This window comes from Carcharhinus amblyrhynchos, chromosome 19 (assembly GCF_965287045.1).
Source record: "Carcharhinus amblyrhynchos chromosome 19, sCarAmb.v2.hapA, whole genome shotgun sequence".
Taxonomy (NCBI): Eukaryota; Metazoa; Chordata; class Chondrichthyes; order Carcharhiniformes; family Carcharhinidae; genus Carcharhinus; species Carcharhinus amblyrhynchos.
In genome coordinates this window covers 10,545,076-10,689,254 of record NC_137342.1, presented here as the reverse complement: position 1 = coordinate 10,689,254, position 144,179 = coordinate 10,545,076, and the positions used below count along the sequence as shown (strand labels likewise).

The 144,179-nt window shown below is 44.4% G+C and overlaps 1 protein-coding gene across 1 annotated transcript; it reads left to right on the top strand.

The window, feature by feature from the left end:
- The first annotated feature begins 57,417 nt into the window (after nucleotides 1-57,417).
- On the top strand, nucleotides 57,418-143,612 carry arhgef39 (Rho guanine nucleotide exchange factor (GEF) 39). The gene is made up of 12 exons (XM_080207816.1): nucleotides 57,418-57,504; nucleotides 85,034-85,209; nucleotides 85,328-85,422; nucleotides 88,582-88,702; nucleotides 89,538-89,656; nucleotides 116,533-116,603; nucleotides 117,539-117,667; nucleotides 125,813-126,042; nucleotides 128,215-128,303; nucleotides 136,855-136,975; nucleotides 137,134-137,237; nucleotides 143,103-143,612. Exons 1-12 carry the CDS (start codon nucleotides 57,462-57,464, stop codon nucleotides 143,158-143,160), a joined length of 1,356 nt encoding a protein of 451 aa, XP_080063942.1. The 5' UTR covers nucleotides 57,418-57,461; the 3' UTR covers nucleotides 143,161-143,612.
- The last annotated feature ends 567 nt before the right edge of the window (nucleotides 143,613-144,179 follow it).

Sequence of the window (144,179 nt, the reverse complement as noted above, 5' to 3'; positions counted from 1 at the left end):
GGCGGTGGATAGAGGAGAGCCGGTGGATGTGGTCTTTCTTGATTTTCAGAAGGCGTTTGACAAGGTACCTCACAAGAGGTTATTGCAGAAGGTAAGGGGGCATGGAGTTGGGGGTAGGGTGTTAGCATGGATAGAGGATTGGTTGTCAAATAGGAGGCAGAGAGTGGGGGTCAATGGGTGCTATTCGGATTGGCGGATGGTGACTAGTGGAGTGCCCCAGGGGTCGGTGCTGGGGCCTCAGCTATTTACCATTTACATAGATGATCTGGAGGAGGGAACCGAGTGTAGGGTGTCGAAATTTGCTGATGACACCAAGATTGGGGGAACGGCAAATTGCGCGGAGGGTGTGGAGAGTCTGCAGAAGGATCTAGATAGGCTGGGCGAATGGGCCAGGAAATGGCAAATGGAATTTAATGTTGGCAAGTGCGAGGTGGTCCACTTTGGTAGGAATAATGGTAGGAAGGACTATTTCTTACGTGGCGAAAAACTGCAGCAGGCGACGGTGCAGAGGGACCTTGGGGTCCTTGTGCATGAGTTGCAAAAAACCAGCCTGCAGGTGCAGCAGGTGGTCAGGAAGGCAAATGGGATGCTGGCCTTCATAGCGAGGGGGATTGAATATAAAAGTAGGGAGGTCTTGCTGCAGCTATATAGGGCATTGGTGAGGCCGCAGCTGGAGTACTGTGCGCAGTTTTGGGCGCCGTACTTATGCAAGGATATTTTGGCCTTGGAGGGAGTGCAGAGGAGGTTTACTAGGCTGATGCTGGAGTTGAGGGGGTTGAGCTATGAGGAGAGGCTGAATAAACTAGGCTCGTACTCGTTGGAGTTTAGAAGAATGAGGGGAGATCTCATTGAGACGTATAAGATGATGAAATGGAAGAATAGGATAGAGGTGGAGAGGCTCTTCCTGCTCAGAAAGGACAGTAGGACTAGGGGGCACAGCCTCAAGATAAAGGGGGGGGGGGCGGTTTAGAACGGAGTTGAGGAAGAACTTCTTCAAAGGGTGGTGAATCTCTGGAATTCTCTGCCCGTTGAGGTGGTGGAGGCTGCCTCGCTAAATATTTTTAAGACGCTGGTTGATGGGTTTTTGATAAGCGAGGGGATTAAGGGTTATGGGGAGAGGGCGGGAATGTGGAACTGAGCCACGACAGATCAGCCATGATCTTATTGAATGGCGGGGCAGGCTCAAAGGGCTAGATGGCCTACTCCTGCTCCTATTTCTTATGTTCTTATGATTTGGATGAGAATTTAGGAGGCATGGTTAGTAAGTTTGCAGATGACACTAGGATTGGTGGCATAGTGGACAATGGGATCTTGATCAATTGGGCCAATGGGCTGACGAATGGCACACTGAGTTTAATTTAGATAAATGCGAGATGATGCATTTTGGCAAATTGAACCAGGGCAGGACTTACTCAGTTAATGGTAGGGTGTTGGGGGGAGTTACAAAACAAAGAGATCTAGGGGTACATGTTCATAGCTCATTGAAAGTGGAGTCACAGGTGGACAGAGTGGTGAAGAAGGCATTAGGCATGCTTGCTTTCATTGGTCAGAACATTGAATACAGGAGTTGGAATGTCTTGTTGAAGTTATAAAAGACATTGGTAAGGCCACACTTGGAATCCTGTGTACAGTTCTCGTCACCCTATTATAGAAAGGCTAGTATTAAACTACAAAGAATGCAGAAAAGATTTACCAGGAATTGATGGTTTGAGTTATAAGGAGGTTGGATAAACTAGGACTTTTTCTTTGGAGCATAGAAGCCTGAGGGGTGATCTTACAGAACTCTATAAAATAATGAGGTGCACAGATCAGCTAAGACAGTCAATATCTTTTTCCAAAGGTAAGGGAGTCTAAAACTAGACGGCATAGGTTTAAGGTGAGAGGGGAGAGATACAAAAGGATCCAAAGGGGCAATTCTTTCACACAGAGGGTGGTGAGTGTCTGGAACAAGCTGCCAGAGGCAGTAATAGAGTCTTTTAAAAACTGTTTAGACAGTTACATGAGTAAGATTGCTATCAATGGATATGGACCAAGCTTGGGCAATTGGGGCGAGCTTAGTCGTTTGAAAAGAAAAGGACGGCATGGACATGTTGGCTAGAAGGGCCTGCTTCCATGCTGTAAACCTCTATGACTTGATGACTCTGTTGACATTCCGCTCAACTGCGCCCTCTAGTGCTGATATCAAAACATGTAGGTGGTCATCTCTGGCAGATATAAAAGCCATTTTGGGTGCTCTTCAGAAAGCCACCTCTTTGAGCTAGAAATGCATGTCCCCACTTGCCGATTGGTAAGGTGGTGCCTGCCTACCTTCTTTTGTAGCCTGACCATGACTCAATTACGTTGGGCTCACTGACGCTCAGGTGGATGAAGCTTGGTCTCCACTCCCTCGACATACCAGCTGCCGCCACAATGCCAAGCTCCCACTGAGAACCAGGAGTGTCCAAGGTTCTCCCTGTTTTTTACCATCAGCCCGCCATCCTCTGCCCACCACTTGACTTGAAGGGCTAACCTCATACCTCTTGCAAGGCAAAGAAGAAAATTATGGGAATAAGGATGACCAGACACAACCATGTCTCTACCTTGTTCCTGATGGTTCCACAGGTTTCTTCACCACAGTTAAGGTGGGAGGCTGGGAATAGCCTTGCAGTCATTCCATGCCAAACATTTGCCCACTTGTGCCTGTTTCATTCTAAGGGTTTGCGAATGAAATGTAATAAAAGTACAACTGGATGCAAAAAAAGGCATTAAATGTCAGTTTGTTTTTCCCTCTCGCAGTTGATGCCAACATTCTGTTACCGGCATCTCTACTTCTATTCTTATTGTGGCTTTTTATCAAATATTGTGATGCTCAATCTCGGACCGTGGAACTGCTTGCTGGATTTCTCTCATGGAGACCGAGCTATTTGTAGGCAGCAGTTCAATCGATTCACGACACGCAATCTGATAATCAACAACAGAATGATTCAACCATTGAAGCTTGTGCTAAATATTGGGCAATAAGAGAAGCAGCTCTGACATTAACTGGATCTACCTCAGCTACAGTTCTGCAGCACAATGTGCCAATTCTTCAGTGCGATACAGAGTCCCACCATCCAGCTGTGCCTCTTTTTACTACCACTTCATTTGTTTGTGGCATTGCTGGCTGTGCCAGCATTTACTGTCCATCCCTGAGGGCACTTAAGAGTTAACCACATTACTATGGATCTGGAGTCGCGTGTAGGCCAGACCAGGTAAAGACGACAGATTTCCTTCCCCACTAAGGACATTAGTGACTCAGATGAGTTTCTGCAACAATTGACAGCGGCCAGATTTTTTTTTTTAATTGGATTCAAATTTCACCATCTGCCATGGTGGGATTTGAACCCAAGTTCTCAAAGCATTACTCCGGGTTTCGGAATTACTAATCCAATGATAATACTACTAGGCCACTGACTCCCCTGTTACAATAAATGTCAGAGAATCAGCTAGGCTCAGTTGGCATGCCTTTACTTCCCCAATTCTGTGCCCCCACCTGCAGTACAAGCCTTCAGGAGTTCCAGACTCCTCCGATAATGACCTCCTGTGCACTTAATTTTATTTTAGTTGCTCCTCTGCTCATGGGCGTGCTTTCAGCTTCCTTGGCGCTGAGGTCTGGAATTCTCTTTCTAAGCCTTTCCATCTCTATCTCTCTCCTCCTTCTCCTTTCACGTTGCCCTTTAAAATCTACTTCTAACTAAGCTTTTGGTCTTCTGTCCTGATATGTCCTTCCTTGGCTCAGTGTCAAAATATTCAATGATGATATTACTCATGCTCAGAAATTTGCAACATTTTGCTGTCCTGGGACATCTTTGGCTGAGATCACTTTCCAGTTGGGGTTGTTAAAAATTGAATGAATGTGCATTAAAAATGATAAGCCCACTGAAATTGTCAAGCTAATTGGAACTGAACAAAGAACAATACAGCACAGGAAACAGGCCCTTAGGCCCTCCAAGCCTGTGCCGCTCATTGGTCCAACTAGACCATTCGTTTATATCCCTCCATTCCCAGTCTGCTCATGTGACTATCCAGTTAAGTCTTAAACGATCCCAGCGTGTCTGCCTCCACCTCCCTGCTTGGCAGTGCATTCCAGGCCCCCAACACCCTCTGTGTAAAAAACGTCCTTCTCATATCTGAGTTAAACCTCGCCCCTAATGTCAAATGAAATTGTCAAAGGAAACTGTTCAGCTGACAAGTCATTCAAATCTCCAATCCTTTAACTATTTGGGTAAAAAAAAACTGTTCAGTATTAAAGAAAATACTATGCTTGATATTTTACATTATTTGTTGACATAACTCCAAGTGTGAATATTTAGGATTTGTGCTGCTTGACTGATTTCACAACCTATCATTATCATAGTGCTTGTCAGTTCACAGTTTGATTGACAGTTCCAATTGCTTATAAAGTGTTTGAAGTGGGATTATGAATACAAATGCTTACTGTTATAAGGGAATAGGTATTTGAAGGAAGTTAAATGCAGTGAATGTGTTTTTATTATTTTTTAAGTCATGAATTTATGAGACACATAAGGACTTTATTTAATCTCAACATGGGTCCTGAGGTCTGCCCATGGTGAATACTGGGTGAGTTGATACGAAATCTGTAAGGGCAAAAGAAGTGGGAGCATGGATTGGCTTGTGTTGACATGGTATAGGGCTATATAGGACCATGGAGTTTGGTGGAGGGGCATAGATTGGCATAGAGGGTATGAGATACTATAGGGTGTGGGGCATGTGGCATTGGTTGGCAAAATGAGGCATGGAGAGTGTCAGAGCATTGAACATAGGAACATAAGAACATAAATAGGAGCAGGAGTAGGCCATCTAGCCCTTTGAGCCTGCCCCGCCATTCAATAAGATCATGGCTGATCTGAAGTGGATCAGTTCCACTTTCCTGCTTTCTCCCCATAACCCTTAATTCCCTTGTCTGTCAAAAACCTATCTACCCGTGACTTAAATATATTTAGCAAGGTAGTCTCCACCACTTCAACGGGCAGAGAATTCCAGAGATTCACCACCCTTTGAGTGAAGAAGTTCCTCCTCAACTCCGATCTAAACTGCCCCCCCCACCCCTTATCTTGAGGCTGTGCCCTCTAGTCCTGCTGTCCTTTGAGATACCTTTACCCTATCCATCCCTTTCATTATCTTATACGTCTCTATAAGATCCCCCCTCATCCTTCTAAACTCCAACGAGTACAGACCCAGTCTCTTTAGTCTGTCTTCATAGTCCAACCCCCTTATCTCCGGTATCAGCCTAGTGAACCTCCTCTGCACTCCCTCCAAGGCCAAAATATCCTTGCGCAAGTGTGGCGACCAAAACTGCACACAGTACTCCAGCTGCGGCCTCACCAGTGTCCTGTACAGTTGCAGCAAGACCTCCCTGCTTTTATATTCTATCCCCCTCGCTATAAAGGCCAGCATTCCATTCGCCTTCTTGATCACCTGCTGCACCTGCAGACTGGGTTTTTGCGACTCATGCACAAGGACCCCCAGGTCCCTCTGCACCGTAGCATGCTGCAGCTTTTCGCCCTTTAAATAGTAATCCCTCCTACTATTATTTCTGCCAAAGTGGATAACCTCACACTTGCTAACATTGTACTCCATCTGCCAGGTCCTCGCCCACTCGCTCAGCCTATCCAGATCCCTCTGCAGACTTTCCACACCCTCCACACAATTTGCTTTTCCACTCATCTTTGTGTCATCAGCAAATTTCGTCACCCTACACTCAGCCCCCTCCTCCAGATCATCTATATAAATGGTAAATAGCTGAAGCCCCAGCACCGATCCCTACGGCACTCTACTTGTCACCAACCGCCAACCAGAATAGCACCCATTGATACCAACTCTCTTCCTCCTATTAGACAACCAATCCTCTATCCACGCTAACACCTTACCCCCAACTCCATGCACCCTAACCTTCTGAAGCAACCTTTTGTGTGGCACCTTATCAAACGCCTTTTGAAAATCTAAAAACACCACATCCACTGGTTCCCCTCTGTCTACTGCACTAGTCACATCCTGATAGAAATCCAATAAATTCGTCAAACACGACTCCTCCTCAATGAATCCGTGCTGCGTCTGTTCTATCAAACTGTTCTTTTCTAGGTGTCTCGCTATTTCTTCTTTGATTACAGATTCAAGCATTTTTCCAACTACAGACGTTAAACTAACTGGCCTATAATTCCCTGCCTTCTGCTTGCTACCGTTCTTAAACAGCAGTGTAACATTAGCTGTTTTCCAATCTTCCAGCACTTCCCCGGAGTCCAGCGAAGTTTGGTAAATAATCACTAAGGCATCCACTGTCACCTCTGCCATTTCCTTCAGAACCCTGGGATGCATTCCATCCGGTCCTGGGGACTTGTCCACCATCAGTCCCGTTAGTCTATCAAGCACTACCTCTCTAGTGACAGTAATCGCATTCAGGCTGGAGGTCTGTTTTTCTTTGATTTTCTTTCTCAAAGCTGCGATGAAGTCCCATAGCAGCGAGGCAGACTTTTCTGCCCTGTCCGTCTCCATACCCAGCAACCCCTGTGCTGCATCCACACTGCTTCCATTTATATTTCAGATTTCCAGCGTCTGCACTACTTTGCCCTCCTGCTATATGCTCCATGCTGGGCATTTATCATAGAGTCATAGAGGTTTACAGCATGGAAATAGGCCCTTTAGCCCAACTTGTCCATGCTGCCCTTTTTTTTAAAACGCCTAAACTAATCCCAATTGCCCACATTTGGTCCATATCCCACTATACCCATCGTACCCATGTAACTATCTAAATGCTTTTTAAAAAGATAAAATTGTACCCACCTCTACTACTGCCTCTGGCAGCTTGTTCCAGTCACTTACCACCCTCTCTGTGAAAAAATTGCCCCTCTGGACACTTTTGTATCTCTTCCCTCTCACCTTAAACCTATGCCCTCTAGTTTTAGACTCCCCTACCTTCGGTAAAAGATATTGACTATCTACCTCATCTATGCCCCTCATTATTTTATAGACCTCTATAAGGTCACCCCTCAGCCTCCTACAGTCCAGAGGAAAAAAGTCCGAGTCTATTCAGCCTCTCCTTATAACTCAATCCATCAAGACCCGATAGCATCCTAGTAAATCTTTTCTGCACTCTTCGTAGTTTAATAATATTCTTTCTATGATAGGGTGACCAGAATTGCACATGGTTTTCCAAGTGTGGCCTTACCAATGTCTTGTACAACTTCAACAAGACGTCCCAACTCCTGTATTCAATGTTCTGGCCGATGAAACTAAGCATGCCGAATGCCTTCTTCACTACTCTGTCCACCTGGGACTCCACTTTCAAGGAGCTATGAATATGCACCCCTAGATCTCTTTGTTCTGTAACTCTCCCCAGTGCCCTACCATTAACTGAGTAAGTCCTGCCCTGGTTCAATTTACCAAAATGCATTACCTCGCATAAGTGTGGTTAGATTGCTTCACTGTAAGTTCACGGTATTCTCAGTTTTACAGAGAATTGTTGTTTGAGGTACTTGAGTTCAAGTCCTTTGAAAGTTATTATTCGGATATTGTAGTGTTTGATTAAAAGACACAGAGCTGGCTGTATAATATGATGAACAAGTTGCGCATAATTATCTGGCATAGCAGAGGTTGTAGACTGTACCATACCGAAACCTAAAATTTTGATGGACTTCAATAATCCAAAGATGTGCAGATTAGGTGCATTGGCCATATTAAACTGTTTCATAGTGCTTCAAGATGTGTAGGGTAGAGGGATTACCAGGGTTAATATGTAGGGTTACGGGGATAGGACCCAGGTGGGATTGTTGTCATTGCAGTCTCGATGGGCTGAATGGCCTTCTGCACTGTAGGGATTCTATGGCTTTATAAATAGAGGCATGGATTACAAAAGCTGAAAAGTTTTGCTAAGCACCCACTGTGACTATGGTTTCCAATTCTGGGCACTGGAAGAATGTGAGGGGGAAGGTTAAAGTGGGACAGCCAGGGAGAGGTAAGGGGCCCAGAAACAGGAAAAGATAGATATCTCTCCCTGACCCTCCCATCACATTCCCACCACCAGCCCCAAACCCAGACCAAAATTTGCAATTTCTGAGACAGCTTTACCTGGATTTAACTTGCAGAGTTGGGAATTCTCCTAACCAGGAGTGAAAGCCATGGAGTGAAAGTTAAGACTTTGTCATTGATTCCATAGCTCATACAACAAGATACTGTAGCTTAACTAAAATCAGCACAACTACCAGATCTAGATGCAAAGAAGAAATTAATCGTTTCAGCTTCACAATGTTGCACATGCTGTTACCAAAGAAAATAAGTGTCTTGATTTGAGAAGGGAATTCTGTTAGGTGTGTCATGATCATAGAATCCCTACAGTGCAGAAAGAGGCCATTTGGCCCATTGAGCTGGCAGCAACAACAATTCATCCTGGCCCTATCCCCTTAACACCACACATTTACCCTGCTAGTTCCCCCTGACACTAAGGGGCAACTTATCACAGCCAATCAACCTAACCCGCATATCTTTAGAGTATAGGAGGAAACCAAAGCACCTAGAGGAAAGCCACACAGATATATGGAGAATGTGCAAACGCCACACAGACAGTCATCCAAGACTGGAATTGAATCTGGGTCCCTGGCTCTGAAAGGCAGCAGTGCCAACCACTTGGTGCATGACCCTCCCTCACTGCCTGCAGGACGAGTGGAAAAATTGCCCGCTAAGCTAATGAAGACAGTGGACAGAGTGGCAAACTCGGGCCGTTTTGTTCATCTCCTGTCCTGAAAGAATGACATCCAACTGCTAAGGTTGGGCTAGGTGTGCATCACTGTGTTAAACATGCTTAATACACAGGGAAAATGATACATGGGTCCCCCCCGCCCCCATCATATCACCAGGAAAGTGTTTGTGAAGCTGAATTAAAAGAATCGACAATTCCTGCTAGTCGCTACTGGATCTTTGGCCTTGCTGCAATTGCAGAGTGCTAAAATCCGGCATCTGCTCAATTTTACTCTGCACCATTACAGCACTATTTTGTACCTTGGATGTTCATTTTAAGATCACACAGCCGTGACCTTTTAATAGTGGCAGCGATACTATGTTATCTATAATCTTCCAACATGTACTGCCTGTAAATGCTGGAAGCACGTGATCAGACCTACAGCACTTATTGCATGCTACTGCCTCTAATGCTCTAAATTGCCGGACTTAAATGAGACTTTACTCTATAAAAGAGGTGTCAGATCAAAAGATAATCAAAATGATAAACCAGCAAATAAAGCTACCCCCATTGACATGAATAATTGAAGAACTCTTCACACTTTTGGGAAGCTTATGAAAATTATAAATGTACCTGGCAGCAAAACACTATCTGATTACCTTAAAAATTTATATTATGCAAAAAATAAATCTATTCCATCTAAAATTGGATGAAAAATGATTCAATTGAAAAGCAATAAAAGCCGCAACTCCATGTAATATTAATTGTACAGTGTTTATATCATTCTGGTTGCAGACACAGTGTATATCTAGCTACTATTCTCTAAGTACTCCACTTTAAATCACAACAGATTATCACTTAATTTGCGTAATAATATAATGCTGACAATACTAATTATGGCAGTCAGGAAGTGACTCATTCTTTCAAAGATATGCGTTTTGCTCCTTTTTAGGGTGGAGGAAATGACTACTTATCATTGTAACAAGGAAGGAAAGACCGGCATTTGAACAGCATTTCCGAGACCTCAGGATGTCTCAAAGCACTTTGCAGTCAATGAAGAACCTTTGAAGTGTAGTCACTATTGTAATTCCTGGGTAAGGTTCTGCCAACAACAATGTGATAATAAGCAGATATTCTCTTTTTAGGTGTTGGCCAAAGGATGAATGTTGGCCAGAACACTGAGGAGAATGTCCCTTCTGCTTTCTTTCGTGGGACATGGGATCTTTTATGCCCATCTGAGACAGCAGATGGGCCTCGGTTTTATAAAGTATAATGCCACCAGTTGTTCAGCAGTCCTTCATGGATTCATGAAAGGGAAGTCGTTTTTGACAAATTTGCTGGATTTTTATGAATATGTGACTAGTGTGGTTGACAGAGGGGAACCAGTGGATGTGGTGTTTTAGATTTCCAGAAGGCGTTTGATAAGGTCCCTCACAAAAGGTTGCTGCAGATGATTAGCGCACACGGAGTTGGGGGTAAAGTGTTAGTGTGGATTGAGGATTGGCTATCTAACAGGGAGCAGAGAGTTGGAATAAATGGGTGCTTCTCTGGTTGGCAGTTGGTGACTAGTGGCATGCTGCAGGGATCGGTACTGGGGCCTCAACTGTTTACTATATATATTGACAATCTGGACTGAGTGTAGGGTAACAAAGTTTGCTGATGACATGAAGATGAGCGGGAAAGCGAATTGCGTGGAGAACACAAAGTCTGCAGGGAGATTTGGATAGGCTGAGTGAATGGGCGAGGATCTGGCAGATGGAGTATAACGTTGGCAAATGTGAGGTTATCCACTTTGGAAGAAATAATAGTAAAATGGAATATTATTTAAATGGTGAAAAATTACAACATGCTACTTTGCAGAGGGACCTGGGAGTCCTTGCGCATGAATCGCAAAAACTCAGTCTGCAGGTGCAGCAGGTGATCAAGAAGGCGACTGGAATGTTGGCCTTTATCGTGAGGGGGATAAAATATAAAAGCAGGGAGGTCTTGCTGCAACTGTACAAGGCACTGGTGAGGCCGCAACTAGAGTACTGTGTGCAGTTTTGACCCCCTTATTTGTGAAAGAATATATTGGCCTTGGAGGGAGTACAGAGAAGATTCACCTCGTTGATACCGGAGATGAGGGGGTTAGCTTATGAGGAGAGATTGAGCAGATTGGGCCTGTACTCGTTGGAGTTTAAACGGGTGAGAGGTGATCTTAAAGAGACATATAAGATAATGAAGGGCCTAGATAGGATAGAGGTAGATATTCTTTCCACTTAGAAAGGAAACCAGAACTAGAGGGCACAGCCTCAAAATAAGTGGGGGGGGGGAGGGGGGGGTCAGTTTAGAACAGAGTTGAGGAGGAACGCCTTCTCTCAGAGGGTGGTGAATCTCTGGAATTCTCTGCCCATTGAAGTGGTGGAGGCTACCTCGTTGAATATGTTTAAGTCACGGGTAGATAGATTTCTGATCGATAAGGAAATTAAGGGTTATGGGGAGAAAGCGGGAAAGTGGAACTGAGCCACTTCAGATCAGCCATGATCTTACTGAATGGCGGGGCAGGCTCAAGGGGCTAGGTGGCCAACTCCTGCTCCTATTTCTTATGTTCTTATGTTCAATACTGCACTGGAGTATCAGCCCAGAAAACTGAAAGGGAAACAGAATAGTGAAGTTTTTTTGACAAAATCATAGAAACATGCAATTTAGAAAGCATGGTTCCAAAGAATATGCTTTTATCAATGGGTTGTAGATCAGACAGAAGTAGTGGTAGAATAATATTGTCACTGTACTGGTAATCCAAAGTAATGTTCTGGAATAAAAATGATACAAATGTCTAATAATGACCAGGAAATCATTATCATTAAAAACTCATCTGGTTCACTAATCTGCCATCCTTACCTGGTCTGGCCCATATGTGACTCCAGACCCAAAGCAATGTGGTTGACTCTTAAGTGCCCTCAGAGATGGGTTAGCAAGCCATTCAGTCGTATCAAACCACTATGAAATTACTATAAAGGAATGAAACCATAAGGCACTAATGTGTGAAACAACAACATCAAATCCAGCCCTGTCTCTCCTGTAAAATCCTCCTGGAGGTTTGTGCCGAAATTAGGAGGACTGTCTCACAGACTAGTCAAGCAATGGCCTGACAAAATCATATGCTCTGTCGCACCAGCAGGACAGATCCAGGAGAGCTGGCAGCACAGTGGCACTATAAATCTCATGACAAAAGGTCAAACATGGGCAAGGAAACCACATACTGATTACTTTGTACTGAGTACCTTCCCCTGATGACTCAGAACTCCTCCACGTTAAACACTGCTGGGTAGTAAGTGTGCAAAATGTACTCTGGGTTGGGGACTTCAATGTCTATTGCCAAGAGTGACTCAGTAGCACCACCACAGACCAAGCTGGCCGGGTTCTAAAGGACGTAGCTACTAGACTGGGTCTACAGCAACCGGTGAGGAGATCAATGAGAGAGAAAAACACACCTGACCTTGTCCTCACCAACCGGCCCATCACAGATTCATGATAAAATTGAAACGATCACCAAAAAATTGTAAACTTAATTTATATTTGGTGTAGTTCAGTAAGTGGTTCTTATGTTGCGCAGAAAAGATTGACTATTGCAAAGCCTGTCTCTTGCATTGTTCGCAGAAGAGTCCTGTGTCATTAAAGTTGACAGTTAACTTCACTGACAGTGTATGACAAGCCATAGAATCAGAATGTGGTGCAGAAGGAGGCCATTCAGCCTATTGACTCCTTGCCAGTTCCCTGTAGAGCAATCCAGTTAGTCCCACCCCTCTGCTCAGTCCTCGTAGCCCTGCAAGTTTATTTCCTTCAATAATTCATCCAGTTTCCTTCTAAAATCATCTATTGTTTCTACGTTCACCCCTCACAGTGCAAAAAAGGTTCTTCCTCACGTTCCCCATGCATCTGGAGCCCAAAATCTGAGTCCTCGCAAAATTAGTTCATGGGCACAGTTTTTCCTTGTCTACTTTTTCCACACCCATCACAATCATGTACACCCCCATCAAATCTCCCCCCAATCTCTGTATGAGCCTTTCGGTTGCAGTTCAGTAAAGGAGACACAAATTCTGCTTCTTCACAAACTACCTTTGTTTCTTTGATCCAACTTTGCATACAATTCTGCACGAACCCCCAGTGCCATCTGCAGCCTCTTTATATTTCAGTGACTTCTATTGGATAATTGACATCAGATTAAAACTTACTTGAAAGATCTGTAAACCCATTCCTAACAATTTCCATTGCCCCAAGGTGAACAACACCAGTCTTTCCAACTTAACTTTGGAATTTCCACACCTGGAATCATACTTGTTATCTCCTTTGCACTATTGCAAGGACCTTCATGTCTTTTCTAAAGTGCAGTGACTAGAACTGCATGCAATACTCTAGCTGGAGCCTAACCAGAGCACCATAAAGATTCAGCACACTTCAGTGCTTTTCTGCTCAATATCGCCATTTATGATGTCCAATATTCCATAAGCTTTGCTAACTTTCTCAATATGTGCTGTCACCTTCAAAGGTCAATGCACATGCACTCCCAAGTCTCTCAGTACCTGTGCACTCTTTAGAATTGTGCTATTAGTTTGTACTGCATGTCCCCATTCCGTGTGCCAAAATGCATCACCTCTCAATTCTCTGTGCTAAGTTCCACCTGCCACTGGTCTTTCTGTGCCCTGTTGCAGGCAATTTGTATCAGCCTCATTAGTTCCCATTCCTCCAGTATTGACAAATTTTGTTCCCTATTTCAATATCCAAGCCATTCATATAAAGAACAAAAGACACAGTAGTCCCAGTAGTGGTGCATGCGGGGTGGGGGGTGGGGGGTGGGGGGAGGGGGGAGGGGAGAGGGGGCAATACTTCCTACCACCCTCCAGTCTGAAAAACAGCCAAGTGGCTACTTGTTGTCCTGAGCCAATCTTTTTTTAAAAGTCAAACTGCACACAGTTCCTTGAACACAATTTTGTTCAGCAGCCGTTTATGTTGTGCCTTGTTAAACACTTTCTTAAAAATCCACGTTGACAACATCCACCATATCCCCTTCATCAACCTTCTCTGTTATTTCATCGAACAATCGAAGCTGACTGTGCTTGAAGGTCTGACGGTTGGACGTGGCATATCCTCCTCATTATCATTCTGTGGAGGGAGACTTGTCTTCTCCAGAGCTCCTTCTCTATTTTCAGATGGTATTCACATTTGTGAGCAACCCACTGACTGGGATTGAAGTAGCTGAAAGATGAACGTCACCTACACCCTCCGTAATTCTGCTCTGCCAACTTGTTCTACCCTTGCAGTACGATATCATCCCTTCCCCATGATTGCTACACCAATGGTCTCCAATTTTTAAAATGGCAACATTATTCCTGTGTCTTAATATTTCAGTGACTGCTGATAGTCCAAAAGCTTCCCACTCATTTACCTTACTGGTTCCAGGTCAAAAGGGGGCATTTTTGATTTACTTCTTGATTGAATCTCAAACTGTCCATGGGCAATTAGGGATGGACAAAAAATGCTGGCCAGACAGTGACACCCATGTCCCATAAATGAATAAAAAAATTGAGGGAGAAGCTTTAAACATAAAAATCACAGAAATTCTACAGTGCAGAAGGAGGCCATTCAGTCCATCGAGTCTGCACTGACAACAATCCCACCCAGGCCCTGACCCTGTCACCCCACAAATTTGTCCCACTAATTCCGGGACACCAAGGGGCAATTTAGCATGGCCAATGCACATAACCCACACATCTTTGGACTGTGGGAGGAAACCGGAGCAGCCAGAGAAAACCCACACAGACACGGGGAGAACGTGCAAACTCCACACAGACAGTGACTCAAGCCGGGAATCAATCCTAAGTCCCTGGAGGTGTGAAGCAGCAGTACTAACTACTGTGCCACCCTTGGCAAATAATCACATTGGCAGGTGATCCACGTCCCTTTCTTCTGAGAGGGCATCACTGTCTAGTTTTCCCAAATACTAGCTAAGAGATGAATGTTAGACCCAGAAAAAATTGAATGGGAATTTCTTCAGAGATGCCCCAGTTCTGCGGCTGTGACAATGCATACAAACCACTCTACTGGGCTTACAATGAAGTCATAGTGACTGAATAGGAACAGCGTCAAGCAAATTTCTAATCCTCGACTGAGTTATCAATTGTGTAACAATCAACGGCTGTGACATGTCATGAATATTTCCTTTCCACCCTGCAAGGAAACATCGACTTGAAGTTTTAGCTCGCAATGTTAGCAAGTGAATACTTCATATATACTTACGTGAAACCTCTTCATCCCCAGTGTGAACACAGGCTCAATCTGTTTAGATGCTCATTTTGACATCTTGCCCTGATGTGGATTTTTCTAGCTCTTAACAGGCTGTTAATTCACATTTGAAGAAATATTTAAGGCATTATTAAGTGAAATATTCACAAGTGTGGATGATGCAATTCTTTCCAGAATGCAGTCCCTCTGCTGCTGAGATCATGGGCAAGTCAAATATGGAGTGCGTGGGCTGAATTTGAATAGTGTGGGTTTTAATGTTGGATGATTATCATAAAATTTTCATTGGTTTGAGAGAAATTTCACAGGATCCGATCATCTAAGAAGTTTTCCTTGTTAATTGTCCCCACCTCCAGTGAAATTGAATGGATTGGGATCCCCATTATAAGGCAGACTGGAAATGGCCTGAAGGAGAATGGGCCTTTGTACTTCCATATTTACATTCGCATGTGCTTTGTATATTTCTCACTTGAGAAATTAAGGGTAAAAGGAGCACCTTTCAAAAAGAGCAAACAATGTGCAGGCCCTACTTATTATTGCAGAGGCTGGCCAGCTTTCTTACCTTGGGGAACCGTGAACGCCGCTGGAAGTTACTGAGCGTTCTGTACCTGTAGCATTGCCATCTTCACAGCCCACATAGTGGCTGCTATACTAGAATATGTATGTTCTGTACTTGCAAACCCTTTATTATTTATTCCACTAACAAAGGCAAGCTCCCAAAGTAACAGGAGTGGGGAGATTTCAAACAACTGAATTATACAGTTATTATGGGCACAGCAGATCTCATCATGAGCACGTCAGCTAATTATTAGTTTAGATAATATTTTAAATAATGAGATTTCAACAATAATTCAGAAGTTTATTAAGTGACCAGATGATTAAGAAACAGAAGTGGGACCAATAATCTTTAAAATCCTCACTAACAAGCTATCAATAAAATCAAAGACTATCACATGGTATATATTGATAGAAGCTTAAAAGAAGGGAAAACCAAATATATTTTACACTGGAGTGACTGATGGTAAAAAAACTATGTCCCTACCGTATTGTAGAAAGCAAATCAATGTCAGCTATCATCCTTGGGTAGATCTAAAACCTTACGTAGGACCAGACAAAATTTACATTCTTCTATAATAGCAATGTCTGAACTCAATGCCACATGGCAAGTGCCAGAATTTCTCAGCCATATATAGTTGCTTGATACCTGGCTACCTCCTGATTAAATAGTAACCGAGGGGAGAGATACAAAAGGATCCACAGGGGTAATTCTTTCACAGAGGGTGGTGAGTGTCTGGAACAAGCTGCCAGAGGTAGTAGTAGAGGCAGATACAGCTTTGTCTTTTAGAATTATTTAGACAGTTATGTGGGGAAGATGGGTATGGAGGGATTTGGGCCAAATGTAGACAATTGGGACTTGCTTATTGTTTAGAAAAAAGAGCGGCATGTCTGTGTTGGACCGATGGGCCTGTTTCCATGCTCTAAACCTCCATGACTCTCCGGTAAAGGCCTGTACCTGCTGGATTAATCAATTCAAGTATTTTGTAAAATTCTTTTGAGGAACATGGATGTCACTGGCTGGCCAGCATTTATTGCCCATCCCTAGTTGCCCTTGAAGGGCAGATGCAAGTCAACTACATTGCTGTAGTTCTGGAGTCACACATAGGCCAGACCAGATAAGGACAGCAAGATTTCCTTCCCTAAAGGGCATTAGTGAACAAGATGGGTTTCTTTTGGCAATCGACAATAGCTTCATGGTTATCAGTTGACTCTTAATCCAGATTTTTTTTTATTGAATTAAAATTTCTGCTGTGATAAGGTTCGAACCCGGGTCTCCAGAACATTAGCTGAAATTCTGGATTAATAGTCTACATAAGAACATAAGAAATAGGAGCAGGAGTAGGCTATCTAGCCCTTCGAGCCTGCCCCGCCATTCAATAAGATCATGGCTGATCTGTCGTGGCTCAGTTCCACATTCCCGCCCTCTCCCCATAACCCTTAATCCCCTCTCTTATCAAAAACACATCAACCCGCGTCTTAAAAATATTTAGCGAGGTAGCCTCCACCACTTCAACGGGCAGAGAATTCCAGAGATTCACCACCCTTTGAGTGAAGAAGTTCTTCCTCAACTCCGTTCTAAACCGGCCCCCCTTTATCTTGAGGCTGTGCCCCCTAGTCCTACTGTCCTTTCTGAGCGGGAAGAGTCTCTCCACCTCTATCCTATCCATCCCATTCATCATCTTATATGTCTCAATGAGATCTCCCCTTATTCTTCTAAACTCTAACGAGTACAAGCCTAGTTTATTCAGCCTCTCCTCATAGCTCAACCCCTTCAACTCCGGCATCACCCGAGTAAACGTCCTCTGCACTCCCTCCAAGGCCAAAATATCCTTGCGTAAGTACGGCGCCCAAAACTGCACACAGTACTCCAGCTGCGGCCTCACCAATGCCCTATACAGCCGCAGCAAGACCTCCCTACTTTTATATTCAATCCCCCTCGCTATGAAGGCCAGCATCCCATTTGCCTTCCTGACCACCTGCTGCACCTGCAAGCTGGGTTTTTGCGACTCATGCACAAGGACCCCGAGGTCCCTCTGCACCGTCACCTGCTGCAGTTTTTCGCCACGTAAGTAATAGTCCTTCCTACCATTATTCCTACCAAAGTGGACCACCTCGCACTTGCCAACATTAAATTCCATTTGCCAGTTCCTGGCCCATTCGCCCAGCCTATCTAGATCCTTCTGTAGGCTCTCCACACCCTCCGCACAATTTGCCGTTCCACCAATCTTGGTGTCATCAGCAAATTTCAACACCACACACTCGGTTCCCTCCTCCAGATCATCTATATAAATGGTAAATAGCTGAGGCCCCAGCACCGACCCCTGGGGCACTCCACTAGTCACCATCCACCAATCCGAATAACACCCATTGACCCCTACTCTCTGCCTCCTATTTGACAACCAATCCTCTATCCACGCTAACACCCTACCCCCAACTCCATGTCCCCTGACCTTCTGCAATAACCTCTTGTGAGGTACCTTGTCGAACACCTTCTGAAAATCAAGACCGACCACATCCACCGGCTCTCCTCTATCCACCGCCCTAGACGCATCCTCATAGAACTCCAGTAAATTTGTCAGACACGACTTCCCCTTAACGAAACCGTGCTGCGTCTGCTCTATCAAGCAATTCCCCTCAAGATGCCTCGCTATTTCCTCCTTGATGACGGATTCTAACATTTTACCTACAACTGACGTTAAACTAACCAGCCTATAATTCCCTGCCTTTTGCCTGGCACCCTTCTTAAACAACGGCGTAACATTAGCCGTTTTCCAATCTTCCGGCACTTCCCCGGAATCCAGCGACATTTGGAAAATAACCACCAAGGCATCCACTATCACCTCCGCCATTTCTTTCAGAACACTCGGATGCATTCCATCCGGTCCTGGGGACTTGTCCACAATCAGTCCCTCCAGTCTGTCGAGCACCGCCTCTCTAGTAACAATAATGTCATCGAGACCCTCCAGTCCTACCACCTTTCCATCTCTAACACCCGGCAAATTATTCACATCCTCCTCCGTGAAGACCGAAACAAAAAAGTTATTCAAGACCTCAGCCATTTCCCCATCCCCTACCACTAAGTCCCCCTTCTCATCCTCTAAGGGTCCAACGTTCACCCTAGCCAGCCTCTTCCTTTTTATATATTTATAAAAACTCTTGCTATCCTTTTTTATATTAAGCGCTAGCCCAGCTTCATAGTTTCTCCTACCCTTCTTTATCAAAGCGATAAAGCACTAAAACTAGCGATAAAGTCTAGCGATAAAGCACTAGGCCATTGCCTACCATTGGACAATTTAACATTTTTAGAACTGCTTTTTTACCTTCCTTTCTTATCTGTATTACTTAATTCAATGAATGGATAAATTAATTATATAGTTAAGCACATAGATGACTTTGATTTATCGTTAGTCCCCAACTCAGTTCCTTCAAAAACCCTGATTGTTCCTTTGAGGTACAGCCATTTATGAATAACAAACATGTGACTTTTTTTCTTCATTTGTTTGTGGGAAGTGGCCATTGCCGGTGAGGCCAGCACTTATTGTCCATCCCTATTTGTCTTTGAGAAGGTGGTGATGAGTCACTTTCTTGAGCCACTTCCATCAATGTGTTATAGGTGCACTCACAGCTCTGCTGGGTCGGGATTTCCAGGGTTTTGACCCAGTGACGGTGAAGGAATGGTGAATATATCTCAAAGTCAAGATAGCACAGGACTTGAAGGTGAACTTGCAAGCGATTCTGTTCCCACCTGTCTCCTGCCCTTACTCTTCTTGAGGTTGCGGGATTGGAAGGTACTGTTGAAGGAGCTTGGATGAACTGCTGCCTTGCATCTTGTAGATGGCACATACCGCTGGCACAGTAGAATGGCGGCAGAAGGTTTAAGGTGCTAATCAAGTGGGCTACTCATTCCTCAATGATATTGAGCTCCTTGAGTGTTCATGGAGCTGCACTCATCCAACCAAGTGGATAGTATTCCATCACACTCCTAACTTGTGCCACGTGGATGGTGGATCGGCTTTCGGGAGTCAGGAGGCGAGTTGCTTACCACAGAATTCCCAGCCTCAAATCTGCTCTTCTAGCCACTGAGACAGTCCCAATCTCAGGACAACGTTGAGCCCAGGATTCAGATTTTGGCATACTTTTGCAGATTCAGGTCTAACACCCTGTTTGAAGGAAAATACTTGCATTTGCCTGCTGCTTTTCACACCCTCAGGATGCCCCAAGTCACTTGTGTAATGTAGCAAATGCGGCATCCATTTGGTGCACAGCAAGATACCATAGACAGCAAAGAGATAATGATCAGATATATCACTTTTAATGAGCTTGGTTGAGAAATAAATATTGGTCAGGAAAATGCCATGGGACCTTTTATGTCCGCCTTGATAAAGCAAACAAAGCCTTAATTTAAAACGGCATCTCCAAGGGAATTGCGCTGCACAGGAGTGATTTTTTAAAAATTCATTCATGGGACATGGGCGTTGCTGGCTGGCCAGCATTTATTGCCCATCCCTAGTTGCCCTTGAGAAGGTGGTGGTGAGATGCCTTCTTGAATCCATGTTCTGCAATGCCGTGAGGGAAGGAATTCCAGGATTTTGACCCAGCGACTACAAAGGAATGATGATATATTTCTAAGTCAGCATGGTGACTGGTTGGAGGGGAACTTGCAGTTGATGGCGTTCCCATGTATCTGCTGCCCTTGTCCTTCTAGATGGAAGTGGTTGTGGGTTTGGAAGGCGCTGAGTAAGGATCTTTGGTGAAGCCTGGATTATCTGCTCATGTCCCTAGACTGGGATTTGACTCACAACCACCGATTCAGAGTACATATTATATACGTTTCTAATGGTTGTTGAAGGATTTGGCCTGAATTGGCTGGGATCCATCACCTATTTGCTATTGTAAAGTATTAGAATCATATGGGATCTAAATTAACATCAGCATAACCCAATCTAAAAGTGGGATAGACCCTATGCTGACGTCAATCTTTAACTGAGGCATTCTGTCCCCTTCTTGTTGGTTTCCTGGTGCACGTGGAGCAATGGGAGCCGAAAATATCCTGATGCCACATTCACTTTCCCTAATTTTCTGCAGCATGCGCCCGGCCATTTGTGGCTGGGTGGAAACACGCAAATGAAATTAAAATGAGCAATTCTCGGCCTCTGCTGTTTCCCACCCCTTGTCCAGATTAAACATCGGAAGCTCAGGGGCCAATATGAGTTCCAGCTGGTGCGAATAGCACCCCCCACCCCCCGGGTTTTTAATGAGATTCACAATGGGGGCCTCTGCATTGCACAGAGTGCGGAGATTTGGGTCTGAACCTGCACTGAAAAAGAGTTGGGTTCTGGGTCAGTTTTCTCGCCAATTCAGCACTTTTGGGAGAATCGCTCCCCACATTTCTCTTCTGATTCCTTAAATCTGTCACCGATGCTCCAGCCAATGGATTTCCTGGTAGATTTTCAGAATGAATCTTCCACACTCTGTGATGCACAGAGTGCCCCAGCAGGATTCTCTCTGAAAATTAGATGGCGGGGTCTGTTCCTGCCCGAGAGGCCGGCAGCATAGTGCGGAGCGGGCCACTGCGCGTGCACCGATCTGTCAGCACGGAGATTGGCGCATACGCAGTCGCCGCCATTGGCGGCCTTCCTGATCACTGGCCAGCCCTGTGCCACCCTCCCCCCCACCCCCCCCAAATCGCTGTCCTCCTGGACCTCACCAGACCAGCCCCAAATCTTCGGACCCCCACCATATGGCCAGCCCCAATCTCCCGATGCCCGCCCCCAACACCCCCAGGTTAGCCCCTCCTTCGGCAACCCCCATTTTCTACTGCCAGCCCCGAATTCCCCCTCCACTCCAATGGCTAGCCTCCCGACCTCAATTACTGCCCTTCCTCTCTGCCTGTAATCCCAATTGCAGGGTGCCAGCGGATCCCCACCCCCACCCATTGCCCCCCCAACAGGCCCTGCCCCATCTTGCCCCACCTCACTGGGCAATGCCAGGCTGATACTACCCAAGGGACACCACCCCTTACTCCTGACCTCCCGGGAGGATCTGTTCCCTCCAGCAGGGTTGGCCGCCTGTTCCCCAATAGAGGGGACCAGGAGTGAACCACTTCTGGCAGGGTGAGGTGGGATGGAGGAGACACAAGTGGGGCTCTAAGACTTCAGTTCTGGGCCCAGTAATGAGATTGAAATCCGGATTTCCATATGGTAATCAGCTTTGCACTGATTTCCATGTGGAACTAATTACTATTGAAAGCTTTGGCTGGGAAACACAGGGAGTCCACGGTGCCCAGCGTGAAGCCCACAAAATGGCCTCCACTACCCCACTAGAGCAGCAGAGTGGGCTGGGAGAATTGCGCCCCAGTAAGTCCAGCCCTACAATACTCCTGGCCAATCTGATTGATGGTAATTCTGTAGTCCCAGTGGTGCCCGAAAAGAGTAGTGGTCACTGTTGGGATGACAAGCAGTCCATGAAGAAGTAAAGGCTTCGAAGATGTCTCCCAGACTTCAGGTATTAATTTGGAGATTTGTGGCAGACCTGGCTGGAGATGACACTGAGGGTTGGGGGTGGTTACACATCAGCCCACAGGGAGATGGGGGAAGCGTTTGGAAGAAAACGTTCAAAAGGACTTTACAAATAGCAAAGTCACTCATATATCTGAATAGTAGCACACAATATTGCATGGAAAAAAATGTCAAAGTTTATAATTTAGTTTATTTATTAGTGTCACAAGTAGACTTACATTTTACACTGAAATGTAGTTATTGTGAAAATCCCCCACTCGCCACCTATTCAGTTACACCGAGGGTGAATTTAACATGGTCAAGGCACATCTTTCAGAACGTGAGAGGAAACCAGAGAACCTGGAGGAAACCCACGCAGATACAGGGAGAACGTGCCAACTTCACAGACACAGTGGCTCACGTCAGGAATCGAACCTGGGTCCCTGGTGCTGTGGTTGCTAACTACTAGGCTGCCCACTCAGCAGCTTACTAAATTCATTCTTCCTGCCCCTGAGAACTGATGTGATAAGATTCTACCCTTTCCCCTTCTCCATTTTGGCTCAAAACACTAGATGATGTGAATCAAAATGCAAATAGCCCTGGGACTGGAAATACAACTGGAAACGCCCCCTGTCAACACCACCATGAATCAGAAAGTCCATTTCCTGCAGTATCAACAGGTAATGGGTCTACTGTGCAACCCTATGTGGCCATCAGCTGTCACTCAATGTCATTTCTTTCATGGGACAGGGGCGTTGATGGGAGGGTCAGCAATTATTGCCCTTCCCCAAATGCCCTTGAGAAATGCACATCCTTCAGGTATTACTATTGGCTCATTGAAAATGCAATTGTACCCTTTCATTCAAAAGAAAGACACTTCTGTACACAGTCAGAAAACCACACATCTGACACATGTTCATGTCTTGCATGTTTGAAAAGTAGAGTAGTATAAAGTGATAGATCCTCCAATTAGCCTCTGCTGTGACTAGATTATGGCATCTGGTCTCAGTGCCATTCAAGGTAATTCATGTAAAAGTGATATCTTCATCAAGCTACATTCAAAATGTAGACTTTTTAGAAGTTTGTAATAAGAGGTGTAAAATATTGTGGACACTTGCTGCTCCAATGATATCCACATGCTATAACTGGAAACTAACTCGGGATTCAAATTTGTAGATTAGTAATCTAACTAACACTCAACATTCCTGGGGGTATCGCTTTTTATGGATTTTGACCACAATAGTATCCAGTACATAGAGAATATTTGATAGGAACCATTGAGCTTTTAGTCTTTCAAAGGAGGGGGAGAGGGCGGGTTTGCGGAAGTGATACCAAAAAAATTCAAAGTGCAAAATGAGATTGAAAACAGAAGAGAATTACGTCCATTTTTGGGCAAGTTCTCAGACACAATCTTATGCCACTTAGAGAAAAAAAAGGGGCAAAATGTGATTCTCATCAGGAGGGTGTTCTTGCCAGGAAGCCGGCTGATGACTGCTGGAGGGTGCCATTGCATATGCACCCATCTCCCAGTGCACAAGCGGTTTACAAGAATACACAGTTAATGCACTCACCCCCTACCCCACTCCACGAGACATCACACCACCACCCACTGCCCCAAAACCACCCCCCCCCCCAGGCAATTACCACCCTCATTTCCCCAGATGATGATTGCTGCCCCTGTTCCTCAACCCCTCCGGCCAATCATCACCCCAGCCATCCCCAATTCTGATTGCAGAGTGCATTGACCCCCCACCGACTCCCGTTGGGCCCTGCCCCATTCAGGTACTGGTGCCCAATAGGCAGTGGGAGGGTAACCGGTAGGCAGTGACAGGTTGGCATGCCAGAGTGACACTGCCTCCAGCCCCTGAGAGGCCTCAATGGCAAAGCCATCATTTCTGATCCCCACTGCTGGCAGTTCTACACGCTCCTCGTCAGTGAGGACCTGCACAGCAAGGCCATTAAGGCAAGTGAGTCCAAATTAATAGAGATTTAAGTATTATAATCAGGCTTGCCCTTCACAGTGCCAGTAGTATCGTGAGAAGGATAAGATGATAAGGTTGCCCCTATAGTCTTTCAAACTTATATGGAAATCATGCAGAACTCATCTTTAGTTTGAACCGTGTAAGAAATTGGACCTGTTTCTCACTTATGGCAAAATTACTCAATCTCTATTGAACTGAGATTGATTTGCCCTCGCTTCTCATCTGGCAATTTGAGATTCTTATTGATTACTATCTCTGAAGATTTTGGCAGTAATAACAAATCAAGTGTTATTCCCAACTTTCTCTTTAAGAGCAGTAACGCAGATGAACTTTGCGTAGTCATGAATAGTGTTTCTTTAAGATGTCAAAAAGCTATTCACACTATGTGATTATGAACTTTGCTCTTTGGAAGCTTTTCCAGGATGTTTCAATGATTGTACAAATCTTTCAGCGCATCCATTGGTTGACAGATGATAAGATGTAGATGTTATATGCTGAATACCATTTACTTTGAGATAATCCTCAAACTCTTGTGAAGTAAACTGTGAATCATTATTGCTTACAATCTGTTCTGATGTACCAAACCTTGCCAAACTATCATCGATGTTTTCAATGTTCAGCAGTAGCAGATCCCACGTTAACAACTTCTGGCCACTTTGAGTGTGCATCAATTATGACTAAAAACTTGTAATTCTCAAAGAGACCAGCAGAATCTAATGCTATCATTTCAATGCATTCTAGGCGACTCCCAAGGATGTAAAAGAGATGACCGTGGCATTTTTCTTATTCATGCGCAGAATTGACACTGTCCCACCTTTTCTTCAATCTGGGCATCCAGACCTGGCCATCAAAAATATCTACACATCAATTCCTTCATCCAGGATGTCTTTCATGTAATTGTTCAAAAACAAGGGGTGGCATGGTGACATAATGGTTAGCACTGCTGCCTCACAGTTTCAAGGACCTGGGTTCAATTCCAGGCTCAATTCCAATGAGTTTGCCCATTCTTCCCACGTCTGTGTGACTCTTCTTCGGGTGCTCTGGTTTTCTCCCACCTCCTTTGCAGGTTAGGTTGACTGGCCATGCTAAATTGACCCTTAGTATCTGGGAGATTAACAAGGTAAATGTGAGGATTATGGGGATAGGGCCTGGATGGGATTGTTGTTGATGTAGGCTCGATGGGCCAAATGGCCTCCTTCGGTACTGTAGGGATTTTCTGATTCTATGAACTCTTCCTTGCAGACAAGGAGGATGAATCACTTGGATTCCCCACAATATGTACCCACCTTGAACTACCAGCTTTCTTGACACATATGGTTTCAAATTAGGATGTGGATTTTACAGCTATTGTTACTTTCAATACCAGACACATCATCTTCCCCATTGCATTCTGGTATGTTTCTCAACTTAAGAAGCTGTCATAGGCAAATGATTTACTAGCAAAAAGTAAAGAATATTAGCAACGGTTGATGGCATCTGCTCAATCAGTAAAGGTAAGAGTTTTCCAGCTGAATAAAAGCAAATTACTGCAAAAAAAACAAATTACTTGTCTAGCTGAACATTTTTAAATTCAACACTAACCACAGTACATGAAGCTATTGGTCATTCTTCTCCTGAAAGCAAACATGTGAAACTACTGCACCAACTTCGTAAGTTGAAACATCACAAATAAACAGTGATGATAGCTTTGAATTAAACCAATACTTCAGGCTTCTGCAAAGCACCTTTGACATTTTTGTATGCTTCCTCACATTTTCTTGTCCAACATGATGACTGTTTCACACATAGAAAATTGTACAATGATTTCAGTAATATAGCTAAGTTAGGACCAAATTTTCTATAATAATTTACTAATCCCAGAAAGGACTTCAATTGCATCACAGTTGTCAGACATGATGCTTCAGACCATGTGCTTGAAAAAGTTTCAATGTGGCTTCTGAATTATTCAAGTGTTCTTGTTTACCAGACATTATAATTCCAATATCATCCAGATAACATTGTAAACCAGAGAGACCACTTAAAACTGATCAACAGGTCTTTGGAATAACGCTGATGAGGATCTTATTCCAAAAGGTAATTTTTTAATAACAAAAAAACTTTATGAATAACAATGTTTGAGATTCAGCAGCTCCATTCATCTGTAAATATGCTTGCAAAAGATCAAACTTGCGAAATTACTGCTTACCTAATAACTCAGCAAACCAATCTTTAATTAGTGAAAACTGATATTAATAAGCACATAACGCTGGGTTTCTGGTTGTTTTAAAATGATCACAAATACCACCTGAACTATCAGATTTCATGACAGGTATGATGGGGGTAGCCCAGTTAATCACAAGCAGTGCTAATTATTCTTCGTCCTAAGGACAAATTGCATATGGCACCACTCAGATTTTTTGGTTGACTCTAAAGCTTTTCCTTGATTTTTACTTGAAGTCCCTTCATTGAGTCAAGTGTGTCTACAAAACACTCTTGTACTTATCCAAAACTGCTCTAGGTCTGTTTTGACATTGACAAATCTGTTGACAGCACTCCAGTTAAGCTTCATCTTCTTCAATCATGATATCCAACTAGAGATAGAGAATTCCCATGGACCTAATGGAATGGACTGTTAGTCCATTCAATTCTACATTGACCACGATGCAACCTTTTAATGGAACAATCTCTTCCATTAATGTCCTTCAAATCACATCAGCTGGCTTTAAGGAAAGATGCTTCAATTTTTGTTGGTATGTAATCTCAGGAATTAAACGTACAGCAGCACTAGTATTGACCTCCATCCTAATATGTCGTCCAATTAACATTGGAATCACCCAGAATTTATGTGATACACCCTGTCTGGATGAGACATTCAGTTGTGGCTCTTCACCATATTTCTGGACATTCTTTTCTTTGCAGTCCTAATTCTTTTCCTCCATGTTGTAAATTACTTTTGTAGGTTGCAACTTGTTCTTCTTGAAGGTGCCCAGATTCTTCTTCTGATTAGTCTCTCAGAAAGCAGCCTAATAAGTTTTTGTAATGTGGCCCATTTTGGCACAGTTCTTGCATTGATTATCCTTGCTCCAGCAATCACTCGCTGAATGGTCCATTTTGGCACTTCTGTGATATGCTTGTTGCTGTTTTGACATTTGATGGGCAGTTCCCAGCTTGTGGATCTTTATTCCTGCACCAAATTGTGAAGTCTCTTTAGCAGCCAGTCCCATTGACGCTAAAGAGAGCTACTGCTCTCTTTAAAGTCAAAACCTGTTCACTAAGCAATCTCTTCGGATAACGAGCCACAAACTCGGTGATCTTGAAGACTATCTTTTAATGACTCACTAAACTTCTCAGTGTTGTGCCAGCCTTTTTAATGTTGCCACAAACTGCACAAAGCTTTCCCCAATTCCTTTGGTAGAATCTGAACCATTCCTAATAATCCGTGGCTTCGGAGAGTAATGCTCTTCAAGGATTTTGTCAAGTCATCGTATGTTTTGTTCCTGGCTTTATTGGATGAACAAAGTTCCTGAGCAAAGGTTTTATTTTCTATTGTACTAAAAAGCTGGTACACACACCTCATTTGCAACTTTATTCATTTGTGTAAAGTACTGAAAACACTTGGCAGAAGAACTCCATGACTCAATTTCTTCCTTAAAAGGACCCATGAATCCTAATTGTCCCACCATCTCTCTTGCAAGCACTAGCAATTCAAGACTGGAGACATACTTTTTATTTCATGTGACCCCCAACTGTACAACAACACATCCTTTCTTTTCAAATATGCCAAATACGGCCAGGAATCTGAAATCTCACTCTTCTCTAATAGGAAACAAAAATGCTCATTTAAAACCACAGGGAAAGCTTACACCCTTTTTACATTACTTGGTCTTCCTTCACTGGCATTTTAATCTTCAATCCTGTTGTTTCTTTTCTCCAGCCTTCTCGCATTCGAAGTGTGAGGCTCCACAATGATTTTTTTCTTCTACTTAGCATTTTTCCTCGAAATTCTCAATAAAACAAAATCCTGACTTGTCACCAATTCGAGCGGCATGGTGGCACAGTGGTTAGCACTGCTGCCTCACAGCATCAGGGGCCTGGGCTCAATTCCTGGCTTAGGTCATTCTCTGTGCAGAGTCTGCACATTCTCCCCATGTCTGCATGACTTTCCTCCAAGTGCTCTGGTTTCCTCCCACAGTCTGAAAGACGTGCTGGCTAGGTGCATTGGCTGTGCTAAATTCTCCCTCTGTGTACCCAAACAGGTGCTGGAATGTGGCGACTAGGGGATTTTCACAGTAATTTCATTGCAGTGTTAAGCTAAGCATACTTGTGGCTAGTTAATAAACTTTTAACTTTACTTCTTTTTTGTAATGTCCTAACTGTATTAGTGGTTGTGGGCTTTTAAATAAAAAGAATAAGCTGTAGTTTCCATGTGTCGGTTCAAAAATACAACAGCTTTACTGAAAGAGTAATTCTCTGCACAGAACACAAACATAAACTAAAAGCAGGAGCCTCTGGAATACTCTAATTACATCACCATCAAATCAAGCGAACAGGTCTTAAAGCAATCTTGCAACCAGTTAAATATATAACAGTGTACATTTTTCAATTAGAAGGCAGCGTTTTTAGCATGTTTGTGATCCACAACAGTTGACCATAGGATTGTACATTCTACACATAGCTAAGTCTATCATATCTTCCGGATTTGGAAGTTCATTGTCAACTCAATGGTGATAATGAGCTGTTCTGGCATCTTGTGAAGGCAAGGGAGGGTAGAGATTAAATTAGTCAGGATACTGCCTCTCGCAAGTGGTAATTGCCTCTGAAGATTCCATAATAATAAAACATAATAAAACATTGAAACATCTATGCAAATGTCATCACTCGCGTGAAATAAAAACTTTGTAAATTCAAATGCTCATGAGGTGAGTGCACAGTACTTCGAATATTCAATCTCTGTTGTCATGTGAGTGTACCTTTAAAAAAGTTTTTTTTAAAATCATGCATCTTACAGCTTCAGTGATGTCATTGGGGTGGAGTTAAGCTGTGGCAATCAGATGATAGGCTTTCATTTTTATTTGTGGCAGTCAGATGATAGGAGTTTTTTTCCTTTGGGCTTTCACTGTTTTTTTGGGGAGTGTGTTGGAAAGCAGTTTAGCAGCAAGCTAAAAAGCAGTCTCTCTCTCTCTTTAATCTTCTCTTTGTTTGGTTCTGAAACTATTGTCAGGTAGCTAAAGGAGAGGCTTACTGTCACCCTGCCTTAAAGAAGCTGTGTTTTGGGAAACAGATTCGACTACAATCTTTTCTGAGTTTCTTCACAAGGGATATTCAGCATTCAACCCAGGAGGCTGGACTCCTGTAACAAGAGTGCATTAACCTATGCTATATTGTGCTTATTTGGAAGCTTTTGTATGGGATGTTGGCTTTTGTTGGAACACATTGGAAATATTTCTTAAGAGTTACACATTATCATGGTTGTTGTGTTTCTTGTTTGTAATTGTTAAAAGTTATTGTTAGTTGTCTTTACAATGCATGTCAGCAATATTCTTAATTAAACTTTAGTTTTGATAAAAGCTCCTCATGCATCAGTTGAAACCTCTCATGCTCATCCTAGCCAAATTCAACAGGTCAGGCAAACTTCATAGAACACCTTGAAGTATTTGATTTGACTTGTAACACTGCTGATACACAAATTAACATGTTGAAAAATGTTGCCAAATGCATATGCTGAAAGGGAGTTTTCAGCTGTTGTAAAGTAAACCTATCTCATCAATGTTCAAACTCTGGACTCAGGCTAAGGCCTTAGAGTTTGCTTTTATTCATTCGTGGGACGTGGGCATCACTGGTTGGCCAGCATTTATTGCCATTCCTCGTCGCCCGAGGACAGTTGAGGGCCAACCACATTGCTGTGGCTTTGGAGTCACACGTAGGGTAACAATGACAGATTTCCTTCCCTATAGGACATCAGTGAATCAGATGGGATTTTCCGACAATCAACAATGGTTTCCTGGTCATCACTAGATTCTTAGTTCCAGTTTTTTTTTAAACTGAATTCAAATTCCACCATCTGTCGTGGTGGGATTCGAACCTGGACCCCCAGAACATTAGCTGAGTTTCTGGATTAATAATCTAGTGATAATTCCACTAGGCCATCGCCTTGTCCAGAAATATAGAGGTATTAAAAAGCACCAAGGACAATTCAAATTTGGAACATTATAACTCCATTGTAAATTCTACCCATTCCATTTTGTTCAGCACCTCATTTTGGCCATTAGAAATATCAGTTATTGAGGAAACAACGGTGTTGTAATAAACTTTCATAAAGCCTTTTCTGCGATTTGTGAAGAAAGGTTAAAAGGTAATACAGAGCCATCTAGTGGCTCAAAAGCTCATAGTTACAGGTATGTTTTGCAGGTATGTGTGGAGATTTTAACACTGGGAAGTCACAGTTTGCCATAGAGTGAATGGTGTGGGGAAGAATGCTACCATATTCTATTGATGGATAATCTTGACTCTTAACCAGAGCATCCAAAGGGGAGGCTAGAGTTTGCAACCAGGGCGTTTTGGCTATAAGCTAGAGATTATTAACAAACTCATTCTTTAGAGAGGCATCAAATTTTCTGACTGGACAAAAAATATATTTTCTTTGAAGCTTGAAGAATGATAGTATAAAATAACTGTGCTTTTTAAAACGTAGCATTTTTTATTTTGGACAATTTTAATGCAGTGTTTCCCAAAACTGCTCTCAATGAGGCAGATTCACAAATAAAGGACCTTGAGTGTCAGAAGCAGAAACAATAATGCAGTACACTCTCAGTAAAATGCTTTGTTTTGTAAAATAACTTTTTGGTTCCATTTTTAGAGAGCCTCCTAAATTTACCTGACTGCACAAGGCGTTGCGTACGTCAACTGTGTTCGCAATTTCTTTGGCAGCACTTTCCACATCCACAGCCTCCGGCACCTAAACAGACATTGGCAACAGCAATGGGGAAAACATCAGCACCCTGACTTTGCACATACATTGCTATTCCTCCATTCCTTCTTGATCAAAATCCTCTACCAAACAGAGCAGTGGAAGTATATTCGCCACACAGGCGGCAATGGTTCAAGAAGGCAGCTTACCAGCACTTAGAATCATAGAATCCCCACAGTGCAGAAGGCCGCCATTTGGACCATCAAGTCCGTGCCGACCACAATCCCACCCAGGCCCTATCCCTGTAACCCTGCACATTTACTCTGCTAATCCCCCTGACACTAGGGTCAATTTAGCATGGCCAATTAACTCAACCTGCACATCACTTCTCAAGGGCAACTAGGAATGGGCAATAAATGCTGGCTTTGCCAGTGGTGCACATGTCCTGAAATGTTTTTTTAAAATTCCTTATTTAAAAGGAGGAACAAACTAAATAAGAAGCCTGGTTGTCACCAAGGAGCCTTTTAAAGAAAGGATTTCAACCAAGATTCCCACTTGCCACATATTTTCAATTTGCTACTGATATATAGGAACCATTGACTGAGTCAAGAATTCTATTTCTTGAGATTTTACAATCTATTGATTACAAGTAGCAACCTCTAATTAGAGGACAGGTATTTGTGATGGTCCCATTTGTGGTTCCCATTGATTCTCAGTGGGTGACACTAACTGACCAGGTGAAAGTGTAAGTACTTCTGCTTAGGATGAAATCAATGATACAAGCAGGTGATTCACAACCTCTCCTACTTTACCGCTTATTGATCACAAGGAGGCAGGAGAGACAAATTGCAAGAACTCCCAATGAATGAATGAGGTTGGCTGGAGCACTGCTGACTTCCTCTGGCAGCTGATCCATAAATAACCAACAGACTTGCTAACCAAACGAGCGAACAAAATTAAGGAGTTGAATCAACAAGTCCTGGGTGGTGGTTTGGTTGCAGTCAGGAAGGGGTGGTAATTGAGCAGGGCTACAAAGCGAGGCAGCTGAACTCTGAATCAGTATAGATTCTCACTTGCTATACAGGGACTGATGAGGGAAGGTTGGGGCAGCAATTGCGGAAGCTACAAGACAGGATAACTGGAGGAAATATTTAAGACAAGTTTAATTGCAGTACATGGCCGAGGGTCTCATTAGACAACCTAAAGCCCAGGCTGGAGTTGGTTGAAAATAATTAAGTTTAAGATTAAAATAACCAAGATGGCTCTAAACATGAAAATAATAACTGCTCTCATTAGAGTGTAATGAGGAACGAACAGGGCGCAAGGGGAGCCAGGGAAGAATTTTGTCATTTAAATCTTAATTAGAACATTTTAAATCATCCAATTATCTGTAGAAATACTTAAAACTGTTCACACATAACAGTTGATTAAAAACAAATTGCATATAGCTGTTTGGAGTTAATGCTGTATAAAAATGTCACGTGTATCCAGATCCTTTCTGGATTTTATTCTCCAGGAAGGGAGCTACATGGGTGGCACGGGGGCACAAGGTTAGCACTGCTGCCTCACAGTGCCAGGGATCCGTGTTTAATTCCAGCTTCAAGTGATTGTCTATGTGGAGTTTGCATGTTCTCCTCGTGTCTGCGTGGGTTCCCTCTGGGTGATCTGGTTTCCTCCCACACTCCAAAGATGTGCGGGTTAGGTTGACTGGCTATGCTAAATTGCCCCTTAGTTTCAGGGGAATTAGCAGGGTAAATATGTGGGTTCTGAGGATTGGGCCTGGTTCAGTCACTGCAGACTCGATTAGACAAATGGCCTCCTTCTGCACTGTAATGATTCTATGAATCTATGTAATTGCATGAAGCTGTGTATATTTCTATATAAATATCAGTTGTTTTTTGGTTATTTATTATTAACCATACTAGTAGGATTAGAAACTTAGGTGAACACAAAAAAAAGAATAACTTTTACAATGTACACTTGGTTTCATAACCCAGAAAGACCAGGCTAGCTGGAAGGGAATCAAAAGAACATGCAGATATGATCTTATGTGAATGTGACATTAAGCAATGGTTCTGGTGAATCTTGCAACCTTCAGCTTCTTACTCCAGAGATAAAATTAGCCTGTGTGCCAAAATCAGGCAAGTAGGATTTGTAAGCCAGATACTTGGATAGCAAATACATCATTATTTTTATATTTGGCATTCTGACAAGACATTAATAAAACAGCAATTCTTCTTGGATAAGGGATAGGGCCAGAGGACTGGAGGTTTGCAAATGTTACATTCCTGTTTACAAAATGGGAGAGGAATAAACCTAGCAACTATAAGCCTACTGGCAGTGGTGGGGGGACTTAGACCATATCACATAGGAGCAGAATTAGGCCACTTACCCATCTCCGCTATTCAATCATGGCTGCTATGATTCTCATCCCCATTCTCCTGCCTTCTCCCTGTAACCCTTGGCCCCCTCGTTGATCAAGAACCTATCTACCTCTTCTTAAAGAGGCACAATGACCTGGCCTCCACAGCCCTCTGTAGCAATGAGTTCCACAGATTTGACATCTTCTGGCTGAAGAAACTCCTACCCGTCTCAGTTTGAAAGGAGCATTCCTTCAGTCTGAGGTTGTGCCCTCAAGTTCTAGTCTCTCCCACTAGTGGGAATACAAGATAAAATTAGTCACCTGTAAAGATAATGACTGGCTTGTTAAAGGCAAACTTTGTTTGACGAACTTCACTGAAATCTTTAATGAAGGAATAGAGAGGGTTGATGATGCGTACATGGACTTTTGGCACCCTATGACCAACAGTGTGTTTGTTAGCCTTCTTTAAAAAATGCTATGGAATAGTTGGAATGTGAGATTGGGCACAGGAAGTGTTGAGGAGGCAGAGTAGCAAGTTTGGAGTATGACCAGAGAGCTCCAAGATCTCCGTTTGGTCACCAACAGAAAAGCAAAAACAGCAGCAGATGGTGGAGATCTAAAGTAAAAGCAGAAAGGAAACCCAGCAGACTTAGCAGCATCTGCAGAGAGAGAAACGCAGTAAATGTTTTGATCCAACATTATTCTTCTGCAGAGGCTGCTCTCACACAAGTGGGTTGCATTCTGTATCAAGATAAGCAGTGTGACCTCATAATTGGAATCTAGAATCCCTACAGTGCAGAAGGAGGCCACTCGGCCCATCAAGTCTGTACCCACCACAGATCCACTTGCCATAACTCTACACATTTACCCTGCTAATCTCCTTGACACTAAGGGGCAATTTAGCATGGCCAATCAACCTAACCCGCACATCTTTGGACTGTGGGAGGAAACCGGAGCCCCAGGAGGAAACCCACGCAGGCATGGGGAGAATGTGCAAACTTCACACAGACAGTGACCCGAGGCAGGAATTGAACCTGGGTGGCTGGTGCTGAGAGTCAGCAGTGCTAACCACTGTGCATGCTCAAAGGCTTGCCTGCTTAAAGGTGGACCAATTCTCCTGCTGGAAAGCATCTGTCAGCCAGTTCAGAACTTCCGACCTCTGATGGTGAAATGAGGAGGAGCTGGAGGTTTGGACTGGAAGGACACACAACCGTAGATATCGAAAGGGAGGAGATAAGTTTTAAAAAACAGCAGCAAAGCCCAATTTCCTTTAAATTTTTTTCATGACTGATTTGACGTCTGTGGTGTGATTTGGGCAAGGGGGGGAAATGCCTGTGAGGAGGAGTGAAATATTTTCCTGGTGGGAGCACTATCAGTTGTGGAGAAAGAACTGCACGCCAACAAATAAATGAACTGATGCAGTTGCCAAAGAAAGACTCATTTTACATTGAACAGATTTGATTTAGCTGAAGGTGCGCTTGTCTCTGAATGCCAGGCAGCTGTCAATGGCATGACCTCTTCCTCCATGACCTCCTCAATCACAAAGACAGACAGCAGCGTGTGTGCCTCATTAAACGGGTAGCTAATGGCGACCGCTCCAGAGGGCAACCCTAAACCACCATGAAATCAAGCTTCAAAAGTAAACACTGTTGAGGAAAGCAACTTACCGAGTACTGAGAGGCCTAGATAGAGTGGAGGCGGAGCGGATGTTTCCACTAGTGCCCTCGAACTCGAGGGCACAACCTCAGAGTGAAGGGACACTCCTTTAACTGTGAAGTGAGGAGGAATTTCTTCAGCCAGAGACTGGTAAATCTGTGGAACTCATTGCCACAGAGGGTTGCCAAGTCATTAAGTGTCTTTAAGACGGAGATAGAAAGATTCTTGATTAATAAGGGGATGAAGGATTATAGGGAGAAGGCAGGAGAATGGAGATGAGAATCATATCAGCCATGATTGAATGGAACAGCAGGTTTGATGGGCCAAATGGCCTCACTCTGTTCCTATATTTTATGATCTTACAAGACTCTGGTACATATGTGGTTCATGTGGGACCTAATACAATACAACATATGACAGCAAATGACCCGCACCTGGAGGTCAGTCTACTGTTGGACAGAGATGTGTGTAGCAGCAAGCATGGAGGCAGCTCCCAGTTTGTACCATTTACTTATATTTGTAAATAGTTCCAAGAGTCAATAAAGACTTACTATTTATTTATGTATTGCTATGAAGACTTCTTTGTACCTACCGAACTGTAACACATACCCTATAGCAGGAAGTGGGGGGGGGGGGGGGAAGAATGATAAACTGGTGTAACTGAAAGGGCAGGATTTTGCAGCCGCGCTTGCATCGAAACCGGAAAATCCCGTGTCCGTGTCCCACCCACCACGATTCCCGTGGCTGGGCAGGACAGAAAGACTCATTATAGCTGCTTCCATTGTGGCCATGTGTTGGGCACTCAGCTATGGATGGCCATTTCTGTTCATAAAGGCAGTGACGTTCTCATCAGTACAATTAAAATTCCACAGCACCGAGCGTAATGCTGCGACAGGACGGAGTGAGAAAAGCACCAAACAAAAATGATATTCCTTCAGCAAAGTTTTAGCAAATAGGATAATAGAATCCCACTCTGCAGAAGGAGGCTGACTGCAATCCCATCCAGGTACTATCCCCGTAATCCCATGCATTTACCCAAGCCAATCCCCCTGACACTAACAAGCAATTTAGTTTGGCCAATCCACCCAACCCACACACCTTTGGACTGTGGGCAGCAACTGGAGTACCCAGAGAAAACCCATGCAGACATGGGGAGAACATGCAGACTCCACACAGACAGTGATCCAAGCCAGGAATGGAACGCTGGCGCTGTGAGGCAGCAGTGCTAACCACTGTGCCACCATACCACCCATGAAGGTCATGCTGTTAAGAAAATGAGCCATTTTGAGATTCTTCTCCTTATTTCAAAGTCATTCCATGACTTTGTCTATCAATTTCTTTCTAACCTCCTCCAGCTCGAAGTCCTCTGAGATCTCTGCTCTCCTCCGACTCTGGCCTCGTGTGCACTTGAATCACTCTACCACTGCCTCAGCTTCCTCGGCCCTAAGCTTTACAATTCTCTCCCTAAACCTCTTCACCTCTCTCAGCCTCTCTGTCATCCATCAAGGTAAAAATCTACCCTACAAACTTTTAGTTATCTATTCTAATATCTCCCTTGTTTGATCTTGCTTTTGTGATGTTTTATCATGCTCACAGTGAGATGTGAAAGCTACTGTTTTCACGTGAGTTTGATTGCTCATGCTGGATTGCCATGGGATATCAACATGTTCTTCAAAAAAATATTGACATCAATAACTATGATGAAAGTACAATGGTTTTGTTATTATAATATTGAGGAGCCCATTAACACAGCTATACCAAAACTAAATTCCCTACTTTATAAAACTCATAAATAGTATGCAAATGATTGAGAACTCAACAAATTCAGTGTGACACATATGATCTATAACTTCAATACAAAACGCAGTAGACCTTTCATTTTCATTCTTGTAAATTAAAGAGACCTGCATTTTGCAACATATTGTAATTAAGTGTGTGTTCATGTTTTGATAAATCCTTTTATTATTTTACACTTTATTTTTTATTTTAATGGTTGTCAGTAACTATGTTGTTTCTAAACACTTGTTATATTTGTATTGTCATCACAATTCAACTCATGCTTCTGTGATGATTTTTCAATAAACCAATTACATACCTATCTAAAGAAACAATATTGTTATGCGATGCTGCGAGGGAGAGAGACATTCTCTGAATCCCGAGTGTTCCTTCCATCTTGTCTACATTAATTCATATTATCTATTTTTTCCTTTTTTGTTTGTTTGTTTGTCAGAATCAATTTATCGCTGAGTATCAAACGAAAGCACGGCCTCCCTCGGCAAATGCATCACGTGCTGACGTGCTAAGTTGAAAAGAGCAGAACATTCTAGATTTGATATGTGGTTAATATAAGAGTTCGCTGATCACACTCTGACGCTACTATTAGTTTCAGAGCTTCGCTCCATCCTGTCGCAGCATTCCACTCGGTGCTGTGGAATTTTAATTGCGCTGATGGGGGTGGGGGTGGGGTATCTTTGTGACTAAGATGAACCATTTTATAAACTGTATGAAGTACACGTTACGATCTGGTTAATTAAGACAACTCAACACATAGTGGAAGCACGCATTGTTTAGGAAGTACTTCATGGTTTTATTTTGTCATTATGCGGGATGGGGACCCATCTGATAGGTCAAAGTCTTTGACAAGATCAATGAATCAAGCCATTCCAATCTATTTAATTTGGTCAGTTTGACATTGGATGCCAGAGACTGAGGGATGTCTTTGAACTTTTCAGTAAATGGCATCCGTACTTGCGTGGACAAACATCCCAGATAATTGACAACCTGTGAATGGCTGTTCATCTAATTTAATCACAAGAGATACCATTCTCTAAGGTCATCATGTTTCATTATATCTTCAAAAGATGGACAGTAATGTGCCTGTGCTATACTCACATCAGCTTGAAGTCAGCGGAGAGAAGTCACCGCCTATACTTCTCATGTCAATTCTGTGTTAAGGTATCACAGAGAAAGAGGCTTTACCCTTTTCAGCATCTTGAGGAAGACAGTGAAATTAGAGTGAACATTAAGAGTGTGATCTTACTAGAGTTCTAGATACTGTACAAGTCTGAAAACCAGACTAAAACCAGCTTCAGAGCACTCATGCACGGTGCACCAATCTTCGAGAGCACTGGGTGACTGCCTGTCACCCCCTGTCCACAGACATTGGACCCCTGCCTAGCTCTTCATTATCTGTGGTAGTGAATTATTCTCCTCCCCCCCACCACCACAGCAAATCAGGTTGCCAGCATCAGGGCATCAAAGCTTTTAAAGTTTATTTTATTTTGTCACAAGTAGGCTTACGTTAACACTGCAATGAAGTTACTGTGAAAATCCTCTGGTTGACACACTCCAGCGCCTGTTTGGGTACACAGACAGAATTTAGCATAGCCAATGCACCTAACTGGTATACCTTTCAGACTGTGGGAGGAAACTGGAGCACCCGGAGGAAACCCACGCAGACACAGGGAGAACATGCAGACTCCACACAGTCAGTGACCCACACTGGAAATCGAACCCAGCTCCCTGGTGCTGAGAGGCAGCGGTGCTATGGATCTTCTCAATGTGCGCCCTGTCACAATTCCCTCCGCAGCCAACCACCACCCCATGCCCCACCCTTTGCCCATCACGTACTGCCTGCCGATCACATCCCCTTGTAGAGCTCTTCCCCTCGCAACCCCACCCTGAATAGAAGCTCCCCCTTGACCATCACCCCCCCCCTCTGCATACCCCCACAGTCATAGCCACACACCCACTAAGGTCCCAGCCCTTCTCAGGGCCCAGCCCCTTGGCACTGCCCTGGCGCAGTTATGGTACCCAATGGGCAGTGCCTCACCACACCCCTGCCCAACAAGGGCCTTCAACGGTCTCCAATGCCCCTAGTGTGGCTATGGCACTTGGTGATATAATGCAATAAGAAGTCTCACAACACCAGGTTAAAGTCCAACAAGTTTATTTGATAGTAAACCCACAAGCTTTCAGGGTTTGCCCCTTCGTCAGGCGAGTGGAGAGTTCTGGTCTCCTGATGTTGTGAGACTTCTTACTGTGTTTACCCCAGTCCAACGCCGGCATCTCCACATCGTGATATAATGCAAAACAGGGCTTGACTTTTTAAAATCAGCTTTGCACCCTTTCTGGGCACCAAGCCAATTGCACCAGCCAAACAGTGCCGGGAACATCATGCGAGGGCGCAACGATTAACTGACGCAGCGAGCTGGTAAGATCACACCCTCAGTTTTTACTGAAGACAGATCATTTATCTACCTGACGAGCACACAATTACTTCATACCTCGAACTCAGACATGTCCACAGATAATGATATGGAAAATCAGCACCAAGCCAGGAAGAGAGGGATTTGAGAGGTGACCAAAGGCTTTGTTGGGGAAATAAAGATGAGAAAACTTTTAACTTGCGGGAAGAAGATGGTATGGCAGGCAACATGTAAAATACTAACCAGATGGCTGAAAGCTGTGCTGATAACGCTGAGACAAAGGGATACAAATAATGGAGAGCATGAGGTGTGGTAGTTAAGTGCAGACAGCGTAAGGGACTAGAAGAGACCACGGAGAGAATGTGAAGTGAATTCAGGGTGAACATGAAGGTGAAACGATTTTAAGCTTGAGGCATTGGGGAGATGGATGTAGGTTTAGCAAGAACATGAGTTAGAGTGAGGAGAATTACTGAAGGACAGGATATGGTCGCAGAGGTTGGGACAAATGGTAGAATAGTGATGGGGACCCTACAAGGATAACATTAGAAGAATTAAGTCTAGAGGTAATGAAGACATGCATGAGGGTTTCAGTGGCTGGTAGCTAAAGAACAGGACAGAGACACTTAATGCTGGGGAAGTGGAAGTGAGCAGTCTTTGTGAAGGCAAAAAGAAGCACAGCAACAAACATGACTGGCATTGCAAACTACCAACTTTAGTCTGAGAACTCCCAGGGGTTGAGGAATGGAAACAGTGATAAGGGAGCTGGTTTGCGGTAGGCATTGAAGATTGACTTTTGGCTTCGGTCCTCCTGCTGTAGGAGGAATTGGACAAGCAATGTCTTTGCAAAGAGGCAGTCAGGATTTTAACAATTCAGGAACCATTCCTTGCACATGTTATTTCATCATTTAAGGTGAGAGAGGGAAACCAGAGAATTTAGACCAGCAAGTCCAACGTTTACTTTGGAGAAATGACTGGTCTATAATTAAGGATAGAATGACTGGACACCTTGAAAAGTTTTCACCCAGAGAGAGCCAGCATGGATTTGTAAAGGCTAGGTCATACCTGACAAATTTAACTAAATGTTTTGAAGAAGTTACTGAGATAGCGAACAGGGAACATTAACGGATGTTAATTATATGGACTTTCAGAAAGCGTTCAGTAAACTCCGTCATAAGAGACAGTTAGATGAAGATGAGGTTCATGGAACTGAAGGAAAATTATTGATCAGGTTAGAAAGTTAGCTGAGGGCAAGATACTGAGTTGGGTTAATGTGCTGATACTGCAACTGGCAGGATGTAACTAGGTGTTCTCACATTGAACTGTACTGGGACTTAACAATGCATCAGATTTAGATGATGAGATAGAAAGCCACATAAGCACATAACACAAAAATAGGCATCATTTCAAACTGTGTAGATGGGAGCATAAGATTACAAAGGAATATTAGTAGATTAAGTGAACAGTCAAACTGTGGTAAATAGATTTCAATGTAGTCAGTTGAGAGGTCCTCCACTTTGGACCTAAAAAAACATAGAATGTTCTCTGAAAGATTTAAAACTAGAATTAGTGGAGATCCAAAGAAATCTAGGAATCCATTGACACAGAGCATTCCAATATCAACAAAGTTATTAATATGTTTACTGGACTGTTGTTCTTTATGTTCAGAGGGTTGGAATACAAAGTGGTGTAAGTTATGCCACGGCTCTTCAGGACCCCGGACATGAATAGGCTCATCCATTCTGGGCACCACACCAAAGGAAGGATGTAGATTTACCAGAATGATACCTCCAAGAAGAAATGACACAAACTGGGGTCGAGTTACCTGGATATTAGAAGAAGGGATGATTATTTTGACTATTTAAGGTTTGATGGGGACAAAGAAAAACCATTTGAGGAGGGTCAGGCAGAGGGACATCACCTAAATCTTAGAGTCAGATCTTTCAGGCAAGAGATTAGGAGACATTTCTACCAACAAAGAGTTATTCTTCAATCCATCCACAGAAAACAAGGAAGAGATCTGATATATTCTAGTAAGTAGAAATACAGGGATAAGAGTTTTCTGTTGGATTGCAGATTGCACTACATTTACATTGATGCTGGACGGTCAAAACCACTCTCTGGTTCGAATGGGGCATGAAGAGTAACTTCTTCCCTGTTGCCACCAGACTTCTGAACGGACTTAACATATATTAAGATGATCTATCTCTTCATCCTAGCTATGATGCTGAAGCGTGACGACTTTGTGTGAGCTGTGCCCAGTGTACGCTCTAATTCAACCTTCAATCCTCATTTTCTTTCTTCTAAAACTCTATTCTAACTCTTATAAAATCTTTAGCCATCAGACTTTTGAGTGAACCTATCTCATATTAAGTTGATCTTTCTCTACGCCTTAGCTATGACTGTGATGCTACACTCTGCCCTCTCTCCTTCTCTATGTATGGTATGCTTTGTCTGTGCAGCACACAATACTTGTCACAATAACCCAATACATGTGACAATAACAAATCAAATTCAAATTCAAATCCCCCGAGTCGGGTGCTCACTGCCAGTGAATTTAACTAAATAGGGTTAGCGAAAATACTGACAACATTGTAGTCTCACCCTGATTGCAACTGAGAGCTTCCTGCTGGAATATAGATTGGTGAGGACAATGAGTGGGGACAGAATCTGGCTCAGCTGTAATGTCCTCTACGAACAAAGTGCTTATAGACATTCCCAACTCAAAACAGAAAATCTGACAAACTGTTGATACTAAAGTCTATCCCAGTAAAGAGTCAGCACTAACGAAAGGTTGTGTGGGGGGGGAGAGCGGAATTGGGTTAGAATAATAGGAGCGTATTCATGAATAATAGTATAGGTTTTCCAATTGGCATCATTTTGCTGCTGGCAGCTACTGACTTACATTAAACGGGACAACACCAATCAGAAAATTCAGGTTCCTCTCTAACTTTTCTCTTCCCATGAATTAACATGTGCAAAGGTCGAAAAAAAAAACTAGTCGCATTCATCAGCCAGTTAATTGCAATTTTCCCTTTTGCATATCTGTTTTTTCTCGTGGGTAACTTTTTATTGAAGAATTTCCATAGTCTTAACAGGAAACAAACTCATTCCCGCAGAGAAGACAGATTTTCTCACATTCTAAGTGCAGCTGTCAGATGCAGAATTTGCAGTGCAAACAATATGTTAAATTAAAAAGTGTAATCTTAATGCTTCACAGATCACTAACAATGATTAGTGTCAACCTTATATTTCACACCTTCCTTAAAGGTGCTCGGAGATACAGCCTTGTTATTGTAAATAACGAACTGGAGCTTCTTTTTACTCATTTAGTTCTAGGCAATAAAATGACTTAAATGTGAAACATTCAGCCGAATCTCTCAAAACAGTAAGGCTACGGCCGGAATCTTCCGTCCTCCTTTGTGGCTGGGATTTTCCGATGCCGCTTAGAGTGAATGAAATTTTGGCTGGAGATCCAAATTTTCCATTCTTGCTCGCAATAGATCTGACCACGGAAGAGACCAGCAAATCCTGCCCAATATCCTCGTAATACATATCTCAGTGTACCCGAACAGGCACCGGAGTGTGGCAACGAGGGGGTTTTCACAGTAACTTCTTCACAGTGTGAATGTAAGGTTATTTGTGCCTAATAAATAAAATTCTAAAGTTTTAAAAGCTTGAGGGGGAAACTGTGTATAGGATTACAATAACTACTCCCAAAGAGAAAATAGAACTTGTTGGAAATACTCAGCAGGTCAGTCAGTGTCTGTGAAGAGAAGGGGCAAGTTCATTTTTCAGGTCCAACACCATTCTTTGGAATAGAAGTATGAGGAATAGACCTGTATACAGCCTCTGTTTTCCTTTCATAGCACAAAACAGAAAATGTTGGAGCAACTCAGCAAGTTTGACAGCATCTGTGGAGAAAGGCAATGTTTCCAGTCTGGATGACCCTTCGTCAGTGCTCTATTGGAAGGTCATCCAGATTGCAAGTACTGGCTTAATTCTCTCTCCACAGATGCTGTCCGACCTGCTGAGTTTCTCCAACATCTTCTGTTTTTGTTTCAGATTCCAGCATCCACAGTATTTTGCCTTTATGTCCCATTTTCCCTTATCAAGGATCAGCAATGGCTTAGGGGGTAACACTCCAACTGCTGACAGAATAGGATGTGGGTTCAAGTCCGTTCACAGAAACCTGAGCAAACAATCTGGGCTGCCACTCCAATGCCGTACTGAGGGAGTGCTGCACTGAGAAGTGCTATCTTCCAGAAAGACCATTAAGCCAAAGTCCCACCAGCCCTGCTGCTTGGATGTAAACAATCCCATGGCAGGGGCAGTTTACCCTGGCATCCTGGCCAATACTGGCCCTTGAACCAACAACACTAAAGCATGTTTTCCGGCATCACCTGTTTGTGGGACTTGCTAAGCACAAACAGGTACTGTGTTTCCTTTATGACAATGTTTACACATCAAGAAGTGCTTCACTGGCAGTAACAGGGCGATGGAACTTCAGAACTAGGTGCAGGGATGGGGCCCTCAAGCCTGATCCGCCATTCAATGCAATCATGATCTCATCTTAGCATCATCTCCACCTTCCTGTCAGCTCCCCATAACTCCCGCTACTATTTAGTGTTAAAAACCTATTTCCTCTGCAAATTTGCTTAATGCTCTGGCATCCACTGCACTGTGGGATACAGAACAGATTCACGAATGAAGTAATTCCTCCTCATTTCTGTTTTATATCTGCCACCCCTTAATCTAAAACTATGGACTCTGAACCTAGAATGTCCAACAAGGGAAATATTTGCTCTACATCCTACAATTGTGAAAGGCATTCGAAAAAGGAAGCAAGTTCTTTGCTGTTATGATGTTCACTGTTACTGTAATGAGCTGAGTTTCAGACCCAATAATCTACCTGGACTAGAACACTCTCTACCTCTGCCTGGCTGCTACTCAAATCCTGGTGTGTCTTTTTCACCTTGCAGACTCTACTACTGCAGTGCTGTGCTGGCTGGCTGCTCAGGCTTATTTAAAACTCCGTGCCAGCCCTGTCCTGCTCCGTTCAAATACACGAGCTTCGCTAGGTTTCCGAACATCTTAAATATAAGATACGAGCCTCATTCTACACGGCTTCACCCAATCCAGTCTCTGCAAAAACACCTCCAGCCTTTTATGCCAACAATTTTCTTCCTTGGACCCTGGTGATTTGTGCATCCTCACCCACTCCCCAACATCCTGCCCACTACTGCTGGCAGGACGTTAAGCCACTGGGGCTTTACTGTCTGCAGTAACAACGCTAAACCTCCCCATCCCTCCCTGCTCGGTTCTAAATTGTCCTTAAAGCACCTTGTTTCACCGAAGGTTTTCAGTCCGTCACGCTGCCTAACCTTTGCTTGTGGTTCGATGCCCATTTTCCACCTGCATTCCTTGGCATAAACATGCATCAACCTTGGGATATTTCCACTGTAAAAGATGTTTTATAAATGTAGGCAGTTTTGCTTCATCTGAATGGAGGAAGGTTTACATTTCCACTACCACCCCCCCCGCCCACCTTTTTTGATTTGAGGAAATGAATCGAGAACACTCGCTTGCCAGGGACCAAGATCAAACTTGTCCCCCCATAGAGAGAACGGTACGCACAGTAGCTGGTGAGAAGGAGCAATTGAAATGCTCTCTTTGCATTGGATTCAAAGCAGTGGTGGACCAATTATTGAAACGTGTGCAATAATTTATCAATCACTAACATTCCAATCCTGGTTTCTATAGCAACAGGCATACCCACTATGTATTAAATAGCTCAGTCTATTCTTTTCTGATTGTTTGCCAAATATTTAAAATGGATTCTTTTTCAATGGGCAGTCTCTCAGATGTTTGTGTGAAACCCATGGATAGATCGCACTGGAGTATAAATCACGTCTTTACTCTGCAGGTCTCGAGTAACTTGCATTTATAATTTTAAATTGTCAACACTGTGTATTAATCATGTGTTAAGCAACGGACTACCAATGCACTGAAACCAATTTCAGGTGTAGCTGGGTATCAATATTCATACAAAGTAAGCTATATTGACAACTTGGAACAGCAATTCCAGGGCCTGTTAAAAGTCTATCCAACAATGGCCCACAGCAGCCAGGAGCTGAAATGCTAATCCAGAGAAGCCCCCGTTAAATCAATTTCAATTTGCTGAAGAAAAATTGATCTTCTGGGAATTTTCTCTAAACAGGGAGCCACGTCTTGAATGTTATAAGGGCACAGATCCACACACTTAAAGACATGATTGCAAGGCTATCAATGTGGGGGTGCAGAATCCGGGTCCTGATGTCCTATCTCTGACCCCTGCCTCATGTCTAGTAAGACCCTACCATGTTGGTATGTTGTCATTAAATCATCTGCAGCTTCAACTTGTCATCGAGTCATCCTAACTACCATTTTGTGCTTTGAAACTATTGGCTCGAGGAAGCCTTAAAACAGACAATTTATGCAGAAATTACACTCTATAGATTTCCCCGTAATGCCCTGTGTGGGGTGGCACATTAAGGTGTCTCCCACAGAATGTCCATTTCCAGAGTGGTAGTTGTGTGAATGCCAGCATTTTCTGAAAACTCATTCAACACTAGCATGGTAGTACTTGTATCCTTCATAAATTTCATATCAATTCATTTGGACAGGTGTCAGAGATCTAATGCATTGACTCTTATTGATCGAGAAGGTGGACAGAAATTTAATCTTAAAGGTTTCTGGATTTAAATTATGGTCTAAAGTTTAATCTTGAATTGGAGTTATATTTATAAAATCAAACTCCTGCATAATAAAATGCAATAGGATTAAGAATAGCTTTGCACATGGATTTCTTTTTTTTATATTTTAAACGTTGAGCTGCGGAGATCAAAGTTGACGAAATAGTAGCGATTGAATCAAAATCTTTGCTTAGCTAGTTTATGGATGCTGATATTGAGAAATGGGATAGAGGAAGGGATGACAGCCAACCCAACGAATGGCAACTTTGAGAGGGATCACTGTAAAGCCAGTTGAAAAGAAGGTTTTTTTGAAGGGTGAAAGTGCGAAGGTGAAAGAAATGTTGAAGGTCGAGGGGTTTGAAGGGAGAACGGTTGTGAATGTAGCCCAGTCCATCACGCAAACCAGCTACCCATCCACTGACTCTGTCTACATTTCCCGCTGCCTCGGAAAAGCGACCAGCATAATCAAGGATCCCACGCATCCCGAACAAACTTTCTTCCATTGGGAAAAAGATACAAGAGTCTGAGTTCACACACCAACCGACTTAAGAACAGCTTCTTCCCTGCTGCCATCAGACTTTTGAATAGCCCTACCTTATATCAAGCTGATCTTTTCCTACATCCTAGCTATGACGTAACACTACATTCTGCGCCCTCTCTTTTCCTTCTCCCCTATGTACTGTCTGAATGGTATGTCTTGTCTGTGTAGCACACAAGCAATACTTTGCACTGCATCCCAGTATATGTGACAATAATAAATCATATCAAATCAAAAATTTCAGAGATTACAATGGAAGCAGCTGAGAGATTTGCCCCAAACAGCAGGTCAAAGGTAGGATGCTGAATTTAGATAGGTCGGAGTAGCGACACGCAGTGGCATTAGTCACATGAAACCGGGCAAAGGGAGGAAGGTGGCAAAATCAATATCAAATAAAGCTTTTCACCGTTTCGCTATAAGAAAAATAATGAATTACCCATTTCAGTCACAGAGGGTGATAGTCCTCAATGCTGCGAAACTGTGCTTGGAGGACCTAAGATTGGCACGGAGCTGGGAGGAATGAATGACAGTTAGGGAAGGAAAGTCAGACGAGGTAGGAGTTGGAGAGACTAGATGGATCAAAGGTCATTATCCTGAGGTTGGTGAGTGCAGGCTTGCAAAACAGAACTGCAATCTTTCAAGAAGTTAAGCAAAGCTTTCCACTGGCATGGGAGCCAAAAGAAAGACTTGAGCAAGAATGGAATGAAAGGACCAAGGAAGCAGGAGATGAAAATGTTGGAAATGAATAACTTGGGAGAGTTGGGATAGATGGAAGCCAAAGTGCAGAGTAGGAAAGGGAATTGGACTAAGTATTTTGAGACACCTGTGAATGGTTGAAGCTTGGAAGGTAATGGCAAAAAACTGCATGGTTAGTTAGACATGCTTTTAAATAATTATTAGATATATCCTGAAAGTTAAAAAGACACACAGTCAGCTGAATTGTCTTTGTACAAAGGGTAAGGGGAATCTGAACTCACTCACCCAAAAGCTGTTGAGCCTGGGTCATTTGCAAATTCCAAAGTTGAGATTGGTAGATTTTACTTTGATCAGAGTGTTATGGCATATAGAATCAAGGTGGGTAAATTGAGTTAAGGTACAGGTGACTAAAATTTCTAATTGAATAGTAAAGTTAAAGTTAATTTATTAGTGTCACAAATAAGGCTTACATTAACGCTGCAATCAAGTTACTGTGAAATTCTCCTAGTCACCACACTCCAGTTTTGTTTGGGCCAATGCATCTAACCAGCACATCTTTCAGACTGTGGGAGGAACACCCAGAGGAAACCCACACAGACATGGGGAGAATGTGCAAACTCCATGCAGACAGTGACCCAAGTCAGGAATCAAATTTGGAACCTGGCGCAGTGAGGCAGCAATGCTAACTACTGTGCCCCAGTGCCACCCACCAAGGTTTGAATGACCTTCTGCTCCTATGAATACTATCAATAATTCTACATTTATTATTTTGGTATCTCTTTAAGCCTTAGCCAACAAACATAACTTTCAAATGCAGCATGGAATAGCTTTGAGTACAGTTAAGTACTTTAATCTCTATTTTCACGAACAAGACTAATTTGCTGTCACTATCTTTTAATTTGCCTATCCGTGAGCAATTACACCATTCATTTTAAACCTATAAACAAAACACCCGAGAAAGGCTATTGTCAAAATGACTGTTCATGTTCTTTCTTCATTGTACTATTTGACTGAAACGTCAGCTGCTGAGTATTTTACATAATTTTGAGGATAACAAACTGTAATTGTTTACAACAATGCTGTTATTCTGTATAGTCATTCCAAGCAGTGAGAAAGTTACTTATTAAAGTGCATTAATTTCTGATATTATTTAAAAATAAGAAGGACCAATAATAAAACCTTCCCTTTTAAATGCCCAAAATGAATTAATAAGTCTCAAACAGTAAGCCCTGTTGAATTAAACCATTTACAGAAAGGTACATCAACCTTGAGTTTCATTAACTGTTTTGTCGAGAGTGCCGATGTCCGGGGCCGACCTCGAGATGTCAACTTGGTGAAGCTATAACATAGGACTACCAGAGACCAAATTGTGGAGGCAAAACGTGACAGACAGGGCTAAGCGCCCCCACAGTCACTGGGTCAGATCGAAGCTCTGTAGTCCTGCCACATCCTGTCGTGTACAGCAGTGGGCAATTGTACAACTCACTGGACGAGGAGGCTCTACAAATATCCCCATCCTCAATGATGGGGCAGTCCAGCACATCAGTGCAAAAGACAAGACTGAAGCATTTGTAGCCATCTTCAGCCAGCATATGGTGTGGATAAACCAAACAGACGCCCTCCTGAGATCCCCTAGATACCACAAAGGCTTTGACCAGATTCTGGCAATAGCACTGATGACTTGGGCTCCAGAACTCACCAGGCCCCTTGTCAAAGTCTTCCAGTACAGCTACAACACTGGCATCTACTCATAAATGTCCAGCTAAGTCCTGTCGAAAAAAGCAAGACAAATCCAACCCAGCCAACTATTGCCGAATCGGCCTACTCTTGATCATCTGTAAAGTGGTGGAAAATGTCAACAGTGCTATCTCATGGCACTTACTCAGGAGTAACCTGCTAATTTATGTTAAATTTGAATTCTATCATGCCCACTCAGCTCCTGACCTCATTACTGCCTCGGTTGGAACATGGATAAAGGAGCTGAACCCAAGAGGAGAGGCGAGAGTGACTGACATTAACATCAAGGCAGCATTTCATTGAGTATGGCATCACGGAGCCCGAGCAAAACTGATGTCAATGGGAATCAGGGGGAAAGCTCTCCACTGGTTGCAGGCATAAAGGAAGATGGCTGTAATTGTTGGAGATCAATCATCTCAGTCCCAGGACATCACTGCTGACTTAGGGTGGTGTCTTAGACCCAACCAATGACTTTCCCTCCATCATTAGGTCAGAAGTGGAGATGATCGCAGATGATTACCTAATGTTTAGCGCCATTCACAACTCCTCAATTACTAAAGCAATCTGTCTTCATGTGCAGCAAGACATACGGACTGTCTTTCTGGCTTGGGCTGATAAGTGGCAAGCAACATTCATCCTTTCACAGAAGTGCAAAGCAATCGCCATCTGCCTCAAGCTAAAATCCAACCATCTTCACTTGATGATTGATGGTAACAAAGCTAATTCCCCACTACCAACATGCTGGGGGTTGCTGTTGACCAGAAACATAACAAGACCATTGATATAAATCAAAAATCCCAGCAGGCTTTACAGCATCCATGGAGAGAGAATGGGGCCATAACCTTTATCACCATGAAGGATGAAGGAAGCAGAAGTGCTAACCACTATGCTACCATGCTGGCCCAGTCACAAGCTGGGAATCCCACAGTGACTCGTTCACCCTCTGAATTCCCAAAGCTTTGTCCAGCATCCACAATGTACCTTCTAGGAGTGCGATGGGGTATTCTCCACTTGCCTGGATGAGTACAGCTCCATAAGAAGTCTCACAACACCAGGTTGAAGTTCAACAGGTTTATTTAGTAGCACACGCCACTAGCTTTCGGAGCACTGCTCCTTCATCAGGTGAGTGGGAGTTCTATTCACACACAGCCCATATAAAGATGCAAACTCAATTTACAGAATATTGATTAGAATGCGAGTCTTTACAGCTAATCAAGTCTTAAAGGTACAGACAATGTGAGTGGAGAGAGCATTAAGCACAGGTTAAAGAGATGTGTATTGTCTCCAGACAGGACAGTTAGTGAGATGTTGCAAGTCCAGGCAAGTCATGGGGGTTACAGATAGTGTGACATGGACACAAGATCCTGGTTGAGGCCATCCTCATGTGCAGAACTTGGCTATCAGTCTCTGCTCAGCCTCTGATTCGGGTAAGCATTCGGCCTTGGATCTTTGGGCAAGTGTTCTCCAGGGCAGCCTTCACGACACACGACAGCACAGAGTCGCTGAGCAGAGACTGATAGCCAAGTTCCGCACACGAGGACGGCTTCAACCGGGATCTTGGGCTCATGTTACACTATCTGTAGCCCCCACGACTTGCCAAGTCTCACTTACTGTCCTGTCTGGAGACAATACACATCTCTTTAACTTGTGCTTAATTCTCCCTCCACTCACATTGTCTGTACCTTTAAGACTTGATTAGCTGTAAAGACTCGCATTCCAATCATTACTCTGTGAATTGAGTTTGTCTTTATATGCCCTGTTTGTGAACAGAACTCACCTGATGAAGGAGCAGCGCTCCAAAAGCTAGTGGTGTTTCCTACCAAATAAACTGTTGGACTTTAACCTGGTGTTGTGAGAATTCTCACTGTGTTTACCCCAGTCCAACGCTGGCGTCTCCACATCGTAAGTGCAGCTCCAACAGCATTCAAGAAACTTGGCACCATCCAGGATAAAGCAGCCTATTTGATGGATAATGTGTCCACCTTATACATTCATTCTCTTCACCGTTGTTGCCCAATGGTAAAACTGTGCAACATCTATAAGATGCACTGCAGAAGCTTTTCAAAACTCCTTTGACAACAACTTCCAAACCTGTGACCTCTACCACCTAGAAGCTCAAGGGCAGTAGGCACATAGAAATGCCACCATTTGTAAGTTTCCCTCCAAGTCAAACAGCATTCTGATTTGGAATTACAATGTTGCTCCTCCACTGTCGCTAGCTCAAAAACAGTGGTACAACATGAGTGCGTCTAGAGCACTCGGACTGCAGCAGTTCAAGAAAGGAGGCTTGGTACCAACTTCTCAAGCGCAATGCAGGCTGGGACAATTTAAAAAAAGCATGGGTTTTAATGGTGCAACAAGGTTTACTAAGCCAGAATGTGACATATACGGGCAGACCAGTGGCACAGTGGTTAGCACTGCTGCTTCACAGCATCAAGGAGCTGGGTTCGATTCACAGCTTGGGTCACCGCCCATGTGGAGTTTCCACATTCTCCTCACGTCAGCGTGGGTTTCCTCCAGGTGCTCCGGTTTCCTCCCGCAATCCGAAGATGTGCGTGTTAGGTGGATTGGCAATGCTAAACTGCCCCTGAGTATCAGGGGAGGACTAGCTAGAATAAATGCATGGTGTTATGGGGATGGGGCCTGGGTGGGATTGTGGTTGGTGCAGATTCGATGGGCTGAATGGCCTCATTCTACATTGCAGGTATTCTATAGTACAGGATTGGGTGCGGAAAGAACACTGGGTCAGTCTGTTCCTGTCAGCTGAGGATGTACAGATGCAGAGATCTCCTGATCTCTTGACTCATCTTCCATCTTAAGTAGATGACATCTTCAGACACATACAAAAACCAAAAGTACAGAAATCCAATCAGCTATTCGATATGGAGCAGAAGCATCAAGATACCCAAAGTTGTCAGATTTATTTTTTCTATTTCTTCAATAACACTGAATAAGACAAATTAAAGCTTTAAACTATATGACAGCAATCCTGGTGTCCAAAAAAAAGCTCATTTTCGAACATTTGCGGTTTAATCAAAGACCACCAAAAAGTGTTTAATAAAATAAGGTAGTGATGCACTTGTTAACCTTCTTTATGACTTTCATTACTAAAAGGCATTCAACAGCCTAGAATTATTCTTTAAACACATATCAGTTTATTGTTTACATTGGGAGGCTCCTATTAATTACATTTATTATGGCCCACTGTTTTCACTCTCTTTGGCTCGTACGCAATTTAACTCTGTTATCTAATCAGAGATCATACTGTGTAAATATCAAAGGGTAGGTAATTATGTCGGGAATTACTTTGGATACGTTCATACATACCTGCCTCTGTCCTTCAAGCAGTTATTTTTAGTTCCCTTCTACATTTGTTCAGTAATTAGTTCTTGAAGGGGTCCATTGCAAAGGTCCAAAGAGATCTGTTTCATTTAGTAAAACAGCTGTACTCCGTTGCCATCAGCCAAGCTCAGCCACACGCGGTGCACTTACTATGAATTTGGTTGATTCATTTCCAGATTGACCGAGAGCTACGTTTTTATTCAACAAATATTCAATTCCGGGGAGGGAAGAGGGATGGAGGATGGCTGCTGACCCTGTAGGGAAGGGGATGGCGGTGCAAGGACGACGTGCAAGGGGGGATTGTGTGTGGGGCGGGGGGGGGTGGGTGCGGAGTGAGTGTTTGCAGGGTGGGTGGGTGGGTGCGGAGTGAGTGTGTGAAGGGCAGGTGGGGGGGGAGTGAGTGAGTGTGTGCAGGGTGGTGGAGGGGGGGAAGTGCGTGTAGGGTGGTGGCGGGGGGGCAGTGCGTGTAGGGTGGTGGGGTAGGGAGGAGAGTGTGTGCAGGGTGGTGGGGTAGGGAGGAGAGTGTGTGCAGGGTGGGGTAGGGAGGAGTGTGTGTGCAGGGTGGGGTAGGGAGGAGTGTGTGTGCAGGGTGGGGTAGGGAGGAGTGTGTGCAGGGTGGGGTAGGGAGGAGTGTGTGCAGGGTGGGGTAGGGAGGAGTGTGTGCAGGGTGGGGTAGGGAGGAGTGTGTGCAGGGTGGGGTAAGGAGGAGTGTGGTGTGGGAGGAGGGTGTTTGTTGGTGGAGGTTTTGTGTGTGTGTGTGTGTGTGTGTATGTGTGTGTGTGTGGGAGGGGGGTGGAGGGTGAAGCGAGGATGTCAGTGTCTATGCAGAGGTTGCATGTTCTCCCCGTGTCTGCATGGGTTTCCTCCAGGTGCTCCAATTTCCCCCCACCGTCTGAAAGACATGCTGGTTAGGTGCATCAGCCATACTAAATTCTCCCTCGGTGCACTCGAACAGGTGCCGGAGCGTGACTAGGGGATTTTCACAGTAACTTCATTGCAGTGTTAATATCAACCTACTTGTGACACTAATAAATAAAGCTTAATTTTTTTCCAGTTTGTTATTCGCTTCTAAGGACAAGAATCAATCTTCACCACAATGGAGATTCAGCAGAAAGGGTGCTTTATAAACTGATGAAACAGCACTTTACTTAAAGCCTTTAAATGCCCTGTTTGTGATCAGAACTCCCCCACTCACCTGGTGAAGGGGCAAAAGCCCCGAAAGCTAGTGGCGTTGGCTCCAAATGAACCCGTTGGATTTTAACCCGGTGTTGTGAGACTTCTTACTGTGAAACAGGACAGGGGCCAGGGGATGGGGAGATGGAGGAGGGCGGTCTGCCCTCACTCACTCACTCCCCACACAAACCCCAGCAACTTCACCTGCGCCCCGCCCCCAGAGCCCTGGCTCCGCCCCTTTGCGCTGGCCCCGCCCCCAAGCCCGGTGCACTGTGGGTTTATTTCGGGAGCCAATCAGGCGCCGTGCGGAGCCGGAAGCGGGAATTTGAATTGAAATTGCGGAAGTGGCGGCAGCAAAAGGTAAAAAATGACCGGGGCGGCGGGTCAGTCCCAGTGTCCGGAGTGGGGCGGCGGGTCAGTCCCAGTCCCAGTGTCCGGAGTGGGGCGGCGGGTCAGTCCCAGTCCCAGTGTCCGGAGTGGGGCGGCGGGTCAGTCCCAGTCCCAGTGTCCGGAGTGGGGCGGCGGGTCAGTCCCAGTCCTAGTGTCCGGAGTGGGGCGGCGGGTCAGTCCCAGTGTCCGGAGTGGGGCGGCGGGTCAGTCCCAGTCCCAGTGTCCGGGGTGGGGCGGTGGGTCAGTCCCAGTGTCCGGAGTGGGGCGGCGGGTCAGGGTCAGTCCCAGTCCCAGTGTCCGGAGTGGGGCGGCCTGTCTCTGGTGTCCGGGGGTTGGGGAGGCTTCTCTCACTCAGACAGAGGGTAGGGTCGCCACTCTGAGCCACAACCGAGTTGTTCTCCTGAGGCACCGAGTCTCCCTGTCCCTGAGCTGAGCAGTTTGTTGAGAATGGGCATGTGTGTTTCAGGGTAATATCTTTGTTTGTTCTTTCATCATATTCAGGCTAATATATGTGTGTGGCCCATCCCTCATCGTCCTTGTTAAGCTGTCCCAGGGGGCAGTCACTAGTGAACCACATTGCTGTGGGTCTGGACTCACAGATAGACCAGGCTGGGAAAGGAAGGCAGATTTCCACCCAAGGGAGCGTCTATGGGCTCGATTGGTTTGACAAGAACAGATGCTTTCACAGTCACCGTTACTGAATTTAATTTTCTATTCCAGGTTTTACTAACTGAATGTAAATTCCATCAGCTTGATGTGGTTTGAACCTATGTTTCCAACCTGTGTCCCCTGACTAGAACAGAAAATGCTGGAAAATCGCAGGTTTAACAGCATCTGTGGAGAGAGAGTCACCCAGACTTGAAATATTTTCCCTATTTTGTATCTAGAGATGCTGTCAAATTTGCTGAAATTTTCCAGCTTTTTCTGTTTTTGTTTCAGATTCCAGCATCTGCAGTACTTGGCATTCACCTCCTCACTACTAGTCCAATGATACTACAATGTCATTATGACGCCAAATGATTTCATTTGTTATCGTCACATACATTGGGAAAAATATTGTTTCTTGCGCACTATACAGACAAAGCACACTTCATAGAGTACACAGTGGAGAAAGAAAGAAGAGGGTACAGAATATAGTGTTGGCAGTTACAAATAGGGTGCAAAGAAAGATCAGCTTAACATATGATAGGTCCATTTAAAAGTCTGATGGTAGCAGGGAAGAAACTGTTCTTGAGTTGATTGGTATGTGATCTCAGACTCTTCTATTTTTTCCTGAGAGAAGGTGGTGGGAGAGAGAATTTTCCAGGGTACGTGGGGTCCTTAATTATGTTGGCTGCTTTTCCAAGGCAGCAGGAAATGTAGACAGTCAATGGATGGGAGGCTGGTTTGCATGATGGAATGGGTGATGTTCACAACCCTTTGTAGTTTCTTGTAGGTCTTGGGCAGAGTAGGAACTAAACTGTGACACAACCAGAAAGAATGCTTTTTATGGTGAACGAGAATAAAAGATAGAATGCTGGTGACAACTCGCAAGAAGTTGTCACGCTCCGGTGCCATCTTGAACTTTTTCAAATGAGTTGGAAACAACCTCATGTTAACAGTAAATTGCAAGACAATGGGTGTTGCTAAAAGACAAATCCTCAGAGTAGGCATGTGGGAACAGAAAAGAGAAAGATTTGTACTCTGGGCCATTACAACATGATTATCAAAGAAGGCCTTTGTGTTGTACTGGCTCTCTGAATGAGCGCTATAACCTACTGCTATTCTCTTGTCTTTTAATTTGAGTTTGTCTACTTGGTTTGACTTAAAAGACCCCTACAGTCCAAAAGGAGGCCATTTGGCCCATTGAGTCTGCACTGACCACAATCCCTGTGACCCTGCAGTTGTTTCTAGTTGCTAACCACTGTGCCATCTTGCCACCCCTTGATTGAACCTGCCTTCACTCCACATCTGTGGGTCAGACCAAAAAAGAACGGCAGGTTTCTTTCCTTAAAGAACATCAGGATGTGTTTTTGTGATAATCTGGTAGTTTCACAGTCACCATGACTGTTACAAACTTTCAATTCTGCATTTATTTAATTAATTGAATCTAAATTTCCCAGGTTCCACAGTGCGATTTGAACTCATGTCTCCAGATCATTAGTCCAGTAAATAACCACTATGCTATCATAACAACCAAAACCTTTAATATAATCAAATGTACACTGAGGTGCTTCACAGTGCTAAGGGCACGGCTGATGGTGAATGCCAAGTTGATCAATTCCCAGAAGGGAAACTTGCAACAATGACAGTGGAAAAATTGAGCCACTTTACGTGACACTAAGACAAATTACGGGGCCCATCTGATAGAGATATTTCTAATGTTTGAAAGATGGGACAAGGTGGGCTTTTTTTTTAGTAATTAAATGGTTAAGCATATGGACCCATAGATATTTAAGAATACAGCAGGGAAATGTCCTCGAATAGTAAATTGTGAGATGTGAAATTTACTTAAGGGGGTTGTGACTGAGGCTGAAACTATATTAAAGATTGGAAATGCAGGTGAAGGAAAGGGATAGAAAGTACACGGGAATCAAGTGGGTAATGTGATTAGAACTATTTGTTGCATTGAAAATAAACACAATTTGATTGCAGAAAATGACCTGTTTACATTTTGTATCATTTACGTACTGTAATGAGTAACAGCTAAGAGGCATATTTAAGTTGGGTTTCTGCTGTCCTTTATATTGCTAAAGAATAGCATGTTCTTTTTCATGTTTTCATTGCCGCCGGACTGGGCACTACCAAAGCTTGAATCCTCTATCTTCAGCTGACCTCAGCTCACTGTTGACTATGCCTACTCACCTTCCATCCCTGACCTTGCTGGCCAACTTCAATCATTCCCCAAACCACAAAGTTCATAATCCCCATCCTCATGTTTAAATCCCTTTAGGATTTCGCCCCTCCTCCTTATCTCGCTCACCTTCTCCAGGCTGACAATCTCCACACCTCGAGTCTTCATTTCCCCCTCGCTGGTGTCTGATCACCCCAGTATACGCCACTGAGGATTGTGCTTTCGGCCACTTGGTCCCCATGTTCGGGAATTCCTTCCTTGCTCTGTACTTCCTTTGTCCATCTTTGGTGGCCGTGTCTTCAGCTGTCTTGGCTCCAATTTTCTGCAGTTCCCTCCCCAAAACCTGTCCAACTCCCTCCTTGTTTCAAATCTTTATAACTTACTTCTCCCTTGTTAACATGACAAGCAGTCACAGTCTTAGGATAAGGGGTAGCAAATTTAAAACAGAGTTGAGGAGAAACTACTACCCTCAAAGGGTTGTGAATCTGAAATTCCCTATCTCAAAGTGCGGTGGGTGCTGGGACAGGTGAGTTAAGGAGGCGTTAGACAGACTTTTAAGTGGTAATGGGTTTTGGGAAGAAGACAGGGAATGGGGTTGAGGAGAACGTTGGCCATGATCGAATGGTGGAGCAGACTCGATGGGCCGAATGGCCCAATTCTGTTCCTATATCCTAAAAGCTTATTTCTCGAAACACAACTTTGAGTATTTCTGAATATCCTTCGGTGCTCAATTATCTCTTACGCGACCTTGTGTTTTAAACTTCCACTATTTGTGAAAAAAGGAGCGAAAATGAGCCCTGATTTTAATTGAGATTCATTCTTTCTTTTTCTAGGTTTCTTTTCTTGACCGGGAAATTGTTCAGGAAAATATCTCCATGCGATCATGTCTGCCTCCTCGTATCGCGCTCCCACAAAGAGACATCCGAGTAAGTGTTTTTTTTGGTCTACGAGGGTTAATGCAACCCTATTTTCGTGACTATTGTTAACACCTCAGTGCGGTGCGCTGAGAGTTACAGATGCGTGACGCTTGAAATTTTCCACCAAAATTCTCGAGAGCTCCAACGATATCATTTTTGTGGAGAACCGCTCCCCTTTTCAGGCGGCAAGTGTGTTAAGCCATCGGTACATTTGTGTAAGAAATAGCATCAATCCGTTCCACAAGTGGTATAAGCAACTGCCTTTTCTGGGAGTTCGGAACATAGAAGCCGGAGTAGGCCGTTCAGCCTGCTCTGCCATTCAATACGACCGAGGCTGATTGTTCTCTTCAGTGTCCTTTTTCCCACCCTTTTCCCGTATCCCTTTCCAGAAATCTGTCACTCTGTTTTAGTTTCAGGTTCATGATGTGGAGATGCCGGCGTTGGACTGGGGTAAACACAGTAAGAAGTCTCCCAACACCAGGTTAAAGTCCAACAGGTTTACCTGTTGGACTTTAACCTGGTGTTGGGAGACTTCTTATTTAGTTTCAGGTTCCGCAGCCCTCTTGGGCAGAGAATTCCAAAGATTCGGAACACTTTAAAAGTTTTTTCCTCATTTTGGTCCTAGGTGGCTTCCTCCATTTTTTAAAATTTTTCCACTTGATTTTAGAACTCCTCAACCAAGGGAAACATCTTCCCTCTCTGGCCCTGTAAGCATTTTGTAGATTTCAATGAGATTACCTCTTATTCTTCCAAACTCTAGAGAATACAGACCCAGTTTCCTCAATCTCTGCTTATAGGACAGTTCTGTCATTCCAGGCACAAGTCTAGTGAGCCTTCGTTGCACTTTCTCTATGGCAATAATATCCTCCCTGAGGTAGGGGGAATCAAAACTGTACACAGTATTCTTGGTGCAGTCTAACCAATGTTCCATACAATTGAAGTAAATCTTCATTACTCCTGTACTGAAATCCTCCTGTGATAAAGAGTAACATACTATCTACCTTTCTAACAGTTTGCTGCACCTGCACGTTAGCTTTCAGTAACTTATTGACGAGGACACCCAGATCCCTTAGTACATCTGCACTTTCTAAACACCATTTAAGAAGTTCTCTGCGCATTTGTTCTGTCTGCCAAAGTGGATCATCTCTGATTTTTCTAACTTATTTTCCATCTGGTCCAAATCCCCTTGAAGCCTCTTTGCAACTTCATTATGATGCACATTCCCAGCTAGCTTTGTGTCATCCCTGAACTTGGAAATATTATGCTGTTGTTGAGTTGCTATGCATTGCCCTATATCTCTGTGTGGTACAGAGCACCTGGACTGTAACAATGGAATCTGCCGGGAGCCTGAACTGGAGTATTTTATCAATCTTATACTTAGACTGAGTTGGTACTAAATGACGCCAAGTTGAGTGTCAATCATAAGCAGCTTTATGTGGATATGTACAGAGTCAAAGATATGTTCAGGGTTAGCTGATTAACTTTAGTTGTGTTGGTACAAAGACGAGAGTTAACATTCTAGTGGAGCGTCGTAATTTAAACAACTCACCGTCATCCAATATTGGGTCAGAGCTGGGATTTCACAGCGTTCTCTTGCTTGGATGCCCATGGAGTTCTGTTTGCAAACAGTCAACAGTGCGTGCATTTAGCTTTATCTCTGACTGTTCACAGTCAGGAAGAAGTCAAAACTCTTCCAACATTAAGGGTGCAAAGTGTTTGTTTCCGAAGAGGACAAGCCACTGATTTGCCCTTTGATTGAGCTCTGGGATAAACAGCTCAAGGATCTGCATGCCTCCTGACATTGAGTACTCAACCAGCACAGTACCATCGTGGGGAGCTTTAACTCAAAGTGCATTATTAAGATAGCTAGATTGTTTGTGTGGGTAAATGACCAGGGAAGGCATTGGCCTAGTGGATAAAAGCAAATTACTGCGGTTGCTGGAATCGGAAACCAAAGGAAAAGATACTGGAAAATCTCAGCAGGTCTCAGCAGGCATCTGTGAGGAGAGAAGGGAAACAAAGGCTTTGACAAAGGGTTATCTGGACTCGAAACGTCACCTCTTTTCTCTTCTTACAGATGCTGCCAGACCTGCTGAGATTTTCCAGCATTTTCTCTGATGGTATTATCACTAAGACTATTAACTCAAACTCAGCTGCTCTGGGGGCTCAGATTCAAATCCCGCCATGGCAAATTGTGAAATTTGAATCCAAAGATTTCTGGAATTAAGAATAAACTTATGTCCTTGAAACCATTGTCGATTGTCCCATCTGATGTCCTTTAGAGAAGGAGATCTGCTGTCCTTACCTGGTCTGGCTGACGTGACTCCAAGGCCACGGCAATGTGGTTGACACTCAACTGCCCTTCGGCAACGAAGGATGGGCAATAAATTCTGGCCCAGCCAGTGATGCCCATGTCCCATGAAAAGGAAAAGTCTGAAACAAGACAGATGGACCAACAAAGCCTACATTAGTTCCATGTATTCACTTATTTTGCCACTAAGTAAAAAAGAATGCTCCAAGAGGTTGTGTCTTTAAATGATACAAAGCATGCTCTTGACGGCACTAAATCTTTTGCGGTTCGCTTGTGATGATCACATCAAAGGGTTAAATACTTGAGGGCCCTTTTGCATCCCCCTGTTGGAGTAATCAAGATGAATGAACAGGGATTCTGAAGATTAGAACTGTGGGATTCCACTCTCCAAACGCTGGCCACACAAATGCTGTGAAATCTCATTTCTTTTGGTCTTCTTGCCAGCTGGTTATGCTGATAACTATAATTTATATTTTGCTGAGTGCCCCATTAGTCCTCGACTAATCCACAGCCATGCTCCTCTGGACTCATAGAAAAGTAATTTTTTTTTCCAAATGTTGCCTTGTTCTGTCCTCCAGCAGAATCGAGGACATTACAGATGGAACAAATATCGTGCCATACTGTTTCTGCAATTATACTAACTGGGAAAGGAAGAAGAATGAAAAAAAAAATAGAGTGGATGGGGAAAAAGAAGTGTGATGACCTCCTATTCTTGCCCTGCCCACCCACCCACCACCACCACCACCCCCCTGCATTTTGACCAGCTTGGGGCAACTCATGTTGAAGCTGACGTAGTGCCGGCTGTCAGTCACCTCAGTGCTTCTCGTATGCGCGTTAGCCACTGTTCTGCAGCTGCTGTGGTACGTGTGGATTTGCCCAGGTTCTCTCCTCCACAGGCTTTACCTGTGGCTAATACAGCTGGCATGCTACCCACTTGGCGATGGCGGAGGGTATTTGGTCAGAAGCTGTGCTTGCATTTGGGCTAAGGGGTGCTTTTCCACGTGCACAAAGGTGTTGACCGAGATCCTGCGTGATCAGCTTGGTTAGACACAATAAAGACAGCAAAATTTAGGATAACGCTACTCTATTCAGAAGAACTAGTTTAATTGCGATTTCTGAGAATATAGTACAGAGATGATTCAGACTCACACTTGTGATCTAGGTATGACCCACACTTGTGAGGGAGCTGGCAGGCTTCACTCACTCGATACTGATAACATCGTCATCTCTGAGTTCAGGGTCTTCTTTCTGCAGTGGTTCCTCTTCTCGGAGCTCAGGGATATCCTCCTATAATGGTTCCTGGGTTGTAGTGGTTTTTTCTTGCATGCTTTGAGAGCCCGTCTTTTCTACAAAGTCAGGAAAGTGCAACTGCCACTTGCCCCTGTTAGGTTTCTGCATCAAGCTCACATAACGTCCTTAGTTGGTACTTTACTGCTATATTCGCCTGTCTGCCTGTCACTAAGGCAAACTTGTCTGCTTTCTTGCATCTCTGTAAAAACTTGATGTCTGTGTCGAAACTGGCAGCCATTAACCACGAGCCTTTCTTAGCAACTCGTTCAAGTGACGCAGAGTCCTGGGAGCGACGTATTTTTCGGATGAGGGAAGATATACATAGATAATTATGAATATAAGAATTAGGAGCGGGGATAGGCCATTTGGCCCTTTGAGCCTGCTGTGCTATTCAGTAGGATTAAGACTGACCTGCCTGCTGCTTCAACTCCATATCACGCCCCCCTCAACAACTTTTGATTCCCTTAGTCCAGAATCTATCTACCTTTGCCTTTTAAAAGAAACTGCACCTGCCTCCACTGCTCCCTGGGGAAGATTTCCAAAGGTTCAGCATCCTCAAAAACTTCATCACTGCCTTAAATAGTGACCCCTAGTTGTGGTCTCTCCTACTGGAAAAACATGTTTCAGAATCCACCCTGTCCAGTCCCCTCAGGATCTCTTGTACATTTCAATAGGACCGTCTCTCGCTGTTCCTAACCTCAATGGATATAGATCCAACCAGCCAATCCACCCTTTCCTTGAAAGGTAATAACCCATCCCAGGTATCAATCGAGTGAATCTTCTCTGAACTGATTCTAACACATTTATACTCTTTTTCTTAAAAAAAAAGCTGGAAAAACTCAGCAGGTCTGGTGGCTGCTGTGGAGAGAGAAACAGAGTTAGCGTTGCAAGCCTGAATGACTTTTCTTCAGTCAGACACGGAGGCTACCGGGCCTGCTGCATTTTTCCAGCATTTTCTATTTACATTTCAGATTTCCAGCATCTACAGAACTTTTATTTGAGTGACCAAGCCTCTACACACTGCTTCAGACGTGATCTCACCAACGATAGCAAGACATCCCATGTAGGGCATTCAGAGTAAATTTACCCGTGACTCACGTGGTTGATGGCAGTGGCACCATTAATGTAAAGATTGATCTTGCTTTTAGAAACCATTTGGGGCTGTCAGCGAAGAGTCAGAGGAGTTGCTTGGGATTTACGGAGATAAAAATCCTCAGCCCTTGGGTACAGTGGTTCCTGGTTTGTGAAATTGGAATTAAGTTTTTAATTTATGAAGTGACAGAATTTGAGACTGCAAACCTTTAGGAGTGCCTCAAATTTCTAAAGCCGTCTCCACTAAGCACTCAGATTCATTGTGTAGGAGGGAAACCTGTTATCTGACCAAATAAAATGCTTGCAGTGTGTCCACGTTAATAGTCCACTTACTGTATCTATATTAGCAAAAGCATCTGGTTTTTACTCAAGCTCAAATCTTTTATTCTAATCTCGGATCTCGTTTGGAAATTGAAAAATGGAATTCAGTATTTCCAGCATTTTTTACTTCTGCAGATAACGTCACATTTGAATCATTAGTTGCGTAGGTGTATACAAGTAGACATTGCTCCCATTATTACTGTGCTCTGGAGCCAGCCTAGTTCTCCATTGATCAGAGGCTGCTTGTTTACAGTGTTTTGGCAAGTTGCTGATGTAGTGTTCCCTGGGGATAGACTAGGGGTTAATTACTGTTAAACTCTTAGTGCCGATGAACAATGCAGGCTTAGTGCTACATTAAAAATGACACTACTAAGGAAAGCATGAGGTGAATGGCACTCGGAAGAAACTGGTATTAAAGTGACAGAGACTTGGAGTAGAACTGACGTTCATATTATGAAGGCTATCACATAATTAGGATGACTAGATGCTGGCTTTGTCAGCTGGTATTGTGCGGTATGAATAAGAAAGTATTTGACACATGCTTCACCTGTAAAATTGGTGTTCTTTCAAGGTCATCAGGTCCTTGCTCTATCTAATTGCTTCCTGAATGTAATGCGAGCAGTGGGTCTCCTCTGGCATTGCTCACGGTAGGTCCAACAGTTGCACCATGTCACCCGCTTTCACCCCTTGTTGCAAAGTGGATGCCGGGGAGGGGACACATTGTTATTCAAGGATTTAGATATAACTTTGTGTGGGGAAAAAAACCTCCAGACAATTAAGTTTTTTTTTGTTAGTCCAAAATGTGCAAGTTAGGTGGATAGGCCATGCTAAATTGCCCTCTAGTGTCCAAAGATGTGTACGTAATGGCCTTTTACCTACAAGTGGAAAAGGAAGATGTTGAAAGTTTTGATTACTTGGCTTAAAATCATGAATAATAAAAAGGATGTGACACATCAGGTGTGATTTGATAGACAGGAAATGTAGAGACTTGCATTATGGGAGCAGATTTACGAGCTGGAGTTGGCCACTTAGTCCTTTGAGCCTTGTCTGCCATTTGATAAGCTCATGGCTGATCTGGTTGTGGTCTCAACTCCTCATGTCTGTCTCCCCCGCCACTCTCCATAACCTTCACCCTATTCCATCAAAAATATTCCTAACTTAACTATGGTAAGAATCAATGATCCAGACTTTACTGCTTTCCGGGGGAGGGAATCCCACGATTAATGACCTCCTGAGAGAGTCCTCCCTCCTCATCCCCATCTTAGTCTTAAACGGTGTCGCCATTTCAAACCTCTCCCCAGCAAGGAGAAACGTCTTTCTGATATCCACCCTATCCAATCCCCTCAAGACCCTAACATATTTCAATAAGATCACAGCTCATTCTTCTAATCACCAAAAGGTTACAAGCCCAACCTGTTCAACCTTTATTCAGAAGATAGGCCCTCAGTCCCAGGAGTAAGTCAAAAAAACCTTCTGTATCCAAACATGTGCGAGTTAGGTGGATTGGCTTTGCTAAATTGTCCTTTAGTTTTGGGGGGGCTAGCTAGGGTAAATTTATGGGGTTATGGGAATAGGATCTTGATTGGGATTGTGGTCGATGCAGACTTGATGGGCCAAATGGCCGCCTCCTGCACTGTCGGATTCTATTAACTGTTTCAATTACATATTTTTTTCAAACATGGAGACCAAAACTATATGCAGTCTGGCAGATGTGGTCTCACCAAGGCCCTGAACAGTCTCAGTATTCCATTGTTTTCGCAATAAACATCATCGTTCTATCTGCCTTTCTAAACACTTGATAGTCCCATAGAATCTCTACAGCGCAGAAGGAAGCCATTCAGCCCATCGAGTTTACACTGACAACAATTCCACCTTATTCCTGTGACCCCCATGTTTTTTGCCCTGCTAATCCTCCTGACACTAAGGGGCAATTTAACATGGCCAATCTGCCTAACCTGCACACCTTTGGACTGTGGGAGGAAACTGGATCACCCAAAGGAAAACCATGCAGACATGGGGAGAATGTGCAAACTCCACACAGTCAGTGACCTAAGGCCAAGATTAAACCCGGGTCCCTGGCATTGAGAGGCAGCAGTGCTAACCACTGCGATGCTGTAGTCCCCCAAATTTTGCTGTAACTGCAGACCAATCTTTTTGTGATATCCCCAGAAATTGCCCATTCCGAGTCAGGGAGATGCCCCATATTGTACAGATATTATTCCATGTAAAAGAAAACACAAAGTTTTGACTAAAATGTAGACGTGTATCCCTTTCAGGCTATGATGAAGCCTAATTGCTGTTAAATAAATGTTGGGTGAGCTCTGAGGCTTGTTAGAGGGACTGTACACTTACACTTTGAAGTAAAACAGAGAGATTTGACAGACAACAAATGCAGACTCGAATGATCACTTCTATAATGGAAGTGTTATTGTTCATTGCGTTGTGGATATGCTATTATCACAGGAGTGTTATGTCATTTCATAAGTAATGTAGCATCACGGCTACTGATTTGTAACATATATTACATTTATTTTGGGATTTTTAGTATTATTTTGGAGATCAGATTCCGTGAAAACTATAATTGAAGGCTTAGATTATGTTATTATTTTGTTCATTTTATTATACGGCCATCTGGCCATGTGTCTAATTTCTGTTTTTTGTTGCGTTCAGGATGTACGAAGAAATAGTTGGGAGCTTGGAGTGCTTTTGGATGTAATTCTGTGAGGCTGTGGAGAGTTAATTGACTTTACTATCAGTTATGGAGGCTTTCATAGGCTTTGGCAGCCTAGCGGAGAGTTCCTGAATGTGGCAGCCCTGTGGAAGACAAGCTTGGGTACTAAAAGCCCCAATAACAAGCTTTGAATCAATGAGTCTGTCTCTGTCCTTCAGTGTCTCTTGTGAGAGTCCTTAATGCAATCATTTTAAGCCGTCTCAGTTGAGTTCCGAGTTACTGTGTGTCTCGAAAGCTGACAGTTTGCCACTAATTAACAATCTTAGAGGTCGCTTTGGAAAATGTGAAAAGTGCACAGCAGTTTATTTATTTATTAGTCTCAAGTAGGATTAACACTGCAATGAAGTTACTGTGAAAATTCCCTGGTCGCCACACTCTGACGCCTGAGGGAGAATTTAGCATGGCCAATGCACCTAGCCAGCATGTACTTTGAAGCGTGGGAGGAAACCGGGGCACCCGAAGGAAACCCATGCAGACATAGGGAGAACATACAGACTCCGCACAGACAGTGACCCAAGCCGGGAATCCAACCCGGATCCCTGGTGCTGTGAGGCAGCAGTGCTGACCACTGTGCCACACTCCTTGAGATTGTATAGATGGATGTGAACTGCTCAATCCTAAAGTCTCAATGAGCATTTTCAGAACATCCTACGAAGTTTCGATGTATTTCCAGTGTAACAACACACAGTTGCATTGGAGTTTTGTCCGGGAAAATTTGCATGTACTACGACTGATTTATACCACTTGTATGTCAAAGCACCGCTGCACTAATTTTTCCCACTTGTGACAGTGCCTCCCACCCCATACAAAATACCAAAGAATATGGCAAATGCGCTTTGATGAAGTCATGAAACATTGGCTCTTCTCTTTCTCAGTAAAAAGTCTGACAACACCAGGTTTAAACCTGGTGTTGTCAGACTTTTCACAGTGTTTACCCCAGTCCAACGCCGGCATATCCACATCATCTCCTCTTTCTCCACAGATACTGCCAGACCTGCTGAGATTTTCTAGCATTTTCTGCTTTTGTTTGATTCCAGCGTCCACGGTATTTTGCTTTCACCAGAGAATGAGTCCCCTGCATTCGCACCTTAATTCTGTCATTTTACAAAGCTTTTTTTGTTTAAAGTTCCTTGCTGAGACAGGTACTGTTTTCCATATCTTCCAATGCTTTATTGGATCAGAATTTTCCGCAGCTCTATCTCTTTAATGTGGGCCAAACGATGCCTTACAGCTCCAGGGACCCAGGTTCAATTCCGGCTTCGGTCACTGTCTGTGTGGAGTCTGCACATTCTCCCCGTGTCTGTGTGGGTTTCCTCTGGATGCTCTGGTTTCCTCCCACAGTCCAAAGAAGTGCAGGTTAGGTGGATTGGCCATGCTAAATTGTCCCAGTGTTAGGGGGATTGGCAGGGTAAATGTGTGGGGTTACAGGAATAGGGCCTTGGTGGGATTGTGGTCAGTACAGGCTCCATGGGCCAAAAGGCCTCCTTCTGCAGAACAGGATTGAATGGAAAGTTTGAGGTAAAGTTCAAGATTATCACCTCACAGACGATCTTCTGTAGTGTAGGGATTCCAGGTTAGGAGTAAAAGTTTCCATTTTGGGTTCAGTTGATGGAGCACACCCAAAATTACACCAGTTTGAAAAGTGTTTATTTCTGTCATGAGTTTTTGCTCAAACCCTTTTGCATTTCTTTGAAACAAAATATGCCACCTGAACATATGCATTAGGAGCAGGGGTAGGCCACTCAGCCCATCAAGCCTCTCCGCCAATTAATATGATCAGATCATACGATCTGATTGTAACCCCAGTTCACTCCTGTCTGCAGGTGGCATGGCGGCACAGTGGTTAGCGCCAGGGACCCAGGTTCAGTTCCCAGCTGTTTGTGCGGAGTTTGCACATTCTCCCCATGTCTGCATGGGTTTCCTCTGGGTGCTCTGGTTTCCTCCCACTGTCCGAAAGATGTGCTGGTTAGGTACGTCGGCCAGGCTAAATTCTCCCTCGGTGTACCCAAACATGCACCGGAGTGTGGCGACAAGGGGATTTTCACATAACTTCGTTGCAGTGTTAATGCAAGCCTATTTATGACACCAATAAATAAATTACCCCCGAAAAGTTTCCTTGCCCCCCTCCCTCAATAATATAGCTCTACCTTACAAATATTCAAAGATTGTGTTTCCACTGCCTTTCCAGGAAGAGATTTAAAGATGCACATCCCTCTGAGGAAAAAAAAATTCTCCTCCTCTCTTAAATGAGCAGCCTGTTATTTTTAAACAGTTATTCCTAATTTAAGAATTCACGAATCTCTGTATTTTAAATCAAAAGAAGACCAGTTATTTTAACAGTAATATTCCTTGATACTTTGACTAGGTGTGGTATTAATTTTACTTCAGCTTCATGTTATTTTGTTACTATAAATAAACATTTTTGATTGGTGTGTGTAATCCAATCCCAAAAAGCTGAAGATGACTTTTAAAAAGGGTGCAGAACCGTTTGCTAGTTCTGCAGGGATCAGTTTCTTTGTTTTTTTTTAAATCATTCAAAAGATTTTGTGTAAAAGATTCCTAATGGTGACCTTATGGCCAAAGGAGCCAGCTTAATTTTTAACTGTCTATGTGAGGGCCCGTCAACAAGCCCCCAATGGCGATGAATTAAATTTGGGGCAAAATGGACGCACAGGTGGCGAGCGAAGCGTGAGGTGACGATTTTTGGTTGGAGGGACAATGTCCTTTTGAAATTCTATACTGTCCTAGAATCATAGAATCCCTACAGTGCAGAAGGAGGCCATTCGGCCCATCGAGTCCAGAGTCCCACCCAGGCCCGATGCCCGTAACCCACATATTTACCCCGCTTAACACTAGGATCAATTTAGCACAGCTAATCAACCTAACCCGTGCATCTTTGGAGCGTGGGAGGAAACCGGAGCATCCGGAGGAAACCCACGCAGACATGGGGAGAATGTGCAAACTCCACACAGACAGTGACCCGAGACCGGAATTGAACCTGGGTCCCTGGTGCTAACCAATGCCCTACATGCCACCGTGCCACCCTCTTCATACTTTACAACATTTCCCTTTTTTTGTCATCCATAAACTTCACAATTTTCCCCTGCACACCAAGATCTAGATCGTTAATATATATCAGGGAAAACAACACTCTCTACACCAACTCCTGGACAACATCACTACAAACCTTCCTCCAGCCTGAAAAATTGACTGTTACTCGCTGTGTAACTGAGTGGAAGCTCCCGGCCCCTGTACTTAGTACACATGAATGATTGTTTGATGAATTCAAATGTTAACTTTCGTTATGTGCGAAAAGAAAGAGGAGCTGAAGATGACTGACAGTGTACGTTCCATACTTTCCCAGTATCTGATTTTTGACATGACTTCTGCTTGTTTTGAACTTTTCTCTTTATTCAGACATGTACTGCCATCAGACTTCTGAATGGATTTACCTTTCATCACACTTGCGCAAGGATATTTTGGCCTTGGAGGGAGTGCAGAGGAGGTTCACTAGGCTGATACCAGAGATGAACGGGTTGGACTATGAAGAGAGACTAAATAGACTGGGTCTGTACTCGTTGGAGTTTAGAAGGATGAGGGGGGGATCTTATTAGAGACGTTATAAGATAATGAAAGGGATGGATAGGGTAGAGGTAGAGAGATTCTTCCCGCTTAGAAAGGATAGCAGGACTAGAGGGCACAGCCTCAAGATAAGGGGGGGACAGTTTAGATCGGAGCTGAGGAGGAACTTCTTCACTCAAAGGGTGGTGAATCTCTGGAATTCTCTGCCTGTTGAAGTGGTGGAGGCTACCGCGCTAAATATATTTAAGTCACGGGTAGATAGGTTTTTGACAGACAAGGGAATTAAGGGTTATGGGGAGAGGGCGGGAAAGTGGAACTGATCCACTTCAGATCAGCCATGATCTTACTGAATGGCAGGGCAGTCTTGAAGGGCTAGATGGCCTACTCCTCCGATTTCTTATGTTCATTAAGTTGAGCTTTCTCTACGCCCTAACTATCACTATAACATTGCATTCTGTACTCTCTCCTTTCCTTCTCTATGAACGGTATGCTTTGTATGGTGCGCAACAAACAATACTTTTCACTGTATACTAATACGTGTGACAATAATAAAGCAAATCAATGATAATATTCTCAAGATATTTGTGTAGCATTAGGCGTAAATCAAATTGAAAAAAGTCTCTGTTTCCACTCGTGTCAATGTAAAATTGAGATGAATTTTCCAGATCAAAATATTTGATCATTATTTTGATCAATGGTTATTTGCCAGATTTTTAATTCTTCTTGGGGTCAATTTAGCAATTAAAAACATACAAGAGCTCCGTAAAATTAAGTTCTTCCTGATTTTGCTCATCTTCTTTCCAATTTTTGCCCATTCTCTTACATTCAGAAGACAGTCACTCTCAGAAGGTTACAGTCTGTCTTCAGCCACCTCGAGCCTGTTCCCAGCGCAAATCCTCCAGATGAATGTTATTTGATTGGGAAAGGTCATTTCACTGTTGCCCATTCCTGAACTCCTTTGAATGATGGTTTGAATAGCGATTGGGAATGGGGATCCTTGATGATTATTTCTTCTTCCTTCCCCTCCCGATCAAGCTGTTTCCTGTAACTATTGGAACCGTAGAGTCCCGACAGTGCAAAAAGACACCATTCAGCCCATCGAGGGGGTTTTCACAGTAACTTCATTGCAGTGTTAATGTGAGTCTACTTGTGGCACTAGTAAATAAACTTAAACTTAATTTTGAAGGGAAAATGTGATGTGATAGTCAAATCAGCACGTGGATTAAATCATCATGTTATGAAGCCTGCAGAAAGAATTGCATAAAGAGGCACGAGGAGTGTTTGAAAGGCACGTGCAACTGAAATTGTATCCTACAAAAAACCTTTTTGAATTGACGGTGCAGGAAACTAACTGTTTAATGGCTTGTGCTATGAAATCCATTGCTCCATCCAGTTTCAGCCCACTTGTTTAGTGGCTTCACAGAGTCATAATTACTGTGAAAATCCTCTAGTCGCCATACTCCGGCACTTGTTCGGGTCAGTGCACCTAACCAGCACGTCTTTCAGATTGTGGGAAGAAACTGGAGCACCCAGAGGAAACCCACACAGAGAACATGCAGAATCCACACAGACAGTGACCCAAAGCAGGGGCTCGAACCTGGGTCCTTGGTGCTGTGAGGCAACAGTGCTAATAATCGGGGGCCATTCAAGGTTCACAGATAGCAGGCGAGGCTCCAAAGGCATGCAAAAGATCATATCCCACCAGCAGCCAACGAGAATTTCCTTGCTCCACTAACTATCCAACAAAAAAAGAAAATCATACAGAATAATCTTGCTTTTACAACATTTGTTCTGGAATGCCAAATTACAATTGATAATTTCAAGCTATTCCTATTGATTGGAAACACCATTCTGTTCTTTTTAAATCTGGAATAATCATAACTTTATTCCTCTATGTTATAGTAAAATTGTAACCTTGGTGCATTGAACATCCTTTTCCTCCTTTGAATCATGTTGCTTATTAACTATTTCTTCAACAAAATATTTATTAGGATGAGGTGAGCAAGGGATCTGGAAGGCAGAAGAATAATGGTGAAATATTAACACGAAGGGTGCGGGGTGAAGAAAAGGCTGTGAAGTGATTAAAACAAAAACAGCAAAAACCTCCGTCCTCTCTCGTGCTGGGATTCTCTGGTGTTGCTGAAGTGAAATGGAGAGCAGGGCGGCACGGTGGCTCAGTGGTTAGCACTGCAGCCTCGCAACACCCGGGGCCCTGGTTCGATTCCCGGCTTGGGACACAGTCTGTGAGGAGTCTGCACGTTCTGCCTGTGTCTCGTGGGTTTCCTCCGGGTGCTCCGGTTTCCTCCCACAGTTCGAAAGACGTGCTGGTTAGGTGTGTTGGCCATGCTAAAGTCAGTGTATCTGAACAAGTGCCAAGTATGGCGACTAGGGGATTTCCACAGTAACTTCACTGCAGTGTTAATGTAAGCCTACTGGTGACACACATAAATAAATTTTAAACTTTAGTTCTGGCTGGAACACCAAAGTGGCACGGATGGGATCGGTGGATTTTGTCCTAAATGTAGCATTGTCGAGGACTTCTTGAGGACCATGTTTTTTATATATATCTTGCAAGTATATATGGAGTAAACAAAGGGTGCAAGTATTGAACTATTTATAAGTGATAATGGAAAGGGATCTAGTGACAAAGAAATACTGAGAGTAATTAAAAAAATTGACTCACATTTGTCTTCACCTCGACAGAAGGTGGAAAGCTGCCCACATCAAATATCAGGTTTTCATAAAGGACGAGGGGCGAAGCAGACAGAATACAAATAATAATGGATAATATTACGAAAAGGGTATCACCTCAGAGGTATTTGGACCTGATACCAGTAATAGTGCTGTAGCCTTCGAGTGGTTTCTTCTGTTGGAATTTATAATTAAATGGGAGTGCGTGAAGGTACAAGATTTATAAAATATTGCTAGGTTAACTCTGTGGCATTGTATGTGGAGAGTCAGAGTTAATGTAGTATTTCAGGTCAGGCAGGGTGCAGTTGCTCCCCTATAGGGGTGGGAGAAGGAGGGTTGGAATGGCGGAGATGGACAGAAAGTGGGAACAAATAGAGGAGGATCGGGACATCTTGGGAGTACACAAATGCAATAAGTGCTCTGACGAAGGCTCATCCAGACTTGAAACATTGGCTCCGTTCTCTCTCTCCACAGATGTTGCCAGCTCTGTTATTGTCTTCTGTTGTTCACAGTAACTTGCTCAGTGTTCATTGGGAATGATGAGATTGCTGTTCTCATTCCCCTTCATCACCACCTTCTCCACTTAAAATTGCCTTGTGAACTAAAGCCTCACTAAATGTCTTCAGTTTCTGTGCTGGGACCAATTATAGTTTTGCTGTTTAGCTTTCTGTTTTACACAAAAGCTCTGCTGGTTTTAAGGTCCTGAATTCTGAGGCTGACCAGATGCTTGTCACCAGACTGGTACCAACTCAGAGTCTCTGGCTGAAAGAGCTTTACAAGTTCTGTTAACAATGTGAATACTTTGGCACTCTCTTGGGTCGAGTTCTTCAGGTTAATTTTCAATGAAATGCCTCTCCTTCCCATGTGATCTCATCAAATGGCCGCTTTCCAACAGAACATGGATAATGTGATAAAAGTGCATTGTGTTATTAATGAGCGATATTATACTGAGTGCAGCGATGGGGAAGAATTGAGGATGATGGTTGAGGCATCCACCATTCCCCTCCTGCCCCCATTAAAAATCTGCAGTACAAATCTTGGCGGGATTGTGGTGGAGAGCGTAGGGCAACTGATATCTTGGACCTGGAGAGCCTCCTATGAGACTTTAGATTCTGCACATGCGCAATAGCTCCCTCTGCAGACTGGCTGGTGAATTAAGCCCAGTCCATTTCCTGCAGCAGCTAGAAATGTCTAGTCCATATTTTCAATGTCTAAATCTGTAAGATTGGGCAGATCCGGAACTCTCCCATTTTCACGCTAGCTGGACACTTAGAATCATTCTCGTAAAATTCTATTCTTGGCCTGTACACGGATCGGTGTTGAGGGGATGGGATAGGGTTTAACCCATTGCATTGTGTTGGTGCTGTACCTGAGAAATTATTTCAGAAAGAATGCTGCATGTCATGCCCATTGTAATGACCTTTTCAGAATTGCCATGGAAGAATCAGAGCACAATAAAGGAAATGCGGGAGGAGCTGGGGTGGTGATGATTCGGGGATTAAAATCTGCATTAAGTGGGGCGTGGAGGAACATTTCCCCAGCTAACTCACTGGAGATACCTACGTCCTACAGTTTGATCCTGATACCAAGAGAACACAAAATGTCTGCGTGTCTCTGCCTGAATGGCTCCAGGTAGATCACAATGACTGCCACATAGCTGGAGTACGTGGTCTTCCAGAGTAGACAAAGCCAAGAGCTGAATTGTCTGCTGCTGAAGTTCAGGCAGGAGTAATTCTGTAAATGGAACCTAGGCATTGCTGTTTGAATGCAGTTTAGAAACCTCTGTCTAGACAGGCTCGCCTTCAATTGGGCGACATTGTAGCACAGTGGTTAGCACTGCTGCGTCACAGCGCCAGGGTCCCAGGTTCAATTCCGGCCTCGGATCACTGCCTGTGCGGAGTTTGCATGTTCTCCGCTTCTCTGCGTGGTTCCCTCCGGGTGCTCCGGTTTCCTCCCACGCTCCAAAGATGTGCAGGTTAGGTTGATTGGCCACGCTCAGAGGGATTAGCAGGGTAAATGCGTGGGTTGTGGGAGATACGGCCTGGGTGCGTTTGCAGTCAGTATAGACTCAATGGGCTGAGTGGCCTCCTTCTGTACTGTAGGGATTCTATAAGCTTCTATGAATTTCTGTGACATCCTTTGAGATCAAGTTGATTTTTACTTGGCTGACAGTCTCGTGTGAGGTCCTGGTATGAAAGCTTTGCCACACCAAAAGGGTATTTGCGACATCACACCTGTCTGTGCAGCACATCACTAACCTTGAAGCAAATAACAAAAGCTTACGTGGTAAGTGTTCAGAGTCCTGTTTGCAGGAAACTATTCTGACCTACAAACATGTTGATAAGAACTTTATGTTGTTATTTGTGATTTGACACAATATTAACAAAACTGCTCTGTTCTGAAATGCACCAAGCTTTCACACATGATGAGACGAATAATTTTTGAGTGCAGTCTAATAATAGAGGCACTATTTCAACTTAATTATCATTGATTAACAAGTTAGTAACCACGAGGGGTTAAGTTGATGGAAGAGTTTTATTAGTTAAATTGCTGCTAATATCCAATTTCCATTTGTCTAAACAATAACCAATGCATTGAGATGATGTCAACTGTAAAGTAAAAGGATATGAAAACCAAATTCAGAAACCCTAATCAGCACTCGCTACAGACTCAGCTAAATGCCTTGCTTGTCGTCTGAATTGCGTTCCATTTGTGAATAAATTTGTTCAATGACATATGCAAGATGGTCTGGTCCCTATACATTGAAGGAGAAACACTTTGAGGAATATGTCAAGGGCCTGGATGCATGAACAATTTTCATTTCTCTGGTGAAGAGTGCTGTTTTTGCTGTCCATTTGGCACGGTGGCACAGTGGTTAGCACTGATGCCTCACAGCGCCAGGGACCTGGGTTCAATTCTCAGCTTGGCTCACTGTCTGTGCAGAGTCTGCACGTTCTCCTCGTGTCTGCATGGGTTTCCTCCCACAGTCTGAAAGAAAGTTAGGTGCGTTGGCCATTCTAAATTCTCCCTCTGTACCTGAACAGCGTAGCGATTAGGGCATTTTCATAGTAACTTCATTGCAGTGTTAATGTAAGCCTACTTTGGGACACAATAACTTTTCTAATCTTCTCTTGCAAACGTCCATGTAATGAGCTGTTTTAAAGGTTGAGAACTGAATAGTCAGTAGTGGGTGAGTGAAATTATTCGTGACCAAAATGGTTCTCTAGAATTTCACATCATACTTTATATTTAGCTCAAAATTTATTCCAAAGAATACATTATCTTAGACTATCAACTGTGAATGGATATGGCATTGTATTTGTTCATTGAATTTCTGGTTACCAATGTAAATTTGCTGAAACTTTCAAGGCTGCAAACTGTGATTTGCCCCAGTCTTGATGTCTGTAGAACGAGTGACAATCTGAGGAAAATCTATATTAGTGATGTATTTAATTACAAACCTGATTGAAATTGACAGCCTTGGTGACCTATTTGTGGACTTCGGGTGATAGATTTTCATCAACTTCTTTTCCTTTAGAATCACTTATTGCTCAATGGATTCACTGGTTTATGTTCGGGATCTATTCCTTGAAATGCGGGGAATGTTAGGCCAAAATAAATTTTCTAAACGACAAACGTGTATTTGCCTAGACTTCAAGGATGAAAATCATCTTTGGTTTGTGTTCATACAGGACAGGGCTGTATTTTAAGTGCTGGAACTGAGAAGATCAAATACTTGTTTTCGGTTGCAATGGTTAACTCGAGGAGAAGTCATGTTTGGATTTTGGAGGATTGCAATCCATTTAATTTGCAAAACGTCACATTGTTTTGTTTTTTTCACTGTATTCACGACTGGCAAGTCTTTCAGATTCAGAATGGTAAAATCATTTAGTTTGGAGTGCTAAGTTTAAGTTTATTTATTAGTGTCACTAATAATAGGCTTACATTCACACTGCAATGAAGTGACTGTGAAAAGCCCCTAGTCAGTTATAATGTAGAAAAGCCCAAGGAGGGATAACACAATACCCAGAGGGAAGAGTGATCATAATATCATGGAATTTTATATTGAATTGAGAGTAATTAGTTAAGTCTGAAATTGGGGTCATAATTGTGAACAAGACAAACTGAGGGGTGAGTTGGTTAAGGTAGATTGTGAAATTAGGTGATAAAGTGGCGGTAGATAAGCAATGCCAAGTATTTAAATAATTAATTTGTATTTTAAATGAATGTGCATTTCCTTCAGAATTAAAATCTCCATGGGAAAAGTGGTCTAACATTGGCTAACGCAAGTTCAAGATCGCATTAGTTTGAAGCATTAAGCTTATAACGTTGCGAAAAGCAAATATTGACCCAGTGGACTGTAAAGATTTCAGAATTCAGCAAAAGAGGACCACAAAATGCATATAAAAAATTGGGAAATAAAATTAAGTTAGCAAGAGACAAAGAAACAGATTGCAAATGCTCTGTCGGAATGTAGAAAGGGAGAGTAGTAAAAATATATATCCCTTAGAGATTCTCTTGGAGACAGTGAAACAAAAATCGTAAAAGGGAATAAGGAAACAGTGGGGGGATAAGGCAACAGAAGGGGCATTAAACAATTATTTATGCAAGAGTTTCTGGCCCTTCCCACTAGCGGGATCTTCTAATCCCGCTGATGTTGACCCCGCCATGCGTTCCCTGGCAGTGGGATGGATGAAGCCATGCAAAACAGCATTGATTTTGGCAGCTCTGGAAAATCCCCACGACGGCCAATGGCAAGCCACATCCGGTTTGGGAAAACCCACTGCGGGCAAGGCTGGAAAATGCTGGCTTAAAAAAAAATATTGGTGAGCCAATGGTCTAGTAGGAATGAGGAATTGACAGAAAATGGCATCTGTAAAGAAAAGTCCTGGCGAAAGACGTGGGGCTAAAAGCAAGAAATAGTGGCCGACATTCTAGGAATAGGAGCAGCTGCAGAGATTGTGGATACACCGGTTTCAATCTGCTGGAATTCCCTAGATTCTAGAAGAATCTGCATTGGATTGGAATGTAGCAAATGCAGTACTATTCGAGAAAGTACTGAGTGTGAAAATGAAAAGTGAAGGACATTCAGCCATATCTCAGTAGCAAGAATGTTTTTTTATTTGTGGGACATTTTCACTGGCTGGCCAGCAATTATTACCCATCCCTAGTTGCCCTTGAACTGAGTGGCTTGCTAGGCTTTTCCAGAAGGGCAGTTGAGAGTCAACCACATTGCTGCGGCTCTGGAGTCACATGTAGGCCAGGCCACCTAAGGACAGCAGATTTCCTTCCCTAAAGGGCATTAGTGAACCAGATATTTTTTTCTCACAATCGGCAATGGTTTCATGGTCATCAGTATTCTTAATTCCAGTTTTTTTTTATTGAATTCAAATTCCACCATCTGTCACAGGGGGCGGGATTCGAACCCAGATCCCCAAAACTTTAGCTGAGTTCCTGGATTAATAATCCAGCGAAAATACCACTCCGCCATTGACTCCCCTCGCTGGAGTCTGTGATTAGGAATGTGATAACAGGACACTGAGGAAATGATATGATTAGCCAGCAGTTAACACAAATCTATGAAATGAAAATCAAGTCCGACAAATTTTTGTTGAGATTATAATGAGTAAGGGGGAACCAATAGATGTGGCGTATTTGTATTTTCAAAGAGCATTCAGCAGAAGTTATTGCACAAAATTAGGGCTGATGGGATTGAAGATGACATATTAACCTCACAGTGGCACGGTGGTTAGCACTGCTGCCTTACAGAGCTAGGGACCCAGATTCAATCCTGGCCTTGGGTCACTGTCTGTGTGGAGTTTGCACATTCTCATAGAATCATAGAACCCTACAGTGCAGAAAGAGGCCCTTCAGCCCATCGAGTCTGCACTGAACATAATCTTACCCCCCATCCCGACATATTTTACCCACTAATCCCTCTAACCTACACATCGCAGGACACTAAGGGGCAATCTCTTAGCATGGCCAATCAACTTAACCCGCACATCTTTGGACTGCGGAAGGAAACTGGAGTACCCGGAGGAAACCCACGCAGACACGAGGAGAATGTGCAACACTGACAGTGACCCGAGCCGGGAGTTGAACCCAGATCCCTGGAGCTGTGAAGCAGCAGTGCCAACCACTGTGCTACTGTGCTGCCCATTCTCCCTGTGTCTGCATAGATTTCCTCTGGGTGCTCTGATTTCCTCCCACCATCCAAAGATGTGCAGGTTAGATTAATTGGCCATGCCAGGGGGATTAGCAGGGTAAATATGTAGAGATTGGGCCTGAGTGGGATTGTGATTGGTGCAGACTCGATGGGCAGAATGGCCTCTTTCTGCACTGTTGGGATTTTACGATTAACGCGGATTGATTAATAGACGGACAGTAGGAATAGACTGATCAAAAATTTAGGTTGGTTGGCTTCAGCTAGTCAACACTGAAAGATTTATGGCCAAAGTCTCAGTTATTCACAATCTATGTTAGTGGCTTGGATGAGATGACTGTAATGTATCCAAGTTTACTCGTGATACATAGGTTGGGGAAGTGAGCTGTGAGAAGGCTGTAAAACTGTAGGCAAAGTGAGTGAGTGGACAGGAATGTGGCAAATGGAATATAATGTGGAGAAATGAGAGGTTTTCCACTGTGTTCAGGCAAATAGGAAAGTTGAATATTCTTTCAATAGTGAGAGACTTGGAAACATTGTTTTTTCCTTTTGCAGAATTTAATTGCCATTATACGGGAATCACAAAGCTACCATTCAGATGCAGCAATCAATTAGGAAAGCTGTTTTAGATTTATGTGACAATGATGTTAGATTCCATTACAAATCAGTGTCACATAAGAGTTGTGAAATCTTGCTGTAATTATAAAGGGCTTATGTGAGACAACACCTGGAGCAGTGTGTGCAGATTTGCTCTCCTTCCCTGGGGAAGGATATAGTTCCCTTCGAGGGAACGCTGTGAAGGTTTACTGAACTGATTCTTGATGAGGGAATTCTACGGAAAGAAGTTGAGTAGACTGGGCCTGTATTCCTTGTTAGTTCTGAAGAATGTGAAGTGATCTCGTCGTAACAGAGCACATTGGGGGTTTGACAGGATGGACCTTGGGACACAGTCTCCCCTGGCTGATGAACCTAGAACTAGCGGTCACGGATAAGACTGAGGCGAGTTTTTTTTTGTTGTGAATCTCCAGCATTCTCTAGCCCAGATGACTGACAATGATCAGTTGCTGAGTAGATTCAAGACGGGTCAAAAGATATTAGTACGCTAAGAGTGTCGGAATAGTGCAACAGTTGCAGTTGAGGTAGGAGATCTGTCATAATCTTATTAAATAAAAGCGCAGGCTCGAAAGGCAAAGCCTGCTCCTATTTCTTCTGTCCTTAGAATGTCATTAGCGACTTTGACTAATTGGCCTCAATGCCAAGAGCAGGCTGAAAACTGGTTTGTGAAGGTCGGGAAGAAGTTAGTGGCTTAGAAGGTACTTGAAGATCTCAGTCTACTGATGGCTGAATGAGTGGTGGTGAAGGAAAAAATGCTGAACTATTGAGAGCTGAAGGAGCCAGAGACTCAGATGATGGAGGTTATGCTGAGGGTAGAGGCATTCCTATGGATAATCTTGATCTTTGAGCTGACAGAATGGAATGAAAGCTTTTTCATTCTTTATTCTTGAATACCATGGATATGATGAATCATTAATCCAGGAAAATACACTCACTTTATTCTCCAGCTTGCTTTCTTAATTGCTCAAGAAGCTTAGAATCCCTACAGAGCAGACCGTAGGCCCATTGAGTCTGTGCTGACTCTTGGAAAGAGCATCCCACCCAGGCCCTTCCCCTTTGCTCTATTTCCACACCCATGCATTGACAATGGCTAATCTACTTAACCTACATATCTTTGGATACTGAAGGGCAATTTAGCATGGCCAATCCACCTAACCTGCGCATCTTTGGAGTGTGAGAGAAATCCAGAGAAAACTCATGCAGACATAGAACATCCAAACTCCACACAGACTGTCATCCAAGGCCGGAATCAAATCCAGGTCCTGGGACGGAGACATGGGAATTCACCCTCATGGTGCCATTTAAGGGAACGGGTATGTATTGACGCATTACATATTGACGGCTGGTGTAATATTAACTGCAATTTTGGCTTCAGTGCATTACTGAGGAAGTGCTGCCAAGTGCAGATGCCACATTTTGAATGAGATACAATAAATCAAACCTCAGCTGTAAAAGAACCCATGGCAATATTGCAAATAGTTCTCCAAATAACATTTCTCTAGCAATCTTTGGTGGCTTCCTTCTGTCTTGCAAAGAGATGGCTTGCCCTGTGATGGCCTAACAATCAGCATGACCAAAACGCATTATCTGGCCGCCCATTCAATTGCTGTATGTGGTAAAATAGCTGCTGCCTTGACCACAAAAGAACAAAGAAACGTACAGTACAGGAACAGGCCATTCAGCCCTCTGAGCTTGCGCCTAAAAGAATGACCGTACTTCGAAAGTAATCCACTGATTTGTCATTGAGGTTTACAGCATGGAAACAGGCCCTTTGGCCCAATTTGTCTGTGCTGCCCTTTTTTAACTACTAAGCTAGTCCCAATTGCCCACATTTGGCCCATATCCCTGTATACCCCTCTTACCCACATAATTGTCTAAACACTTTTCAAAAGACAAAACTGTACCCACCTCTACTACTACCTCTGACAGCTCATTCCAGACACTCACCATCCTCTGTTTAAAAAAAAAAATTACCCCTCTGGACTCTTGTAGCTCTGCCTTCTCATCTTAAACCTATGCCGTCTAGTTTTAGACTCCCCTTCCTTTGGGAAAAGATATTGATTCTCTAGCTGATCTATGTCCCTCGTTATTTTGTAGACCTCTATAAGATCATAAGAACATAAGAAATAGGAGCGGGAGTAGGCCATCTAGCCCTTCGAGCCTGCCCCACCATTCAATAAGATTATGGCTGATCTGAAGTGGATCAGCCCTAAGTCGAGGGGAAAAAGTCCCAGCAAGTATTATTGGAATAACACTTAGTGCTGTTTAAATCTTTTAGGTAAATTCAAGTTTTTTTTCTTGCCAAGTTGTGTTTGTTTTATTATATTAGCACTTTAATACTTGCAAGTGGGTGGGAAGAAATCCCAAGAATAACTGGCATCAGTGAAGAAAGCAACAGAAACAGGAAAACAGAAAATAAATGGAAAATGAAGTACTTGTATTCATTTGTCACCTTCTCACATCTTGAACTTCACGCCTGGATTTTGCAGTTCGCAGTGAAACAGGAGCTGTCGTTGTTGACTTTGATTAAAACTGCCCCGCAAAGGTTTAGCAGTCTGTTCAGGAATTCCTGCTCTCCCACTGGCACCAAGTTAAGGGGATTTCCTGGCATGCAGCAGCAGGGATATCAGCAAACAGCGAACCAATCACATTGTAGGGATCTGTCGCATCTCTGGACCAGAAATCTATCGTTTGGAAAGCCCTGTTGATTGGGAATTATTTTGAGCAGACCCAAGCACGCTCTCACTATTTGACTGTTCAGACACTGCTATATTTGATTTGACTTATTATTGTCACATGTATTAACATACTGTGAAAAGTATTGTTTCTTGCACACTATACAGACAAAACATACTGTTCATAGAGAAGGAAATGAGAGAGTGCAGAATGTAGTGTTGGAGACATAGTAGAGAAAGATCAAGTTAGCGCGAGCTAGGTCCACTCTAAAGTCTGATGGCAGCAGGGAACAAACTGCTCTTGAGCCGGTTGGTATGTGACCTTAGACATTTCTATCTTTTTCTCGACAGAAGAAGTGGAAGAGAGAATATGTGGGGTGTGTGGGGTCCTCAATTATGCTGCTGTGCCGAGGCAGTGAGAAGTGTAGACAGAATCAATGGATGGGAGGCTGGTTTGTGTGATGGACTGGGCGACATTCACGACCTTTTGTAGTTTCTTGCAATCTTGGGCAGAGTAGGAGCAATATCAAGCTGTGATCCTACTAGAAAGGGTGCTTTCTATGGTGCACCTGTAAAAGTTGATGGGAGTCATAGCTGACATGACAAATCTCCTTAGTCTTCTGAAAAAGTAGAGGCGTTGGTGGGGTTTCCCTAACTGTAGTGTCAGGAGTTGGGGGACCAGGACAGGTTGTTGGTGATAAATTGAGAAGACATGGGCTCAGTAAAGACCATGAGCATTTAACTCCTTACTGTGGCGCATAGTCTATTTTATTGTACAGTTTTGAAGCCTAAGCAGAGCAGATGTCCAACTATTGGTGAAATAAGGCAACACATGGAATCATCTGTTACTTCAACACTATCGGCATCTTTTTAGTTCAATAATTTGGGGGTGGAAATATGAAGAGTATATGGTGGGACTTTCTAGTCGTTTTTTGTCAGTGTGACCTTCCAGTCCTGCCAAAATTGGCACTCACTGCAGTTTCCTGGTGGTGGGACGGGCGAGCCATGCAAACGCAGTAGAGTTTGACGGGCCTGGAAGATCCTACTGGCAGCCAATGGCGAGTCACCTCCTCCTCCACAGGAAGACCCACGGTGGGGGAGGGGTTGCTGATAAACTCTGGCTACGGTATTCGGATAAGCAAAACAATTTTTGTAACTGCTTTATAATTTTTTTTAACCTTATGCTGCAGGTGAATGTTTCTGGTGTTTTCAGGTTCACAAGCTTTCTAACATCATTCTATAATCCAGAAAATTCCAAAGTCCAGAAGTGACTTGTCCCCAGACGTTTCTGGCAGGGGAGAGTACAGGATGTGGAGATGCCGGTGTTGGACTGGGATGGGCACAGCAAGGTGTCTCACAACACCAGGTTGAAGTCCAGCAGGTTTGTTTGGGGTCATGAGCTTTTGGAGTGCTGCTCCTTCATCAGGTCAGTCACTTGAGGAAGGAGCAGCACTCTGAAAGCTTGTGATTCCAAATAAACTTGTTGGACTTTAACCTGGTGATGTGAGACTTCTTAGTGGAGTGCTTACATCCACACAGCAAACCAGGAAGTTAAAAAGAACTCTAACTCCATTGCTTTCAAGTTAACTTTTCAAATAATTAAATAGATGTATTAAAATCGAAGCCAAAAATGGACTTTTTGGAAAAAAGTGGTTTTAAATAAACCTGGATTTTTTTTAACCATTGTGAAAAATTTGACATTCTACAGATCTAAGATTTGCTTTTCAAGACCAGTGAGGGTGTAATTTTGAAGTTAGTTTCTAACAAAAACCTAATTACGTCTCATTTAATAAGACTAACAGTGTTGGGGTGGAAGTTGTTATGAATTTATGATTGCAAGGGAGGGTGCAGTCTGTGAGAATCTCAACACGGGATTCAACGATGGAACGTAGATTCGTTGGTAGCAGCCCATGGAGTTCCACTTCATTCTGCACATGCAGAGACTCCAAAGTCAGTTCAGTGGAGCAATGACAGTGCAAGCAGTTCTGTGGAATTCCCTGCCCAGTGAAGCAGTTGAGGTTACCTCATTGAATGCTTTTAAGACAAGGATAGATAAATTTTTGAGCTGTTAGAGGAATTAAGGGTTATGGTGAGCAGGTGGGTAAGTGGAACTGAGTCCACCAAAAGATCAGCCATGATCTTATTGAATGGTGGAGCAGACTTGAGGGGCCAGATGGCCTACTTCTGCTCCTAGTTCTTGTGTTCAAGTGCATTCCTTTGGACATGCCATCAGGGTTATTATGTAGGGGAAAGCAATATTTGAAAGTGACATAGTAATGAATGACTGAGTGCTCCTTCAAATATTGTCCTTTGATGTTAATCCCGATGAAGTGTTGAAATACTGGAATGGCCTATGACCCATGACCTTTTGAGTCAGGGGCACAAGAACCAAACTGACGCAAAGACAGACTCTGTGAAGGATATTCTGGGAACTCAGGCAATATCAAAATAACAACGTCTTGTCAGATTACCAAGATTCATGACTTCTCCAACCCAATATTTTGGGCATGGAGATGCCGGTGTTGGACTGGGATGGGCACAGGAAGACGTCTCGCAACACCAGGTTAAAATCCAACAGGTTTATTTGGAATCATGAGCTTTCAGAGTGCTGTCTCTTCATCACGTGAGACTCACCTGATGAAGGGGCAGTGCTCCTAAAGCTTGTGATTCCAAATAAAACCGTTGGATTTTAACCTGATGTTGTGAGACTTCTTACCGATATTTTGGAAGCATGTTTTTGTGTACAGGTACGGTTGCTCTCCCCTGGGATATCTCTGAGAACCTGGTTCCTCATCTATCATAGCTCAAGTATGACTGTGATTTGCCAATCATCGTACAACTAATTTATTGAAGCAACATACATAACTTACTGCATGCCATGCTATTATTGAATGATAATACCTTATAAGTACAATATTTGTAATGTTATTACAATATTATCACATTGCAACACTTGCTTAAATTTTACTTCTGCAAAACTTTTTGTTGCAAACTATTTCTATTATTTTTCTTTTGCTTTGAGCCTTGCAGTGGATTTTCAGTATTGAAATGCATGGACATTTTCCTCCAATCTTTCTCAACCTCATCCCCTGTTTTTGCTCTATGACCTTACATTGTTACAAACCGTTTGTTTCTCCATGCTACTTTCTGTCACTTTTTGAACTGTTAATTCTTCAGAAGGTGGTGGTTCTAGTACTGCCCCTGTTGATATTAGGCACATCAATAGACAGTCATTTGTGACAGCTTGAGCTGCAGTATCTCAATCAACGTCGAAGGAGCTTCATTCACGTGCCCCCCGGTCCAGTTACAAACACCAGTCTCCCCCAGCAAAACCCAAAAATAAAATCCCAAATACAATTCACGTTGATTGCTTGAATTGTATTAAATGCCAAGTTTAAAATACTGGTCAGCTGTGTGCTAGGTGCCAGACATTTAACGAAAATGCATTCATTGTGATTTGTCTCACGGGATGGCCCTGTGGCACAGTGGTTAGCACTGCTGCCTCACATCGCCAGGGACCCGGGTTCGATTCCCGGCTTGGGTCACTGTCTGTGCGGAGCCTGCACATTCTCCCCGTGTCTACGTGGGTTTCCTCCAAGTGCTCCAGTTTCCTCCCACAGTCAGAGAGATCTGCTGGTTAGTGGCATCGGCCATGATGAATTCTCCCTCTGTGTACCCAAACAGTGTGGCGACTAAGGGATTTTCTCCGTAACTTCATTGCAGTGTTGATGTAAGCCTTACTTGTGACCATAATAAATAAGCTTAAATGTGGTGTCTTTGAAATCAGTTGGCTTGCAGCTAAGATTGTCTTTCCTAAAAGAATTGCATTCACCTCTGTATTGTGAGACAGCAACTCATGGTATGTACAGTACTAATTGATTAGTTTCACTAAAAACAAATCTTGAATAAATGTTCCAGTAACCAAAGGGTGAAAAGGTGCCACTGAATTCTAGCGGTTGCCCTATTTTATAACCGTTGATGATGAAATTCAGGCCCTGCTTTTAAGTAATCCTCTGCCTAACGCGTGGTGATCTGTACCCTTGTGTAATTGTTTCTCGCAACAGCTGCCAGCGATCAACTCTCTACCCCAAAGGCAAGAGAGACTCAACTGAAGTGCTCGGTGGGGGACGCCACTATAGCGGAGCAGAGAGCACGCTGGGAAAGAAAGAGGATCCGAACAGCAAAAGAGTTAGTTGAGACCGAGCAGAGGTACTTCGAACAGCTGGAGCTGGTTGTAGTGGTAAGCATGTGATGGAGGAAACTGCAGCAATGTGTACACATACGTGCTTTGAATACAGATTCCCCTTCAATTCACTTTTTTCCTTTTATCGATGGATAACAGACTTGCCTTCTGTTAGTATTTCATAGAGATCTTAAAGGCAAAGGGAACTCTGCAGCCGGATGTAAGAGATGCCATATTCTGCACTCTGAAAGCCATCCATTCAATAAATAGGTATGATTTTTTTTTTCAATATATGTAAACCCTTTAATGTAAACCAGCACTTGTTGGTCTGCTCGTTTTCTCGCATTTGATTTCATCTCTGCTTAGTGATCTTTGCCTGAAAAAGGAGATTCTGCATTCATATGGCACCTTTAACACGTATCAGGTCATCCCAAGTTGCTTATAACACTCGTTATAGTTAATTGCACTGGTCAAAGAACAGTGCAGCACAGGAACAGGCCCTTCAGCCCTCCAAGCCTGCACAGATCACGTTTACCTATCTCAACCAACCACTTATTATCCCTCTCTTCCCCGTTTGTTCGTACGTCTATCGCGGTAAGTCTTAAATGTGGCTAACGTAACTGCCCCAACCACCTCACTTGGCAGCGTATTCCACCACTGTCTGTACAAAATAAAATCTTCCCCCGCGCACCTCCATTGAACCTTCCCCCCCCCCCCTCCTTATCTTGAACTTGTGCCCGCTTGTATGTAACCACCGCCTGCAAAAACAGCAACCAAGATGCACAATCCATTAGTGTTTTTGATTGAGTTGGATGAGGGATGCAGAAGGAACTCCGTGGGCAGAATTTTACAACTCCCGCCGGCGCCAATGGACTTTTGCTCAGTTTGTGCCGTTTACAGCTCTGTCCACATTGCGGCGGGGACTTAAAATTACGTCCTGTGTCCCTGTTATAGTTTCACTTGAACAAGCGGATTGAACCTCAGTTAAACACTATGATCGATAAATCAGGGATCAAACGATGTGCCACTCCGTGATATGCTGTGGCATTTGTGGAGCCTCCTAATACAGTTAGTTACTGAACTGTTCAGCATTATTCCGATAGGACGTGGCAGGACTGCAGAGCTCGGACCTGACCTGTTGTTGGCTGTGAGCTGTGCCTATCACGTGCCATTTCCACTGTTTGGCATGCAAATGTTCTTTTATTCAATCGTGGTACGTGGGCGTCGCTTGCAGGCTGGGGCCAGCATGTAGGGGATGTTCACAGTAACTTCATTGCAGTGTAAATGTAAGCCTACTTGTGACAAATAAATAAACTTTAGCATTTATTGTCCATCCCTAGTTGCCCTGGAGAAGGCGGCGGTGAGCTGCCTTCTTGAAACACAGGAGTCCATGAACTGTGAGTTGACCCACAATGCCATTAGGGAGGGAATTCCAGGATTTCGAACCAGCAAAGAAACGGCAGTATATTTCCAAGCTAGGATAGTGAGTGGCTAAGAGGGAAGCTGACAGACCCCATCTGGTCATGGGGACTGTCAGCATTTAGGTCTAAAAGCTTCCTCAGCATCTTTTTCCTGTGATGATGACTGTTTTAGGTTCCTTCCTCCCCTTCACATCTTGATTTTCACAAGTGCAACGAAGAAGTACTTGTTTAACACACCTGCCATTTCCTTGTTTGCCTCTAGCCTTTAAATTTTTGTAGAATCTCTTAGTTCCAAGTAGGCTTACATTAACACTGCAACAAAGTTACTGTGAAAATCCCCTATTCGCCACCCTCCGGCGCCTGTTTAATGCACCGAGGGAGAGTTTAGCATGGCGAATGCGCCTAACCTGCACATCTTTGTGGGAGGAAACCAGAGCACCAGGAGGAAACCCACGCAGGCACGGGGAGAATGTGCAAACTCCACACAATAACCCAAGCCAGGAATTGGACCCAAATCCCTGGTGCTGTAAAGCAGCAATGCTAACTACTATGCCACTGTGCCGCCCCTGCTTACTACCTATTTTTATATTACAAGTTATCTTTCTCTCAAATTCTAATTTCTCCCTCGATCATTTTTTGTCATTCTTTCTGTCTTTAATCATTCTGTCCAATCTTCTGTTCTACCAGCAATCCTTGCAGACTTAGAATGTCTCTCTCAATTTGGTACTTCTCCTAATTTATTTAACCATAAATGATGCATCTTTCTCACGGAGCCTTTCTTTCTCACTGGGTAAATCTTTGTGAATTTTTAGTATCTTCTTAAAGGTCTGCCACTGTGTCTTACTGTCCTATCTTTAAACAGGTTTCTTCATTTTAGTGAGTTCTGCCTTTACGCGCTTGTTGCAATTGTCTTTCTTTATGTTTAAAACACTAATCTTACCCCCTCATTTCTACTCTTCAAACTGACCATCAGATTTTATCATGGTATGATCACTGTCACCTAAGGGCTAGTTTACCAGGAGGTTATCGATTCATTCTGTCTCATTGATCATTGCCAGGTCTAGAACAGCTTGCCTCTAGAACATGCTACCTTAAGAAATTATCCTGAACACACTCTATGAACCCATTTTCCAGATACCTTTGCCGATCCAATTTGCCCAATCACCATACAAATTAAATTCACCCATGATTATCACAGTACCTTTCTGAAGTGTCCAATTTATTTCTTCCTGTATACTCTGTCCTTCTGTGTAACTACAGTCAGGGTGCCTGTAAACTACTTCCACAATTGACATCTTACCTTTCTTAATGCTTATCTCCATTCAAACTGATTCTGCATCTTGCTCTTTTGAGCTAAGGTCATCTCTCTCTGCTGTACGAATGACATTCTTAATTAACAGAGCTACCCCACCACCCGTTCTTAGTCTCCTACTCATCAAAATGTCAAACACCCTTCCATATTCAGGTCCCAGCTTTTGTTCCCCTGAACATGGCATGTTGAGGCTGAAAGTTGGGGGGGTTGAAAAATGGGGGTGTCTCATACACCAGGTCTCTTACACCATGATCTGTGGTAGAAATTTATTGGATGCTATTGGTTATGAAATCCATTGTTGCAAAGTCTTGAGTGCTTTAAAGTTAGCATTGAAGTCCGAGGAATATATGTTCAGCGCTCCAAAAGTTCCCCTGATGTTGAAAGTCACTTTCTTCGGCCATGCTTAGAGACAACTTTTCTCTGCTCCAATTCTGCAACCTTTGAACTTCAATTGAATTGCAACTTGTAAAGAGCCCAGTCGCCTGAACAAAGTGATTGAAAGTATGACCTTTAATTTGATCTTTTCCATTTTCTAATCTGTCCTCTCTTTGAGTCCAGTATCAATGAATTTGCCCTATGTTTGTTACTTTAAAAAAAATGTTATGGTGAATGCACATTCATTTGATTTAGCTTAAAAAAAAGTTGGATTGCGAGACACGCCACTCACTAACGGGATTTTTAAAATACCTCGCACAGGACATTGTTGAGTAATCTTGAAGATGGAAAGTTTGGGTTGGCCTTTGACATCTTCTGCCCTCAACTCCAGCTTTATACCACTTATACGGACAACATGGAGCATGCTGTCAAAGTCCTACAGGTAATGCGGCAATTGTATGAGCCACTGGGGGTGTATTTGTAATGACAGATTAACATTATGAGAAAAATGTAAATGGTTATTCTACCGCTCTGCTGTTCTGATGATGCGAGTCAGATGTAGAAATGGGCTTCTCCTGAAAGGATAGGCTAATTATCCAATGAGGTTCCCCGCACCGTCTAATTAAATTTGGCGTAAGTGGTGCAGCCGTCATAATTTAGATTTTGATCATGAAAGATATGCACGTTGAAAGCATTCTTTGCTCATTACAGCTTTTGCTGTCAGCTGTTAGTGCAACCTGCTCTTTCCCTAATGAATTTGGAGTTGGTTCTTTGAAAGATTGTTCAGCCTTTCTCCCCCCTCCCAGTCACGAGGACACTGCCTTGCTCCTTCAAAGTTCGTCGGAGTAAACTCTCAGAGTCACCTCTTTGACATTTTCCACCCTGCCTACTTATTTATTACTTTGAGACCCTGAGCCAGAGAGATATCACTGTCTTAATTAAGAAGAAGGATGCGACCATAGTAAATTGACTGATTTCATTGATTAAGGACTAGCTGTACAAGTAGCATTGATTTTAACACTGGGTCTACATAAATGTAATTGTTGGAACATGGGGCTGCATAATTAGGAGGATGTGACAGAGAATGGTTGGTTTGTCCTTTTCAACCTTCAGTATCATCCCTGTGCATAATAATGTGTCCCTGTGCAATTAGTTTCAATCGAAAAATGTTATGAAATGTCTTCTCAGTGGGAAAGCAGAGATCGTTGAGATTAATATATTCGGCCAACATCTGTAAATTTCATTAATTAATATGCATCTCGTGTGGTCTAATTTAGGAACAAATTAGGAAAAATAAACGATTTGCACGATTTAAGAAACTCCAAGAGTCGAGACCAGAATTCCAAGGGTTGAAACTGGAGGATTTGCTTCTTCTGCCTCGTAAGCGGGTTTATCAGTAAGTAGACCAGTGTGGTCATTTGTCCGTTACCTCCCTCAATGCACACGGACCCAATATGATGCTACTTGATAATATTTAAATAAAGGCTATGGAAACTCTAATCTTTGTAGGAGAATGAATTGAAAGTAGTTCTATCTTGTGCAGATGAATTCATCACTTGCCTAGGTGGATCTGGTTGTGTTAATCACTCTTCTGCTTATATATTGCCCCAGTTTGTCTATATTTACACGCCTAGTCACAAGTGGCGTACCATCTTTAGTTATTATCTAATTACCAATTTCATTCTCCAATTTTGTTGCAATTCCCATAGAGAACAATAACTTTTTAAAAGCAATGTGTTTCCCAAACAACCAATAGAAAGATACAATGGATGAAATTTTGCTTTTTTTAGACTTTTACTGTAGCAAACAAACTAAACTAAGCAAAGACCAAACAGTAATTAACAGGTCAATTAATACATCAAACTAGAGCAAAAGGTAAGTTTTACGTTCACCTGCACATCCAAAATATGTCTTGCAAAACACTTTTGTGCAACGCCACTTCCTGGCAGATGGGTGTAGCCTTAAAGGAACTATCTCCAAGACACTCTCAGTTCACCAACGGAGGTTCACATCTCTCTGCAATGCAATGTTGAAACGTCTGGTTTCCTTTGGCAGCTGTTTCACTCCACCTGAGTTTTCCTGGATACAATCATCACCAACAAGGCACATCTTGGTGACTTCCCTTAAAGCATCAACAGTCCCCTCTGCCCTGCTCCCCCTCTTTTGTGACAGACACCAAATTTTTGGAAGCATCCTGTTTGATCTTGTAACACAAATCAGTTTTCCTAGCTTTCCTAAAAGAATAGCTTCTTGTTCTCTGTCTCCCCTGCCGATGTCTTTTTTTCTCCCTTCAGACATTAAAACGGTCACCTGACACCTCAATGACTTTGAGTTTCTGTCCTATGGCAACCAGCTCACATGGCCATTTCTCCAAATTAAAATAAAGTTTATTTGTTAGTCACAAGTAGGCTTACATTAATGAAGTTACTGTGAAAATCCCTTAGTCGCCACACTCCGGTGCCTGTTCGGGTACACTGAGGCCAATGCATCTAACCACCATGCCTTTCGGACTGTGGGAGGACCCAAGGGAAACCCACACAGACATGGGGAGAATGTGCAAACTCTGCACAGACAGTGACTCAAGCTGGGAATCGAACCCAGATTCCTTGCACTATGACTCAGCAGTGCTAACCACTGTGCCACCGCTTTTGAAGTATTTATCAAGAAGTCTAATTATTTAATCCCTTCTAGAATTCTGTGTTTTAGTTTAAGTTAAAGGGACAAATTGTCTTGCAATGTTTAGTGTCTGTGATAACGGATCCACAATATTATTAGAAATACTAAAAACGGCAAGCCCCCAAACCTAGTGTTTAACATACCCTAAACAATTGTTTCACAGTTGGAATGTGCTTCATTGCTGCTATGTTACCACATCTTCAGAGTAACTAGTTTCCTGGTGCCTAATGCTTTGCAGCATACTCCATTTTGGGGGTGAAATGTCCGGTGTACTTTTGGCCAATTTAAAAAAAAGTCTAAATCTTTGAAGCTAGATGCTACTGGCAAGGTCAGCATTTACTGCCCATTTCTAGCTGCCTTAGTGAACCACCTTGAACGCTACAATCCGTTTGGTGACAGTGTCCCTACGATGACGTTAGTAAGCCTACACAGTATCTTTATCCATGAAGGAACATCTTTTGAAAAATGGGATTGTCAACTACTGGTAACTTCATTAATTTGCTTTGTGATAACTATTAATGCCCCACAAATGCCCTCTTACTTTCAGACAGGCGAGGAGTTTCATCTCTAACATTAACATTTTCAGTGCTAATGTCCTCATTCATGAGTAATTTCAGGAGGTGGTTAATATTTATTCATTATCCAAGACATGTAGGTTAGGGGGATTGGCGGGGTAAATACTTTGGGTTACAAGGATAGGATCTGGGCAGGATGCTTCATTGAGAGTGTATGCAGGCTCATTGGGCCGAATGGCCTGCTTCTGTAATGTAGGGATTTGATGATGCTGCTTCTCAGTTTCAGTTCTGTTGATAATCCTCGAGAATTCTCACCGATTGGCTGACTGCTCATTTTTGAAGGGATTTACTGACCGTTGTCTTGTGTCTGCCAAGACAATATTCCAATGAATCAAAATAATCAATTTTCCATTGGCTGTTAGTCTTAACACATTTCATAGTTTACTCTCCCTCCATAGGGGATTGGAATATTCATGGCAAGAATATCTCACCCTTTGCTGTGTTTCCCTATCCCCTCTACCACCTTTTCAACGATTGGTCCTCAGGACACAAACACATTCCTACCTCAATTCATTCTTCCATCACCTTTGCTTCCATGTTTACTTCTTTGGCCAGCTGCCTTCATTCTGCATAATCAGCCCTTTCACCTACCCTCAGAGTTCGTATTTCACCTGGACCCCTCCAGGTACCTTCATTGGGTGGCACAGTGGTTAGCACTGCTGCCTCACAGTGCCAGGGACCCAGGTTTGATTCCTGGCTTGGATCATTGTTTGAACATTCTCCTCGTGTCTGGGTGGGTTTCCTCTGGTTGCTCCGGTTTCCTTCCATACTCCAAAGATGTGCGGGTTAGGTGGATTGGCCATGCTAAATTGCCCCTTAGTATCAGGGAGTTAGTAGTGTAAATAAGTAGAGTTATGGGGATTGGGCCTGGGTGGGATTGTAGTCAGTGCAGACTCGATGGGCCAAATGATGACCTTCTGCACTATAGGATTCTTTGAAGAAGTGTTGATTTTCCATGGAAACTTCACTTTTTTGTATTCTGTTCACTTGTCCTAACCTATTTCTCTCTGAACTTGCAGCACTCCTTTCTCTCGGCCCAAGATGGAATTAAACATAAGTGGCACGGTTGTTGGTTGGTGAACTGACCTCTGTCTTGTGGAGACTGAACACCAACCCTCTGAGGTGGCTCCTCCCCATGAACTGTGACCCCACTCAGATTGTCACTGACCTCATCTCGTCTGATGATATTTCCTCTGCAACCTCACAGGAACTAGGAGCAGGATAGGGCCACTCAGCCCTTTGAGCCTGCTCCGCATTTCAGTGAAACCTGATTGTAATGTCTTGCCTAAAACCCAGTAACCTTTCACCCCATGGTTATCAGGCATCGATCATTCTCTGCCTTGAAAACATTCAAAGACTTTTCTTCCACTGCCTTTTGACGAAGAGAGTTCAAGAGACACATGACTCCCTGAGAAAGAAATCTTCTCATCTCTGTCTTAAATGGGCAATCCCTTATTATTAAACAATGACCCTGAGTTCTAGATTGTCCCACAAGAGGATACATCCTCTGCACATCCACCCTGTTAAGACCCTTCAGGACCTTAAATGTTTCAATCAATTCAGGACTTGCTCTTCTAAACTTCAGCAAATACAAGCCTAGTCTGTCTAACCTTCCCTCGTAAGATAATCTGCCCATTCGTGGTATTAGTCTAATAAACCTCTGAGATGCTAATGCATTAACATTCCTTGAGTAAGGAGACCAATTCAGCACACTATTCCAGATGTGGTCTTGCCAGTGGAGCAAAACCTTCCTACTTTTGGATTCAATTCACCTTGCAATAAACAATGACATTCTACTAACTTTTCCACATAGCTATGTCCCCCTTGTGGCCTTTCTATGTCCCCTTCACAACATACTTATCTGCTTATCTTTATGTTATCAGCAACCAATCCTTTGGTTTCTTCAAAATCATTGACATCAATTAAAATGTTGAGGCCCAGCAGTGATACCTGTAGCACATCACCAATCACACTGCGCCAACTGCAAAAATGCCTATTTATCCAACGGTCTGCTTCTTATTACCTTGTTAGCCAATTTTCTATCCATGCCAATATGTTACCATGAGCTTTTATTTTCCGAAATAACCTTTGGTTTGGAACATTATCAAATGCCTCCTGGAAATCTAAATACAATCATAGAATTCATACTATGCAGGAGAGACCATTCGGCCCAAGAAATCTGCACTGAATCTCCAAAAGTGCATCCTACCCAGGACCCCCCACATCCCCATAAGCCCACACATTTTGTCATGGCTAACCCATCTAGCCTACACATCTTGGGACACGAAGCAACAATTTAGTATGATCGATCCACCCAACCTGCACAACTTTGGAGGAAACCAGAGCACCCGAAGGAAACCCACGCAGACACGAGGAGAATGTTGGTGAGGAGTCTGCACAATCTTGTGAGGCTGGAATTGAATCCGGGTCCCTGGAATTGAGAGGCTCCAATAGATCCACTTTATATACAGCACATGCGATTCTTTCAAAGAATGCCAATAAATTACATTATTCCCATTTCACAAAACCACATTAACTTTGCCTAATTGCCTTGAATTTTTCTAAGTGCCCTGTCATAATATCTTTGATAATAGCTTCCATCATTTTGTCTTTGACAGATATTAAGCTAGCTGCCCTGTAGTTTCCCACTTTCCATCTCCCTCCCTTTTTGAATAAAGGAATCACATCTGCTATTTTCTAATCCAAGGGCACCTTCATCGAAGCCAGGGAATTTTGGAAAATTAAAACCATGCATCAATTCTCTCAGTAGCTAGTTCTTTTAGGACGCTAGAATATCTTAGTGGGTTTTGAATTCCTGTCTTTAGAATGAATTACTAGCCCAGTAACAAAGCCACAACACCACACATCCCAACCTCAATCACCCAGACTTGTGCTAGCTGCTTCTTTCCCATAAAGATGGCTAGAGCTGTCACTATTATTAATTTTGTTTTCTTCCAATTGCTAAGATACCTTCCTATCTCAAGACTACATTGTTTTCCCTTGCCCCAGTTTCTTCCCACTGCATCTAGAATTCTTTCAGTATCTTTGACCATGTTAGTAGCCTCCTGGTCCTTATCATTCCCTTTTCACTCTGGATATCCAATCCTTCTGACATTTCTATAGCACACCAGGATTATTTGAGAGCACTCTGCTTCTCCCCCAGACAGACGTCCAATCCAGCCATGTTCACCACCGCTCTCTTCCGCTTAATTGAATTTGGTCTCGTGTTGAGCAGCTTTTCTTTTAACCAATCTCATCTCCTCCCCAAAAAAAGTGGCACTGTGGAGCAGGTACAAATTATGCCCACCTTTTCACGTGATTCGTTCTTTGTCCCATCTTACTCGGGTCTCCCAGCTCACCCCTTTTTCCATCACGCTGACATCTATTTCAAACCCATTTTCTGCTATTTCATCTCTACTCGTCCCTCACGTTCGTAGGTAGGTTCTTGATCAATGAGGGGATTGAGGATTACTGGGAGAAGGTCGGAGAATGGGGACGGGAATCATATCAGCCATGATTGAATGGTGGAGCAGACTCGATGGGCCAAATGGCCTAATTGTGCTCCTATATGTTATGGTCTTCAAGAGGTCCAATTTCAAGCTTTTCCTCGACTTTCTGTCTCCACTTACGCTACACTTGCCTGCCAACCTGTCTCATAAGTTCCTCCATCTGTTCTGCTGCTGCCATCTTCCATACAAATGGTTCCAATATGTCTTCCTTTCCCTCAACAAAGGATTTTCTTCCAACCTGATTGACAGAGCCCTGAACCACGTCCCTATTTCTGACCATTCCCCTTCACCTCCAAAACAGTGATGGAGTTCTGCTAATCCTTGCCGTCTATCCCAGCAGCCTTTTACATTTAGTGAAACGTTGTCCACTAACTCTAATGTGATGCTGCCACCAGATATAGATTTCCCCCCTCCCCCCACCTTCCTTTTCATATTGGGACTGCGCCCCTTTGGGATATCTTGGTCTACTCGATCAGACTCCTGTCCTTCCCGCGGCATGCTCCCGAGTAGCTGGGGTGATGCAGTTTTAGCTTCCATCTTCCCCTCTGTCCGGGATGGAATATTCCTTCCAGGTGAAGCAGCAATTTACCTGTACCTTCAGTTTAATTGATTGGATTTGCTGCTCCCGATGTGTTCTCCACCATATCGGGAAGCCCAAAATACACACTGGGAGACCACTTTGCGGTGACCCTCTGAGTTTCTAACATTTTAATTCTCTGTCCCATTCCTACCCTGGCCTCTGTCTTTGGCTGTCTGCACTATTCCAATGAGACTCTAGGAATCGTGTCTCTTTTGCTTTTAGCCACTTTTTACAGTCTTCCAAATTCAGCATTGACTTCAAAACGTTCAAATTCGAGCCACTGCCCATTTGTGGAGAGAGCATTTGCCGGTGATGATTCTGCTGTTGCCATTTACCACCTCTTCTCTACCCACCTTTTGGCTGGGATGCCCCCCCCATCTTCCCCCGCGGCCATTGGCTGCCAGCGGGATCTTCGGGTCCCACCCAAATTCTGCGGTGTTTTACGTGGCTCGCCTGCTTCACCGTGGACTGAGGAGGGGAGGGGTTCACCTTCGGGACTGGGAGATCTGACTGGCAGGAAGAGCTAGAGATTCCACCCCTTGTGTCCTTCCTGCTGCCGCTCCCATCTTGTTTTGCTTTGCACCGCGTTCAATCCCATCAAAAGGCGAAATACTGCAGATGCTGGGATCTGAAAAACAGAAAATGCTGGAAAATCTCAGCAGGTCTGTCAGCATCTGTGGAGCGAGAACGGAGCCAAAGTTTCGAGGCAGAATGACCTCTCACCCAGGTTCTCTCCACAGATGCTGACAGACCTGCCGAGATTTTCCAGCCTTTTGTGTTTCCGTTCCACCATAGACTGTCCCCTGTATCCTTTACCGACCCGCTCAACCTCCCCTGCCTCCATACCGTCTGATGGAAGGTCAATGATCTGCGGCATTAACTCGGTTTCCCTCTCCGCCAATATTGCCTGGACCTCTGAGTATTTCCAGCGCTTTCTTTTACATTTCCGTCAATTTTATTTTTGTGAGAAGCTGAAGTATAGCTTTCCCCAAAAAATGATATAGCTTTCCAGATGTTATGCACTGTCATTTGTAATTTGGCCTTTTTTAATATGCCCCCCCCCCCCCCCCCTTGCCGGCAATGCAATACACAGGCCTCAGATTAGCATATCACACAAGATGAATGTCTTAAATGGATGTCACCTTGTTACAGGAAGGATGTAAATAAGGTTGAAAGAGTGCAGAGAAGGTTCACAAGGATGTTGCTGGGAATTGAGAAGCTGAGTTAGAGAGAGAGATTGAATAGGTTAGGACTTTATTCCCTGGAGCGTAGAAGAATGAGGGGAGATTTGATAGAGGTGTATAAGACTTTGATGGGTATAGATAGAGTGAATGCAAGCAGGCTTTTTCCACTGAGGCTAGGGGAGAAAAAAACCAGAAGGCATGGGTTAAGGGTGAAAGGAGAAAAGTTTGAAGGGAATATTAGGGGGGGGGATTCTTCACACACAGACTGGTGGGAGTGTAGAATGAGCTGCCGAATAAAGTGATAAATGTGGGGTCACTTTTAACATTTAAGAAATGAGAGGAGTGTGGGGGGATATGGTTCAAGTGCAGGTCAGTGGGACAAGGCAAAAAATGGTTTGGCACAGACAAGAAGGGCCAAAAGGCCTGTTTCTGAGCTGTAATTTTCTGTGGTTCTATGAATATTTTTGATTTTCAACTAGAAATTTTGAAGTTTAGTGCCGATAAAAGTAACTTTCCTCAAAAGCTGCTCCCAGCCGCGTTTATTGTTCTATTTCTAGGGATTAATTAAATTTTTGAAAATAGGATCTTGTGGTCTTTTAATCCTGGAGATAAAACGCTTGTATATTTTAGGATAATTGGAGCAATAAAATAAGCAAGTTTTCACTGCTATCAGCATCATTTTAACATCATTAGGAAATGCATTTAGTTCCAGTTAGTACTCCCATTTTCAGAAGCAAAGATTTTTTTCCTCGAACCAGTGATAATGTAATGTTTAATTGCACAGCGGGAAAGAGCCATTTATATAAATGATACCCAGACTAAAATTTGAGAGACATTGCGGTAAAGGCTTTTTGATGTCTTGAGGTTTGAGCAGTTCAGAACAATAATTGTACAGCGGATTGCAGGCATCCCTTTAGAACTTCATATTTACAACAAATACTATTAAGTCTTGTCAAAGGAGATTTCGTGGCTTCATTTTGCTTGTTGCAATTGCTGTCGTCACAATGTCGTTGACATGTAAGCCTGCCTTTAATGCCCAATTAATGTGGGCAACAGAGTATTAAGTAATTTTTTAATAATCTTTCACGGGCAGCACAGTGGTTGGTATTGCTGTCTCTCAACACCAGGGCCCTGGGTTCAATTCCAGCCTCTGTGTGGAGTTTGCATGTTCTCTGTCTGTGTATGGGTTTCCTGCGGGTTTCCTCCCATTGTCCGAAGATGTGCAGGTTCAGTGGATTGGCTGTGCTAAATTGCCCCTTAGTGTCCCAAGATGTGTAGGTAGTGGGAATTTGTGGGGTGAATATATGGGGCGAAGAGAATAGAGCTTGGGTAGGATGCTCTGTCAGAGAATTGGTGCGTACCCAATGGGCTGAATGGACTCCTTCTGCACTGTAAGGTTCTTGTGATTCTATATGGGAATCATCGGCAAGGCAGCATATTGCCCATCCCTAATTGCCCTTGAGAAGTTGGGAGTGAGCCACTGTCTTGAATTGCTGCAGCCCCTGAGGTGTAGGTACGCTCATGGTGCTGTTAGGGAGGGAGTTCCAAGGTACGGGAAGGTGATGGCCTTAATGTATTAGACTGCTAATCCAGAAACTTAGCTAATGTTCTGGGGAACCGGGTACGAATCCAGCCACAGCAGATGATGGAATTTGAATTCAATAGAAAGTATTACCGGAACTAGAGGGCACAGCCTCAAAATAAGGAGGGGGTGCAGTTTAGAACAGAGTTGAGGAGGAACTTCTTCACTCAGAGGGTGGTGAATCTCTGGAATTCTCTCCCCGTCGAAGTGGTGGAGGCTACCTCGTTGAATATGTTTAAGTCACAGTAGATAGATTTCTGATCGATAAGGGAATTAGGGGTTATGGGGAGCAGGCGGGTAAGTGGAACTGATCCACTTCAGATCAGCCGTGATCTTATTGAATGGCGGGGCAGGCTCGAAGGGCTAGATGGCCTACTCCTGCTCCTATTTCTTATGTTCTTCTGTATATCTGTTATTAGGACTCTACTGATGACCATGGAACCATTGTCAATTGTTGGAAAAACCCATCTGGTTCATTAATGCTCTTTAGGGAGGGAAATATGCCGTCCTTACCTGATCTGACCTACGTGTGACTCTCAACTGCCCTCTGAAATGGATTAGCAAACCACTAGGGATGGGCAATAAATCCTGGCCAGCCAGTGATGCCCATGTCCCATGAATGAATTAAAAAAAAACTTGACAGTGAAGGAACGTTGACACAGTTCCAGCCAGGATGGTGAATAGCTTGGAAGGGAACTTGCAGTTGCTAGTGTTCCCATGTGTCTGCTACCCCTGTCCTTTTCGGTGGTACAGGTTTGGAAGGTGCTGTCGAAGGAGGCATAGTAAGTTGCTGCAGTGCACACTGGGCTACCATGTATGCCTTGTTGACAGAGTGAACGTTGAAGGGATTGGATGGATGGGTGGAAGGATGGGGTGCTGATCAAGCGGGTGGCTTCGTCCTGCTTTGCTTTGTTGTACGGTGGTTGATGGAAATGAGCAAGTTCATTACTTTTGTGTGCCCGTGTTGGGTATAAATTGCAGTGTGTATGACTTTTAGCAATATGTAATAAGGCAGTATTCTAACTGAAGGATTTCACAGAAGAACTACGAGAGTAATGATCAAATGATTTATAGATCATTATCTGAAATGAATGAAAAATCTTGATATTTCTGCTGGAATTAATGTTTTAATTTCAAGTGCCTTTTTTCAGTCAGCTTTAAGAAGATAAGAACAGGAGTAGGCCATTCAGTCCATTGAGTTTGTTCCAGATTTAATGAGATCATTATAGACCTGTGGCCTAATTCCATATATCTACCTTTGACCCATATCTCTTAGCTTAACAAAAATGTAAGGTCAGCCTAGATAATGTGCTCAAATTCGGGAATGGATATGTGGGATTACGGGTGGGATTGTGGTCGTTACAGACTTGATGGGCCTCCTCCTGTGCTGTTGAGATTCTGTGATAATCCCTTGACACTAAGGGTCAATTTAGCATGGCCAGTCAACCAAATCCGCACATTCTTGGATTGTGGGAAGAAACCGGAGCACCCAGAAGAAACCCATGCAGACGTGGGGAGAACGTGCAGACTCTACACACAGTGACCGAGGCTGGAATTGAACCTGGGTCCCTGGCATTGTGAGGCAGCAGTGCTAACCACTGTGCCACCCTAATGTCTGGCCTTGTTGGGTTTTAATCCGTCGTAGCTGCACAGTGGGGAGAGCAAGGCTACTGGCTTTGTATCCCCATCACAGGTTCTATTTCCTCACTCCAGGCAGCATCCTCCTAGTCACATTGCAGTGGGCTTCCAGGCAGGACCAGGAGGAGTATTTGAAATGGAAGTGTTGGATCATTGACCCGCACCTTCCCATCTCCAGGTGGTCTTCAGGCAGGTGGGGTGGCACCGAGAGGCTACCCACCTGGCAGTGAAATAAGAACTGGGAGCAGGAGTAGACCATCTGGCCCTGTGAGTCTGCCCCACCATTCAATAAGATTGTGGCTGTTCTTCTTGTGGACTCAGCTCCACTCGCTCGCCCGCTTACCATTACCCTTAATTCCTTTACTGTTCAAAAATTTACCTATCCTTGCCTTAATATTCAATGAGGTAGCCTCAACTGCTTCACTGGGCAGGGAATTCCACAGATTCACAACCCTTTGGGTGGAGAAGTTCCTCCTCAACTCAGTCCTAAACCTGTTCCCCTTTATTTTGAGGCTATGCCCCCTAGTTCTAGTTTCACCCGCCAGTGGAAACAACTTCCCTACTTCTATCTTACCTATTCTAATCTTGTAAGTTTCTATAAGATCTCCCTCGTTCTTCTGAATTCCAATGAGTATAGCCCCAGTCTACTCAGTCATTTCTCATAAGCCACGGGACAGGTAACCAAACTGCAGGATGAAATGCTCGGTTCTGGCCTCATTCAGCTGGATCTTCCCTGCAGTGGGTAGGCCCATCACCGAGGGCCAAGCCTGGCAATTTCCTGAAGGCCTGTTTTCCGGTGACTGACCTGGGAGCCCCAGGAAGCTTCCTGCTTTGATCACCCAACCAGAGCCACATCTGCCAGGGGGCCACAGCTGTTGTGGCAGGCATAAATGGCCCCTTGGGAGTGGCCATAGATTTTTAAATCTATATCTAACCTCTTCAGAGGGTGTGGAGGACACATTTGGTTCCCTTCTGCAGTGGACTGCAGCCTTGGGTTCACGCCAACATCCAAAATTGGATGTCAGACCGGGATCCTCATTAACTGGTCAATTCTGGGGCAATCCCCCAGGCAGACACCCTGACAGACAAAGCAGGGTCAGGCACTCAAAGATTCTGACTCTCATTCATTGTCTAAGGGCAGAAGATTTACCCTCTGACACCCCTCATTGCCTGTGTCCTCGGCTATGATCCTCTATAACTGGGAATCTTGTAGTGTTGTTCGACTGTGAGCTGTGATTCCATCCCCCGTATCCTCTCCATCGCAAATGTTGCCCGTTTCCACCCTTGGATCATTGCCCACCTCCCCGCTTACCTCAGTGTATCTGATACTATTGCCCACGCTATTGTCAGCTCCCAACAAATTAATCTACTGTTCTCCCATCCGTTACCCTTCATAAAATCCTGGCAGTGCAGGAGGCCACGGGGCCCACTGAGTCTGCATCGACCGCAATCCCACCCAGGCCCTATTCCCGTAACCCCACATATTCACTCTGCTAATCCCCCTGTCACTAAGGTCAATTTCGCATAGCCAATCAGCCTAACCCACACATCTTTGAACTGTGGGAGGAATCCTTAGCACCCGGAGGAAACCCACACAGACACGGGGAGAACGTGCAAACTCCACACAGACAGTGACCCGAGACCGGAATTGAACTTGGGTCCCAGGTGCTGTGAGGCAGCAGGGCTAACCACTGTGCCACCGTGCCACCCCAAATATACTCCAGCTCATTGGAAACTCCACTACCTGTATCTTGTGTTGCACCAAGTCCCACTCGCTACCACTCTAATCTTCACTGATTTGGTTCCTCATCTCCCAACCTCAAATGGAAGAATGGCCTTTAAATCTCTCCATGATCTTCCAAATCCCCTCCCTGTTTCTCTAGAATGACCCTTCACCCTGAAGTTCTCCATTTTCCTTGTGCGCTCATCCATCTGTTCACCTTTGAAGATTGTTCCCCCTGCTGACACTTCCACTTGTCTAAACTCCACGACTTCCCTCCCCTTCTCTCCGACCCGGATCGAGCTTTCGATCATTAGTTCGAATGTCTCCTTTCTTCCTGCCTAGTAGATGATTGTGACACTTCGTAAATGTAAGTTAATGCTACTGCAAATATAAACAAGCTTGTTAAGGAGCCGGCTCCACACTTTCCCCACACGACTGTCCAAGTTCAGAGTTTACAATGGGGTTACTTTTCCATGTAAAGCTGGCGGTTATTTGATACGTCCCTCATTAGGTTGCAGGCTGGAAGTGATGGCATGTCAGCCGCAGCGGAGCGGGATTTTATTCTGATCGCTCTTCCAAACTGTCCTGCGGGGGTTTTGATGGAACTCTGAGTGCCCATATCCTACAACTGCATAGTTGGAGCTTGCTACTTTTCTACCCGGCACTTGCCAAGTCTGGACAGGCAGATTGCTTCAAGTCATACCATCTTGTCGTCTTGGTCTCCAGCGAGACGTTGCCAATTGCGAACAGATAGTGGAGCGTGCCACCTTCCTGCCTGCTTTGGGCACCTGGCCAGGGTGGTGATATGCCAACACATGTCCCCATGCCCAGCACACCCGGGAGGAGCTCTGGAATGTCAGACGCTGAAAATGTGCTGATTTGTTTTAGCTCCTTTTTTAATGAACTCGCTGGCTTGTTTGGTGCAATCTGTCTATCAGGAAAGATCCAGCAAAGGGGCTGTAATTCCACCTGACTGTCGCAGCACAGTTTGTGGAGGAAATCTCCCGTTCCTTGTCCTCAGCTCCTTGGGTATGCATCTTTTGCCAATTGTATCATTGTAGTCATTGCTTTTTCAGAAGGATGGTTTCTCCGGTGACTGGCCCCAATAATCTGGACAGAGAATGATTTCCTCTGGAGCAATCAGAGCAGGGTGTTTAATAATGGACACCGATTGACAAACACTTTTGAAATGCAGCTGTTCCAGGAGTTAACTCTGTGGCAGCTCACCATCACCTTCTCAAGGACAATCAGGGGTGGGCAGTGACTGTTGGTCTTGCCAGCGGTGCCCACTTGCTCATGAAAGAAGAAACAACAGCGAGTTGGTTATGACTATTCAATATTTTCGGTTTGATTAAAGTTTTATTATTTAGTAAACGTATGATGAGCGACCCTCTGTGGCATTGCTGACTCGGAGGTTGTAAAATTGTCACGCTCTCTCAGTGATTGTCTTGTGTATCCACTCATGGGGTGGGATTTCCCGGCTCCTCCTGTCGCAGGATTGTCCATTCTTGCCGGAAATGGATAGTCTTTTGGCTGAGCTATTGAATCTCTCCGTGATAAGAGCTGGAAAGTGCTAGGCACAAATTTTCTTTTTCGCGCGCGCTCTCTCTCGTGTGCTCTGTCTCTCTCCTGCGCACTCTCCGCCACCTCTTCTTCGCTCCCTCTTGAGTCATTGAAAAGAGCTGAGACACATCCTGAGAATTGTTTAACTTTGTTCAACTTGTCAGTAGGATGCTGAATGTGTTCACCTGTGGAAAAAATACAATGTTAACCAAACGAGGCCCAAAAATAGGTCGTCCGTGAGGTGATAATCTTGAACTTTACTTCAAACCTTTCATAGAATCCCTGCAGAGCAGAAGGAGGCCACTCAGCCCTTCAGTCTGTACCAACCACAATCCCACCTATGCCCGTAACCTCACACACTTATCCGTAGTCCTCCTGGCATTAGGGTCAGTTTAGCATGGGCAATTAACCTGACCCGCACATCTTTGGGAGGAAACTGAAGCACCCGGAGGAAACCCATGCAGACACTGGGAGAATGTGCATTCTCTACACAGTTAGTGACCCGAGGTCGGGATTGAATCTGTGTCCCTGGCGTTGCGAAGCAGCAGTGCTCACCACTGTGCCACGCTGCCACCCACTGAAAAGGAAATACCTGTAGATGTCACCTTCATTTGTGCAGGGCTCCTTTCTCCGAAACCGTCGCGTTGCTATCTCTTGGGCTTGCAACCGTTACTTGTTGCTTTTCCCGATTCCTTTAGATTTTTTTATTTGTCATTTTTTTCCCTTTGTGACATTTCCCATTGTACGGAGCTGAAATTGGGGGGAAGCAGATTTGTCTTCATGTTGTATGAAGCGAGAAACGATTAGATGATGACTCTTGAGTACACCCGGGATTCGCTCTTTACACGACCTTGTGAGTTCCCATTGCCCAATGGCATTAGATTCAAACCCGTGCAATCTCTGATGAACGATTGTATGTAATCAATACCTTTATTAATTTCGTGCCACAGGCATCTTTTTACCTAATATTCCCTTTAGATCTATGTACCTTTGCCGTAAAGTAAGCGTTTCCAGTTTGCTTAGACCGGATTATTGATCTTGTAGCTTAAACTTAAATCCACAGAAATTTATATGAAGTATTCATTGGGTCAACGTGTGTGTCTGCAACATGAGAAACCCGCGGTATTTCTGCCTTGGCTCTCTTTTTTTTTCCTTGATAAAGCAGGGAAAGTAAGTGCTGGACTTCCAAATGACAGGACACATTATGTCTGCTGTCACAGCATATCGCGTGGGATTCTCCCCGAGGCCTGGCCTGCCTGCAACTGACACCAGTCTGCAGTAATTAATCTCCGCAGTGATGAAAGCAGCGGGTCTTGGGAAGCTCGTGCTTGTACAAGCATATGCCAGAGCCAGCTGCTGCCACTGTTCAGAGAGGACCTGCACAGTGGAGCACTCCACATTTGACAGACTCCCACAGTGACAGTCGTGCATCATTGGTATATTAGGCCCAGAGGAGATGGAATTCGCCTTATGCTGCCCTTTATTACCAGAAAATATCCATCAGACAGCAACAACAAAATGCACTAATTATATGAGAAGCAAATCGTGGACCAGTTATTGTTAAGCAGACCTGTATGTCAAGACTGTTATGTTTTCATTACACTGTTCCTCCTGGAATGCCTACAACAGGGATTGTTTGGTCTAGTCGAGTGTGTACTAATTAGATTCCCATTGCGTGCATGCCGAAGAGAGCAGATTGTCAGTAATAGTTTGGTAACACCCAAATAGTTTGAATATTTTCCAGAATGCGATTGTGGATTGAATAGTTTAACTGGTGCTGAAAAGTCTTCAGGGCACCCCCTTTGTATTAAGGTACAGCTTGTTGTCAGCTTGGTCAAGCTGTTAAAGCAGTCACCGCCACGAGACCTGGGGCAAACGGCTCGGGCGACGCACTAGTGCAGAGTGGCACAGTGGTTAGCACTGGTGGGCCCACAGCGTCAGGGGCACAGGTTCAATTCCCAGCTTGGGTCACTGTCTGTACGTTCACCCCGTGTCTGTGTGAGTTTCCTTCCACAGTCCGAAAGATGTGCTGGTTAGGTGCATTGGCCGTGCTAAATTCTCCCTCAGTATACCCAAATGGTAGTGTGGTTCAGTGGTTAACACTGCTGCCTCAAAGTGCCAGGGATCTGGGTTCAATTCCCAGCATGGGTCACCATCTGTGTGGAGCTTGTACATTCTCCCCATGTCTGCATGGGTTTCCTCCAGCTGCCAAAAGATATGCAGGTTAGGTGGGTTGGCCATGCCAAATTCTCCTTCAGTGAACCCAAACAGGCCACAGAGTGTGACGATTAGGGGGATTTTCACAGTAACTTCATTGCAGTGTTAATGTAAGCTGACTTGTGACACAAATAAATAAACTTTGACTGGGGGAAGAGGAGAGTTGGTGGTTGTCCTGTCAGAAGTGCCATCCTTCAGGGGGAATTTTCAGCTGAGCTTCTAGCTACCCATTTTAGCTGGTACTGTTCAGTAAAGAGCAGAATGTTCTCTGGGTATTGCAACCGTTATTCACACCTTGATTGCAACCAGTACAACATTGCAAGATCATCTTCAACGCCAGTAAATCCAAGCTGATGCAAAATTCTCGAGGTATTTTTGTAGATTATCTTGTGAATTCACACAGGAAAATATGGACATCTCAAAGCTTGGGTTCAATCCTGATCTTGTTCCTCTGTTGACGTAATTGGTGAAACATATTGCACCATTTCTGTTGCACCTTCTGCTCAAACACTTTCCAATTGTAGTTTCAAATGATGTTTAGTTATAGAGTTTAATGGCACAGAAAGAGGCCCTTCAGCCCATCATGTCCACGCCACCATCAAGCACCTATCTATTTTCAGTTTATTTGTGTCACAAGTAGACTCAGATTAACATCATAATGAAGTTACTGTGAAAATCCCCCTGTTGTCGCACTCCTGTTCGGGTAACACTGAGGGAGAATTGAACATGGCTAATACACCTAACCAGCACGTCTTTCAGACTGTGGGGGGGAAACAGGAGCATCCAGAGGAAGAAGGTTTGCATGTTTTCCATGCATAAATGGGGAGAACATGCAAACTCCTCACACTGTTACCCTAGCAGGAAATTAACCGAGATCCCTGGCACTGTGAAGCAGCAATGCTAACCACTGTGCCACCCAGAGCTCAAACTCTATTCCATCCTGGAATTAAATTGGCAGCCTAAAATATAACTGTTTATAAAACCTGACATTTCTAACACCGCTTTGTGTGTGAGATGATTCAGCAAACACATCAAAATGGGAAGCATAAGTTGATGATTAAATTTGGCTGTAGGAGGTTTAATCATTCTGACCATCAATAACATAGAACCTCATCATTATAACCTCTTCTCCAACAGATCAGGTTGTTGCCTGTCCATAATCTTCCATTCAGGCTTTGTTAAAGATGCCACCAGCTCAGCTCTTAACTTTCCATGGGACCACCTTCCCATCAGGAACCCAAGACAATGCTGTCAAAAAATTGACTGCCTTTGTCCTGTGGCCTATCTGTCTTGTTCAGTCTGCTTGTCTTGACGCAGGATGTCCTAACAGGCCAATCCTCCTCATTACTTCAGTATTGGTCACTCTGTCGACCTCGTTTGTCTCCCCGCAGCCTCCTATGTGTGGCATTCTGGAGTTGTCTTCACCTTCGTACCATGTATCCCTACTGGCTCAAAGTGTTTTACCTCTTTCTCACCCCATCCTTTGCTGAACATACGCACACACAGATGTTGAAAGGTTGATTCCTCATATGGGAGAGTCCAGGACCAGAGGGCATAACCTCAGAGTAAGGGGTCACCCGTTTAAGACAGAGATGAGAAGGAAGATGACAGGATAATGAACCTGCGAAATGCTTTATCGCAGAGGATTGTAGAGGCTGAGTGGTTAAGTATGTTCTCGGCTGAGACTGCCTGATTAATTAAAAATCTGTCTCTCAAGAGTTATGAAGACAAGATTGAGGATTATCAGATCAGTCATAATCTCAGTGAATGGCGGATTAGATCCAATGGGCCGAATGGCCTACTTCTGCTCCTACGTCTTACTGTCTTATTCCTAGGCACGGTAGCACAATGGGTAGCACTGCTGCCTCACAATGCCAGGGAACCCAGGTTCAATTCCAGCCTCGGGTCACTGTCTGTATGGAGTTTGCACATTCTCCCCAGATCTGCGTGGGTTTCCTCCAGGTGCTCTGGTTTCCTCCCACAGTCCAAAGATGTGCAGGTTAGGTTGATTGGCCATGCTTAATTGACCCTAGTGTCAGGGGAATTTTTGTAAATTATACCAAATTGTGTGTGGTTATGAAATGGGACCTGGGTAGGATTGTGGTCAGTACGGACTCGATGGGCCAAATGGTCTCCTCCTGCACTGTAGGGATGAGATGAGCTCATCTCACATAATTCATAGAGGTTTACAGCATCGAAACAGGCTCTTCGGCCCAGCTTGTCCACGCCACCCTTTTTTTGTAAACCCCTAAGCTAATTCCAATTGCCTGCATTTGGCCCATTTCCTTCTATACCCATCTTACCCATGTAACTAAATGCTTTTTAAAAGACAAAATTGTACCTGCCTCTTCTACTACCTCTAGCAGCTTGCTCCAGACGTTCACCACCCTCTGTGAAAAAATTGCTCCTCTGGACGCTTTTGTTATCTCTCCCCTCTCACCTTAGACCCTATGCCCTCTAGTTTTAGACTCCTCTACCTTTGGGAAAAGATATTGACTATCTACCTTGACAATGCCCCTCTTATTTTATAGACCTCTATAAGGTCACCCCTCAGCCTCCTACGCGCCAGAGAAAAAAGTCCCAATCTATCCAGCCTCTCCTTATAACTCAAACCATCAAGTTCCAGGAGCGTTCTACTAAATCTTTTCTGCACCTTTTCTAGTTTAATAATATCCTTCCTATAATAGGGTGATCACAACTGCACACAGTATTCTAAGTGTGGCCTTAGAACATAAGAAATAGGAGCAGGAGTAGGCCATCTAGTGGGGCAGGCTCGAAGGGCTAGATGGCCTACTCCTGCTCCTAAATCTTATGTTCTTAACAATGTCTTGTACAAGTTCAACAAGACATCCCAACTCCTGTATTCAATGTTTTGACTAATGAAACCAAGCATGCCGAATGCCTTCTTCACCACTCTGTTCACTGTCGAGGAGCTATGAACATGTACCCCTATGTTTTGTTCTCTTTGTTCTGTAACTCTTCCCAACGCCCTACCCATTAACTGAGTAAGTCCTGCCCTGGTTCAATCTACTAAAATGTATCACCACGCATTTGTCTGAATTAAACTCCATCTGTCATTTGTCAACCCACTGGCCCAATTGATCAAGGTCCCATTGCAATCGGAGATAACTTTCTTCACTGTCCACTATGCTACCAATCTTAGTGTCACCTGCAAACTTACTAACCATGCCTCCTATATTCTCAACCAAATCGTTAATATAAATGACAAACAACAGTGGACCCCGTACTGACCCCTGAGGCACACCGCTGGTCACAGGTCTCCAGTTTGAAAAACAACTCTCTACAACTACCCTTTGGCTTCTAGTAAGAAGCCAATTTTGTATCTATTTAGATACCTCATCCTGGATCCTGTGAGATTTAACTTTTATGCAACAACCTACCATGCATTATCTGTCAAAGGCCTTGCTAATGTCCATGTAGACAACATCAACTGCACTGCCCTCATCTACCTTCTTGGTTGCCCCTTCAAAAAACTCAATCAAATTTGTGAGACATGATTTTCCAGTCTCAAAGCCATGCTGACTGTCTTAGTCATTTGTATCTCATTCTACACTTTTGCCAAACTCTCAATGGGTGTTAATGATAGAAGTAGACTGTTTGCCTGTGTTCCATTACTTTTCTTCAATTCTGGGACTAAGAATGATGATCAGAAAAATACCTGTGTGGAAACTCCACATTTCATTGATTGTCAAGCCCAACAGGGCATGCCTACGGTGATTTCAAAAGTAGCATTCTGACTGTGTGTACAACTTGCCAGCAAAAATCAATCATTGGATGTTTGAAAGTAAAATAAAAAATGTAGGAAGCACTCAGCAGATTGGTCAGGATTTGTAGAAAGAACAGGCAAGCTCACATTCCAGGAATGAAGTCCCGCTGTTTGGGGGATTGCCTTCCCAGAAAACCTCTCAAACTCGGTAAAGCAGGAACAGTGAATATACTTTACAATAGGACTCAGTCAGATGGGTTCCAGCTACCTGGAAAAAAAATACATCTATCAAAGGCAGTAAAAAATGTTCCGGATTTTCCAGCTTTCCCACATTGAAGGCGGCAAGCCATTGGACGATCCCTCCAGTGGGAAGGGCTAGAAAATTTCCCCCTCTGGCTGAGATTCCACCACCACCCCCGCCCCCATCCAATCCCCATCCCACAGCATGTGTCCCGGCAAGGGAAGACACTTGCCATTGGTTGCCAGTTGGGTCTTCCGTTCCTGACAGAGTTTACGGAGCCTTGGGTGGCTCGCCAGCCCCGCCACTGGAGAATCTGCCACATGGGGTCACGTTCGGCATCACTGGAAGATCCCAACCCGCCAGAAGGGCCAGTAATGGGCAGCACAGTGGTTAGCACTGCTGCCTCTCAGTGCCAGGGAGCTGGTTTCGATTCTCTGCTTAGGTCACTGTCTGTGTGAAGTTTGCACATTCTCCCCATGCCTGGGTGGGTTTCCTCCAGGTGCTCCAGTTTCCTCCCACACTCCAAAGATGTGCGGGTTAGGTGGACTGGGAGGGAGATGGAAAATGGGAAACAACAGGGCTGTTAGCTTAACATCTGTCATAGGGAAAATGTTGAAGCTATTATTAGGGATGTTAAGACAGGCATATGGCAAGATTCAAGGCAATTAGACAAAGTTAATGTGGTCTTGTGAAATGGGAATGATGTTTAACCAATTTATTAGAATTGTTTTGACGGAATGACGTGCTGTATATAAAGTGGATGTGTTGGAGTCTCATAGCTCCAGGGACCCGGATTCAATTCTGGCCTTGAGTCATGAGGGGCCTCGTGATCTGGCCTCAGAGTCATTCATAGAAGCTATAGAGTCCCTACCGTGCAGAGGTAGGACATTTAACCCATCGAGCCTGCAATGACTCTTTGAAAGTGCATCTTACCCAGGCCCGCACCCCTGCCCTGCTCTGCCCTGCCCCCATAACTCTGCACATTTACCATGGGTGTCCACCAGGCTGGAATATCTTTGGACACCAAGGGGCAATTTACCATGCTAATCTGCACACCTTTGGATGTGGGAGGAAACTGGAGCATCCGGAGAAAACCTACGCAGACATGGGGAGAATGGTGGCACAGTGGTTAGGGCTGCTGCACCAGGGACCCAGTTCGATTCCAGCCTTAGTCATTATCTGTGTGGAGCTTGCATGTTCTCCCCATGTCTGCATGGGTTTCCTCTGGGAGCTCCAGTTTCCTTCCAAAGATGTGCGGGTTAGTTGTATTGGCCAGACTAAGTTACTCCTTAGTGTCCAAACATGTATAGGTTAGATGTATTAAATATGGCAGTTACGGAGATGGTGTGGGCTTGGGGTAAAATGTTGTTGGAGAGTCAGTGCAGGATTGATGAGTCAAATGGCTACCTCCTGCACTGTAGGGGTTCAATGAAATGTACATAATAAACTTAGAGAAATTTACTGAAGAAGTTGTTTAATAAGACAGGGACGGGCGGATGTCACCTTCAGGGAGGGATGGGTTGGAAAATCCTTGGCATTTCCGCCTCGCTGGAAAGCATCTGTGACTGGGCCTTATCAGAAGCATGGAAGGTAGTTAAAGGGATGAAAAATGGTTTGAATTCACAGACTATTGAAGTTAAAATAGTGAGGATAAGGCGAGGGGACATAGATTCACCCTCGTGAAAGGTGAAATGAAAACTGATTGGAAAAATATTTCCCGTGGTGCAGTCGTGGATAGATTGGAAATCAACAGCACGTTGGAAGTAAAAACTCCTGAAGCTTTTGTGAAATAGTTGGATGCTGAAGTGGAGGGAGTTGAAGATTTTGATTGAGTTTGTGAAATAGTATAGGCAGACTGACCTTCATCTGTAGCTACTGAGCCATCAGCAATACCTGTCAGAATTTTTAAATATCCACTGCTTTTTATGTTAAGAGAGCAGCCTGTAGAGAGGTGCGTTGGTATCTGCGCGCGGAAACTCTGAGGTGGAATTGGTTGTGCACTTTGTAGAGGAAAGTAGCCATGGCTCATCATCTGCATGCTTGATTCTTCTGTCTTCCACCCTGAAACAGCAGAAATTCAATTGTTGAAAGAAAATAATCTTCATGTTTTGATTATGAAACACCCCAGTGCAGGGGGAATGCACCAGGATGTCTACTTTAGGTCCCTTTTAGGGTGGTACAATGGTTGGCACTGCTGCCTCACAGTGCCAGGGACCCGGATTTGATTCCCACCTTGGGTCACTGTCTGTGTGGAGTCTGCACGTTCTTCCTGTGTCTGCGTGGGTTTCATCCCACAGCCTGAAAGATGTGCTGGTTAGGTGCCAAATTCTCCCTGAGTGTACCAGAACAGATGCCTGAATGTGGTGACTCGGGGATTTTCGCAGTAATTTCATGGCAGTGTTAATGTAGACCTACTTGTCACACTAATAAATAAACTTAAATCTTTCCAATATAAACACCTCTTTCCCCCACCTTCCCCACTGGGGATAATAGGAATGGGTGGCGTAATATTTGGCTATGATGCTCCTGCAGGTGACTGCCACCCCAAAACTTCAGAACCTCGCTGCTTGTACTCCCTTAGTGCTGGCATTGCCACCCGGACCCTCTGCAGGCTCCACTCGGATCAGGAGCCTGGCAATCTCAGCCACTTAATTCTCCCGTGCTTCTGGGAGAGGTCCTCCAGTTCCTTGGGACCTTTTTTCCCTATCCATCCAAAATATTGCTCTCCATTCTCTTCCTCTCCTCTTTGAAAAAACAGCAGCTCTTTGTTTTCTCATAACTTAAGTTCTAGTTTTTCTTTCAAACTCAAAACCATGGCTCTTGCTTCTGAGGGTTATTTTCCCTTTTCTTTCTGTATATTTCTAAACTTCTGGCTGTATTGGCCACTCTAGGCTCATTCAGATAAGGAACTGGCAATATCTTTTATGGGTCTACTTGCCCAAAGGCTGGCATTCGGGTGAGTAATTCTTTCTTCAGACTTCGATGAAAATGAGATGCTCATGTGTATCAGGCCAGAGGCTGTGTCCTCAGAATCCATTTTATCCTCGTTGCCAATGTAACAATGTATATTTATAGATTCTGTCAGGAATATTAAGGGTATTAAGGCAAAATTGCATTGAGGTCGACAATAAAGAACATAATAATTAGAAGTCTCACAACACCACACCAGGTTCAAGTCCAGTAGATTGATTTGGAGTCACGAGCTTTTGGAGCGCTGCCCCTTCATTGGGTGAGATCAGGTTCTCCAGTGAAGATTGGCTACTTGCACTGGTATCAACATCAGTGGAGACATCTGGTTGAAGGGAGAGAAATCAACAATACTGAACTTTTACTGTTCTTTTTGCCTGGATGTTGTGGTTGTCGCTGCTGCTCCCTGCAGTAAGCTCATTCCTGTTTGACCGAGAGTGAAAGCAGTTCCCCATTGACCCTGCAGTCGCAGTGTCAGTATTAGTGAGAGGCACCTCTGAATCTCCTTGCCTGTCCAGCCAGCAAGCTAGGAAGGTCGGTGGTGTGCAGGCCAGTGAAGTAAAGGGGAAGAATGAATAATAAACGTCTTTCCCAGAAGCAACAAAGAAATTGGGAATACCTCAACTGGTTTGAAGGGAAGTATAGGCTAACGGAGAAACTCACGAGATGCCTTCTCGCTCTCTCAACCCTGGCTTTCCGCAATTCCGGCATCTCGGCAGGTCCCAGCCCTGTTCTCTCTTGGCCCTGAATTCTCTGGCAAAATGTCCTTCCTTCCCACAGTTACAGCACTGCCTTTCTCTGTCTGCTCTTTCCACGGGGCTCACCTTGTGCCCCCTTTCTAGAATTAGCCTTCATCTTCATCGCCGAGGTGAGGACCTGATTATAGATATTCCCCACCGATATGCCCACCTCCACGATCCTGGTCAAATGCAGACCCATTTTGTCGATCAACACCTTTAAAAAGATTTTGTCGTCTCGGTGTGGACAGCTACCCCCGAATGGTGTTTGAATGCCTCAAACCTCCTCTCTGCATAGTCCTCTGCCCTTTCCTTTGGTCCTTGCTTGGTCAGGGTCCAGTTTGGCCTGTCCCCCTCCAGGGCCGTTTTTTCCGTTCATTTAAAAGCTGCAAAGTGGGTGTCTTTGTTTCCCCCCTCCTCTCTGGGTGATTCACGTGCGATCTCTAAATGGCTGTGGCATGCCTGTGCAAGCCAGTGCCCTCTCCGGTTTGGGCAGCCATACCATGACCATTTAGAGTTCGCACCCTTTGCCCTCAACAATAAAATGAATGTCGTCATTAGTCAAGATGTAGAAATGCCAGCATTGGACTGGGGTAAACACAGTAAGTGTAACAACCTGATGATGTTCTTACTGTCATTAGTCAACCCATGGGTCATCTGCAATTCATCTAATTTATCCCAAAAAGGGCCGTTGTCATTTTGCCCTTTCGTTGGGGGTAGTTCGTTGAGAGCCATTTGCTTTTCCCCGCTGTAAAGGGCATTTGAATCTATTGCTCAGAGGTCTGTCCGTCCATGGTCTTCCTTACAACTCGTAAAGAGACTCCAGGCTGTGGCTCGCTTTCCTCCTCGTAAGGAGGAGGATACGGGTACCCATGCCCGCAACGTCCACCGCAGTGCATCCCTTCCTCTAAAGTGTCCCATTAGGCCTGATCGTCACTGTCCTCAACTAATTCTGGCACTGTTGGTACCCCAGCCCCCACCGTGTGGTTTGTTCCTGTGCCCCTCCCTCGCCCATCTCACAGCCGCTATTCTCGCCTCATGATACTCTCTCGTTCTTTAGTTTTTCAGTATGGCTGTTGCAATTCCCTTCTCATACCTGTTTTTAGGTTGCCTCCTCCACCAGGCCTTCTGCTCGGGCAACGGATGCATCCGAATGAAATCCTCTTACCCCTTTTATTTTTTTAAATCAATATTATATTATGATCAACTATAGTTTGTACGACAGATCCTTTGTGTCCCTGTTGTAAATCCCCTGTTCTGGCAGCTGTTTTATCACGCCTGGCCATCTCGGCCACTTTTGCACACACTCTTCTCTCGTGGCCTTTTCCCCCTGTGGCTCTATCCTCTCGTGGAATCCTCCCTCGTGCCTACTCCTCTCTGTAAGCAAGATCCCTCAATCCTTACTCCGTGTTTTTCCCCAGCACGGGTTTTGTATGTGAACTTCGCTAAAACCGACTTAAGTTTTCTCATCAATTCTATGTGCATAGTATTACCCTTCGATTTCCTTCAAGTTCACACAGTCAGACCCTCCCACCATAGTTCTTTTAGTACCACAATGACGAGCGTGGAATCACTCCCCTAACCATGGGTGGTAAAATAAATGCACTCACCCGAATTGGAACCACGTAGTTGCCGGTCATCCGATATGGTACCCTGCTCACAGCGCCAATTGTAGGAGGGAAATAAAACGATTCGAGCCTTGGAGACCATGTCGAACTTCAAGAAAAGCTTTTATTCCATATGCGTGAGGGAGAGATGAACTGGGACCTTGAATCCCTGGTTACCTGCCAGTTCTCTCTGCCCATTGTAGATTTGTACAGGCTGTTAAATTTTTCTGAGTCGCATATTAATTCTTCAAGTTGGATACAAGATGGTTCTTTTAATCTCATCAAGCAAATACATCGTTCAGTACATCACTGCTATTCATTTCTCTGGACATCTCCCATTTACCCGATTATAATGTCAAAGCATATTGTTTGCTCAACTGATCTACAACGATGTGTCATTTTGTGCTTCGTTGCAAGTTGGAGGATATGTGGAAGAGTGGTATTTGCCAGGATAGGGATAGTTATTGTGCGTAGTGTTCCAGTAGTGAAGCATTCAGACGGGTGTCAACCCTGTGTGCTTGTGATTGTTTGTAATGGATCAGCATTCATGCGCCCTCCTCCTCTTCCATGTATCCAAGCTTCCTGGAGAAGCTAATGATCCTCCCAATTCCAGATGAAGAAGCAGCCATGCAAAGGATCCTAGTCAACACCCCAAAGCCAAAAGTGGAAATATTAGTTTAAAGATTGGGAAAGATGAACTAAAAGTGGAAGCTTATTAGCAAGAATGCTGATCCGAATTGTACAAATAATGATAAAGGAAAAGCCTTGCGTGATAGCAACTTGTTGAAGCATTTTTTCAGGTCATTTGTCTCTGTTCTTCCTTCAGACTTTGTTCTTTTTCTTCAGACTCTTCCAGCTTTTGAGTGGGAGGAGGTAAAGGGAGCCTTAACTCCTACCCTAACCCCGTGCTGCACCACCTCCAAGCCCCTCAACGCTTCATAGGACCACAAGCACGCTAAATGACACCCCCCCCCCCCCCCCCAAACCCCTATCACCACCATCCCAGGACAATATCTGCCTTTCCACATCCATCACCCACTCTATAACTGACTCAGTTACTTCTAAATGCTTTTCTGTTTATCGTTCTCTTTTTTTAAAATCTAATTCCATTATATCAAGTCCAATTCAGAGTCTCAACAAGCTGGGACATTCCCGATCCAAGCTGAGGCTCTCACCTCCTGTCTTGGGCTTGATCTACATGATCCAAGCTGATTGGAGTAGGCATTGCACCTCCTCCAAGGCTTGATCTCATTTGCATCTTAGCCAAAAGATGCAAACCTAATGACTTCAGCCAAGCACAGCATGTCAATACTACACTTGATCTTAACCAAAAGGCCGAGAAGTGATTCACCAACTGCTTTCCATCGTGTGAAAATGTACAGTTAGTTCTCTGGTGAATATCTGCCTGTTTTTGTTTGTTGTCAACAAATCATGACCACAGGAGTAAAGGGGGAGGGATGTTATATATTTAGGTTGCTGCATGATTGCTTTAAGAGCCAGTCACATGATTTGATGGTGACATCTTTAGGATGCTGTGTGGCTGCCTTTTTACTTTGTCTTCTAGGCAGGGCAAGAGATCCGAGAATAAATCTGTTGTGTTATTTTGGACCTATGTGTGCAAACTATGCCTTTTTCTTTCTGTGATAAATCCACAATCCCTAATGTAGTTAGGACATTACAACGGGAAAATTTGACATTCTTTCCTTTTGCAGATAGAGTGTTAAAACAAGTTGAATTTTATTTCAGATACAAGCACTTGTTACGAGATTTAACTGAAAACACCAGCCCTGACAGTCCAGAATTTCAACAGTTGACAAGTAAGGTTCACTTTTCCTTCTTTGTATTTCAGAATCATTCCAGCAAAATATTATTCAAGATGCATTTTTCAGAAAATCTGATGGTATTCCTCTATGTATTCGCCCTAACAGAAGATAACGCTAAAGATTATCCATTGACCGTTTACAGAAAAGAGCTATAAGGCCCACACAATCTGGCTAATAATTTTGCATTACGTGATAACAGCCTAAAACTCAAGGGGAAATCATGGTTTAGTTTTTAAAGTTTATTTGCTAATGTCACAAGTAGGCTCACATTAACACTGCAATGAAGTTACTGTGAAAATCCCCCAGACGCCACACTCCAGTGCCTGTTTGGATACACTGAGGGAGAATTTAGCATGGCCAATGCATCTAACCTTTAGACAGGGGGAGGAAACCGGAGCACCCGGAGGAAACTCGCACAGACGCGGAGAGAATATACAAATTCCGATAGACAGTGACCCAAGCTGGGAATCGAAACCAGCTCCCTGGCGCTGTGAGGCAGCAGTGCTAACCCCACTGTGCCACCAAGCTTGCTGTGCTTCCCATCAAGGATGCTTGAACACAGAATATCACCTTCTTAACTCTTCAGACAAGCTTGGGAGAAAATCTAAGACCAGAAAGCAGTGCAGTCACGGTTTATTACTTGTGTAGTAGTGACAGGATTTGGCGAATGCAGATCTTGCGTAGAAGTGTAGGAAATAGGAGCAGGAGGAGGCCATTTGGCCCTTCGAGCCTGCTCCGCCATTCGTTAAGATCATCCAACTCAACAGCCTGCTTTCTCCCCATAACCTTTTGATCCCATTCGCCCCAAGTGCTATATCTCGCTGCCTCTTGAATACAAAGATTAAGCGAGTGTTGTCTGTTTCTTTTCCCGGAGAGCAAAATCTTACTTTTTCCTTTAAAATTCCTGTGCTCTTTTCCCTGAACATTAGATGCAGTAAAAGCAGTTTCCGAAGTTTCTCAGCACATTCAAGATCAGGCACGAAAACATGAAAACTACCTGCAGCTGCTGAGGGTACAGAAACTGCTGAAGGGACGAAAGAGCCAGGTGTTAGCTCCAGGTTAGTTCCTGTGATCAATAATTCCTTTATAGTTTCCTTGGGAAAAGATCTTGAACGTTGCCGTGAATGTGAAGGTGGGGGGGTGGCGATCCCAAAGTGACTGGCGTGGGACCCTAACGACGTGGCCTAATGCAAAACGGTCGGCCCTCCTTCAAAGAATTGATCTAACTTAATTTGTCAGCTTGCCGGTGACTGCTGAACGCTTTGGGCCTAGATTATCGAAGGCGCATTTTGGGTCTTTTTTTCTCTCTCTCTCTCTTTCCAAACTCCCTCCTTTTGTTTATCTCTTCAGAGATGCCCACATGTGTAAAAAGCACAAAGAGCCCACTCATGAAAGCGGAGGCCTGTCAACCTCCCCGAGGACCAATTAATGGTGCTCCAAATCTTGTGGGCAGGCAGATAAAAAGGCTAGAGAGTGAGAGAGAGAGATGAATACCCGGCATGTAGAAGGCAGTTTTTATCAGATGTTGGTAGGCACTTCATAAGTATTCCTAGCCGACTTCTCTGGGATTTTTTTTTCAATATTAGCCTTCTCATTTGATTTAATATTAAGAGACAGCTTTTTTTTTAAAAAATAGAAGATTCCAGGTGCCCCGCCTCCCCCGCACCTCCCCATCATACCTCCTTCCCCAAACCCCATTGAAAAATGTTAGGCAAAGGCAGGTATTTTATCGCAATTCTTTGTGTTTTAATTTTTGTGGGTTTCACCTCTTGTATAAGATATCACTGCTGGGTAGTTCTGAGACTTTGTAGTGCAACCTTTCGCTCTGTCCTTGCCCCCCTGCAAACCCACAGCCCTTTGAACAGCTGCTGAGTTTCACTTTGAAAGCACAAGTTGAAAGTGTTTGACATGGGAAGGGTAGCTTGCAAGTCTTGCTCTTTGAACTTTCCCTTTTCAAAGTCCTGCTTAAAGTACCAGGGAGGGCAATAATGGACAGGTTCATGACTCGTTGAGTATGAAATGAATCATTGATAACGAACATCTGTGTTTCTATTGCATTCAGGATCCAAAGCATTTTTTTTTTAAAGCCTCCTTTGTTTTAAAAGAGAATTTTGACTAATGTCTTAGCGTTGTAAATGTTAGTTCCTTCGGTATGTGAGGTTGTTATTAAAGGTCGCCGTTAGTTCAGAAATATTCCTAATGTGAGTCATAGAGCCATGGAGTAACCAGCACAGAAACAGGCCCTTGGGCCCAACCAGTCCATACTGACCATGGTAGCCCTCCCCCACCCCAAAAAAGCTGGTCCCAGGTTTGGCCCATAGACTTTTAATCCTTTCCCATCCCTGTGTACTTATCCAAATGCCGCACAGTGGTCAACACTGCTGCCGCACAGTGCCAGGGATCCAGGTTCAGTCCTGGCCTTGGGTATGGAGTTTGCATATTCTGCCTATGCCTGCATGGCCTTCCTCCGGATGTTCTGCTTTCCTCCCACACTCCAAAGATGTGCGAGTTAGGTTGATTGACCATGCTAAATTGCCCCTTAGTGTCTAGGAGATTTAAGAACATAAGAACATAAGAAATAGGAGCAGGAGTAGGCCATCTGGCCCTTCGAGCCTGCCCCGCCATTCAATAAGATCATGGCTGATCTGTCGTGGCTCAGTTCCACTTTCCCGCCCTCTCCCCATAACCCTTAATCCCCTCTCTTATCAAAAACCCATCAACCCGCTTCTTAAAAATATTTAGCGAGGCAGCCTCCACCACTTCAACGGGCAGAGAATTCCAGAGATTCACCACCCTTTGAGTGAAGAAGTTCCTCCTCAACTCCGTTCTGAACTGCCCCCCCTTTATCTTGAGGCTGTGCCCCCTAGTCCTACTGTCTTTTTTGAGCGGGAAGAGTCTTTCCACCTCTATCCTATCCATCCCATTCATCATCTTATACGTCTCAATGAGATCTCCCCTCATTCTTCTAAACTCTAACGAGTACAAGCCTAGTTTATTCAGCCTCTCCTCATAGCTCAACCCCCTCAACTCCGGTATCAGCCTAGTAAACCTCCTCTGCACTCCCTCCAAGGCCAAAATATCCTTGCGCAGGTGCGGCGCCCAAAACTGCACACAGTACTCCAGCTGCGGCCTCACCAATGCCCTATACAGCTGCAGCAAGACCTCCCTACTTTTATATTCAATCCCCCTCGCTATGAAGGCCAGCATCCCATTCGCCTTCCTGACCACCTGCTGCACCTGCAGGCTGGGTTTTTGCGACTCATGCACAAGGACCCCGAGGTCCCTCTGCACCGTCGCCTGCTGCAGTTTTTCACCACGTAAGTAATAGTCCTTCCTACCATTCTTCCTACCAAAGTGGACCACCTCACACTTGCCAACATTAAATTCCATTTGCCATTTCCTGGCCCATTCGCCCAGCCTATCTAGATCCTTCTGCAGACTCTCCACACCCTCCGCACAATTTGCCTTTCCCCCAATCTTGGTGTCATCAGCAAATTTCGACACCCTACACTCGGTTCCCTCCTCCAGATCATCTATATAAATGGTAAATAGCTGAGGCCCCAGCACCGACCCCTGGGGCACCCCACTAGTCACCAACCGCCAATCCGAATAGCACCCATTGACCCCCACTCTCTGCCTCCTATTTGACAACCAATCCTCTATCCACGCTAACACCCTACCCCCAACTCCATGTCCATTTGTAGGGTAAATGTGTGGGGTTATGGGAATAGGGCCTGAGTGGGATTGCGAGTGGTGTAAACCCAATGGGCTGAATGGCCTCCTGCACTGAAGGGCTTCTATGATTCTAAATGTTGATTTTTAAATTTGCCGCGTCACTTCTGGAGATCCTAGTTTGGTTTTAATTGCGTTTTGTTGGCTTCGTTCAAAGATGGTTATTTGTGGTGAAGTCGGGTAGAATTTCCTCAACCCACCTGTGGCGGGTTTGGTGATTGACGAGTGCGGAGAATCTGGCAAAAAAGCCAGAAACCCGCTCGCGTAAAAATCATGTTGCGATTCGTCCAGTGGCAATTTAATGGCAGGTTGCTCTTCCCGCTGGCAGGTGGGATTGGGCAAGGACTGGGGGAGCAGGTGAAGAGTGAAGATCGTGATGGCAAGGAAGTGGATAAGGAATTCAAATAATGGAAGATAGAGGAGAGACTGAGGAGAGGGGGACTGAACCCTGACAAGGCTGCATGGAAAGCTCCTAAGAGGGTTCAAACCACACCACTTACTGATAGGGAATAGCTGAAGACTTCAAATGTGGTGGGTAGAGGCCAAATGGGGCCATGGCGCCTCGCAGGTGATGGGCTTGGAAGGGTGCTGGGGTCATCATCCTTTCATCCTGCGAAACAAAATATACAGTGGGTAACAGTGCAATAGTATTAATGTTCTCAAGCTAGGAGAATTCCATCCTTAGATTATCATAGATCGGAATTTTCTAATCCTCCTGGCAGTAAGCATTCAAAATATATTCTAACCGCGATCGGTGTTGGGTCCACTGTTATTTGTCATTTATATTAATGATTTGGATGCGAATTTAAGAGGCATGGTTAGTAAGTTTGCAGATGACACCAAGATTGGTGGCATAGTGGACAGTGAAGAAGGTTATCTTGGATTGCAATGGGATCATAATTAATTGGGCCAGTGGGCTGAAGAATGGCAGGTGGAGTTTAGTTTAGATAAATGCGAGGTGATGCATTTTAGTAAATTGAACCAGGGCAGGACTTACTCAGTTAATGGTAAGACGTTAGGGAGAGTTATAGAATAAAGAGATCTGGGGGTACATGTTCATAGCTCCTCGAAAGTGGAGTCACAGGTGGACAGAGTGGTGAAGAAGGCATTCAGCGTGCTTGGTTTCATTGGCCAGAACATTGAATACAGGATTTGGGACATCTCATTGATAACATTGGTAAGGCCACACTTGGAATATTGTGTGCAGTTCTAGTCACCCTATTACAAAAAGGATATTACTAAACTAGAAAGAGTGCAGAAAATATTTACTAGGATGCTACTGGGACGTGATGGTTTGAGTTATAAGGAGAGGCTGGATAAACTGGAACTTTTTTCTCTGGCGTGTAGAAGGCTGAAGAGTGATCTTAAAGAAGTCTAAAATAATGAGGGGCATATATCAGCTAGGTAGTCAATATCTTTTCCCAAAGGTAGGGAGTCTAAAACTAGAGGGCATAGGTTTAAGGTGAAAGGGAAGAGATACAAAAGTGTCCATAAGAACATAAGAAATAGGAGCAGGAGTAGGCCATCTAGCCCCTCGAGTCTGCCCTGCCATTCAATAAGATCATGGCTGATCTGAAGTGGCTCAGTTCCACTTTCCCGCTTTCTCCCCATAACCCTTAATTCCCTTGCCCACCAAAAACCAATTGACCCGCGTCTTAAATATATTTAGCGAGGTAGCCTCAACCACTTCAACGGGCAGAGAATTCCAGAGATTCACCACCCTTTGAGTGAAGAAGTTCCTCCTCAATTCCATTCTAAACTGCCCCCCCTTATCTTGAGGCTGTGCCCTCTAGTCCTGCTGTCCTTTCTGAGCGGGAAGAACCTCTCCACCTCTACCCTATCCATCCCTTTCATCATCTTATACATCTCAATGAGATCACCCCTCATCCTTCTAAACTCTAACGAGTACAAACCCAGTCTGTTCAGCCTCTCCTCGTAGCTCAACCCCCTCAACTCCAGTATCAGCCTAGTGAACCTCCCCTGCACTCCCTCCAAGGCCAAAATATCCTTGCACAGGTGCGGCGACCAAAACTGCACACAGTACTCCAGCTGCGGCCTCACCAGTGCCCCGTACAGTTGCAGCAAGACCTCCCTATTTTTATATTCAATCCCCCTCGTTATGAAGGCCAGCATCCCATTTGCCTTCCTGACCACCTGCTGCATCTGTAGGCTGGGTTTTTGCGACTCATGCACAAGGACCCCCAGGTCCCTCTGCACCGTAGCATGCTGCAACTTTTCGCCCTGTAAGTAGTAGTCCTTCCTACCATTATTCCTACCAAAGTGGATAACCTCACACTTGCCAACATTGTATTCCATCTGCCAGGTCCTTGCCCACTCACTCAGCCTATCTAGATCCCTCTGCAGACTTTCCACACCCTCCGCACAATTTGCCGTTCCACCTATCTTTGTGTCATCAGCAAATTTCGACACCTTACACTCGGTTCCCTCCTCCAGATCATCTATATAAATGGTAAATAGCTGAGGCCCCAGCACCGATCCCTGAGGCACCCCACTAGTCACCAACCGCCAATCCGAATAGCACCCATTGACACCTACTCTCTGCCTCCTATTTGACAGCCAATCCCTTATCCACGCTAACACCTTACCCCCAACTCCATGCCCCCTAACCTTCTGTAACAACCTTTTGTGCGGCACCTTATCAAACACTTCCTGAAAATCGAGAAACACCACATCCACCGGTTCCCCTCTATCCACCACACTAGACACATCCTCATAGAATTCCACTTTCACACACAGGGTGGTGAGTGTCTGGAATAAGCTGCCAGAGGTAGTAGTAGAGGCGGGTACAATTTTGTCTTTTAAAAAGCGTTTAGACAGTTACATGAGTAAGATGGCTATCGAGGGATGTGGGCCAAATGTGGGCAATAGTGACTATGGACAAGTTTGGCCAAAGGGCCTGTTTCCATGCTATAAACCTCTATGCCTTTAATCCCATTCTTCAGAGCTGTCTGTATTTTATATCTATTGTTTGACAAAACGGGCAAAGGAGGTTTCTTAAAGAAAAAAACAACCTTTGGCTTAACTGGGATGTGACCTATATTCATACTGAGGTTCATTTAGTTATTCAGCTTCTCCCTGCACTTGCGCACAAATCTTTTAGTCCATGTCAGCATGATGTTTTGGTGTCTGTTGTGCTTAGATGATGATGTGGAGATGCCAGCGTTGGACTGGGGTAAACACAGTAAGAAGTCTCAACACCAGGTTAAAGACCAACAGGTTTATTTGGTAGCAAACACCACTAGCTTTCGGAGTGCTGTTCCTTTGTCAGGTGAGTGGGAGTTCTGTTCACAAACAGGACATATAAAGACGCAAACTCAATTTGCAGAATAATGATTGGAATGTGGGTCTTTACAGCTAATCAAGTCTTAAAGGTACAGACAATGTGAGTGGAGAGAACATTAAGCACAGGTTAAAGAGATGTATATTGTCTCCAGGCAGGACAGTTAGTGAGATTTTGCAAGCCCAGGCAAGTCATGGGGGGTTACAGATAGTGTAACTTGAGCCCAAGATCCCGGTTGAAGCCGTCCTCGTGCAGAACTTGGCTATCAGTCTCTACTCAGCGACTTTGCGTTGTCGTGTGTTGCGAAGGCTGCCTTGAGGAACGCTTACCCGAAAATCAGAGGCCGAATGCCTGTGACTGCTGAAGTGTTCCCCAACAGGAAGAGAACAGCAGAGTCGCTGAGCAGAGACTGATAGCCAAGTTCCGCACACTTGAGGACGACCTCAACCGGGATGTTGGGCTCATGTCACACTAGCTGTAAGCCCCCCCACGACTTGCCTGGGCTTGCAAAATCTACTAACTGCCCTGTCTGGAGACAATACACATCTCCTTAACCTGTGCTTAATGTTCTCTCCACTCACATTGTCTGTACCTTTGAGACTTGATTAACTGTAAAGACTCGCATTCTAATCATTATTCTGTAAATTGAGTTTGTGTCTTTATATGCCCTGTTTGTGAACAGAACTCCCATTTCACCTGACGAAGGAGCAGCGCTCCGAAAGCGAGTGGTGTTTGCTATCAAAGAAACCTGTTTGACTTTAACTTAGTGTTGTGATACTTCTTACTGTGCTTAGATGATGCTGTTGGTAGATACTCACACTGAACCAGTCAGCACAGTGGTTAGCACTGCTGCCTCACAGCGCCAAGGACTCGAGTCCGATTCCAACCTCGGGTCACTGCCTGTGTGGTGTTTTCAAGTTCTCCCTATGTCTGCGTGAGTTTCCTTTGGGTGCTCGGTTTTCCTCCCACACTCTAAAGATGTGTAGATTAGGTGGATTGACCATACTAAATTGACCTTAATGTGCAAAGATGGGCAGGTTAGCCATGTTAAATGGGGTTATGGGGATGTGGCTGCAGTGAGGGCCTGGGCCAGACACTCTGTGCAGGTCTGATGGGCCGAATGGCCGCCTTCTGCACTGTCGGGATTCTGAGGACAGTTGTCACAGTGTTCACGTGCTTGTGCTGCACAGTAACTTTAACTGACAATTGTGAGGCTAATTCTACCATCCACCGCTCCCAACTGGAAGCTGCTGATTGGAGAATTCATAGCAGAATCTCTGATCGCTGTATCTCTGATTTAAATTCTCTTAAAGTGCAAGTCCCCTTCTATGAGCACAGGATTATCCTTTATCGACCACAAGAGGTGTTAATGGAGCATGTAACATAGGAGTCTGCCTTAGCTTCGTTATGATCACTCTCGCCTGTGAATCAGAAAGTTATCGGTTGAAGACCCAGTCCAGATTTGAACACCCTACTCAGGCTGACACTCCAGTATTGACGCAGTGCAGCACTGAATGGTGAGCTGCGGGTGGGCGCGCAAGATCCGTGCCATTATTTTGACGAATATCAGGGGCACTCTCCCTGCTGTCCTGTCCTGTCCAGTATTTCTCTCTCCATCAGATATTACCAAAACGGCTTCTCTTCTCTTTATCACACTCCTGTGTGTGGGAGTGTGCCACTTGACGGTATTGTTTCCTACATTACAACAGAGGCTAAAGTTCAAAAGAACATCACGGGCTTTGGGAAGGTGCGACGTTATGAAAGGCGCTGTATAAATGAAAGTTCTCAATCAGTAGTTGGAGGAGTCAGCTCTGTAGATCTTTGGCACAATTGCAGAATCGGATGTCATGCTGCTCCGTTATTTCAAAGGTCTCATCAAAATATGTATGTTTGCTGTTTCACAGAGAAATTTTAAGCTGCATTTGGGCAGATAGTGGTTAAGAATAAAGGTGAGATAAAGCGAACCAGCGAGCTCAATTGTGTTGATTGATGAGAAGTTTCTCTTTGATTCTTGCCTTTGAGTGGACTTTCCTTTCACAAGCAGGGTCCTTGGTGAAAACCCCCTGCACTCTCCAGTGAAGCTACAGAGGGGAAGCGGGAAGCCCTTTATACTTCCCATATTTAACACAAAGTTTGTTTTTAACAACTTTCCTCCTCCGTCTCATCACAGGAAGGATGTACATTCGTGAGGGCTGGCTGGCGACTGTGCCCCCTAAAGGCGAGGAACTCAGGCACAAAATGTTCTTTCTGTTTTCCGACATCCTCCTGGTGACAAAACCTTGCCACCCACTGCACCCTGTGCATTCGGACAAGTTTGCCTGGCAGAAGGCCTACCCTTTGATCGAAGGCACAGTAGAGAAAGTCTTCGGGCACACCAGGAGTCAGGGGGGCCTGATTAGTGTAAGTTGATGTTTTGAAACATTCACTCAATACTGACTCACTCCACACATTGGGAAGATTCACACGTCTCCACAGATTTCTAGAGCAGTGATTTTTGTAATCTTGTTGACTTCACTCAGAACTGAGAGTGCTTGTTCCAAGTTGCCGCCCTCTAACTGTTTTTTTACAGAAAATAAATCAAATCTGTTAGAATTGTTAAGTTTGCAAACCACTTACTAATTATTTTTCTTTGATTTTATCGCCCAAAGTTCTGCAGAAGTCCTAGCAATGAGTACGGTTACTTTGATAGAATCTACAGTACAGAAGGAGGCCATTTGGCCCATCAAGCTTGCACCAACAACAATTCAACCCAGGTTCTATCCCCATAACCCCACGTATTTACAGTCCTAATCCCCCTGACACTAAGGGGCAATTTAGCATGGCCAATCAACCCAACCCGCACACCTTTTGGACTGGGGGAGGAAACCAGAGCACCCGGGGGAAACACACGCAGACACGGGGAGAATGTGCAAACTCCACACAGACAGTCACCCAAGGCCAGAATTGAACTTGGGTCACTGGCGCCGTGAGGCTGCAGTGCTAACCACTGGGCCACCGTGTCACTCCTTGGCACCGCGGCAAAGTAATGCGATTATATTAAACAAGAAGTGGGTTCCTGTTCCATTACAAGAGTGCTACAAAGTATGAAGTTCAGTAAAAACCCGGGCATTAATTAGCTAACCATCCTGCATGTATATATCAAAGGCAATTTCGTTTCAGCTATTTCATTCATCATGTAATTGCCAGATAGTAATTTCAAGAGATGAAGCCTGAAGTGCAGACACAAAAGGATTGCATAATTTTATTGATTTTAACAATGTATATGTTGAGAGGCGAAAGCGTGGAATCTCAGTTTCTCACCTGCAGGGAAGCTTAAACATTCGGAGCTCGTTATGTGCTCAAGTCTGTCTCTGCCAATTCTGTCAACCACTTTATTTAAGTAGTTGGCTTTCTCTAATAACTCTGCTGGCATTTCATCATCCTATTATCCGGTGAAGCAAAATTCATATAGGGTAATAGTGCAATGATATCAATGTTCTTTTTTTTTCTCTCTTTCAAAGGCAGATTATCAATCTGGAAGCTACCTGTAAGCATTGAAAATTGCAGTCAGCACTGTGAGCCACTCGCGTCTTAGCTTGAAGAATTAAAGAGAAATTAGATTTGACAGCAGTAAATTCAGGGGCGCAATCTACCCTCCAATTTATATGCAAAATGAAATGCCTCATGAAAGCATCTTCCAGCTTTTGCACGCAGATTTGAAGGCGAATTCAGTAGACTCCACAATCTGTAATGTGCCGGCGCTTTCATTTTAGATTGCAGCTCGCAGCTGCTTTTGATGTATAAATAATCAACCTGAATTATGCCCAGTACAAATGCTGGTGCAATGCTGTTTGTGTGTTACAATGTAATTTCTGCCCCAGAGAGTCAAATTTCCTTGACAAATTCTTAATTACTGTGTTTCCACAGACGCTAAATCTATTTGTGCATAAATCTTAAGTATTCCCGGGAGACCGGGAACTAATATTATCAACAGTTTCACTTGGCCTGTTCGATGAACTTCATAATTAGATAATACCTTTGATGACAGCGCACTTGAAATCTTTATTCATTTTGAGTTCTGCATTGCGAATGTATTTTACACCAAGAATGCCTTCCCTTTTTAAGCTGGCCGTCTCGTTACGGTCACTCAGATACTGTTGTACTTTAATGGAGAGTGTTACTAAGGAATCCGGACAACTTGCCGGCCAAGAGTAAAACGTGTTTGTTGGCCTCTTATTCCCCTGCTCATAAGGCGCAAAGTTGCTGTTTTAATTTTTATAATGAAGAAATGCCATTGTCGTTAGGCGATTTTATTTGACGGGCTGGGAAGGGGGGATTAATTTTTGCTGCACATTTAAAATGTCAATGATGGTTATTGATGATAACGTGCAATTGCATCGCTAAATGGTTTTGAATATTTCATGATGAACCCGCAGAAAGAATAAATTGAAAGACTTTTGCCTTGTTGACGGTCAGAATTTGTTCAGGTTCTGCGTAAAAGTTCAGAAAGGCTGCTTTGAGACGGCACAGGCGCTGGAAGCCACATCTAATCAGCCCCCTTTTTTCTTGTTGTTGAAACAATCTGTCTTTTAGCTCACCTTTCCCGAGGAGAAGCTTCTCGTGATGTCGAGTGACCAGGAGGACATCAATGACTGGTACAGATGTCTGTCTGCTGCTATTGGGTAGGTAGGTTTGGCAAGCTGGCTGTCCTTACTGCTGCCATTGACCTTGCAGAGAACTCCCGACAAAAGGTCGGAATGGATTCATTGATCAGCCAGACTCAGCGTATGACAGTCTTTCCCTTAATTGAATCCCAAAAGGGGCCAGACGTGGGTTATTATTACAGAAGTCAGCTGATAGTGCTCATTAAAAGCTCCACAGACTGTGTGGTTTACTAATTAGTTTATTATACAGACACATTGACGATGGGGAAATGCTGTCATTTTGCCCTTTATCGCACAAGGGATGCTGTTAAAAGTTTAATCAGCTGGCACTGACCAGCTCCGTGCTGGATGCACACTGGTCATTACCGAGGTCACCCCTGCTGTATCCATGCCGGCAGGGTCACAGTTTGAACCTCTGGCAGACTCTGTTTCCGACGGAAAGTCTGCATAACCCTTCCACCTGAAAGAGACCTGCTATAAAATGCGCACCACAGGGCGTAAAGCAGCAGATTGGCTACAAGAGTGAGAGCATCTTGTTAAAAGTTTCCCTTTACTTGCCTTGTTAAAGATGGTATTGTCAGAACATCTGTTAACCAGAGTTAGCAAGACCTTGTAAGTTTTGCTTAAAAGGCCCAAAACAGTTAAGGTTAATTAATGCTTTATTTAATACTGCCTTGCTCAGCGACAGAAATATTTTTAACCTCTGGAATGCTAAATTACTTCCCATTTTGTCCAGTGGTGTTTAATTTACAATGTTATTGTCTAATTTGGAAACAGTGTTGTTCGAGTCTTCAATAGCTTCTTGCTACTGATTGCGTCATTCAGATTATCATTTCATGCGCAGAAGGCGAGTGATGTGGTACCTTTAACTGGAGCAACAGGAAACAAACTTTGGATGTGGGCATCGCTGGCAAGGCCAGCCTTTGTTGTCCAACCTTAATTACCCTTGAACTGAGTGGTTTGCTAGGCCATTTCAGAGGGCAGTTAAGAGTCAACCACATTGCTGTGGGTCTGGAGTCACAAGTAGACCAGACAACTGATTTCCTTCTAGTAAGTGAACCAGATGCCTTTTTGCAATGTTGCAAAAAAGCAACAGGTTTGAATCCTAGAATCCGACAGTGCAGAAGGAGACTGTTCGGCCCATTGAATCTGGTCCAACCACACTCCCACCCAAGCCCTAACCCCATGCATTTCCCTAGCTAGCTCCCTTGGCACAAAGGGGCAATTTAGCATGGCCAATCCATCGAAACCGCACATCTTTGGACTGTAGGAGGAAACCAGAGCACCTGGAGGAAACCTATGCAGAAACGGGGAGAACGTGCAGACTCTGCACAAACAATGACCCAAGCTGGGAATCAAACCCGGGTCCCTGGTGTTTTGCTAACCACTGCACCACCGTGCCGCCCAAACAATCACTTAATGGTTGTTTAAAATAAAACAAGATTTATTAATTTAATTTAAATGGCTATGGAGGGATCTGGAGCACAAGTTCCCCAATCTGGGCTCCCGTTCAATCTGATACTCGCACCTGCGTGTGGGACTGGGGGTTTTAATAATAGCTGGCCCCCACTATATCCCTCACTTGACTAAATTCAGTTGTTATTAAACAGCCTGACTAAAAGTTAAAATGTTCTGTTTGCCAAGTTAATGTTTAATCATAATTTCCATTCTCCGGGCTGAGGTGGGGGAGTCTAGAGATGTGTTGGGTGCCCACACTCCCCCGGAATTTCCAAGGGAGGATAGCATGACAATTGCCTTTGAAGTTCAAACGTCCAGTGGACAATTAACCTGCACCCAGAGCCATCCAATACTCTGATTAAATTACCAAATTCAGTCGGTCCTGACTGCCTCGCCAGAATAGTTATCCAGGAAATGTTGGAGGATTTGAAGCCACTCCTGGATAACTGCGCTACTGATTGAGCCAACTTCCCATCTGACACCACCCTCCCGCCCCCTCGCTACCCCTCCACCCCCTCGCTACCCCTCCACCCTCCCACCCCCTCGCTACCCCTCCACCCTCCCACCCCCTCGCTACCCCTCCACCCCCTCGCTACCCCTCCACCCTCCCACCCCCTCGCTACCCCTCCACCCTCCCACCCCCTCGCTACCCCTCCACCCTCCCACCCCCTCGCTACCCCTCCACCCTCCCACCCCCTCGCTACCCCTCCACCCTCCCACCCCCTCGCTACCCCTCCACCCTCCCACCCCCTCGCTACCCCTCCACCCTCCCACCCCCTCGCTACCCCTCCACCCTCCCACCCCCTCGCTACCCCTCCACCCTCCCACCCCCTCGCTACCCCTCCACCCTCCCACCCCCTCGCTACCCCTCCACCCTCCCACCCCCTCGCTACCCCTCCACCCTCCCACCCCCTCGCTACCCCTCCACCCTCCCACCCCCTCGCTACCCCTCCACCCTCCCACCCCCTCGCTACCCCTCCACCCTCCCACCCCCTCGCTACCCCTCCACCCTCCCACCCCCTCGCTACCCCTCCACCCTCCCACCCCCTCGCTACCCCTCCACCCTCCCACCCCCTCGCTACCCCTCCACCCTCCCACCCCCTCGCTACCCCTCCACCCTCCCACCCCCTCGCTACCCCTCCACCCTCCCACCCCCTCGCTACCCCTCCACCCTCCCACCCCCTCGCTACCCCTCCACCCTCCCACCCCCTCGCTACCCCTCCACCCTCCCACCCCCTCGCTACCCCTCCACCCTCCCACCCCCTCGCTACCCCTCCACCCTCCCACCCCCTCGCTACCCCTCCACCCTCCCACCCCCTCGCTACCCCTCCACCCTCCCACCCCCTCGCTACCCCTCCACCCTCCCACCCCCTCGCTACCCCTCCACCCTCCCACCCCCTCGCTACCCCTCCACCCTCCCACCCCCTCGCTACCCCTCCACCCTCCCACCCCCTCGCTACCCCTCCACCCTCCCACCCCCTCGCTACCCCTCCACCCTCCCACCCCCTCGCTACCCCTCCACCCTCCCACCCCCTCGCTACCCCTCCACCCTCCTGACGATCTTTCCAACCGCACACCACTCCTCTTCACCTCCATCCCAACTATCTCATCCCACACTCCTGTTGCCTCCTCCCACCTGTCCACTGGAACTCCCTCACTTACCATTCAAACACCCCCACATCCCTACTGATCCAAACTTCCTCCAGCAACCATGAGCCCACCCACTCGACTATCCTGCTGAACCCACCTTGCTGACCTCCCGTTTTCCCCCCCCCACCCCGCTGCTGACCTTCCCTTTCCCCTTCTCCTCTCCCTCCTCCCCCATGCTGACCTCGCCCCCCCATCCCCTGCAGTGAAAAGAGGCTGGGCTCCATTCACGACCTTTATAGTTTCTTGCGGCCTTGAATAGAGACCAGAAGCCATACCAAGCTGTGATATATTAGGGTCGGGAATCCACATGAGCTAAAACAGATGTTCTAAGCCAACACTTCGTAATACTGCTGTGCAGTGTTGTCTGGAGAGCAGCGTTTCATAATGTCATAGAGGTTCACAACATGAAAACTGGCCCTTCGGCCTAACTTGTCCATGCTGCCCAGTTTTTACCATTTTCCTAATTGCCCACGTTTGGCCCATATCCCTCTTCACCCATCTTATCCATGTAACTATCTCAATGCTTTTTAAAAGACAAAATTGTACCCTCTTCCACTATTACCTCTGGCAGCTCATTCCAGACACTCTCCACCCTCTGTGTGAAATAATTGCCCCTATGGACTCTTTTGTATCTCTCCCCTCTCACCTTAAACCTATGCCCTCTAGTTTTAGACTCCCCTACCTTTGGGAAAAGATGTTGACTATCTACCTTTTCTATGCCTCTCATTATTTTATAGACCTCTAAGATCTCTCCTACACAGCAGGGAAATAATCCCAGTCTATCCAGCCTCTCCTTATAACTCAAACCATCAAGTCCCAGTAGCTTCCTAGTAAATCTTTTCTGCACTCTTTCTAGTTGAATAATATCCTTTCTATAATAGTGACAAGAACTGTACACAGTATTCCAAGTGTGGCCTTAGCTATGCCTTGTACAACTTCAACTCTTGTACTCAATGGTGTGACCAATGTGTGTAAATAATCAGTCAGTGGATTCCCTTCAATCTGTCCGTGCAGGCTTGGAGGGTCGAAGGGCCTGTAATTTTCTTCGTTCTATATAATTGTAATTTTCTTCATTCTATGTAACTCACAGTAAATAAAGTCATTAAGGCAATTGCAAAAAACTACCCTAAATACCCTAGCTAGCTGGCCAGTTTAAACTCTAAGCACTGCCTTTCTAATCAAGTGATGCAATTGTTACGGCACAAGAGGAGGCCATTTGGGCCATCGTGTCAGCTTGCGAAAATTAGAAACAGAAGGGTGGTTCTATTCTTAATTCTCAGGCTGTGGGCAACGTGGCAAGACTGGCATTTATTGTCCATCTCTCCCTTCAATGATAAGGTGAGGAGGATCTTTGTCCTGAACTGCTATAGTCTGTGTGCTGCTTGTTTGACCTCATCAGAGGGTAGTTAAGTGTTAATCACATTGGTGCAGGGATTGGAGTCACATACAGGTTAAACCAGATAAGAGCTTCAGATGTCATTCCCTAAAGGATGGAACAGTGGTTAGCACTGCTGCCTCACAGCTCCAGGGACCCAGGTTCAATTCCTGCTTGGGCCACTGACTGTACGGTGTCTGCACGTTGTCTGTGTCTGTGTTGGTGTCCTCTGGGTGCTCAGGTTTCCTCCCACAATCTGAAAAACATGCTGGTTAGGTGCATTGACCATGCTAAATTCTCCCTCAGTGTACCTGATCAGGTGCTGGAGTGTGACGACTAGGGGATTTTCACAGTAACTTCATTGCAGTGTTAATGAAAGCCTACTTGTGACGCAAATAAATAAACTTCACTTTAACGAAAGGAAATAGGCGAACCAGCTTTTTTTTATATAACAATAGTCACTTTTACTGATCCCACATGAATTCCAGACTTTATTTTGAAACTGAATTCAAAATGCCATGCTGGGATTTGAACTGGAGAGGCAATAGCCTAATGGTATTATTGCTAGAATATTAATCCAGAAACTCAGCTAATGTTCTGGGGACCCGGGTTTGAATCCCACCACGGCAGACGGTGGAATTTGAATTCAAGAAGAAGTATCTGGAATTGGGAATCTACTGATGACCATAAAACCATTGTCAATTGGTGGAAAAACCCATTTAGTTCACTAATGTCCTTTAGAGAAGGAAATCTGCCGTCCTTACCTGGTCTGGCCTACATGTGACTCCAGAGCCGCGGCAATGTGGTTGACTCTCAACTGCCCTCCAAGGGCAACTAGGGATGGGCAATAAATACTGGCCAGCCAGCGAAACCCATGTCCCACGAATGAATTTTGTAATAAGTTCTGGGAAGTACAGTTCCAGCAACATAACTACTCTGCTACCATAATATTTAAAGCTGGAATTGAACCCTCTTTCTAGCTATAAACTTGATTAAATGGCAGGCTTTTCTTTACCTGCAGAAACCAGTAAAGACACACAATTTAAATATTGATTTTGCTTTTGTCATGGTACTCATTTTTTGAGTGTCAACCTGCCTCAGTGAGAGCACTCTTATGTTTGAGAGCTTGCTCTCACTCCTGGACTTGAGTGCGCCATTTAGCCTGATCCTCCAGTGCAGAACAGGAGGGTGTTTTTCACTGTTAGTGCTACCATCAATTACTTGAAAGGAAAGCAAAGACTTGTGTTGAAGTGGCACTTTACAAAACCACCAAATATCTCAAAGCACTTTACGGCCAATGAAGTAAATATATGCAAACTGGGAGCAGGAGGAGAGCACTTGACCTTTTGAGCTTGTTCCATCATTCAGTAAGATCATTGCTGATCTAACTGTAACCTCCCACCTATCCTTGAGAACCTCTTGCCCCTTTCTTCATGAAGAATCTATCTAGCTCCACCTTTGAGATATTCAAGGACTCTTCTTCCGCGGCTTTTTAAGGAAGGGAGTTCCAGAGACTTCTAAGAGAAAGAAGTTCTCATCATCCGTGTCTTAAATTGACAACCTTCTGTTTTATATAGACAAGGACCCCTAGTTCTTGATTCACTCACAAGAAGAAACATCCTATCCGCACCCATCCTGTCAAGATCCCACAAAAGTTTCAATCTAGTTGCCTCTTACTTTATAAAAGTAATGGATAGATGTGTAACCCGTCGAAACGTTCCTTATAAGGCAAGCAGCCCATTCCTGGGATTAGGGTAATAAACCTTTGCTGAACTGTTTTTTAACGCATCTCCCCTTATAAATAAGGGGACCAATACTCGACACTTTTTAAAGTATAGTCACTGCTGCAATGTAGGAAACGCAGCAGTAATTTGCACACAGCCAGCTCATACCAATAGCTTTGCTATAATCACTAACCTGTTTTTATGTGAGGGAAGTGTGAGGTCATGCATTTCGGTCAGATGAATGAAAAGACGGATTATTATCTAAATGGAGAGAGACTGCAGGTGATTGAAATTCAGAAGGATCTAGGTGTATGAAGCGTGCAAAGCTAGCAAACAGGTCCAACAAGTAATTAAGAAGGCATTTTGACCTTTATTGCAAAGGAGTTGAAGTTTAAGAATAAGGAGGTTTTGTTGCAATCGTACAGGGTGTTGGTGAGGCCGCACCTGGAATCCTGCGTATGGTTTTGGTCCCCTTATCTAAAAAAGGACATCATAACAGTGGAGGCAGTCCAAAGGAGGCTCACCAGATGAATTCCTGGGATGAGGGAATTGTCCTATCTGGAGAGACCAAATAGTCTGGGTCTATATTCCTCGGAGTTTAAAAGAGTGAGACATAAAGGCTGGAATTTTACCACCCTGTCAGCAATAGAATTGGAGCAGGTGAGAGGCAGACGATGGAAATGTCCATTGACCTCGGGCAGGATTTTACGATTTCAGGATGAAGTCGCATCATAAGGTCCTGGGGGGAGCTTAACCGGGTAGACGGTCAGATGTTTACACTTGTGGGAGCTTCTAACAAAGGGACATAGCTACAAGGTAAAGGCTGGCTATCTAAAACTGAGGTACGGAGAAATTTCTTCTCGCAAAGGGTGGTAAATCTCTAGAATTCTCTGCCCCGAAGGGTGGTGGAGGCTGGATCATTAGAAGTATTTAAAGTGGAGATGGATAAATATCGGATAGATCCAGAGATAGAGGGCTACGGGGAAATGATACAGAAAAGGAGTTGAGGCCTGTATAGATCAGCTATGATTGTATTCAATGGCGGGCAGGCTTGAAGGGCCTGCTGGCCTACTCCTCACGTTTCTGTGATGTTGCCTGAGGAATAATTATTAGGTGAGGGTGGGGGTAACTCCCCTTTTCTTCTTTGAAATAGTACCGTGGAATCGTTTATATCCACTGAAGCAGGTAGATGGGATTTATGGGATGTGGGTATCGCTGGCTAGACCAGCAGATATTACCCATCCTTAATTGCTCTGGGGAAAGTGGTGGTGAACTGTCGTCTTGAACCTCTGTATAGGTATAGGTACACCCACAGTGCTGTTCGGCAGGGCATTTCAGGATTTTGATTCAGTAAAGGAACGGCAATATATTTCCAAGTCATGATGGTGAGTGACTTGAAGAGGAACTTACAGGTGTTGGTGTTCCCCCAGGTATCTGCTGCTCTTGTCCTAGATGGCTAGCTAGCTATCTAAATACTATGGTTACAAAAGCAAATCCGAGGCTGGGAATCCTGCAACAAGTAACTCCCTCTCCTCACACGCCCCCCCCCCCCCCCCAAGCTGTCCATCAGTTACAAGGCAAATGTCAGACCTGTGATAGAATGCTTTCTACTTGCCTGGATGGCTGCAGCTCCTACAGCACTCGAAGCTCAACACCATCCAGGACAAAGCAGCCCACTTGATTTGTAACCCTTCCACAAACATCAACCCCTCCACCACAGATCCACATTAGCAGCCGTATGTACTATCTAAAAAAACGTGCAGTAGGAGCTCACCAAGGTTTATTAGAATCATAGAATCCCCACACTGAGAAGGAGGCCATTTGGCCCATTGAGTCTGCACTGACCACTACCCCACCCAGGCCCTATCCCCATAACCCCACATATTTACCCTGCCAAGCCTCTTAACATGAGGGTCAATTAATCACGGCCAATCCACCTAACCTGCACATCTTTGGACTGCGCGAGGCAACCGGAGCATCCAGAGAAAACCCACGTAGACGTGGGGAGGACATGCAAGCCCCACCCAGACAGAGACCTGAGGCTGGAATTGAACCCGGGTCCCTGATGCTGTGAGGCAGCAATTCTAGCCACTGTGTCACTCTAGACAGCACCTTCCAAACCCACGGTCGTGCCTATACTTGACCCCTAACGTTAGAAAACGTTTTGCCACCCTGAGAGCTTACATTGAGCTCTGACCTTCCAAAGTGAAGATTTCTGACCCGGGGGAACAGGCCTGTCCTGAATTTGCAGCTCAATGTGTTCCCTACGGCCTGCCTTGCTTCATCCACTATTCAGCAGCAAGAAGAGATGCAACAATATATTTTCAATTAAGCCGGTCTTCTTTCATTTGCAATGTCACAGACAGCTGAGATCTCGATCAATCTTCATCAAGCGGAAGGATAACCTAGCAAGGAGACCCATCCGGCCAACGGCAACGGAAATCCACTCGATTCCCCCTAAAAGTGGAAACAAGAGAAGCTTGGTAAGGATTCATTTCTGGAAATGTAGGGCAATTAAAGCTGCCACTTCCAACTCTTTGAGTTTATTGTTTGTGACTGGAGGAAGCTTGTGAGTACATGGGTAATGCAGGGTTAATACTCCCAGATAGTAATCAATCTCCTATTGTTCCTCTTCTGACAGAATGCTGATCAGCACCAACTGAAGGATATGAATGCAAAGAGCCAGCCTGTGAATGAGTGGACAGCAGCGAAACGAATTCGACTGGAGCCGAACGCTGCTACGAGGTTCTGTAATCTAAATCCATCCTTTATTTGAAAGGTTTTGTGTCATTGCTGTACGCCGCTTAGCCCTTTCTCTGAATGTACTCAAGCTGTTATATTAATCCTACATCCCACCGGTGTGTTCCGGGGGCTCCGTTCAACTTGGAACAGTTTACTTCAACGAAAGGTTTTCTGAATTTTGAAAGGCTTCCAGCACATGGATAATATTTCCACCAGATGGCTCCAAAGCACACACAACTGACTTTAAATCTGGCACTGCCCCTTTCCATTCGGCAATAACTGCAGTGCCAACTGCAATATCTGCCCTGATGACTTCTAGTCTGCAATATCTGTGGTGTCGGCAATATCTGTCACTTTCTGGACTGCGATATCTGCGGCGCCGGTTTCTGGACTCCAGTGTTTGCGGCGCCAGTTTTCTAGACTGCAGTGTCACTGTTTAGTCTGCCGTGTCTGCAGTGCCTGTTTTTCTGGGGCTGCCGTATTCATCTTGATCATGGCTGATGGTCGAATTCAATATCCTGATCCGTCCCCTCCTCCCTATATCCCTTCAGCCCCATTTATTCCTGAAATCATACAACCTTTTGGCCTCAACTACATTGTGTGGTAGTGAATTCCCCACGTTCTCCACCCTCTGGGTGAAGAAATTTCACCTCACCTCAGTTCTAAAATGTTTACCCCTTATCCTCAAACTATCACCCCTAGTCCTGGTCTCCTCCAGCATTGAGAACACCCTTTCTGAATCTACCCTGTCTAAGCCTGTTAGGATTTTATACGTTTCTATGAGATCCCCTCTCACTCTTGTAAACCCCAAGGAATATAATTCTATTCCTCATATGACAGACCTGCCATCCCAGGAATCCGCCTGGTAAACCTTCGCTGTACTCCTTCTATCGTAAAGACATCCTTCCACAGATAAGGACTCCAAAACTGCACACTCCAGATGTGGCTACACCAACGTTGTATATAATTGCAGCAAAACATCCTATCTCTGTACTCAAATCTCTTGCTATGAAGGCCAACATACCATTTGCCTTCTTTACTGCCTGCTGTACCTGCATGCTTGCTTTTAGCGACTGATGTACAAGCCCTCCAAGGTCTTGTTGAGTATCCGCCTCTCAATTTACACCCATTCAAGTAATAATTTATTCCTATTATTGCTGCCAAAGTGGATAATCTCACATTTATCCACATTATACTGCATCTGCCATGTGGATGCACATACACTCAGTCTGTCCAAATCATGTTGAAGCATCCCTGTATCCTCCTCACAGCTCATCCTCCCACCTAACTCTGTATCATCTGCAGATTTGGAGATACTACATTTTGTTCCCTATTCCAAATCATTAATACATAATGTGAACAGTTGGAGTCCTAGCACAGATCCCTGCGGAACCCCACTACTCACTGACTGTCAATCAGAAAAAGACCCACTTATGCCAATTCTTTGCTTCCTATCTGCTAACCAGCCTTCTACCAATTCCAAGACATTACCTGCAATCCCATGCACTTTAACTTTACGCAGTAGTCTGCTATGTAAGACCTTGTCAAAAGCCTTCTGAAAGTCTAAATAAACCACATCCACTGGTTCTCCTTGATCAACTCTACCAGTTACATCCTCAAAAAAAATTCCAATAGATTCATCAAGCATGATTTTCCTGCTGTAAATCTGTGCTAACTTTATTTGATTGTACCACTGCCTTCCAAATGCTGAGCTATGAAATCCTTGATAATAGGCCCTAGCGACTTCCTCAGTACCAATTTTAGGCTCACTGGTCTATAGTTCCCTGTTTTCTCTCCTCGTCCTTTTTTGAACAGTGGGTTTACATTAGCTACCCTCCGATCTGTAGGATCTATTCTATAGTCCAAAGAATTTTAGAAGGTAACCACCAGTGGATCTACTATTTCCAGGGTCACTTCATCCTCCATGGGATGAAGTTTATCAGGACCTGGAGATTTATCCACCTTCAATCCCATTTCAATTGTTCCTACATGAAATAATAAATCCTCATGCAGTTTCTGGGTTTTTTTGCCCATTTGTTATCAGCCCTTCAGCCATCAGATACATATCCCTCTTGATTGAATTTATCTGAACGTTACATGATTTTAAACATCTCTATCAAATCACCTCATAAACTTCTCTGCTTGAAGGAGAACAGCCCTTGTTTTGCCCACACTATAAATTGAACCATCGGGTCATTGGTTTTCATTGTGTGGTCACCCATTAGAGGGTCATGTTATAGAGTCATAGAGGTTTACAGCATGGAAACACGTCCTTTGGCCCAACTTGACCATGCTGCCCCTTTTTTAACCACTAAGCTAGTCCCAGTTGCCTGCCCTTGGCACCTATCCCTCTATACCCATCTTAGCCATGTAACTGTCTAAATGCTTTTTAAAAGGCAAAATTGTACCTGCCTCTACTACTATGTCTGGCAGCTTGTTCTAGACACTCACCACGCTCTGTGTGAAAAAAATACCCCTCTGGACCTTTTTGTACCTCTCCATTCTCACCTTAAACCTATGCCCTCTCGTTTTAGACTCCCTATCTTTGGGAAAAGATATTGACTATTTAGCTGATCTATGCGCCTCATTATTTTATAGACCTCCAGTCTATTCAGCCTCTCTTTATAACTCAAACCACCAAGTCCTGGTAACGTTCTAGTAAATCTTTTCCTTATTCTTTCTAGTTTAATAATATCCTTTCTGTCATAGGGTGACCAGAAATGTGCGCAGTATTCTAAGTGTGGCCTTACCAATGTCTTGTACAACTTCAACAAGACGTCCCAACTCCTGTTTTCAATGCCCTGACCAATGAAACGAAGCATGCTGAATGCTGCCTTCGCCACTCTGTCTACCTGTGACTCCACTTTCAAGGAGCTTTGACCCTGTATCCCTAGATCTCTTTTTCCGTAACTGTCCCCAGCACCCTATCATTAACTGAGTAAATACTGCCTTGGTTCAATCTACCAAAGTGCAGCACCTTGCATTTATCTAAATTAAACTCCATCTGCCATTCGCCAGCCCACTTGCCCAACTGATCAAGATCCCGTTGCAATCGGAGACAACCTTCTTCACTGTCCACTATGCCACCAATCTTGGTGTCATCTGCAAACTTATTAACCATGTTGATGCAACTCTGAAGAGAATCATCACCATGTGTAGAATTTTCCGAATCAAAATATTGGCTAGTCGAATAGTGTAGTTTTTTGGCCTGTCCTGTATGAAGCTCATACTCCAGTTGCCTGTGGATTTAATCCCAGGGAACTAGTAATCCAGAGTTGGTGCAGAATAGCCTCCTCCTGTACTGTCAGGATTTTATGCATTTGAAAGCAGATTTTTTTTCTCTCTTCATTCTCGTTCACTAGCGACGCTGGCTTTTCAGCATTTATTGCCCATCCCTAGTTGCCTGAAGGCAGTGGGGAGTCAACTACAGTTCTGTGGCTCTGGAGTCATAGAACCATAGAATCCATACAGTGCAGAAGGAAGCCATTCGGCCCATCGAGCCTGTGCCGACAGCTATCCCACCCAGGCCCTATCCCCATAACGCCACATATTTACCCTGCTAATCCCCTGGCACTAAGGGGCAATTTAGCATGGCCAATCAACCTAACCTGTGCTTTTTTTGGACTATGGGAGGAATCCGGATCACCCGGAGGAAACCCTGTGCAGACACGGGGAGAATGTGCAAACTCCACACAGTGACCCAAGCAGGGAATCAAACCGAGGTTCCTGTGCTGTGAGGTAACAGTGCTAACCGCTGCCGCCGTGCCACCCACATGTAGGCCAGACCAGGTAAGGACAGCAGGTTTCCTTCCCTAAAGGACATTAGTGAACCAGATGGGTTTTCCCAACAATAGTAATTGGGATTCTTAATTCCAGATATTTTTATTGAATTCAAATTCCACCATCTGCCATGGCAGGATTTGAATCCAGGTCCCCAGAACATTAGCTGAGTTTCTGGATTAGTAGTCAAGCAGTAATACCACTGGGCCATCGCCTCCCCAGTGAACCAGATTACCGCAGCAGGAGTTTAGCCTTTAGGAGTGGGAACCATGCAGTTTTCCGGCACAAACCGTAATTGCAGTGTTACCTGGAGCCTAATTTGACGCTCTGACCTTTCCTGAGTTCTTGCAGTGCAAAACCTTCCGACTGTTGGCAACTTGACTCACTGGGAATTCTAATGATGAGTGTTGCTGCTTAGAAGGCACTGCCAAAGATGCTGTTGGATCATTGTGACTTGAGTGTTGCTTTGAATAGGTTCCAGCAGCCCACAGCAGGGGCCCAAATAGCCAGCCATCTGACAGACCCTCGGGATCTTTCCTGGATGCAAACAAAATGTATTGGCCACGCAGATTGTCTACCCAGACGATGTTTAGAAGGTATGAGTTAGGTGCTTACACAGCCGGCACATTCCCCCAATAGTTTGTGAGGTCACGTTGGCTTACACTTGTTTCTACCTTTGTTCCTTGTTTCAGTCTCCTGACAGAATGATCCAAGAGACTTTTGCAGTCATGTTTCAACGCCTTCTGCTGCTCAGTGGCTCAAGTTCACACAAGAAATTATCCGGGCCACTGGTAGCCGGGAAATTCCTAGGTTCAGTCTCTGGTCTGTGCTCCGTTAGTTCATTTGGGTCAGAGTGGTCGAGGATCACTGCAATTCAATTTAATGGAACCACGTTGGAGAGCTGGGAATTCAGATAATGTTCCGCTGCCCAAAGTTATCAGTGTTGGAATTCCTTGTGCGTGGGCACCATGTGAGGCCAAAGCCAGGTTCAGCTGTTAATCCGTCCTCTCCTTCCTCTGTGTTTCTGAAACTTATCCACTTTTCCACCTTTGGAGTGTTTGAGCCAAAACCATAGCAGATAACCAGTGACTTTGAGAGTGGAGGAAAATGTTGAAAGAAACCAGAATCATTGTGTGAGGCACTTTCTCTACACCTTTCTCTACATCGTAGCTATGAATGTAACACTACATTCTGCGCGGTCCCCCCTCCTTCTGTATGAACGATATGCCTTGTCTGTATAGTGTGCAAGAAACAATACTTGTCAGTTTATAATAAATGTGACAATAAATCAAATCAAATAGGTAGGGCTCCTTGGGCTGGGGTTGTTTTCCCTGGAGCAGAGAAGGCTCAAGTGTGGAGGGGACTTGACTGAGGTGAATAAAATTATGAGGGACATAGACAGGATAGATAGAAATAAACCTCTCCCCTTAGTGGAAGAGTCAATAACCAGGGGGCATAGATTTAAAATAAAGGGCAGGATATTTAGAGGAGATTTGAAGAAAAACCTTTGCACTGCTGCCTCACGGTGCCAGGGACCCGGGTTTGATTCCCGGGTGGAGTTTGCACATTCTCCCCATGTCTGCATGGGTTTCCTCCTGATGCTCCGATTCCCCCCACAGTCCGAAAGATGTGCCAGTTAGCTGCATTGACCATGCGAAGTTCCCCCTCGGTGTACCCGAGCAGGGGCCAGACTGGTGACCAGGGAATTTTCACAGTAACTTTGCAATGTGAGGCCGCTTGTGACACTAACAAATAATAAAAGAGATAATAATAGGGTGGTGGGAATCTGGAACTCACTGACTAAAAGGGTGGTAGAGGAGGAACCCTCACAACATTTAAGAAGAATTTAGACGAGCACTTGAAATGCCACAACATACAAGGCTACAGACCAAGTGCTGGAAAATGGAATTAGAAGGAATAGGTGTTTGTTGGCAGGTGCAGTCACAATGGGCCAAAGGGTCTCTTTCTGCACTGTAAAACTCCGTGACACTGTATTTCAGCTGGGTGGTAATATTCGCAATGCGCTCTGTTTAGTAACATGTGTAACCATGTCAATTTTGTTAAGGAAAGCCTCTCTGACTTTTCTAGGCCCCAAGATGCTGGTCCCAGAACGGAGCAGGCGGGCACCAATTGTATCATTCTGTAAAGTTACTGCTGACCAACAAGGACTGGACCTCATTTTGTACAGAACGTGTGTGTTTTTTTTGTGTGTTGTATTCATATAACGGATTCTTCCCCATCAAGCTGAGGTGACCGGTTTGAAGTAATGTTCCAGGAGGCGAAACTGGAACTGATGGTTTGGAGCCAACATGAAGACTTGGCCAGATTGACAGAAAGAAGCTCCTCTTGAAGCCTGCCAATGGTTTTGTTCTGTGACCTCCTGCTGCTGTTGTGTCGTGTAGAGCACCATGAAGGTTGCGGGGATGAAGGGAAACCAGACAGCCGGTGTTAAAATCCAGGTGCTAACCCGCCATTCCACGGGTGAGTGGCCTTGAAATCCACCAGACCGGGCTTCGAGGATCAAGCCATTAATCCAATTCAATCCTACCTCTTTCTTCCTGCTTGTTGATTGAATGATGTAGAGATGCCGGCGTTGGACTGGGGTAAACACAGTAAGAAGTCTCTCGATGCCAGGTTAAAGTCCAACAGGTTAGACTTGGGGTTAAAACCTGTTGGACTTTAATCTGATGTTGTAAGACTTTTTACTGTGTTGACTGAATGCCAGGAGGGTGGGAAAGACGTGTTCTGAGCGCTGTCGCCTTGTTGGTAGTTAAATCCAAAATGGAAATGAGTGTCTGTTTACATCAGTCACCTGAGCAAATTGCAAGTCAGTGGGAATTTGGACTGCCGCGCTACACTCACATAATCACTGAGGTAAGCTAACTTTAATATAAAGGAGCATTTAGAAATAGAGACTCGTTGACGTGGGTTGAATTTAAGGAGGTGAACCTTCTGACGATGTTCAATGTGTTTGGCTGTCTTTATAAACTCAGTCACCATGTGTTTCCACATGGTGATGATGCACAGGATTATAGCCAAAAGGTGGTGTTACCTGCCAGTTTAATGTAAATGAACCATCAAAAAGCGACCTGCAATTGCTAGGGGGGATGGGGGTGGGAGGTGGGAGACCAAAGCCTCTGGGTCTACTATAGCTCCCCCCCGCCC

Excerpts from the sequence above, each read along its gene's own strand:
- arhgef39 (XM_080207816.1), top strand. The coding sequence starts at position 57,462 with ATGTCTGCCTCCTCGTATCGCGCTCCCACAAAGAGACATCCGA. Across the intron at positions 85,423-88,581 it reads GCCATCCATTCAATAAATAG|GACATTGTTGAGTAATCTTG; the intron begins GTATGATTTTTT and ends TACCTCGCACAG. Across the intron at positions 126,043-128,214 it reads GTCAGGGGGGCCTGATTAGT|CTCACCTTTCCCGAGGAGAA; the intron begins GTAAGTTGATGT and ends TCTGTCTTTTAG.